The sequence below is a fragment of the Rhipicephalus microplus genome, chromosome 2 (genome assembly GCF_043290135.1).
Source record: "Rhipicephalus microplus isolate Deutch F79 chromosome 2, USDA_Rmic, whole genome shotgun sequence".
In the NCBI taxonomy this organism is placed as follows: domain Eukaryota; kingdom Metazoa; phylum Arthropoda; class Arachnida; order Ixodida; family Ixodidae; genus Rhipicephalus; species Rhipicephalus microplus.
The window spans coordinates 133992870-134137048 of record NC_134701.1 but is presented as its reverse complement, the minus strand read 5'-3'; the positions used below and the strand labels follow the sequence as shown (position 1 = coordinate 134137048).

The following is a 144179-nucleotide window of genomic DNA, read 5'->3' as shown; positions in this document are numbered from 1 at the left end:
GAACTCTGAATGCCGAAACACGCGCAAACAGCAAAACAGAGCATGGAGGTTGCTTCGGAACTCACCGACAGCCGAAAGTTTTGACACCTTCAAGAAAATAAAGTATCAAGGCAGGAGAACGCGTCGGCAGGCCAGAAGAGAAAGCTGGCAGAAGTTTTTGTCAGGGATCAATTCATACACACAGGAGGCTAAAGTCTGGAACATGGTCGGTATGATAGCAGGAAAACAAGTACACACACTTCCACTCGTAAACACTCAGGGTTATACCTTGGAAGATCAGGCAAAATTCCTCGGTGCACACTTCGAACAGGTGTCCAGCTCATCCCACTATACTGACACTTTCCAAAAATACAGAACAAGAATCGAAAAGCAAAAGCTCGAACACAAATGCACCAGATACGAGGCATATAACCAAGCTTTCAGTCTAGCTGAGCTCCGAACGTCTCTAAACTCCTGCAGTACTTCTGCCCCAGGTTCTGACCATGTATTGTATGAAATGTTGAAAACCTACCAATCAAAACGCGAAAACCCTTACTTTTTTGTACATTGCTATCTGGTTTTCTGGCACTATCCCTACCTCCTGGAAAGAGGCTATTATTATTCCCATTTTGAAAGAGGGCAAGGACCCTTCTTTAGCTTCAAGTTATAGGCCAATTCCACTTACAAGCTGCTTGTTCAGTCTTCGAAAAAATGATATACTGCCGACTTGTGCATATCCTTGAAACAAACAATTTGCTCGACCCATTTCAGTGCGGGTTTCGAGAAAGTAGATCCACCACAGACCACCTTGTTCGTATCGAGGCACAGATCAGAGACGCCTTCGTCCATAAACAATATTTTCTTTCTGTGTTCCTCGATATCGAAAAGGCTTATGATACAACATGGCGTTTTGGAATTCTAAGAGACCTGTCCCACCTTGGTGTGCGCGGAAGAATGTTGCACATAATCGAAAGTTACCTGTCAAACCTGTCAAACCGGACATTCCGTGTCCGTGTGGGCAGTGTTCTCTCCCAAACATTTGTCCAGGAAACAGGCGTGCCACAAGGTGATGTACTTAGTTGCACACTTTTTATTATCAAAATGAATTCTTTGCACTTGTCCATCCCCCGCAATATGTTCTATTGTACATATGTCGACGACGTTCCGCTTGGCTTCAAGTCATGCAACTTGTCAATGTGTGAGCGGCAGGTTCAGCAGGGTTTACACAAGGTCTCCAAATGGGCAGAGGAAAACGGATTCCGACTTAACCCACGAAAAAATACGTGTGTCTTGTTCTCTCGAAAGAGAGGCATGCACTCGGAACCTGACATACGACTGAATGGGCAACGTCTGTCTGTCAAAGCCGAGCATAAATTCTTAGGCTTAATCTTGGACAACAAGTTGACCTTGGTACCGCACATCAAGTATTTAAAAACAAAATGTTTAAAAGCCATGAATGTTATAAAAGTGTTGTCACGTACTACTTGGGGTAGTGATAGGCAATGCCTCATGAATCTGTATCGAAGCCTCATTCGCACCCCGTAGATTATGGGGCCGTTGTTTATCAGTCTGCAACTCAAAGTGCTTTGAAGATGCTGAACCCCGTGTACCATTTGGGCATCCGCCTTTCTACGGGTGCTTTTCGCACCAGCCCTGTAGAAAGCCTTTACGTTGAGTCAAATGAATGGTCTCTTCATCTACAGAGAACTTACATGTCCTTTGTATATTTTCTTAAGGTGAAAGACGACAAGAAGCACCCCTCATACTCTACTATTAATGATCTGTCGAGCTCCATTCTGTTTCAAAACAGGCCTTCGATGAGGCAGCCCTTCTCAATTCACCTGAAGGGTCTAGCTGAAGAAACTGGAGTGTCACTTGAACACAGTTTAATGGCTCCTGTAGCATACCCGCCACCGTGGCAGTGGCAGACTATAGACTGCGGTGTGTTTCCTAGAAGTTACAAAACATGCACCTATTGCCCATATCCGAACATACTTCCTGGAACTTCAACACAAATACACACGTCCTGAGTTCTTTACAGATGCCTCCAAGTCTAACTCCTCTGTGTCCTACGCTGCTGTCGGCCCATCCTTTTCGGATGCGGGCCCTCTACATCCAGACACATGTATCTTCACAGCGGAAGCTTACGCGAGACTTGTGGCAGCTAAACACATCAAACAATTACAAATACAAAAAGCAGTAATTTATACAGACTCCCTCAGTGTGGTAACGGCTCTGCACAGTCCTAAAGAACAAAAAAAACCCGGTCCTCGTCTCATTTTACTCCATTTTGTGCACACTCTACACACTCAAACAACATGTTGTAGTGTGCTGGGTGCCAGGGCACCGTGAGATTCAAGGCAACTTGAGGGCGGATCAGCTCGCTGCATCCGTCCATGAGAGCACCGCCATTACATCCATATCAATCCCGGCCCTTGATCTTAAGCCGTCTCTCAAACGAAACCTCCGGGACTACTGGCAGAGCAACTGGGATACACACACACAAAACAAACTACACGTTATTAAGCCACACCTTGGTCATTGGCTGCCTGTATCGAAATCGCGTCATACAGAGGTAATACTAACGAGACTCAGGATAGGACACACATACATGACACACACATATCTTTTGTCTGGTGGCGATCCACCATTGTGTGACAGATGTGGTGAACCATTAACCGTCCTTCACATGTTAATCCAGTGTAAACACTTAGAAACTATAAGAAAACAACATTTTACATTACCCTACCGACAGCATATACCTTTACACCCTGCAATGTTCGCTGGTAGGGAACCGCTTTTTAGTCATAAATCATTGTTAGCGTTTTTAAAAGAAATTCATAATTTTCATATCGTATACCCGGGCATTCCGTAGCACGACCTCTAGAGAGGTTTTTGCTGCGGTGGCTACACAGGAAAGCACTTGCCTCACGGCCCTTGGACGCAAGGGTATGAACGAGTGAGGTACTTGTGCTAATGCCATACATGTCCACCATCGTTTTACATTATCACCAACTTTTGTCACCTATTCACACCACACGCACCTTTCACGGCATGGTCATGATTTTATTACTTGTATGTTTTTATCCGCCTTACTGCGAGCAATTTTATGGCCCTTATACAGCCGCTAATCACAATCATTATCCACACTCCTTGTCTCATGAACTGGCGCTCTTTGGCCATCAAATGGCCCTAGCGCCAAAAAACACCATATATCATCATCGAGAGGTAGCCCATATCAAATGCAAGATGGTCGTGTACTTGTATCCAGAGGCGCGTTAAAGGACCATACTTTGTCCCACTGTGTCCATCCTTTGCTGGTACGTGACCGCCTATAGTTACATCTGTGCAAACTGCCCACTACTTAGTCCTTGCGAACATTCCACTACACCTCTTCACCAATCCACTACTTCAGCGACCATAAAGCCGTTATAATGAAGCGGGAACAGAAGTGACGTATAGCTACCACTAACGAATAATAAGAAAATTTCAGTAAATATATACAGTGTTTGTCACGTCTATGTGATGTAGTGGGCAATATTCGCAGATGGTTCACGGTTTAGTGATCAAACCCTCCAGCACTTTGCCGAACTCGTCGTCATTCGCTACTTGGATAGGCTGTGTTTTTTTTATTGTTGAACGCGGACTGTGCTCGTTTATTTTCAATTAAGTTGTTCCCTCTCTCTCTCTCTATTTCTCTCTCGTTGTTCTCACTTCTTGGTATCTTATTTACAGCCTGTCACGACTTTGTGCGTGCGCGTGCATGCTTGGTTCCCAAGAGCGTTTACATCGATGAAGGCCTGGCATAACACACGCGCATTCGCTCACATTGCTGGCCTAACATCTTGCGTAGCTTCCACAGCGTTGCATGCACCTGATGTGAAAAACGGAGTATTATGTAAATGTGCCTCAAGAGTTTAAGCATGACGTTGGTGTGATTATAACACGACTTATTTTCTCATGCTCGTGCACCTTCACTGGCTGTGTGACTCGTGCTTCTAACTCTGTTTTGCGTGATAATCAAGAATAGTCGTCCATTTTTACACGGGCGTTTGCTATTTAGTTCACCCCCAAATGTGGAATCAGCAATAGAAATGCGACCACTGACGAAACTTGAAGTTGAGTAAGCACGAAAGCTGCTGACAGCGAAAAGAATGGCGCGGAGAATTAACCCTTGAAGAGTAGGCAAAATAGATATATACACACCACTCTTCATAAGCCGTGTTAAGCCGATTTCACGTAGACGTCTCTCAAAACACAAGAGACGTCTGAATTCACCACGTAACAAGTACTTCGCTGATACGTGTTTGCCTATTATTTACGAATGCTAAATGCTAATATCTCAAAGTTCCGGAGTAAATATAAACGCGCACAAGCGTACAAATACGACCACCATCGGTGCAAAGCCACCATCATCGTTGCGGCCCCGTCGAGACAGCACAATCGCGCAAATGCTATGGTCGTTCGTACGCGGAACGTTAAGGAGCGCCAGAATCATCGTGCGCACTAGCGCGCGAGCGAGTTTGTCACGTGGTACTTTTTGTATTTTGCGGGCACTTGTAGTTAGCAGAAAAACACTAATAGTTAACAGAGATAAGTATGAAAATTGTCTAATCAGGCGTTTTGCAAACCAACCTACAACTTTCCAATTCAAAATCTTCATCCATCGTTGTTCTTTCAAATGTTAGTTAAATAAATTTATCTTAATAAACAATATTTTAGAACTCAAAAATAGTATGAATAACTCCGGGCAATGGTCAGCAATCTGTATTTGGTCGTGTGGTAATCACGTGTGCCGGCAAATTTTTAAACTCTGGCTAAAGTTAGCTGGGGCACCCTGTATACATTTGGTGCACGTCGCTTCCATGTGATACGCAAAGCGAATGGATACAAACCAAGGCACTGAGTGTATACCTCTATGGTATATACTTATATACTTACTAGTCCGTGCATTTTCATGGCTTCAAATGTTGATATGTAAGAAGTTTCAACAATGGCTTCGTTTCACTGATCAAAGCGTAACGAGCGCTGTGGAAGTATTTCAACCATGTAATACGTGCACTGAAATTTCAAGTACTTGTAGCTAAACATGACAGCGAGAGTTCACTTGACACAGGCTTTGAATACAACACAAACCCTTTCATCGCCGCTGAAGCCGCATAGCTTAAATTAAAGGAACAACAGAGAACTTCACGTAAGATAATTACGTCAATAGTCTGCATGAAAATAAATAAAAATCAAGACAAAAACTGTTAATAAACTATCCGACAAGAACATCCGGTGTAAAAACCAGTTTTATATATTTGAGTGAAATACGCTGCAAGTAGGCTGCATTCGCTTACCTTACAATACCTTCCATTGGAAGTTTACCCCGACGACATCATCCCTGGCGGCCCTATAAGAAAGCAAACCAGGAAGAGCATGGCCTCCGAGACGGCGGGTGCGCGGCGTGTGAGCGCCCACCGTCGTGGAGGCTACGGGAAAAGATAACAGAAAGGTCGGTATGTGCACTTTCTGGGCACCAATCTGGTACTCAGTTTCTCGCCCTATAGGGGGCTCTCTTAAAACTTGAGAGCTTACGAGCGCTGACACTGATTTCCTTCAAAATCGAATTATTTGAAAACACTCCATTGTCTCCCGAGTGCAGTTTAATTAAGCGCGCAGCAGCAGTGTTCACACAGGAACCACTGCTTCACTTGCAAAAGCGTTCATAGGTGAATATCCTGAAGCTTCAGTCGTTACACTAGATGACCACAAGAAACTGCAGTGGCCTTAGCACGAAATAAGAAATCTCATTCCGTTTACTCCCCCGTTGTCAACTTTTGCGCCGAACATGTTTGGGCTACGACGTTATTCCAAATTACCTAGTAATTGTTTTGCGAATGATGTTCCGTATTCCATCATATGGTTTCGGCTCGCTGTCCGCTTTGGAATAGCGAGAGACATGCCAGTAAAAAACACAACGCATTTGCCACATAGCGCATGAACAATAGATGATTGTTTGCCTCTAAAATTTCTGAAACTGGGCCATTAGTGAGTCACCAAGCTGCTACAGACACTTCAGAGCTATAGACACCGTATACACACCTTCTCAGAACCCGCTCGCCAACATGACGCGCCCTTAAACTGAAGCCTCAAGGAGGCTGCTAACCGCCAAATCATGTGCTTTTCGCTGCAACCGTCAGTGGGTGAGCAAAGTAATACGGACAATACGCTTCGGTTACGCTTGTATTCTTTCCGAAAGCCCGTGAGCCTGGCATTTTATATCATCTGTGTCCTTCTGTTATAGTCGATTACTTACTCTACCACAAGGGGTCGCTGGTGGTCGTCGAGGTCAGGCTGTCAAGGTGGATGGACGTGTTTTTTGAGCGCTCCGGATCGACTGCGCAGATAAGTGTTTTTGCATGTTTTGAGCTTGTCTTTATAATTATAAGGCAGCGGTTGAAATCTTCGTAGTACTTATTTTATGGTACGGCTCTTTCGGGGGCCAGACACCAGGTATTTATTAGTTAGTGCGGGTGTGTGTGTTTGAAATTTTTCGTTGTTTTTTTTTGCCACCCCGCGGGGGAGGTGCGCGTACATTGAACACGCAAATTTTTGTAGTAGAGCTTAAAATTTTTTTTTCGAAGTGCAGGGTTCGAGTTTAGTAATTATTGAGTATAGGGACAATTGGTGTCAGAAAGGTATGGTTAAAAAGACTGTAAAGTGTTCAGGATGTGGAGTGGGTTTGAAAGTGGACCCAAGCGTAGAAGCGGATGGAGAAGAGGCTGACGCGAAGTGTAGGCAATGTGAGGTCGAGAAAAAAATGGAGAAAATGATGGTTGCCCAGAGTGAACTGCTGAGGAGAATCGCCGAGCTCGAGACTGCGGTGGCGACAGAGCAAGAGAAAACGAAGGCAATGGGAGAAAGGCTGAAGTCCGCCGAGGAAGCGCTAGTGAAGCTGAACAAAGAAGCGACCTACCGAGAGAACAGTAGGGAACCGGCAACCAGAACGGTGGAGGAGGAGAAGCAAGCAAGTTTGGAAAAAACAGGTTTAGCCGGTTCAACTGTCGCAAGGCCCAGCTTCAGCGAGGTAGTGGTGGGGCAGGGAGGGAACAAAGCAGCCGGCGTCACAGGTGCAAGTAGCCCCCAGGTGCAGAACGCTCCAGCTGAAAAGTCACAGCATGTGATAATAGCCGGGGACTCGAATTTAAATCGATGCACAGAAGCCATCAAAGAGAGGGTAAGAGGTGACAAGAGGGTTGCGGTAGGGGCGTTCCCAGGACGCAAGCTGGAAGCAGTCATGAGGCAAGCGAGCGCAAAGCTCAAAACGACAGCTGATAGACGAAACCTCGTGACAATTTCAGGCGGTTTAAACGATGTCCTCAATGAAGATGCAGAAGGACTAGCAGCCACACTGGCGAAAGGCGTCGATGACATGCGCGCCACTTCTCCTAAGGTACAGGTAGTTATATGCACGATACCGGAGGAACCGGTGCGTGATAGCAACCTGCAAAGAGCGGTGGTCAACGCAAACCAAGAGATATGGCGGATGAGTCGAGAGAAAGGCTTTGAGGTGGTGGAAATAAACAGAGAGGTGCATAGGTGGGGGGGTTTTCAACGAGACAGAATTCACTTCGATGGGCGGCTAGGTCATGAGGTGGGTTGGCGACTTGCAGGACGCGCAGTAGCTTTTTTGGGGGGCAAGCGAGCCCTTCGGGGTGCAGGATAGCTAGTAACGAGGAAAACAACCAGGGAGACTCTTCGACAGGTGGTATGGACAGATACGATTCCAAAGTGGCACCAATATCTAAGATAGGTAGAGTCCGGGGCATAAATAGACGTAGCCACGAGCGCCGAGCCAATTCAGACATAGGGTATATTAACATGCAGGGTGGTAGGAACAGGCTGAAGTGGGAAGAGATAGAAGAACAGCTAAGGGAAGAGAGGCCGATAGTATACGGTTTTGTAGAAACACATCTCAGGGACATGGAACAACCTCCGATCAATCCGGACTACGCGTGGGAATATTGTAATAGAACAGAAGGCAGCAGAAAGGGGGGTGGTATTGGGGCATTCATTCATAAAAGTTCAGACTGGCAAAGGGTCAAGCAGGAGTGCAAGGAACATTTATGGCTAAAAGGGAAAGTGGCAGGTCAAATGACACTCCTTGGTTTCGTGTACTTAAGGACGGGAGCAAAGGCCAGAGAGGAAAACCAGGCAATGGTAGAGTGTATATCAAAGGACATTCAGGAAATAGGAAGAGAGTGCGAGATAATTATACTAGGGGACATGAATGCGCACATGGAAGATATAGATGGGTATACCGACCCGACAGGCAAAATAATCATGGATATGTGTGAAAGGCTTGATTTGATCATTTGCAACAGTACCGAGAAGTGTGAAGGGCAAATAACATGGGAGGTAGGAAGGCTTCAGTCGACGATAGATTATGCACTGATGTCACATAGGATGTATGATAAGCTCAGGGGAATGCACATAGATGAAGGTGGCTCCAGAAGTCTGGGTAGCGATCACAAACGTATCAAGCTAAATTTTGGAAGAGCAGTGAAAGTGGGAAGGAGACAAGATGAGCAACTACAGGAAAATTTTTATTCAGAAAGGCAAATTGAAATAGCCACTAAACAAATTGAGAAAGTAATCACGGAGGATAATAAGACAGTGTGGACATACACGAATATAATTAGACTCTTTGAGCTAGAGCTTGCTAAGACGCGTGACAAATCACCCTGGAAAAGAAGACACAAACCCAAAAGTTGGTGGGATGAGGAAGTTAAGAGAGCCATAGCTAAACGTCAGGAAGCCTCTAGGGAACACAGACATGCTAAGCAGCGGGGTGAACCGACAGATGATGTTGAAAGAAAATGCGCAACCTTTCTAAGCAGTAGAAGGGATGCATCCCTTCTGATCAATGAAAAGATTAGAAGGAAGGGAGCTCAGTGGCTGGCAGAAGTACATAAAAAAGATAGAAAGGCAGCTGCGAAATTTCGGAACCATCTAAACTCCCTAAGAAATGAGACGAGCCTAGAGCAGAGTTTTATAACTACAGCCCAAGGTGCTAGGCTAGAAGGGGACGAAGCTATTGAATATATAAGAACAAGGGTGACAGAAAAATTTCAACAAAGAAGTACTTTATGCACCACAATAGACAAGGACGAATCAAGTGGTGCAATGGCTCCATTTTCACAACAAGAGTGGGAAAGGGCTGAGAAAAGGGTTCATGGTAGTACATCAACAGGCCCAGATGGCATTCCAATTAGGCTGATAAAGACATTAGGTCCGAAGTCTAAGCAGGCTTTGAGAGAGGCAGTGAGCAAAATAACAATCGATGGTGAAGTTCCCAATGGATGGAAACTTAGCAGGATGAGCATGATCTATAAAGGAAAGGGGGACAAAGCTGACATAAACAACTACCGTCCTATAACAGTGACATCAGTGGTCTACAGGCTGGCCATGCAAATTATAAAGGAAAGACTGCAGTCGTGGATAGAGGATGACGGGGTGCTGGGGGAACTGCAGAATGGGTTTCGGAAACACAGGAGGTTGGAAGACAATCTGTTCTCACTGACGCAGTGCATCGAAATAGCAGAAAAGGAACACAGGCCCCTGTGGCTAGCATTTTTGGATATCAAGGGAGCGTACGATAGCGTGGTTCAAGAGGAATTGTGGGGAATACTGGACACACTAGGCGTGGAACATGTAGTCACTAATATTTTAAAGGGTATCTATAAAGGTAACAAGGTAGTTATAAAGTGGGAAAAACAGGTATCCAAGCCTGCAGAGGTAAAACAGGGGCTTAGGCAGGGGTGCCCCCTGTCACCCTTATTATTCATGATGTACCTACAAGGATTAGAGGCAAATTTAGAGGGAAGTGGACTGGGCTTTAACCTCTCTTTAGTCAAACAAGGAAAACTTATTGATCAGGCACTACCAGCATTAATGTACGCAGATGATATAGTGCTAATGGCCAACAACAAGGAAGATTTGCAGAGATTGATGGACATCTGCGGTAATGAGGGAGATAGGTTAGATTTTAGATTCAGTAAGGAAAAATCAGCAGTCATGATTTTCAATGACAACGAAGGTAGTGAGCTTAGAATACAGGAGGTCACGCTAGAGATAACAGATAAATACAAATATCCTGGCGTATGGATAAGCAATGGGACCGAGTATCTGAGGGAACACGAAATATACGTGACGACTAAAGGTAACAGGAATGCAGCAGTCATGAAAAATAGGGCACTGTGGAATTACAATAGGTATGATGTTGTGAGAGGAATATGAAAAGGGGTCGTGGTTCCTGGGCTGACGTTCGGCAATGCGGTCTTGTGCATGAGATCAGAAGTTCAAGCAACATTAGAAATTAAGCAACGTGGAATAGGTAGGCTTGCTTTAGGAGCTCACGGGAATACACCAAATCAGGGAATACAAGGTGATATGGGATGGACATCATTTGAGGGCAGGGAAGCTAGCAGCAAGATAAAATTTGAGAAACGATTGAGAGAAATGGGAGAAGAGCGTTGGGCTAGGAAGGTTTTCAGCTACTTGTACATGAAGAATGTCGATACAAAATGGAGGAAGCGAACCAGGAAGTTGACTGGTAAATACTTAGAAAACAGCAGGTGGCCAAACCAAAAAGGACTATCGGTTAAGAAGAAAGTGAAGGAAACGGAGACTGACATGTGGAGAATGGGCATGATTAAGAAGTCCGCACTAGAGATCTATCGAACTTTTAAGCAGGAAATTGCCGAGGAAAGGATCTATGATAATACTCGGGGTAGTTCTCTACTGTTTGAGGCCAGGACGGGAGTACTGCGAACCAAGACATATCGGGCCAAATACGAAGGGGTAGACACAGTATGCAGTGCGTGTGGAGAGGAAGAAGAAACTGCCGAACACTTGATAATGTTCTGTAAAGGGCTTCACCCTATAGTTCAGGATGATGGCGCAGAGTTTTTCAAAGCACTGGGGTTCAGGGACCGGGAGGGCAAAATAAACTTTAAGCGGGTAGACTTAACCAGAAGGAGGTTATCTGATTGGTGGCTAAAGTCAAGACACGGGTGAAAATTAAACTCTTCACTGCAAAGTACGAATCCTCAAACTCACTTTTTAAGGAAAAAAATATATATAGTTTTTGGTTCATTAGGTATTACGGCTTGGTGGCGCTAGCTACCGCCCGATCTAAAGGGTACAGCCATATCCTTCCATCCATCCATCCAGTTAAATTCAGTCGGGATAGAGTCTGTGGCGTGTAGCGTTGTAAGATGTACCAGAAGTGTTGAATGGCGTGAGCGCGCTTCACCGCCTGATCCCTTCCACGTTGACCGTAGCAGCGGCGCGCACTGCAATCGACCGTAACAATAAAAGCGCCTCGCGCTGTGCACAAAAACTGCTAAGCGCTTTCTGTGCGTTTTTTAAAGATGATAGTTTTTCTTGGGGACCTTATACGCAAAACTTTTTGTTTGTCTGTCTGCACATTTGTCTGTTTTTTCACCCTTAACTGTACCTTACACGGCACGAAAGTTACCAAACGATACTCCAAGCTGCCGATCCCTTCCTCAGCGCCCATCAATACTGCTCAAGGTTCAGCGTTCATACTTGTGCGATTGTCCATTAAAAAGCAACTATTGCGCATATCTGAGGCACCATAACAGCGCGTATATATTCTGTATGTGTATTTTTTAACCAGAAAAGGCATACATAGGTAATTCTGAGGACCGCAGCGTTTATCACGCTGCGCTGACCACGCAAGGCTTGCACGAAAAGGCCAGTGTTTCCAACGCTTCGTTAAGACGACAACTGGTTGTGGCACCAAACAGTTGCCTTGCGTTCTACACTTTATCACCTCTGAGACGGGCACGCACGCCGCGCGCCCCGTTTTCCAGGATAACAGCTAGACAGCGCTCATGTCTCACGTGCGACGTGACTTGATGCACTCGTTCGCCTCCGCTGCACGCTCGAGGCACTCTAGCGCAGCGCCTTCAGAATACCATTAACCGATTTTCTGGCGCAGAACGTCAAATATACGTTTTGATTGCTCTCTCCAGACGCGAGACTATCGTCTTTCGACGACATTTGCAGTGTAACATAGAGTTACGGGACCAATTTTTTAATGCAGATATCTTTGTACCTGCCCATCTTTCATGTCTAGCACATGCTGTAATAACCCTTGAGGGATGACAGGCCACAGTACTTAAATTCACCTTCATGAAATCTCTTGTGAGAGATCGAAAGTTATTTCTTTTCTTGAGGTTGTACAGTTAAAATGGTTACTTTATATAGGTATGAAGACTATGAAAAAAATACCTGATCGGCACAGTAAAGTTTTGTTGCCTTAATTACCATTCGCGTTACCTGAAATTAGAGATGTGTTTCAAAGCACTTTTTTACTCTGAACATCGGCAGAAGCGCGTGGTCTAAAACACCTGGTAACGTGTTAATTAAAAAGAGAACTTGACTCCGGAGATTTTCAAAATCATAAATATTTCGAGTTGAAACACACCGAACCAGAAGGCCGTAAACAGAATGGAGAGAGGGAGAGAATCTGAACCTCTACCATCACGAAATTTTTAATTCTTTTCAGGAGCTGTTCTGCACACTACCCCCCTCCCCGACACAACAAAAAAAGGTTTAGGTAGCTCTACGTCGAACGTATATACGGTTGACGAAGCAGAGTAAAGCGTATATTGTCTGTTTAGAAAACGTTTTAACGATTTAGAGTACGAGGTAGTGTACTATGGGAGAGCATAAAGTAGTCCCGTGTGATCGCGAAACAGTGAACGAGGGAGAGAAAAGCGGTGAAGCTCCTTAACGCGGCACTCGTTCGCCCCATCGCGTGGGTTTAGTGCGTAACCAGTCTTCCGCTTTGACCTGCAAGGTGGTGCCGGTGGGAATAAAAAAAATTCGCAGCGTGCGCGATAACTAAAAGCTGAATTCGCCTGTCTCTCATTTTTAATTAGCAGCCATTGGCATGTACAATGAGCACTATCTGACAAGAAAGGGTTGGTAGGTTATACTCGCTGAGTGCAACCTCTTTGGTTTTAGAAATGTTTAGCGAGCCTTTGGCCGCAGTGCCATGAATATTGAACTAGTATATACCATGAACTCAAGGTGGTTATAGGTGGGAAGTAGACAAGAAGCGCAAGCCGTAAGAAAGTGTGCGTGTGCGACCTCTCGTTTAGTCCTTGGAATGTCCGCTGGATAGCGGTGCTGCTATATGCGGAATATATGATGAAAAGATGCGAGATGGTGGTACTTGGATTGTTGACTATAGATGTACGAACGGACACACAGACAGATGCATGGATAAATTCACGGATGGCTGCACGGACGGATGGACGCATGGACGAACGCAGGGGCGGATGCATGGACGAACAGGGACGGACGCATGGATGGACGTGCGGACGCACGAACAGACGCACGCATGGACGCGCGGATGGACGCACGAACGGTCACACAGACGGACACATGGATGGACGGAAGCAAAAACGAATGGACGGACGAATGCTTCGCCCCACTCTCCATCGTAGATATGCTGCCATTTTTTTTACTCTGAACATCGGCAGAAGCACGTGGTCTAAAACAGCTAGAAGCGTGTTAATTAAAATGAACTTGGCTCTGGTGATTTTAACCACCATAAATATTCGGAGTGTAAACACACCGAACCAGGCGGCCGTAAGTAGATTGGAGAGAGGAAGGGAATCTGAACTTCGGCCACCGCAAAATTTTTAATTCTTTTCAGGAGCTGTTCTGCACACTACCCCCCTCCCCCACAAAAAAAAGAAGGTATAGGTAGCTTTACGTCAAAGGCATACAGTTGACGAAGCTTGGAGTAAAGCGGTACAAATATGTCATGGGAATTCAAGTTTTTCGACAATATAAGGCCTCGAAAAGATTTGAACTCTACTGTAGTCGGACAAGAGATGCACCGCGTACCAATAACGGTCATTCTGAGGGGCCTTTCATGAATGCTTTAACGGGGCGTGGCGGGGACGTGCGACTTAACTGCGTCTACTTGTTGATATATATATATATATATATATATATATATGAAAATGTGTATACTTATGGGCTCGTTTCTGCGTGTTTTTCTAACATACAATAATGCCAAGAAATGTATAGGGGAAGTTGTCAGACCCAATGGTAATGTATATTTGAAGAAAGAGAAGTGAGTTAGAAGAGAACTTGCCGTGAGCAGGAACCAAACCTGTGACATTCGAATAACGCGTTCGATGCTCAAAACAAAGTACCACCATTACAAATCATTGTCATGAACGAGCATTTGCTGGTTTGCAAGGACATTGCGCCAACAGGAGACCTGGAAAGCAGCCCAAAGTAAGCTGATTAGAAAAGCAGAACTGGTTATATTCAATTTAGGCAGAATAACAGATGGGCTATATATAAACAACTGTACTTTTTAATATGCTTTATATAAGTCCTTTATCCAAGAGTTCATGACCCGGAGGTAATCACATTCCTTCGGCTTGGTTCTTGGCTCGGCCTCGTGGTATTATAAGCACTGAGAGTTTGCATAAGCGATACACAGTGCGCGAAAACACGCGCCTAAAACAAGATAACTATTTCACAAACTATTATGATCCTCCACAAAACTGGCACAATCAAACAAAGTCGTCGCTCATATAAACAATCTGACAACGTTACTTATACTCGGGTTTCTCATGAAGCGATCGAGTGCATGTCGACTCACATGACAACCAGTGCTCTACCTGTCGCATGAAGAGTGCCGACAAAACGAGCGTATGCTTTCATCGTGGTTTTGAATCTTCTCCATTTTTTGTAGATTGCCAGTAACCACGTGATGTAGTATGGCTAAGAGCGCTCTTCTCAATCCACAAAACAAATACTGGGCTGCTAAACTGATACGTGCAAATTTTGATTGTACGTAATCTTTTCGTTTGTGCGTTGGCAGGTTCATGAAATAGGGAATTTTCCGACGCAACTTCAGCATACCTGCTAAAATTGTTTTACCCAGTCGATCCCCCTAAAATGATGGAAGATGGACAAGAAGCCCTCGTTCTCTCAATGACAGCATTGACCAACATAGCTACTGAAAAATGCCGCGACTTCTCCTTGCGCCATAATATCAATGGTCTGCAATCTCCACACCCTGACCACTCCTTACAGATGTTCGTCCTTCACAACGACATCTTGCACCGTTACAATGACCACCCTGATGGTGGTGACCTTTTGCTCGTTGTTCCTTCGCATTTCCGCTCAGACGTTTTGGCCCAGCTTTAAGATGCACCCACCGCGGCACACCAAGGTGTGCCACGCACGTATGACCGCGTTCACTGACGATTCTTTTGGCCTGGCCTCTACCGTTTTGTGCGACAGTACGTTGCGGCGTGCGACTTCTGCCAGTGCCGCAAGACACCTGCGCTGGAGCCTGCTGGTACCCTTCAGCCTATTGAAATACCAGATGAGCCATTTTTCCGAGTGGGCCTCGATCTTCTAGAACCTTTTTCCACGTCGGCCACCAGTGATAAGTGTATTGTCATCGGTACCGACTACGCAACGCGGTATGCTGTTACACGAGCCCTCCCCACCAGCTGTGCTACTTATGTAGACGATTTCATTCATCATGGCATCATTCTGCGTCATGGTGCTCCTAGTCAAAATATCACCAACCACGGCCACTGTTTTCTAACTCATGTAGTCGACGAGCCCTTGTGATCTTGCTCTACGCAGCACAAGTTCACTACAGCATACTATCAACAAACCAACGGTCTCCCCGTACGCCTCAACCATACCCTGACCAACATGCTAGCGATGTACGTCTCCAAGGATTACAAAGATTGGGACATCCACTTACCTTTCTTTACCTTCGCATACCACTCCTGACGTCATCATAGCGCTGGATTTTCACCTTTTTGCATACCGTTTGGTTATGACCCGCCTTTACCCATGGACACCATGTTCCATTCTGAAGCCACCTCATCGACTGCCTATGCTCGTGATGCCCCGGTCCGTGCTGACATCGCCCGCGAAGTGGTCCGGGATCGTTTATGTGCCTCGCAGCTTAACTGAAGAGTGCTTACGATCGCCGGCACCGCGACGCACACTACTCCCCGGGGCCACTCGTTTCGATGTGGTTGCCATCACAACGTGTCGGTCTCTGCGAAAAACTCATGTCCCGTTACGTTGGCCCTTACCGCGTCATACGCAAGGTCACCAGCGTCACCTATGAAATTGCTACACTCCATATCACGTCAGCGATAGCTTAAGTCCCGACCGATATAGTGCACGTCTCTCGACTTGAACGATACTACTCACGCCCCGAAGATTGATAGCACCGAGACGGTGCTTCTGCCGCCAGCGAGTAATGTCATGGGCTGAGTGGATACCTGCGAATGAGGACGGAGAAGTGCTGAAGGGAACGTAGATGACCTGAAGCAGCGTTGTACGCACTTGCTTGCAAATATATTCTTCGCATATACTTTCTTTCTCGTCACAATATTCATTCGTGCACCATGGCGCGTAGGAGGTGTGCATAAATACATGATCAGGAATGTATTAAACATTTCCTGCCGACCGGTAGTGCCTCTCGATCTCCGATGAAAGTGCAGCTCTGGCCGACTGGGCTCGCCCTACGCCATCTCTTGACGCCGAAAAGAGCTCTCGCCGAGTGGTGCCCCGTCTTCAGACTCCTGCAACCGTGTCCATCTTTTCTATCTTCTCCTTACTTCCGTTTGTCCCTCTACCTCCGCCTTGCTCTCTCCATCCGCTCTCTATCTCTATACCTATTAGTTCTGTCTTTTTTAATTCCTCCCTACCCCCCATCCCTCGTGAGCTACTGTTGAGGTGTCCTCCCCTTGAGAGACAGGTACAAAATCACTCCCCCCCCCACTCTTTAGCAAAACCGGGACGACACGCGGGGTAGCATCCGTTGCCCGAGTACTATTGGTGGTAATTTTTACACTACTCCGGACATAAGTACTCAAAGCATTAGATTTTTTTTACCCGGCCATGTACTCAAATCTGAAAGTGCAACGAAGAGATGGCTTCACGCCGCTGCTATATTATTTACAGCTACATAGTGGCAGCAGCTGCCAATTTCGCATATATAGTTGGATACAACTTGAGAGTCCAGAGACGTCCCACCTGTAGACGACCGAAGTGCGGTAGCTGATCACCACCGCGACTGACGAAATACTCCAGTTCATGTACGCGACAATGTTCACTTAAGATTGGTCAACCAACCGTCCGGCTCTCGACGTCAGTCCATGGAATGAACTCCAATCAGTGCACGCATGTTTGCATCCGCCTTTGAAGGGGAAGTGCCGCAGATCGACTTCAAAAGCTGCAGCCGACTACAGGCCGCTACTCTTAGCCTTTGGCTGGCGCATCTTGAAGGAAAAGTCGGTACGGTCCTTTGGGATGTTTATCAGTTGACCATGATATTCCAGCTCCTCTCTCGGGTACTCTATGTTGTACTTCAGCAAAATCTGCATGATACAAAGATAATGTAACTGATGGAGGGAAGATGGGATGCACTGGCTAGTACGCTTTTTCTGAAGCCCTTTCATATTTCAAAGTACTTCACTTAGGCCAACGATTTTCCTTGTTTTGACTTTAGCCCCTAACCAAATGCACACAGAAAGATTCGTTAAACCGTACTTGCGACTTTGTAATGCATCGTCTTGCAGTGCATGATGTCGTACTTTTCAGGCCTTGTTTTTAAGGCCTGTAAAATTGAGCGAAATATCTCACAAAAGAAAGCTGACTTGAGGTTACTCATTGATCTACGCCTCTGTTCTCATCCTACATCACTTCAAATGTACAGACAATATATCAAGCTTACGTGATGTTTCTGCTCTACGTACTGGCTAGTAAAGTCGTTTTAAGAAAACATTTTACATTTCAGTGAAGGACCTATTGCTAAAGGTGTAAACTGACAGTAGCGCACGGTGTAGTGTAGTCTCATCAGCATATTTTCATCAAGCGGCTTTCCTTAAGAGAAGACGCCGCTGTTCCCAGTGAAATTAAACGCATAACGTGGATCATTGTGGACCTCACCGTCATCACAAAATCATGGCAGAAAACACAAAGAATTGTGCGTTAAGTCCAGGAAACGAAACGCAAAAACTGTAAAACATTTGCTGGCGGCCACTAGCGAAGTCGGATTTCATGCATCTGTGCCGTATGTGACTGAAAAAAGCACGTTGTGCCAGCCGTAAGTGCTGAGTGTCAATGGTGAGTGCCAATAATGATGCACCTGCAAAACGGTTTCGCTGGAAGACATGCTGACCTCCGACGCCAATCGAGAAAAGTACGCTATGCGATGGCGGTGACGATAGTGATGGGTACATCTAGACTGATTGAGAAGTGTGGCCGCGGAATAGAAAATTGTTGGGTGACAAACTGTTTGCGTAGATGCCTCAAGAGGTGACTTTGAAAATAGGGGATATATCACCAAGATTACAGAATACTTCGGAAGCTCTTTAAATTTATGAGTTGTGCCTTTGTGTATATGATGTGATTCTTATATGTTTACCTTCTACCAGAGGGTATACTCTGACGCTATCCTTTTGTCGTCCGTCACATCATGGGAACGCCCTTCCCTTGAGCGTCCCTTATATCAATTTAAACTAGAATCCTCGAGTCTTACGAATGTAAAGTATTCAACAAAGTCAATGTTGAGTGCCCCATACGCAGACACTTACTATGCCCGAATGGCGAAAGCCAACTTTTAAGCTCCACTTTTAAAGAACTATGCGTCACCATGTGACGTGAGACAACGCTTGCGTGACGTCGTGTGGTCTACTTCTGCTAAGTCGAAGACCTTTCAGTAGCCACCGGTGGATCCGACCCTGCACCGCAGTCTCGAATTATCGTATATTGTATTCTGACTCTAGGAAAAAAGCTGGGCCGTGAGACCGCTAACCAACGCTGACATCTTGGAACGTTGTCAGTCTGGACGTGACATTAATTGAAATAGGCGCCAAATTTAGCGCTCTAAAATTATCCCAATGCTCGCCGTATCGATGCTCAAAAAAGCATTTCCAGAATTAAGTATGCGTGGTTATTGTTATGCAATTCTTTTAAAACTTTTACGAAACATAAAGCAGCTACATATGCCACTTATTGTGCATGAAAAGGAGCGTTTTCAGGCTGGTTTACAAGATGGCGCCGCCATACAACACCGGAGAGTACGCAGACACGCTGCCGACGTTCACTGTGCACCCGAATTCCAGAAGCCTCGTGGCAAATTGCGATTGTGTTCGCTTTACTTGTAACCAAAACAAATTATAAAGAGTTCTAAAGATTATGAAGGACAGTTGTTCGCTGTTGTGTCGAACAAGGTTGCCTTCAACGCGCGTTGCACTTGCACATTCAACCAGATCAACTACCTGCGTGACATCGACTTTTCAAAGGTCGTGTACTGAACAAGGGCGCTTAAAAACGCGTTTGGCTAAGCCATAAAGGTCTGCAGGGACTTGCATTGTAATAAATTACAGAGTCTACACAGGGACCTGAAATGATCCGGTGAATTATACTTAAGACTTCCTCTACAGACAACGGCCTTATTTGTTTTTACAAAACTGTTGAAAAACAATTGAATGCTTTTTTCGTGTTGTACTAAGCCTTATTATTGTATTAAGCATTATTTTGGAGACGCAAACGCTAAAACTTGCAGGAATACTTGAATAATCCGACATACTTCTATTTCAAGTTCTACCACGTTTTCCCAAGACAGCATTGGGAAGAGTACAATTGCGCCCTTCAGAGTAAACGAAGGTATTCATACATACGTTACCTTAGCGACGAGTGTGCATATTTGCAGCTCTGCTATCCTCCTGCCCAGGCACATTCGTGGACCAAAGCTGAAGGGCAGCGAAGCATATCCGTCGTGGGGAAGAATTTCTTGCTCTGTTTTCAGCCAGCGCTCTGGTATGTATTGCTCCGGACGAGAAAAGTTTTCTTCTGCCCGGCCGGCGACGAAAGCATCCACGAGTATGGGAACCTAGGAATATTCAAGTAATTATACAGTTAGGCCTATTATGTTTAGTGTCGTGTAGCGCCACAGGAATGCAATAAAATAAACTCGATGCGAAAACTTTTCAGGGAGCCGAGATAATTTTGGCACCTAGGGCAACATCGGTGGGCTTTTGTCTAGCTGAACCAACATAAAGCAGCACTGACTGAATTTTTAAAATGAGCAACTATAACCTCGGACGACAAAAAACCCTGAAGATTACGACAGTGCCTACTACGAATACTTAGTGCAACTGCTTAGGTGTTCTGTGTTTCCGATTAATAGAGCAAATGTGCACACGTCAAGTTGACGTGGCGCAGACCAGGTGAGAGTAAGAAATGTTTGATTTTTCGCGTTAAGGTAAAGCCTATCCCACGGGCCACATGCGAGCGATTTTCCTCAAAAGCGGAGCGGCAGCCGTCGAACGAGCCCGAAACACGTTTCTCGAGCGTTTACAGACGCCGACACACTGCCGTAAACATCGCCAGAGTTAGAAAAATTCACTCGTGGCAAAACATCTGACCATTGGGGGAGCAGTGACGTGGAGAGCACGCGGCGGCAGGGACGGATTCCAGGATGCGGTAACGCAAGCCGGGTAGAACTCGCACCGATTCGGCAGCGCGCAGGTAACACTGGTCATCAGAGCGGCTGGTGTCGCTCCAAAGCCGGCGCACGTGAAGAGATCTCGCGTCCGCGCGTCCGGCTGCCACTCCTTCGCTCGCGTGCGAAACAGGCATAACACGGTGTATCTGACATCGCCAACTTCCGCCGCTGCCGGCTTGCCTATGTGCTGCGCCGGACTAAAAATCGCCGTTAAGCGTCCGCTAGAGCGTTTCACACACAATGCCCCTTTGACCGGTGCACGTCTTCTTCTAGCAAGCATCGCCGGCCTACCTACATCCTCTTGCGCGAGAGGCATGCGTTGCGCTGTCAGAAGCGCCAACAGGCACCAGGCGTTGCTGACAGCGGCTCGCTGGCTCTCCTGGCGCAAAACTGCTCGGGACAGCCTCTCCTTCCCTCTCTTTCGTCCTCGTCCACTCTAGCAGTTACGCCGACACCGGCGACTCTGATCAACACAGGAACTGGCACTATAAAAACAATGTCCCTTTGTTTTCCATGCTACGCACTCGTTTTTACACGTTGGCAAAACTACCATTAAGTCGTTCGATTTAGTTGGATCTTATGGTTACATGAATACTACCAAATCACAAAACTGATTTATGATGAGAATTTCATGAACACGGAATGAGTGCTGCAGCCGACGTTTAGACAAGCAGACTTGTCTTTTGATTGATTGATATGTGGGGCTTAACGCCCCAAAACCACCATATGAGAGACGCCGTAGTGGAGGGCGCCAGAAATTTTGACCACCTGGGGTTCTTTACCGTGTACCTAAATCTGAACACACGGGCCTACAGCATTTCCGCCGTCATGAATTGTCTTTTCGAAGGCTGCTACTGAAAAGACAAGTCCAGCACGAAACATCGGCTCCAGCACCCATCCCATGTTTACGAATTTTTCATCGCAAGCTTCGTGACTTTCTCGTCAACTGATTCTTTGCCATTCACTTGTACACCATCATAACTAGGGGTATTATCACGTGTCCAAACTAACCCCAGCTGGGACAACGTAGCCGGACATATTGACGTCTTGATCCAGTTTTCGGTAGATTCCCGGCAGGCTGGGCTTCAACCTGCAAGTAGCGAGTGAACACGTATTGAAGGGTTAATTAATATTCAAATTTGGTTCCGTGGAATCTTATACACGTAAGAAATGGCAGGCTAGTGTTTTGTTATTCCTTTCACGTGTTCATTCTCACCTTTGCTAGGCACGCATTTTATGAAAGTAAGTGATTCTCTTCTTCGAGTAGCAGTTCTCATTATTATTTTAACAGTTGTCGGCGAACACTTGCGATTTGTCTGTCCAGATAAGATTTTCAATGGCTTATATCTTGCGAGTGAGTTACGCGTCCTTCTTCAACAATTTCGTAGATAGGAATAATATTAAATGCTGAATTTTTGTGTCCCGAAACATTGATATGATATTGAGGAACGCCATAGTGGAGGGCTCCGCATATTTCGACGATCTAGTGTTTTTTAACAGCCACCTAACTAAATCTATAGGTACGCGGGCGGGACTGGAGAATATTGCCTTCATCGAAATAAGGGCACCGCGGCTTGACTAATCCGTGGCCCAACGAAAGGCATTGCTTATGGCCAACAGCAATAATTACAACAACAACAACAACAATAATAATAATAATAATAATAATAACAATAATAAAATATACCTTGTCATTCTTTAGTTAACAGCGCTATCACAGAACTCCGCTTGTATATAAAACAGATGAATTTACTCTCGTGACGCTGCAACCAGTCTTAGCCAAATCTATTTACAACTAATCATTCTTTAACATCACCCAGCAGCATTAATCGACGGTTAGGCAACACTAGCTAGCCTTAGCACTCAGTGATGTTAAGCCAAAATTAGCCTAGCTTATCTATCAATCTGGTATCATTAACCAGGGATAACGAGTTGTTGCCGCGCGCTAAGCATGTGGTCATTGAATGAAGCCAGACGTGTCCGAATATTGTGGGCGCTCAAGAAGCCCAGAAATTTAATAGCATTAGCCACAGTTTCAATGGTACGTGCTTTTGCAGCAAGTCCCACTTTACTACCAATCATTGCTGGCTATCGACACCAGTATGTAGGTTTCTGTAGCGTAACTGGTAAGTCAGCTGTTGGGCAAGCACTTTGATGAATTCATTAGCACTACAGAGGGGCCAGAGAGCGTAACGTAGATTTTACTGCAAAGAATGCCTCAGCAGCCAAAATCCAACCCTTGAGGCGCAGTTGGAAGACAACTGTGAAACCACGCCATCAGGAAGTGCTGTCTCGAAAATTGTAGCCTGTAATCTTTTACGTCTTTAGTGTCAAACGTTAAAAGCAGTGAGCGGGTCACTAAGCGAGGGATTAACTCTATTTTCACATTAACAGTGTCTTAAGCTGGGTGTCAACCTGTCAGAGTAATTTATACCACATAATTATTGGAATATTTAAAATGATAACCAGAAGCCAAGTACAGACCGGAACGTCCTTCAGAACACTTTTTCACTGAATAATGCTTCACACCTGGTAAGGCCTTTTCGCACACATTTACACGTGGCCCGGGGCATTCGGATTCGCACTGTAATCTCACTATATAAAACAAGTGAGGTGAGGTGTTCGCTGAAAGGCAATAGCGCTCACCGCATGCTTTCCTTCAGGCAGGCCTTCAGAAAGGAGAACTTCTTCAGTTGGTGTGGTCCAACAGTGTTGGAGTGTTCACCGAGCACAGCTATAGCTTCTTCTCGTGCTTTCGACTGAGCCCGTGGATTCTTCGCGAGGTGAAACAGAAGGAATGTTACTGCTGTCGCCGTCTGAAAATTTCAGTCAGTGCGTACGGCACACGATTAAGTAGAGAAGTAATATCTTGCTGCGTATTCATTAATGCACACCTCCCATATAAATGCCCTGCACAAGGATGCATAGCCATTGAAAACGCTGGACATGAGGCATCGCATGCGTGTGATACCTCATTTATATGTAAACCCACACCATTTTTATATGATCAGATGGGATTTCTTCAGTGGCGCATAATACTGCGACTGGTTTGGCCAATTGAAAGGTTGAGACAAATCAACGGTTTATTATAGGCTGTGCTCACGATGAAGCGCATGAGCGAAATTTCGACAGGTTATTCACTGTAGCAAAACGAAAAAGCAAGCTAATCCATTTTGGTTTTTTGCAAGTATTTGAGATTTGTATTAGCCCTGCTCTTTATTAAACAGTCATTGTTAGGCTTTGTGCGGCACTATAGTTTCATTGCATCTTGATCATATACCGCTCTCACACACTTGTTTGCAAAAAAAGTAATAATAAATCTTTCATTGAAGATGGTCACTGCTCTTTATTAAGCAAACTTTATTGAGCGTTGAGATGGTGGTATGCAGACATATTATGACCCCAATGTATCGCGTGACAATGCTGTGGTCATGGTAACGCACACGTCATTTGTTAGGATAAGCGCCGCCTTCTTTCTTTTTGGTGGACGTTGCATGCAGTTGAATTGACCCAACTTCTGTGGCACATGCGCGTTGGTTGACCAAAGTGTTGCCTTCATTTTGAGTGGACCAGTGGTGGGTAGCGGGTTTCAACCAATGTATGAACAGAAATAGTTACGGCTTTGGAGTTGTAAAAAGATGATCTGGGAAATACTTCAGTTATGTATAAAACCTGTTCTTTAATGCATAAAAAGAAATGATGGTTTAGGTACGTGGAGAAGGGTAGCCAACAGATCTCGCCCCCCCCCCCCCGCCCTGTCCTTCCATTTTTTTTTCATTTCCTTCTTTCTTCCTCCTTCTTTTGTGTTTGAAACATTTTAATCTTGCCACAGCTTCTCTCGGTGCGAATTAGTCATTAATGCTCGACACCTATACTCATAACACGTTTGACAATTTTGTATATCAAATTTCAGATCCGTGCGAACCGCATAAAGAGTCACCACTGCCGCACAGTCTTGCGTCATCAAATGAGCCAAATAAAATATACAACTAATATCGATCGTGTCTGAGCGCTCTTTCCCCAAGTATATAACCAGTAAAAATCAGTGGCTCGGGAAGCTCTGGCTCATTCATGTTTTATCGCGTAACGCTGTGAAGCGAGAGAGGGACGAGTGAAACGACGTGAAGGTAGCCGACGTGCCCGCGCCGTTCTCCCCAAGGAGAAGCGGAGCGTCTGCGGCGGTGGATGCAGGCCTCGAGACCGTTAAGAGTGTGAGTGTGTTATTATCTGGCGCATGCCTCTAGCTATAGGCAAGAGCTCGGAAAGAGGCCCTGCGAAGTGACTTGAAAATGATATTGATGTTGAACGGGAATGATTATGATGATTATCAAACTACAGATTACCCCTCACTGCCCCCCACAACGATGAAAGCGAAGTGAGAAATATGGGTGCGTGTATAGAAGTGTCCAGAACACCAGACAAGGTGTCCGTGATCAGTTGAGGTTGCCAACCTGAAGAGACCACCGCAAACCAGTCGGTCTCTGCCGGGCGGCTCTGGAGGCTGCGTGGTATCCGAAAGTCGGGACGAAGGCAAGCTGCCGGAAGGAGCCGTCGCTGTCGAGGATAAAAGTGTCGTAGTCAAATGAAGGAAATCTGCTGGGCACGGCGCAAGCCCTATCAGCGAAGGTGACCGCTTCGCGCACTCAGGTACAGGTTCTTAAGCACACAGTTACGTGAAGGCGGGAGATCACAAATACGTTCAAGTCAAAGGAACGTTGAAGCCACCGTCATTCCAAAACTCTGAGTCGCGTGTGTACCGTGGGTGTATGCGGGGTGGGGATATAGGAGTGGCTCCAACGATTGCGCAACGCGAACCGAAGTCTGTCGATTTTTCTTCACGGGCCCGGCCATTGGTGAACGCTGGCATGCAAAATAACTCTGTAATGAGTTAACGGTGAAGCCGACTGTGCTTTAATCCCACGAATAAATTTTCCATGCTGGCCCGTGTGATAGCGTCACATTGTTGCTGTGGTAGTTGTCAAGCTCGTGCCATGAATGTTCGTACGATTGCTCTTGTGCGACAGTAGCTCGTCAGAAGGAAAGCTGGGGAACGACAGGAAGTGCACTGGGCACGGAAGACGGACGGGAATGTGCACCAACTGCACCCTCTGAAAAACCTTGTTTGGCCGGTAAAGCAGCGTATGTATGCGGGCTGGTAGGCTGGTTGCCTCTCTCTATTGTCGTCAGGACTCACGTGGTCTGCTCTACTTTTGGTGATCGCGAGCCGGATGATCGGTTCTCGGGAGTTTTGTTCATGGCTGCTGCATACCACACGATCAGCTCTAGCTGGTGAGGGGCACGAAATTCTGCTGTGGTAGACTTCGAGGGTGATGATGTTTGTTGATAATATGCTCAAAGTTTCGAGGTCGATGAAAAGTTAGGTCGGTCGTGCACCGTCGGTAGTGATACCTGCGTGATTTTTGGGCCAATAGCAGGCAAGACAATGTTTATGGCCGTGGCAGACTGCATGTCGTGTGGTAAGGTATTCGTCGTGAAACCTTACATGCCAGAGGTGTCATGGCTCGTGAAAGTCGGAGAAAACGTGCAGATGGTCGCCACACCCAGAAAAGCCTGGGCAGAGGGTTTCGAAAAAACGGTCCTCTCAGTGTATGAGTCAATGGCAGCAGGGACGTTCCGTATTTGTTTGAGCGGGTGGTCGGGCGCAGAAATCAATGTGCTGGTGGCAAAACGTGAGGCCGAATGACGTGTAACCAGGAACCAACTCCTCTCCCGTGTTCGGCACGGTAGGACCTCGGTCCAGCTAGTACCGCACGTAGAGTTGTGGGGCAGCTTGGAACTCGCGGCTCACACGGAGTGGATGGTAGGTTTCCCCGTAGCAGGCCTGCACCAAGGCGCTCACGAACTCGTATGACTGCGGGCTGATATCGACGCAGCAGTGAAAGGACTGAGCTCAGCCAGGAAATCATGCGCAAGACCGCGTGCACCAGCTTGTTCCGGGGATGCCATTCAGCGCGACGATGGCATCAAGCTGCATGAACCATGCTAGGGGGCAGACCAGGTAGGACGGCTTCATTGGTGGACAGAGTCGAGGAAGCATGGCAGCAGGTCGCTCGTCGAAGAACTTCTTCTTCCGATCACCAATGTAGCAAGAGAGAGAGACGTGAGACGACGTGACAGCGGCTGACGTGCCCGTGCATTTTTCGCCACCTTATTACAAGGCAAAGTGGAGTTTCACTCTGACTTGTGCCTCTAACTTCATGAGCTGTGGGAGCGCCGTGGCGTAGTGACTGTATATTGATGATGATGACGATGATTATGATGAGGACGGCGCTACAAAACGCTTCTTTTATTCACATTCATTTATAAGTGCACATACGCGTACACGTATGATGCATGATTGATTAAGTATAATTCGTACCTCGTACCAGGCTTTAAAGGTGTGTTTCGTGGAGACGTATCTGTAGGTACTAAGAAAAGAAGGGTTACGCTAAGGGCTCATTTTATTTGTTAGGCACTTCTACACTTGTGACTACAAAAATCACCGCCGGAAATCTATATGAGAAGCATCAGCTGTAGGGGCATCGAGCAGAACTCGCAATAGTAGGTTATTGCCTCCTGGTATACTCACCGTGTCCACTCCCGCGAGGTTGAAGTCAGTGATGAATGTTAGAATTTCTCCAAATGACAGCTTCTTTTCTCGCAGCATGTGTTCCAGTATGGTTGGCTCTTGAGCCGAATCTTCAAAAGTAATTCTTTCGGCTGCGGCCTCGATGTGTCGGAATATGCGCCTGAACCAAATAAACAATCAAGTTCTGCCTAAATTGGGCTCCTCCCTATTAGTACTATATATATCTTAAGCGATGTGTTAGTTGGCAGGTGTGTGGAATCGTGATACTTCACGCGTCAGTACACAGTGAACACCACGGAGGTCATAAAGTGCCTGAAATGTTACTCTGGACCGTCCTTATTTCGGCATTTTATTGAACTGCAGTTATTATTTCAATATGTTTTACGTTGATCTGACGTTTTCAAGATATCCTAAAACACTTTTCATTGTGGTCACCTTTTCTAAACAAAAAGAAGTATTAATTAACTAATTTACTTCTCATGTTGCCATCGGCACAAGAAAAAAAGCAGCTCAGAGGGACTATACCCAAGCGTTACTAACGTTTATTATTTTAGAGGTGAACCTCATTAGGACTTATCCTTCTCTTCAGTTGTGGTCACAATAGAGAGCCGTTGATATAGTCAAAACAGATGTGAGACGCACACACACACGCACGCGAAAAGCTTTTACAACAGATTTCCACATAGACATACTCTAATTTCAGGCTAAGCGAGCACTGTTTACGGTGAAATAACTTATCAAGAACTGTATGTAGTGTATGTTTACCCAAATGTGCCTAGAAGCAAATGTCGAGCTTTTTACGTCCCAACAAGTTACCCACATTAAAATGACATCTTGCCACTGGTAAGATGTCGGGATCATGTATTCATTTTCAAGGCATGTCCTCTATTTTAGCATTTTCCTTTATTCGCCTTGAAGTGCCTAAGACGACTGGGCGAAATAAACTTACGTTTGTATATAAACTTTATGCCAGGTAACGTGCGGTCACTCACAAATACGATACCCAGAGCTGCGCCCGCTCGTCATGATTCACTTCGTGGAGGTGTGTGGAAAGTTTCGTATCGTATTGTTATTGTATTTTGCGCTTCTGCCCATTACAGGTCTGAACCAACTTGCCGAAATGATTTCTTTCCGGGCTTAATCTAAACGACTGCAGCTTTGCCTTTGAACTATTTTAAGGACTATATAACGCAGTACATATATAAATGTTTATCCCACCATGTTCACTTGTACTGACAGGCTGTTTATAAGAGTTGTCATCTCACGTTTTGATAGGGTACAAAGTACGGAAGTTGAATGCTCCTTACACAGTGAAGTCATCCATGGCTTTTTCGAATCGCCGCCAGGTGGGCATGCGGATATATCGAAAATATGGAAACCGGTATCCGAACTTCTGCATACAGGCGAAGATCATTTTCATGTCTTCGAGTATGGCGGGGCCATCCAGATTGAGATTCTGCGGATGCGCCAAGGAGCCTAGCCTGGCATCAACAGACGTCAAGGCAACGCCTGCGGGGCAATAACAGACATGCAGAGCTTAGAACTTGCCAATAATATTGATATTTATTGGTCCTAGAATTTTACGTGCCTAAACCGCGATATAGTGGTCAGGAATGCCGTACTGGAGGGCTCTGGTAATTTTGAGCACCTGTATTTTTTAACGTGCATTTAAATCAAACTACACGGGCCCCTATATTTGTGGTCTTTATTGAACATGCTGACCTATGGCAGCATGCACCAGGTTACACAGCGACCATGCACACAAAAGGGTGACACCAGCACGAAAATGTGACTGCCACACCTAGAATTGCACCGACGAATTTGGGACATGCCGGTAGCCAAGATTTTTTTGAGATACAGGGGAAGGGGGGGGGGGCTGGGCATTTGCTGAAGGCTGTTACTCTTTCAACACCCCATTTTTATCGTTTGTTTTCGGTAAAGTACTTCCTTCGTTAAAATTTCGGGGGAGGGGGCTAGGATACCTTCCCCTCCCCCCATTGTTCCATTGTTCCAGCATGGCTCTAAACTAAAAAGTTTATGCACGGCTGCATACCACATACCTGCAACTTGTACACAAGCATGATTGTGAAAGTAGAAACAGGGATAAGGAAATAATAATGGTGTTTCGAAAATGTGTGCATGATTATTGAAAAATAACAAAAAGGAGGTATCGGCGTGTTACCTGTGGCGTTCCCTTTAAAGTGGCAGAGGGCATCTTCAGATGCGTACTAAAATTTATTACATCAGCATTTGTAGAAATTAACACATTTTTGACCTCGTGGAAATCAGCGGTCTAGTGAAATGGGCGAACCCAAGTCTTTCCTTTGAATAGCTCATAACAACTATCGAATTTGTGAAACGCGGTCCTAGGTGATCACCGCGGCGCAATGAAATCTGACTAATTTATCAGGCGACACACACTCCCCCGACAGCGCATCCATATACCATTCAGTTCGAAAAATCCCTCAGTGATGACACTGTTTCCTTCGTATTGAAGGAGCGTCGATAAGTGGCCATGCGGAAGGACCACGCCACAACGAAACGATTCGTAGATTGGTAGTTGGTAAGGGTGAGGGAAGCAGTGTCGTCACGGAAGGCGTTCTTGAAGTGAATGTTAGTGATGGTGTTTGATGCGTCGGTTTCGGTCTCGCCTGCTGAATTCGCCAGATTTCATCGCCCCGCAGCGATTACCCCTGGCGGCTTTTCTAAAAAAAACTCCCAAGCATTTCCCCGAGGGTGAACATGGTTAAGTGCGAATACACGGGGTGATGCTATGAGGGGTATTTATTAATTCGCACTATTATATTTATTAATCACACTATGGTGCCTTTATGGTGTAATGGTTGCTGGGAATCGCAATTTGATGACACGGGGGAGTTTACGTTAACGCACTGGCAAATGCCAACGGATTTTAACTTTACTCCCCCTCATGACCCGCTCTCGACGGGAGACTGAGAGAGAAGGCGGGCGCGCGAGAGAGGGGGGTGCGCGCGCAGCTGCAGCGAGCGAGGAGAGCGGAGGGGCGAGCGAAGGGGGAGGGGGTATAAGGCGCGTTACTGACACCGATATCAGCGTCGCGTCCGTGGCTTATTCGGTAGAGCATCGCGCTGCGACCCGCCAAATCCTCTTTCTTTTAAAGATAGAGACAAGACTGCGGACGCCGCCGACGGCGGTGGATGGTTTGGGGTCGCTTATAAAGTGTATTCACACTTAAAATTCAAAGTTGCTATGAACTACTCGCAGGCAGGAATTGAATTCGCCCACTTGACTCAACCGCTTATTTCGACTCCTTAAAACTTAATTGTGTTGATTTCATCAATTACTGCCATCATTATTGTTAGTACGCATCTAAGGACGTCTTCTGCCACAGTAAAGGGAAAACCGCGGATAGCACGCAGATGCCTCCTTTTAATAATTTTTCAATCATAGCGGATGATTTTCTCAATAAACCCTGTATAAGAACGCGAGAAGCATGTAATTTGACTGATGCACTGATGATGGCGATGATTTGATTTATATGTGGGTTTGACGTCGCAAAACCACCATATGATTATGAGAGACACCGTATAGTGGAGAGCTCGTGAAATTTTGGCCACCTGGGGTTCTTTAACGTCCACCCAAATCTTAGATGAAGGGTGTGAGGTGAACATGATGCACTCTATCTAGTATTTACTACCAATTTCACCATCATCAGGGAACGTCTGAAGTGCTTTAACAAGCTTTCATGCGGTGCGTTTCGAAGGTCATGCATGTGAGTTTGGCTAGTGAGTAAAATCTGCTGCAGAACACGGGAAAGAATTTTTTATTCATACTTTTTACTTTGCCATGTGCTATGAATACATGCTGGCTGCCAAAACATGGCAACACCTAAGTGTCTGAGCGCCCGCAAGAGCGTAGTGACTCTGGCAAAAAAAAAGCCGATGTTGATATACACTGACAATTACATAGCGAGAGTATGACAACATTTGGCGAAATTTGTATATTGTAACTTAACAGCAGTCATGTGTAGTATACAAATCTTCCAGAATTAGCAGCAAGCTTAATTTAGTGTTGATCACTGCTAGCAGTATGCGAGTAAAAGCTGCAGGCTGCTGTAGGCCGAATGGGGGGAGGGGGAATGGCGTCTCGGTGTGTTGTGGAAGCTAAGGTTCTTGGTGATACACAAGATATGGGTTGAATGCGTGTCAGATTTTGCTACTCCAGCCCCCTTCACGCCATTCTCGCTTGACTCATCGCATAATTTGCCACGCGTAACTCGTGAAATGTGGAAACAGTGTTTCCAGATGGTGTCGTGAGTCACTCGCTCCTGCCGAAGCTTTTGTGGTTTTATTTCCTGTGCTTATTCAATGACAGAAAATAAGCTGGCCCGCAGCATGTTGGTTTTAGCCATAGAACTTGAACGAACGTTTATATTAAGATAGCGTAATGGCGCACATGTTCGTATTATCTTTGTACTCGAGTATTCGAGCTCGCGTAAGAGCCACCTACCAAGGAACCACTTCCGCTTATTTTCTCGTAACTTTTCGCAATTTCATTTAACGTTACGGCTAAATAATTCATTTACTCTTTAACTAACCGTGCACTCTCTGGCACTGTAGAAGTTCACAGATGATGCAGCCGTAACACATATTACTCATGCAACTTTCCAATAGAAAACGCTGGTGCATGACTGTCTATGATAATCAGATCTTTTTTGTAAACACGTTTGAACTGTTTCCTGCTGTTGGTGCCGAAATTATTGCGTTGCTTTTGTGACCAGTTCCTTACTTTTGCCGGAAATAAGTTTAAGTTGTCATTCAAGGAGGCGTAGCGCGCATCAATTGCTTTTTTTTTTCTTTTTTGAGGGTTATTTAAGAGCTATAATGACTTAGCCTTGTAGAACTGTGTTTTCCCATCGGCAGTGGCTGTTAGTTATATACAACATAGAGTTTCATAGTAATGCAATAGAGAAAATTGTGATGGTAGCGTCTATGAGAGTTGCAGTGCGTGGTGCTTGAGCCAACAATAGAAATATAGGCAGAGCACGGATTTGTCTAAGCTTCGTATTTTCGGTTCTGTTTGAATCCGTGTCACCTGCAGCCGTTTTCACGCAAGATGAAGTTCCACTTCACTACCTTGGCCATTTAGGCTCATCAACTCAAACCGGGTGATGAAGTTTGCAACAATCCACTATTTTCTCCGAAACAAACGCTAAAACACCACAATAAAGAAATCCACACTGAGTGCGTTTGAAGCAGCCAGCCCGAAACATTTGGCGAATTAATGTACTACCCATGATTTCCGTGGTGGCTGAATCATCACTAGTACATATATCAGGAAACTATGATGGATGCCTGCCCGGTAATTATAGCTGCTAGCAAACCTAAGCACATTATCCATACATTTGTATAACGAGCTTTTCGATGAGCTTGCGAGCCATAAATGGTAATGATAATGTGCTACTGTGCAAAGAGGCCAACGTCTGAAGAGAATAAATGCTCTTATTGAAAAACCACCGCTTTATGTCGGACACTCAAGTCATATGCGTATTTTTGACATTTATTGCACACTGTCAGTCGGCGTTCATCTAGGAGGCATGCCTATAGGGCCGTTTATTCTTTTAGTTTGTAACGTAAGCTTACGGAGGTTTTGGCTTATTTTGCTTCATGGAATGCTACATCGTGCTTTCGTTCGATTCCTATTCTATTGTCTAACACACGAAAATCGCGCTTTGTTTAATTTACGTACGCAAAAACGTTCGATACATTCGACCTTGCATCGGGGAAATTTCACTACGTGCTCAGCCGGCCTCCGCCGAGGTAGCGGATATGGCGCTCGTCTGCTGAACCTAAGGTCGCGGGTTTAATTCCTGCAATGATGGTTGCGCTTCGGTATACAGGTGAAATGCTAGAGGACCATGTAGCTGTGCGATGTCAGTGCACGGTAAAGAACTCCAGATGGTCAAAATATCTGGAACACTTCATTATGGCGTCCCTCATAAGCATATCTTGGTTTTAAGACGTAAAAGCAGACTTTTTATTATTCCAAGTAAAGTAAGCCAAACAAAGTAAGCAAAGTAAGCCAAACAATGGCTTACTTTGCTTTTGCTATACGACTGTAAGCCGTCTACATCACCTGGCTGCCTACCGGCTGGCAAGTCAAGAGACAGTTCTTTTTTTCCACTGGCGCTTTCACATTCGTGTTAATTAAACGACAATATTTAATTGGCTCTGAAGCGAGTTTTCTTGCTTCTAAGCAGAAAAATGTCTTGGCTGATTGCACTGTGATGTTCTTGGAAGAACTCGACACACCAAAGTATGGATCGCAAGCAAGCATCTATTTATTTTGTGTTATTTTGTCATATATAGCGCTGGTACATGGGTAGTAAGGCAAATACCTGAAGCTATTTAGAGAACATAACCATGGGGTTCTTAAGGTCTGTGTTTCTTGCATGAGACTAATTTATTTGGAAAAAGTTAAGATTGTTGGTAAATTGTTAATATGTATGGAAATTGATCCTAAAATGAGCAGCTGTTGGCACTACGCACTGTTTTGTGTCTAGTTCGTCCAGTTACATTACAGCACAATTACCTATTGCTATTTAACCTACAGACCCCTATTACAGCTTTTTTTTGGCGGATGAACCATTTTTCTTCAGCGAGTGATTGGAAATTTCACTTGTTGATCCACAAACAACTTCAGTCCCCCCCCACCACCATCACCACCACCGGCTATTTCGTTTAAAGAAATATGTTTTTACATGAAATCTTGTTGTATTCTTTAACCTGTAGGTTGGTCATCCAGTGAAAAACATTGAGGTTACTCGTAATATTTAATGAAAAAGTAAACAGACAAAAAACCAGACAAATTTACAGATAGTAAGGTCTTGTAGAACATGATCAATGATTTCACCTCTGCAATCCCTCTTGAATACAGAACAGCGCGACAAACGAGAGGACACACGGAAAGGGAACACCTGCAGCTCCGACTCTCAACAATTTATCGTGAAAAATAAATGCATCACCTATACACATGACAATCACACGCATAGTACTGCGTTATATAGCGTAAATAGGCCACAACTTGGACAACTGAGACAGAATAAAAGAACCGCTTTAGTACGTAATCCATTTCCTTGGGCAGTATTGCGATAACGGAAGCAGTTTTCATAGTAGGTCTCAGTTTTGCTGTTGATGACACAGTTATATGTGTGTGCTCATCGTGTGTATTTGTGGGCGATGCGTACGTTTCTTACAACAAATGTTTGAGAGTCAGAGCTGTATGTGTTCTCGTTTTGGATGTCTTGTGGTTTTTCGTGCTGTTTTGTAGTCACGCACAACCTGCAGTACCATATCTCGGCACTTTTGAAATCCTGGTTTGCTCAGATTTCTATTCCTCACAATTCAGTTTCTTTTCATCGCAATTCAATAAACCCTAATATTTTTATGACTTTGAAGCCTCCAGTTGATTAAATCTGAAGTCAAGTCCAGGTCACGACACTTTCCCAAATACACACTTAAACGCGGGGTAATGAATCGTCCACATTAGAGTTCACCATACCACCACCCTCTCTCACGTGGAGGTACAGCCACGTCCTTGATGGCACTCACTTTCCAGAGCCCATCGCTGCATGAAGGTGAAGCAGTTTTCCACTTTGCCGTTTTCATCCATGAGCTGCTCGAGCAAGTCCAAGGCTTCCTCCACGATCTTGTTCATGATGGGCAAGTATGACATTGTTGTCCGCACGCGCAGCGTGTGTTGTTGTGTGCTCATTCGAACTTTTAGCCACGCTTTTCTCTGACTGCACGAGCAAGAAAAAAAAACGAACGCGTGACCAGGCAGATTAAAACATGGCCAATTCAGTCAAACATTCGGCCGTTGGTGAGACAGGAGGACCCTGGCGTGTTGATCAGAGCTAAGGGAACCCTACTCATGGCATGGGCTCGGGTGGGAACTGTTAAGTATTGTGTGAACAACGAAGATAATCACTATCATCATTAGGGGATTAGACCGGGGTTCGGAATAAAGAACAGGTCGATCGGGTGGGCTTCTCCATGGGCAAGGCGGCTCGTCCTTTCATCAACATTTTGGTGCCAAAGCCCGGGAGGAAGGACCTTCGGAAGTGAGACGGAGTAGAGTTCATGAATTTTGACCGCCGTCGTAGCATCGAGGACTTTTGTGAAGCCGCCGTGGGCAAAGCTGATGTGCGAGGCCTAACCACCGCTGATACCTGGGAGCATGACTCCGGTTGCAACTGAGACCACTAGGAGCACCCATGGACTGACGTTAGTGCAGGCATCGTCCGGAGGCTCGCGAGACGGGAGCCCTCACGTTTACTTTGGCTCCGTCCTGACTCGCCCTTCATGACGATGGCCCGATAATCGCAAGGCAAGACAGTCCATGGGGGTCGACTACGTACATCTGGAAGGTGAATCAACGTGAGTGCAGGCATCGACTGGAGGCTCGCGAGACGGGAGCCCTCACGTATACTTCGGCTGCCTAACTTGCCCTTCACCACGACGGCTCAATATTCGCAAGTTCATGAAGAACAACAGCCCGACAACTTACGGATATTCGTTGTGCGAACTTTCTGCGATGAATGCCGTGTTGACTCCGACTTCGCCTCGTGGCACGGCCGGCCAGTGATATCTCCTGTTTCCCACACTGGACCGCACCGTGGAGTCCCTCTACGAAAGGCGGAGTCAAACATGCAAGGTCGTGACGCAGGTGATTGCAGATATCGGACACCTTTGGCATATGAACCACCCATCAATATGTGAGTTGAAGAAGTTTCACTGAATTTTGACTGAACAGTACGAGCTTCTCAGAGAAATTGATGAGGAGATTGAAAGCACAGTTGACATCGATCATTTGGAAGCGGAAATGGAAGAAGCCGAAGTTTATGAACGCCAGGTTGTTCTAGCTGTAGAGAGGAAGAAGATTATGTAGCTGTAGAGAAGAAGAAGAGAGGAAGCCACCTTGCCCATGGTGAAGCCCACCCGATCGACCCCTTCTTTATTCCAAACCCCGGTCTAATTCCCTAATGATGATAGTGACTATCTTCGTCGTTCACACAATATTTAACAGGAACAATGAGGGGAGGAGGGTGCCTCCTACTCATCTGAGAAGGGGAGTGGGCGCAAAGCCTGCCCCATACGCTGACTTTCCGAATAAGCGTATGGGGCAGATTTCGCGTCCCCAAGGGCGGGTGTGGGGGTGGAACAGTGATGAACCTTCGCCCCTGCTTCCTTTCAGCGATATCTTGAATACGCCTATGACACCCCTTACAGCCGCTATTTCTTCCTCGCCGCCTATTCCTTAATAAATTATGTGGACAATGTCAGCACTAAGAGCTCGGTTTCCTATACACTCGCCTTTGAGCTGTAATTTAAACTGCCTTTGGATCTAGTGATCACACAAGGTTTAGCTTTCTCTGTAGCTTTTTTTGTATACATACCACGGAAAAAACAGTTCAGCTTTTAAGCTCAGTAATTGTCAGCGCCGCCAGCCACAGTTCAAGAGTTATGGTCACTTCAATCAGCGATAAAATTGAGTGCTAAACATGCAGTGCAAGCCAGTGCGATAAGCAAGTGAAGAGCGCACTTTTTGTTGTTATCTTTGTTATCTCATCCGATAGCCAGAATCCCGTTACTGGGACGAATATTATACGAGGGCAATGCCCTGTCAAGGAGCTGCAAGTTCTTGATCAACTCGCCTGCGCGTACAATAAAGTATTTGCAGCCCGCATAGTACTTTGCAACCTGAATGATGGGCTCGAAGTATGATACTGAACAATACATAAACCTGCATATGTGTAGTGAAGAAATTCTTATAAGACTTCTTAAAAAAACAAAGATTAAAATACACTCAAGCGAATTGAAGCCTCCTTCATACTAACAAGTTGCCCATGCGGTCAAACAACAAATAAAAGCTAGTCATTCATGAGGAAAATCGGATAATTCATTTCTGTCACTCTACACGTAGGAAATCTGTAGCACCTTCTAACTTATATAACAAGGAATTTTAAAAAAGCGTAGTTGTTTTCTGCTTCTTTTCTCTTTTATTTCATTATTTCCTTCTACTGCTTCTTGTGTGTCTGTTTTGTTTTTAATATAGTGTATTTTCATTTTATGAGGAAGCGTTTTATTCGAGACGAGCTCGAGCTGCAGCACAACATGATGATAATATCTACAGACGAGGAAGTTATACAAATGATTATGACAAGACGAGCCAGTGACTGCACTCACAATATTTTTTCTATGTCTGGGTCTTTCCACCTTTCTTTCGAAAAGTGAAATCTTGGCTACTTTGTAAGATTTGCACACTTGAGCATGTAGTTCAAAAAAAAAAAAAAAAACAGGGACAGGTGGTGAGCGATAGCTCCATACCGAAAGTTATTCTCGAGATGCAGGCCAATTTCTCACTAAAAAAGACCAGAAGGCCATACAAGCGCCCAAAGACCCCAGCCTGCTCCCACGACGATCATAGACAACAAACCGCCACAATATCTTAATGAGCCCCTGAAAAAAAAACACACAAGCAAATAGCAACACAATTAAAAATGTTAAAAACCGAAACCTTGCACTCACCTAACGGGTGCTCAGATTAGAGCTTTCATTTCGAGGAAAGCGAGGGTGCTAGATTAGTTGCTGGGAAAGCTAACTCGCAGGCGTGAGCACTCAAGAAAGGCTGGCTGACGCACTCGAGACCATTATATTGAATTAAAAACTCTTCCGAAATACACAAGGTGTTCACAAAGGACATAAAAGTTTCTTTTATTTGAAAGAAGGGTCTCGTCTATATTAGCCAATCATCCTCCCCGAACCTTCACCACTGTGAGTAAGCTTTTCTTGAAGCTAACCCACCATTATATCTTTTATTTTTATTTTTTTGATAAAGGCTCCTGTTTGCGGAGGCATTACGCGATTGCGAGGTTTCAGCGTTTAGTGTTTTTAACTGTGTCGCAATTGGCTTGATCGTTTTTATAGAGGTCGTGTAAGATGTTGCGGTGTGCTTTTATCCATTATCGTTGTGGGAGTGAGATAAGGTGTTCTTGAGTGATTGTGGCGTTTTCTAATATTTTCTGGGTGATAAGAACAAACTTTAATTTCAAGCTAATGCTCTTCTATCGCGCCTCAGTTTTTTTTTTTTTGCAATTGTGTCTGCTTTTTGCGCTGCTGGCTTGAATATTTTTTTCCGTTCTTTCTTTCTTTCTGGTTCTCTGACTGCCCATTTCTTTCTTTCTTTCCTTCACGTTCTTTCAGCCTTTCATCCTTTTTTTGTTTCTCTTCCTTTCTCTTTCTTTCTCTGCCCTAGCTCTTTCTTCTATTTAGCCTCTTCATTTCTCTCATGTCGGTTTTTTTTACCATTACCCTCTCTGCCACCCGTGCCTATACTGCCGAGTGTTCAAAAATAGGCTTTATGATTTTCCCAAGATTCATTACTGAGAACAACATAAAAACCACCTTTGTAGATAAGGGGGAACACAAAGTGAGACAGTAATGGTGGCTACTAGTGGTGTAATTAACTAAAAGTCAATAATTAACATTTCAATGACTGCAGTAAGAGGGCATATTTGTATTTAAAAGTTAGAGCCCATCGTGTTTCTACGCAGTTACACTTGGAAGAAATCTTCTAGCATGTCTGTGTTTCGAGATATACCGCGGAGTGGTTTAATTGTGCTTTACATGAATACGCATGCAGGGCAGTGAAGATCGGCGCAATGCTCGTCCACTATGTGACAAAGAGCCACAGCTTGCTGTCACCAGCCGGCAGTAAAAGGGTAACCTTTATCATCTTTGCCTCTGCTTTCGACCCATTTTCAGATTAAACAACGCACGCAACTGGCGCGGCCCATCGGGGAGGAGCTTCGTTCCAGTGCTGATTTACATGAACAATCATGCTATGGCACAATGAAATTTGCCGTGGGATATCTCGAAGCCCAAGCATGCTAGAAGTATTGCTCCAAGTGTGACTGCGTAGAAGTGCGACTGTCTCCAATTTTTAATACAGATATGTTCGCTTATTGCAGTCACTGAAAAAGTAATTATCAGTTCTTCGTTACTTCGGTTACTGACAGTCATAATTATTCGCTCACATTGTGTCCCCCTGGATACATAAAGTATCTGAGAGACGGTTTTTTCATCTTTTTTAGTGCTCAATTTTAGGAAAACCATAAAGCTTATTTTTGAACAACTGGTAATATAAAATACATCATACTATAATATATTTTATTATAAATAATTTAATATGCAATAAAAATATACATGATTGTGATAGGCTATCCTAACGTGCTTCAATAGCTATGTGGCACTCGCATTTGGATAGTGGTTGTCCGGGCTCGAATCTCGCCACACCGAGGAATCTTATTTCCCTAAAATTTCCTCTTTATCTACGTTTACTTCTTTTTCTCTCTCCTTCACTCCATCTGTATTAGTTGTCCAACCCATCAGAGTTACTACGTCCCGAGCAAGAAAATCGGTGCCCGTGCTCTGGGAGCAAAGCAGAAAATGAAGGAGACAAAGAGAGTACGTTCCAGTTCATGATGATGACATCTTTTGTCCGGACCGGCCACATCACGCTCAGATCAAATGGGTGCTTTGTTGAAAATAACTAAAGAAAGTCGCGTGAACTTGCGGTTGCAGGGGTCGAGCCGTACAGGTTGAGAATGCCCACGTCTGCGTAGTACTCCGGTCTGCTCGCTCGGTAATCCTTGAACGCCGTGGCACCCATCCTGAACGGTTCCTTCCCTTCCTCGTGGTACAGGTTTCGAATGTCGCTGCCCTTAAACAGGTGCACTAGGGAATAACGCCCTGGAAGCCTCTCGACCACAATGGGGCCATACTTCTTGTATATCTCCATGGATGCCTTGTGCCTCTGGTCGGGATGGTGCTTACCTATGAAGAGTTTAGTTCATGCTGACGTTGACACCATAGTTTCCAGAATGATATCTGTATAGGCAGACAATAGACTAGAGCAAGCATAGATAGATAGATAGATAGATAGATAGATAGATAGATAGATAGATAGATAGATAGATAGATAGATAGATAGATAGATAGATAGATAGATAGATAGAAACGCTCAAAGTGTGTTTGGTGCACTAAGCTATGCGAGTCGCGTCTTACACTCGGTTTTTATCAAGGTGGTTTATCAATCATAGAGCCGTAATATGGGCTTATTTTGTTAAATCATTAGACGCACCTGGTCGCGCTGCATGTGTGTCTTCTCTTGTCGGTGTGTCGAGTGCCCTCTCTAATAAAGTTCTCATAACTATTCATTCGGATCGTCTCCAGGGTGATTTCCCACCATAAGATCACGGCGACACTGAGTTGCTTAGCAGAGATCGCAAACACATTCACTTATTAACTGGTGCGTGATACCATACTACACTCTTAAGCTATCGAGCATGACTTGCAATAAACTTACCCAACAGGCGCCAGTAGATCCACGAGCTGCCGATCACAGGGAAAGAAGGTACCCTGGGAATCGCTTCGAAGGGCTTCGCTTGCAGCTGATGTTTCTCTGCCGAAATGCCGTCGACTACGTTAGTTGAAGTTCGCCGCACGCTCAGTACGGCAGCTGTGACGGGGCATTGCTGCCGAAGCATTTTTGACGCCAGCCTCAACCCTCTGAGACCAAACGCATGACGTCCTTCCATTCCTTAACGTATCTGCAGGAACACTTACGTAGGAGAATGCGCGGCAAAGTCGCGTGAAGCAATGTTGACCCTGAAATCTACGTGAATATGAAGAGGCACTATTGTAGCCATCACTCCTGAGTAAACGAGACGACTAAGCTGATAATATTGCTCATACTTTCGCACTATGTAATCAGCCAGTCACCCGCCTGAGGTGGCTCTTTATCGCTCCCAGTCACTGACACGTGCGAATCCGTTATCAACTTGCGCCCTTTCCTATTTCGCTTGGGAACGATGACCCACATGGTTGCACGACAATAGGCGTTTCACGACCGAGCGATAGAGTGATGGTTATGATGATGTACCTCTCATAACTTTGGCACTCACCACCAAGGGGGATCGGCCAAGAACCAGGTGGCAGAAACTTTAAATTAGTGGGTTATGTATCAAAAATATCCAATGGAAATTCAGTTCATAGTTTTTGCGTAGACGCTAAAGTTATAAACTGCGAAAAGTATAGACGCGAATATTTGGCGTGGCCACTAGCGACCGTCAGGTTTGACCTGGCCCGCAGGGCCTCGATAAAGTCATTTTAAATGCGAAGCATTTCTTAGCGAACTTCAGCGAGGTTGAGCGTATCTATCTATCTATCTATCTATCTATCTATCTATCTATCTATCTATCTATCTATCTATCTATCTATCTATCTATCTATCTATCTATCTGTCTATCTATCTATCTATCTATCTATCTATCGATAAGTGTAACTAACTGGATTCCCAGAGAAGGCAAGCGGGTTAGGGGGAGACAGAAGGTTAGGTGGGCAGATAAGATTATGAGATTAAGAAGTTTGCGGGTATAAATTGGCAGCAGCAAGCACAGGACCAGGTAACTGGCGGAACAAGGGAGAGGCCTTTGTAATGCAGTGGACGTAGTCAGGCTGATGATGATGATGATCTATCTATCTATCTATCTATCTATCTAACTAGCCACCTACGACTTTTAACTCTCCTGGCCGTTTCGATAATGGTATCGATACCAAGCTTGGTACGGCATAACATGACTGTATGAAGAACATATTTGACTAGTCATAAGATCAAAATCATGACACGTATGTCATGAATGTCATGCTTTACATTTCATGGTGGTGCAGCTCTTACAATTGTTTAGTTTACATGGCATGTTGCAAAACTGGTATGGTATGACATGATTGCATGGCGAACACAAACGACAGACCCAGTATGAAAATCATGACATGCGCGTCATATAACAACATCACTACATGCCACGCTCATGATGCTCGCGGCTATTTCGCTAGCGTCACATATACCGAATTCGGTATTATGGTACGTGCACGGATGATGAGGGTATGTTACTGGTGCGTACATGATAAATATGACAAGCGTGTCACGTGACAACATGACTACATGCTACGCTCGTGGCCATTTCGCTAGCTTCACACGTACCAAACTCGGTATTACGTGACGTGAACGGACGACATAGGTAAATGACACATCCAAACATGATAATCACGACATGCGTGCCATGTAACAACATGACTACATGCCACACTCATTATGTGCTCCCGGCCGTTTTGAAAGCTTCACATGGGCTAAATTTGGTATTACGTGACGCCAATTGATGACGAACATAACGGATGACGACTGGTGCAAACATAAATTTCATGAAATCCGTGTCCCGTGAGAACATGAATACATGCCACAGTCAAGGTGCAAATACATTTCGACCTGACGTGGTTCGCGTGCTCGCCGGTGTTCATTTTGTCGCGTCATGCCAGTGTTACCTCGCCAGGCACCGGATCTGCCATATACTCGCAGGCGCGCGCCGCGCTGCGTTGCTTTGACGCATGCGCGTTACAGCGTGTCCGGCGTTCCATCATCACGAAAAGAGGGAAACGCATTGTCTGGGTAACCCATTGGTACGAAATGCAGCATGTCGCATTTTGCGCGAGATGCCGTCGGGCTGCGCCGATGAACGCTGGTCGCGCCTGGCGTCAGACTATATAGAGTGCTCGCGTTTGGCTAACGTAGCGTCACTGTGCCCAGCGTGCGCGCGCATCACCGCTACATTGAAGTACATTGGGCCCTCCATATGATGCGCTCGCGGCCGTTTGGATAGCTTCATATATACCATATTTGGTGTTACGTGACGTCAGTGGATGACGAAATATAGCATTGGTGCAAACATAATGATCCTGACACGCATGTCATGTAAGGACATAACTTACCAAGCTCAGAGCGTGCTCACGGCCATTTTGCTAGCTTCACATAAACTAAATTTTGTTTCATGTGACATGAATAGATGACGGAGGTAAACGGCACATAAAAACATGACAATCATGACACGGAAGTCGTGTACGGCATCGTTTATTTACCTTCACCTCGTAATGTTGAAATGATTTCAAAAATGACATATCAACCTTTCTCTTCGTGCTTCACATATCATCGATTTCCACTGTACGTGGGATCTGCCAATCTCTACCCTTTTCCGCCATATGGAGATGAAGGCAAAGCCCGTCATCGTGACTCCGCCAACTTCGGCAACGTGACACGACGTAAGTGATACGTTATCGAGATTGAGCCAACGACGGAGCGAGAATTCTTCCGCATGATGTCTCTTTATCTCATGGCCTTTCATTCTGGCAATACCACCTCTCCCGGTAGTCTTTAGCTTTACCAAGCGGAAGAGGGCACCACATGAAAATAAAATGCGAACTGTGTGGCCAAAACTGCATCAGCGCAGAGCCAAGGTGCGTTTCCTAGGGCAGAGTACCAGTCGACGAAGTCGGTGATGCATCAGGTTACCCATAAACAAGTCTGCGTAACTGCGTGAAATAGGATGATTGGTCTGGTTAAAAAAATTGGCTAGGGAATTGTTTTTCGAAAGGAGAGTCTGCGAGGCACGCAGCTCGGTAATATTCGGAACATGTGATTGCCGCAATCTATTGTACCAGTTGGCAAGCTCGTTTGTGGGGTGTATAGGGAAAGCCGCAGCCTGTTTACTTGCCCGTTAAGCTTCGCTTTTTAATGTTGAACGTCTTAGTGATATCCTATCTCTAATGCGTACTTAACCCAAGGGGCCCTGCAACACTTTTTGAGCATGGTCAGAAAAGTCTGCCGATCGGTATTTGAGGCTCCCGACAACAAGAGAGCCAAACGTTATATAGCGCAGCACGTGACCTGGAATTCACAATAAATTATCAAAGCGAGTTAAGGATTGCTTTCGCTTCTCTCGACAAATGACGGAAGACGCTCAGAAATCACTCGTAGAATGCTTATCTATCAGCCATTGGCTAATTTGAATATTTCGCACTCGCTCCTTACAAATGTCTCCGCGGGAGGCCGCGACTTGTCATCGCGTGCGTGCGCGATCACACTGACAAAGTTGCGCAAACGAAAAAAAAGAAAAATTGCTCAAGATCATGAAGCACAGGTGACTTTTTGTTTGTTTTTTTGTTTTTTGCCCCTGCTGTCTTTCTTTGTTTAGCTTCCAGCGCTTTTGCCGGGGCGAGAGAAGAGATAATGCAATTGCAACACGCGACAAATCTTTGTCACTACACTTGCACAGGACAGAATATTAAAAAATTTCCTGCGTTGAATTCGGGAGGCAATAAGCTCTTCCAGTGACTTCATTCCGTGGTTACTTGAAAACGTGTTTCAGGGCCCCTTTGAAGGAACACTGAAACACTTAAAAAAAAAACGAGGTTGTGGTGTCGTGATACGCAGTTTCGCAGGGCGAACTCAAATATCAAGTCGAAAATTTGCAGAAACCAACGCAAACAACTTTATTTTGCCGAAAGCAAGCAACAGGCGCCACGGCCACCATCACGAGTCTCGCCGTCACCTATGATTGGTCGAAGCACCATGACATCACGCGCTGGACGGAAGGACGGCTGACTGCGCTCGCCGGCAGGCGATGCCGGGTTTATTTATTGAAATCGGATATGTTGGTGTTAGTATGGCAAACTGTGAAAGTCGTAACGAGTTCACTGGACGTCTGTATATGATCAAGCCGTTCGCCGCTGTGTAAGAGCGACGACCGAAGACAATGTCAGCGCCGATTATGCGGCGCACGAAAGCGAGTCGCAATCAGCCACCTTCAACCGCGTCAGAAACATAGACTGTTCCGTTTAATGTGCATGTCACTGGTTGATTTCACTGTAATAAACTGATACAAATCATACATTCCACCATAGATACTAAATTCGATAAGGAACCGTAGCGTCCGCACTCACGTTTAGCTGCGTACGAGAAAGGTCCACGCTACGCGCGGGCATCGTGCCGAAACATGAGCTGTTTGTGGATTTCCCTGGTCAGAGTGCAGCGTCGTCGATGCCGTCAGTACCACCCTTCGCAGCGTGCAAGAAGCATGCGATGAGTCAGTGTGCTACCACGACACAACAAAAGAAAAAACACTGCCTGTGCACTCCGTACAAATGCTTAACCAGCGAAAGCTGTAACGTGTGCTCTCAGTGTTCAGCAGTAGGTTCAACCTGACGTAACGTTGAAGCCTTCCCAAAAAAAAAATGGTTACGTGTTCGTGCTTCCTAATGATATATAGGTTACAGACACGCGAGACTTAGGCACATCAGAGTGTTCATTGTACATGCCAAACAATGTGCCTCACATGTTCATGATCATGAAGGAGTTTAATGCGTTTCGCAATGCGTTAAATACAGGGGTTGTTCTCGGATCATAGGTGGTCACTGGCGCCGCAACCGAAGCCAATGTGACACCAGAGAAACTCCCGCCGAAAGCGGGTGGTATGAAACTCTATGCCACTGTCACCGATCTTCTAGAGTCGTACGTGGCACACCTCTGGATGTGGAGGTTTCGGGAGGAACTGATGCGCGCACGCTCGGTGCCAAGACTGCGACGGAATGGATGACGTCACTCCCAATGCAGCAAATGGCGCACGTGCTTCGCCACGACGCTGCGAACGATGGGGACTGCTTGTGACGCCACTGCCGGACGGTTTTTCGTTTCTCATAGCGATATACAGCTTTCGCTGTAAATAGTCACACCGAGTTGCGCACATTGCCGCAGTGGTGACATGTGCTCAGAACTGCGCTGCAAGCTTGCCCACAGATATTTTGGCTCAAATATAGCTTTTCTGTTAACAATAATTTCGCTTTTTTTCTATTTTCTGGCCAGCGCTACAGCGATGGTGCGTTAACAGCATGCGACTGTCGTGCAGAGTGCCCGATTTCGATGCTGCGTACTGATATCTGTGTATGCACGTTCTTCACAATAGGTGCTTCTGTAAGCACTGTGTTCAAATGAGGAAAGAAGAGAATACATGCATAACAAGACGAGCCTGAACATTCATGCAAAGATATTATTTTGCTCTCCCACCTTTCTTTCTTTTTTCTGTGCAGAGTGATAAAGATGCCATCACTTTGATTTTAATATACTGATATGTAGCACGTCTGTATAAAAATCTCAGCATTACTGCCATGACGAGCTATAATTCAGCACAGAGCATATTGTAAGCAGCAGAATAATGTTGTAGAGGCCTAGCTCCTGAAGAAGAAAGCTATAGGGGCATGAATACTTTAGGTGCCAGTGGTTCGTTCGCTTACAATATGCGCATTAGAAAGTATTCATCTTTATCAAATATGATAGGCATCAAATAATTAAAATCAAGAAAGTCTTTATTTTCATCAAACGCTGCTATACGCGGACAGCTTGGACTTCGATTTTGCTTCATGCAGTGGCAATCGGCAGTGATCGAATGTTATGGAAGCGTTTGAATGTTGCCTTGATCATCGTATGAGGGATTTTCGCATCAATGCATCGATGACTCTGGATTTTGACCGAATATATTACCGAGCTGGAATCGAAATGAAGGGCCTGTGTTGCATGGTGCCTTTGGTTGACAATGAAGGGCTCTGATGAATATTGTTTAAAGGTGCAATCTTAAGCTGTCGCTGCAAAAGGAAGATCGCGGCCTACTGGGTCCCAGAACGAGCAAAAAAAAAAAATCTATGATGAACTGTGCCTGCGTAACAGCTTGCGTTCCACGTGTTCCATCCTGATTTGAAGTGAGCTTCGCGATAGCGAAGCAGCACCGTGAGCTGATCACGGCTGCTGTAAGCGCGTGCTCACCAACTAACTACACGCGCTATTATGGGACATAAATAGTCTTACAGCCCTGCCTCAGTTTTCTATTCGGGAAGGCAACTTATGGTGGCTGCGAGGACCCCCTCAGGTGTGGAATTGCAGAAGGAACCACGCCACTGTTCAGTCGCACACGCTTGATCGTCAGTCCCTTTGACTTTCTCATAGGTTTGAAGTCTTTTCTTCAAACTGCAGCGGCCCATTTCGCAGTCATCTTCTGATCACCAGGAAATTTGTGAAAAGCGACCTGATCCTGACCGAAAGATTTATGGTAGCCATATGCTGAGCAGAAATTGGTAATCCTTCGACCCCGCACAAACACAACAAGTGAATATTGGATGGCTGGCGAAAGTCTCTAGCTAGAAGAACATAACGCAAGAAATCCTAACAAACTGGCAGATTCGATGCTATGCTAGGCAGCAGATCACAGCAGAAACAAGGTACAATCCTCAAGTCAGAAAGCTGGGCAGAAAGCTTACTTGAGGATTGTGGCTCAATTAAACAAGGGGGGCCATTCCTTTGGTCAGAGTTTGCTCGCTTATAGTGCCTTTGCTTATTTGAAAATCGCGAAAGAAGACATCGCGCGCATGTTGTATTAGGTCGCAGGTACCGAATTCACATTTGATTCTCGAATACAAAACCGCTTCAGTGTCCCTTTAATGCATAGTTATTACTGCATGCTGCTATTCGAGTAGTTTAAATTGTGCATTACTACAACGTTATCGATAAAGTTGCAAAAGGCTTATGTCAGTGAAGCTTTCGCGTATAGCTGCGTTCTGTGTGAGGAGTAGCATGCTTGGAATCACGAGCAATCATGCGCGTGACATCTTTTCGAACTTGCTATGCACCCAATATGTGGAGTAACGTGTGTGCCTTTTGTAATTGGTGGCATGGCTTTAAACCATGAGGTCACTATGATAATCACCAGTTCTGGTGATTATCAATGGCAATGTACGCTTGTACCACGCAATATTACTGCGATAGTACATGGTGTGCTGTGAAGCCTGCACACAGGGCGCGTGTGTTTGTGAAGCCCTCCCAGATTGCTCATAAACAATATTTTACTGCATTATCAAGCAGATGAAATTATTTCAACGAATACGAGTGGCTGTGTGGTAGAACAGGTTATTTTCACGTTAATGGCCTTTGGTTTGATGCTCATTCAGACTCGAAATTTTTATGGTTTAATTTATTTGCATCTCTCCTAATTTTTCAGTCACGCTTAATAATATCACTTTTTCGCACACAAACAACGACGTCCACGCAGACGCAGACACCGACGCGGGAATTTCTGCAAAACGAGCTCTTAAATGCTGCCACGTTAATCGTCACCTCTGTGCTTTCTGTCTCTCTTTTTATATTTACTCCTGCCTCATCTATCGCTGCAGTCAGGTTCCAGCTGCTAGATTTTAGGAGACATAGCACCGTCATCTTTTATTTCCCCCTCCCCCACCCCACATTTTTGGCATATATTTTCTCAACGGTAGCCACTACAGCTGATATACACACCTTCTCGGTGGGACCTTACAGGTCTAGTGACGTTGTCGTGTGATGATGTCGCAAGACAAAATTTTGGCACTGCTCATGTTGTGAACGCCGTGCGGGTATTTTTTAGACGCGACAATCACTCGCAACGTTCAGTCCGCTTCTGTCCTGCTCCAAAGCATAATGTTCTAAGTGTCATGTCAGAAAAAGGTAGGGAAGCGAATGAAGGAGTCCATTTTTATTGTCAGACAAAATTTAAGAAAGCTCAAAAAAACCCCGTGGTGTAGCCACGGAGAGGCACATCGGGCATATACGTCTTCCAAAATATTTTTCAGCCATTCAAAACTGTTGGTGCAGGCGTGTTGCCACAACATGATTATGAGTCTAAATCAGCGCCACCGACAGAAGGGGACACAAGAAAGGGCACAGAGCGCTGACACATCAGCGCTCTGTCTCTTTTCTTTTGTTCCTTCTGTAAGTTGCGCAAACTTGCACTCGTGATCATATTTTCCATGAGATACAGAGCTCAAAAAGACACTCGTCAACCCTTCGTGTCAAGGACTTCCCCCCTTCGAAATCAGTTCCTTCTTACGCCACTGCAACGTACAACGAATTCATTGAAAGTATAGGGGACATTTTGTAGGTGCACTTCTCAATTTCAAAGTCAGCATTTTGTTGAAAGCGAGATGCTAGAGACTCGTCTGTTTCGGTTTAGGTGCACTCTAAAAAATTAAGAAACATCATGGGGTCGACATTTTTGGAACCCTCTATTACGGCGTCCCTCATAATCGTATGGCTAATGGGACGTTAAAGCCCCTGCACTTATTCTCATGTAGGGCAGGCATTGGCGCCTTTGTGGACGTTCTCAGCTTGCCACCATTTATCTTTGGGCGCTGGCGTGCCAAGCGTGCATATTCGAAAACCAATGAAAACGATTATTTTTCTCTTTTCCCCGAAAGGTCATTCACTGTTTCGACCGGACCATTTAGAGCACTCGTAGCGTGTTCAGCATTTTGTGCGTGCTCGAAAGCTTGAACTAATCATTGCGACGTGCTTTTTTGACAACAGATCGTCAAGATCAGCCTCAATAGTTTTGCGAATGCGAATAGCTTCTATGGCTACTCAAAACCACTTTCCGTACGCCTCGTCCCTAATCGAAAAACGTGCAGGGCCCTCTGTAATAAATCGATGAACCTCCCATTGCTATGCTGGTTCACAGAACATTGATTAGAACTCACAGGAAAAAGCACCGGCATGCAAAGTTCTCTTATTTATAATGTAGCTGACTCGCCTAGTAGACGCAAGCATATATCTTATAGCAAAATCCCTATAAGTGTCTCTTTAAGCAGTGACTACAAAGGGACACTGACATGAAAACTAGCTGTTGACGTTTTCTGCGTCAAATGCCAAGGCCGAACTCTCAAGAGTCTTGAAAAATCGCTGCAATGCGTCAGCGCAACCTGCAAAGGTAATTACGGCATTATGCTTTTTTAAAAACTAGTTTCGGTTCCTACTGTGCCCAGACGTCGGAATGCTGTATGAGGCTCTCGTCACGTGCTCATGCAAAATATCGTTAAGTGTTCATGGGTGATCCGCCTTGCGGATTACTTTGGGCTGCACGAGCGGCCATTGTGAGAGTTTTGGCACCTGACGTCATCGGAACTAGCCAGACTGCTCCCTCAAGTCACCAAAATCAGGACTGTAGCCTGACTTCAAGCTAGTGTCAACGCCAGCGGTTGTGCCATGGGGAAATTTGCTTTAAAAATGTGTATCTTATCAGTATCTGCTCAGAGCCTTATTTGGATACAGGGGGTTTGTATGGAGGGAATCGGCCTTCGTAAAATGGTGTCAGTGCAATATTTTGGGCGAAACACGACAGGTAAATGAGAAGGTGCCTATGGGGAGACGGAACGGTTGTTGCAGCGTTAAAGTCACACTAGTAGATCGTCAAATGACAGCATCGCTCGGTCAAGGGTGAGCCGATCCAGGAGGTCATGCAGGCCCTCATGATGCACAGAATTATTCAATGGGAGAAGGGAGCAAGGAAGAACGCAATCGTCTAAGAACGAAAAAGTAATTTATTGCTTGTGTGACACTGTGGTCAGTTATCTGTTTCAAGAACTCGGACCCTCGCTAGTATAACATAACGCACAACAAAGTGCGTTATGAACTTTGACTTTTTTTTGTAACAAGGTGATGAGTTGGGATAATCGGGCTACACGTTGAGTAACGTTATGATGGCATTTAGGGAATTATTTTTCCTACACCATGGGAGGAAGTAAAGTGACTGCTCATGCAAACTGTTACGGTCCGGCCAGCCACGTATTCGAGAAGCACGTGTTCTCTGAACGCACCGGGGAGCCGAGCTTGCCTCAGGACTGATACAGTGTGGGCTCGTTGGTAACGCGTGGCGAGTATAGGCATTCCATGGAGTAAGTAAACAAACGAATGAAAAAAAAACACACGGACACACTCGGCGCTTCAGAAAACCTCCTCACGATTAGCATCCTTGTTGGGAACTCTTTCTCAGTACCGCTCAAGTGCTTTCATAGTGTAATTTTCTTTTGCACGCGGAAAACACAGAGCAAGAAAGAAATAAGTGTATATACACCTACAGCGGCTCGTTGTTCTTTGTTAGACACAATATCAATGAGAACCAACGGATAGTTTTTCCAAAGAAAGTATAGCGAATGTAACTATAAGCCATTGTATTGTAATTGTGAAGAAATAAAAGTGGACGCAAAGATAACTTTCTGCCGGTAGGATCTGAACCTGCGACCATTAAATAACGCGGTGGATGCTCTACCACTGAGCTATGGTGACGGTCATCCCCCCATGCACTTTATAAGGTATATATGTGCACTTAAAGGGACACTAGAGACAACTATTAAGTCGACGTTTATTGTTGAAATGGCGGTCCAGAAACCTCGTAGTGTTAATTTTGTGCCAAGGAAGGGCCTATATTGAAATAAAGTCAATTTCAATTTAGCCGCCTCAAGAAGTGGACCGACCAGACGGACTCACGTTACTCTTTCCAGGCACAACGATGCCCGGCTTTAATGCACTAGTAGCAGCAGACAGAAAGCAGCGGGATCCACAGCAGAAACAACGGTCATTGATCAATTACCCGCCATTGGCTTCGAGATAGCCGACGGTTTTTTGTTTCAACTGTACCGAGCTAGATGGCACCACAAGTGATGCATGTAACCACGCGAAAATTTAATTTTTGAACCAATCACATCATTCCCCTTAGTAACTTCCGGTGGTTCTTTTTTCTATGAATCAAACAGAAACGAACAAGCAGTATTTTATTGCGCCTCTTGATTCACGGAAAGTTCCTTCTTTAGTGCAGTTAGATTGATTACTAGTGATAAATTGTAGGCGGTTCGTCTGATCTCATCGGGATCATTTTAAAAATGTCCTACTGCGGCACTGGAATTCCTGTGCATTTACCCTAATTTCTCCGTACGTATGGCACTGTTGTTGATAATATTACCGTTTTAAACGTTGTCATGCGTTGAGATTTCAATCTGACATAAACTGTTATTTGACTTTAGTGTTCCTTTAAACGTGGGAGCTTCAGTCAGCGCCACCTGACGCCACTGCGGCTAGTGTGGAATATTCTTATTGCTTGTCGTGCCGTCACGTAGTACGCGATGCTATTACGAGATGACGTCTGACCAATATCCCTCGCATACCTTCTCATGGCATGAAGTCTGTGAGGACGAAACCTTCGCTATGTATGAAGGAAAATCTAAACTTAAGGGCTCCCTTTTCTTCGTTAGACACTATGTTGTTGAGAACTGAAAAACAGTAATGGCAAGGAAAAGATAGGGATTTTCATTAGTAAGAAAGAGACAGACGAAGGCTAAAGAAGGTTTTGTGCGCGCTAGTAAAGTTATATAGATACATAACAACACGCCAATCTATCAGTTTTATTGCTTTCATGTTGCAGTGGTATAAGACATATCTCAGGCAGTGTCATTGCTTGACGTCTCCAGCTTCTTGTGGGTGAGCCAACATTACAGATAGTGACCAATAATAAGTTACACACTGTCGCATATGGATCGCCTAAGACGAGTGTAACGCGAAACTCCGCGTTGTCTTCTCCAAATTCCTCCGTCGATTTTAGCGATCCCGCCATAAATGGAATGGGGAAAAAATTGTTCTGCAGGACGCGCTTAGCGCGTAGAGTTTTCAGCTTTTGCATGGTTTTGCCCTGCCTATAGGAAGGAGTTGTAGAAGTTCTGCACCTCACGCGAGTCTCCCAGCTGGTGTGCGTCGTAGCCCAGGTTGACAAGGGGTTAGGGTACGTGTTTGGGCGTTACATAAACCACGCAAGGTTTTCGGTTTGTTGTACGCGTAAGTAATAAACGCCCACACGTCATGACAGTTCTCATGATTGGAGGAAACGTACGTCACAAGCATGGTCAGCGTTCTATTTTTTTTCGGTTGAACGAGGCCATTTATTTGTGCATATAGTGCAGCATGACGGAACTCTAAATTGCAAGGACACCAGCATTGAATGGGTGGCCCCGGTTACTGATGATAATAACACGTGGTGGTGCGGAGCACGGTCGCTTGGGACGTTGGCACGTTCCAAAACTATAGCGACATAGCGCCTAAGTGATTCATACATCCTGGGCCAGTAAAAGCGTTCTTGCGCGTGGTGAACCGTTCGTACTAAGCCGAAATGGCTGAATGTTGCATTGTCACGAATGACACGTAGAACCGCGGAGCGAAGACTCTCGGGAACTAGGACAAAACGTGCCCCAGGCCTAGAGCAGTTTGTCTTCTAGAACAGCTTGTCACGAGCAGTGAAGCAACCGCTGCCTTGGCGATTAACGGAACGCGATAAAAAACGGATCTAGAGTGTGATCATCCCGTTGTTCTCGCAGAAAGTCGGCTGCGTCGAAAAACGTGCTAGAAAAAGCAGTGAGAAGTCATAAAAGCTGCGTTGGTCACCATTGCACGACCGACCGTGAAGCCGTATTCCTGAAGGCGCAGTGCCCAACGTGCTAGGCGACCAGAAGGATTACGCAAACCGACCAGCCAGCATAAGAAATAATGGTCCGTAATTATCTTCAATAGTCTCCCGTAAAGATAGCAGCTGAAATTCCGTACTGCGAAAACAGCGCCTAGGCATCCCTGTTCCGTGGGCGTATGATTGCGTTCAGATTTGCTCAGGCAACGGCTGGCATATGTGACGACATCTTCTCTGCCACTTCTGTGTTTTCAAGCACAGCTCTTACGCCGATATCGCATGGTTTAGAGAATGCGGCGTCACACTCTCGTGTCCACTGAAAGGCCGCATCCTGTCGCTGGACACTTGTCAGTGGGTACACGATCTCGGCAAACCGTGGAAAAAAACGAGGAAACTCGAGTATATGCCGACGAATGATTGAAGTTATCGTGCATACTGCGTTTGTTTGAACAAGCACACCACGTTAATCTTACGGGCATCATGTCCGACGCCATCCTTGTCGACTGAGTGTCCCGGGAGCAGCTTTGGCGTTCCCCAGAGTGAAATTTCTTCGACATTTCAGCCAGGCTAGCTTTTTCGGTGCAGTCGAGAACAAGGCTAAAGCTGTCATTATGTTCTTCAAACTTACGGTCAAAGATGACGACAACATGCATATCTCCCGCTTTCAACCGCGTAACACTATTCATAAACCTTTCAAAGGTGACAGGTGCCTTTCATAGGCCAAAAGAGAAAACATTAGGTGTGAATACGTCATCTGGAGCAACAAAAGCAGCCTTTGCCCTGTCTTCGGGTGACAATGCGATCGCAAATCAAGCGATCGCATTGATCGCATTTACACCCAATCAAGCGATCGCAAAACAATGCGATCGCAAATCAAGTGTCGAAAAAGAAAAGTCGGAGTGCAAGCAATCAATTACATCATCAGTTCACGGTAAAAGATATACATCCTTTTTCGTCACGGCGTTTAGACCCTGTAATTATAAACCGGACACCTCCACCACAACTGTTACAGCAACTTGTGATGAGATGGTTTTATTGAAAGGTGTAGACTATGGCTATTGATGGTTGTTGTTGCCAACAGCGCCCTTGCAATACCTTCGTTCTTCTGTTCTCCTTGCCTGCTTTTCACATGTGTGGCTTTGTGAAACACACCGTTTCAATGACTGTGGCGATGGACGTGGATTCTCCTGGGTTTCCATCGCCACTATCGACGTCGTCTGTAGCCACCAAGAGAAAGCGTATACGGGCCACCCGATAATGGCGAGTGCGAGGACACGCTGATTTATTCTATGGCCAGCAACGAAAGCTCCGACGAAGGCGACTTCGTGCCTGTGACGAGGCGGCAGCCAAAAGAAGACTAGTGATGCCGTCTGCATCAACAAGTAAGAATGCTACGAAGACGCGGGAGCCTACGATATACAGAATTCTGTTTGTGCCGGTCGATGTGGCTCATAGTCTCAACCGACTCAATCGTCAAGCCACGTCTAGGTATCTTGAGGAACTCGCCCAGGGACAGATCGCGGACGTGCGTATCATTGGCCGTAACAATATCCTCGCCGTAGACGTCGTTCGACGAAGCACATTGAAAGTGTTGAGCAACGTCAAGATGTTCGATAACATCAATCGTCGCTCATACATACCTGATGGCCCTGACTCTACTGCAGGCATCATTTACGATGTCGACATCTCCATCAGTGAAAGTGATTTTGCTGCTCTCATCAAACCGATGTCTGCAGAACTTACCATACAGAAAGCCCGTCACCTTGGCAAATCACGCTGCGTTAAGCTGGTGTTCAAGGAAGACAACCTTCCATCGCAAGTCAAGGTCGACCATTTTCGACACACAGTGCGACCCTTCGTACCGAAGCCCCTTCAATGCCAGAAATGTTATAGACTGGGACATGTGAGTGCTGCTTGTATAAACCTTGCTGTATGCACGCTATGCTCAGAATCACATAGCGCAGACGCTTGCCAGGCAGAACTTTCAAAATGTCGAAAATGTAATGGCCCTCACGAAGCATCGTCGAAAGATTGCCCAAGCATGAAAAAGGAAATGCAAGTGTTGAGGCAAATGGTCCGGGACGGCTCAACTCACAGGGAGGCCGCTGCCAAAAGACGACACCGGCGGTCTCGTCGCCGGAGGCCCCTAAGGAGGCCAAGTGCCGAAGCGAGGACTGCACCTCACCAAATGATCGCCGGCATACCACCTCTGGCGTCCAGACATGACGACGACAAATCATCCAAGCAAGAAAAGAACATCACCGGCTTGCCTGAAGCATGGCCAGCGGTGCCAATGATAGACCCGCCGGCTGAGCGGCCGCATCACTGGTATACAATCACTTCGGAACGAGAGTGGGGTGGTAGTCATGATAAGGAAATCGTACCATGGTAAAGGCCCTCATGAATACCATTCGTATGCTCCTCACTAGCATTGACAGTCCGGCTGCTAAAAGTGCTCTTCTGTTAGTGGATGCGCTGAAGCTGGTGTTATCAAGTTTTGAAAGGCGCCATGGCTCCTCCTGTGCAAGCCTTTCGTAAAGTAGTCAAAGGAACTTCGATATTTCAGTAAAATGCCTGAGGCCTCAAGCCCCGTATTTCTGATATCCAACAATTTGTGTTTAAAAACCAGTTTCCAATTATTGTTATCTGTGAGCCACGACTACACAATGCAATACAACTATCCAGATACGAAACCTTCAAGTCCGCTACCTGCAACGAACAAAGTAACGTCATTGTATATATCAGATGCGACCTTACCCATATCGAGCACTGTGTAGTACCTCACGATGACAACCAGTATGTCTGCTTGACAGTTAAACGTAGAGACCCTAATTTCACGCCGATAGGCGCGTATATATCACCTTCAAGCCGTTTTTAACCTGAAAGACTACGTGCACTGATAACAGCCACACCTGGACCATGGATAATCACCGGAGATTTCGAAGCTCACCTTCCACTATGGAGAAGTCAGAAGACAGACCGTCACGGAAGGCAAGTATTCTCCTTCGCTCTGAAGCAGCAGCTGCTTTTTGTAAACAACGGAAGCCCAACGTTTCTACGGGGAAGGACATACAGCAGCTACCTTGACTGGACTTTTGTGTCAAGAAGCCTAAATGGAAAAGTTAAGTGGTTCGCAGACTATGAAACTCATGGAAACGACCACATACCAACATATTTAAAGAACAAGGGCCTGAAAAAATCGCAAAGCTGTGACACTTCGACTCACATCAACTGGACAAAGTTCAAGCCACTGACGGAAAAGAGGTGTCAAGAAAATGAAGCGCCTCCCCTCATGACACCCTCGAGGATATGATTAGAGGTGCTGCTCAAGAAGGGACTTATTATATTGAACATACTTCAAAATATTGTCAACATGAAGCAAAATTGGAGCGGCTCAGAGCGATCCGTCGTCGTGCAGAATGAAGATATGGGCGAAATAAGTCCATTCACGACTTCAGGGAGGCAAGGCGCCTACAGAAAAAAATTCAGCGGCGAATCCATTCACTTCAGTTCTTTCGGTGGAAATCTCTGTGAGAATTGTCGCATCCACACAAGCTTTTGACGCAGAAATGTAGGATTGTTCGTGGCCTACGAACATCGCCACATCAACATCGCCCTTTCAAATGTCTGTCTCTTCACTAAGGCCTCACCGAAATTGAAGTAGCAGAAGATTCGTGCATGAAAGTTGCCGGTCAGGCGTCCGCATGCACCACGCGTAACCTAGAAAACGCTCCAGTCTCCAGAGATTCGAGAATGGACACCTTTTTCTCTATAGAGGAACTCCAGGCGGCCGTGACGGCATGCAAACGATCTTCATCGCCTAGTCCGGATGGGATCACGTACATGGCTATTTGCAACCTCGGTGAAGAAGCTCGAAGGGCCCTTCTATTCGTTTACAACAACTCGTGGAGCAGCGGTTTTGTCCTTTATTCGTGGAAATCCAGCCGCCTCGTTCCTGTGCTTAAACCAGGTAAATCTCCTCTGGACTTGACCTCTTATCGCCCCATCACGCTTACCAGCTGTTTCAGGAAAGTGAGGGAGAGGATGATTTTGGCTCGCCTATAGTGGTACCTGGAGCACCACGAGGTATATATACCCTGATGCTATGGCGGGCTTTCGGCGTGGGCGGTCCGCAAATGATAACGTTATTGACCTGGTCTCGTCTGCGCAGCCTCAAAAAGACTGAAACGTTTATCTGCGGCGTTGTTCTTGGATGTGAACGGTGCATACGACAACGTATCACATGAAGCCATTCTGGATGTCATGGGAAATGCTGGATTAGGGGGTCGGGTTTACCAATGGATCGACAGCTATCTGAAAGGCAGAGCTTTCTTTGTACAGACGAAGAATGGCACAACAATGCATCATTGCATCCGTCGTGGTGTGCCTCAAGGTGGTGTTCCTAGCCCCACAGTTTTTAATCTAGCACTCCTCGGCCTCGTTGATGCACTTACAGAATCAGTCCAGCTATCAATATATGCAGATGACATCTGCATCTGGGCATCAGGCGTAAAACGCCTTCTTTTGCGTGGCCGGCTTCAGAGAGTGGCTACACGAGCGACAAAGTACCTGGAAGAACGGGAACTACAGCTGTCATCAGAGAAGTGCTCGCTTATAGCATTCACGCATAAGGCGATGAGTCCATATGTTAGTAAAATCAATGAACACACGATCAACTATGGGAAGACCCACCGATTCCTCGGAGTCATAGTTGATCGCGACATCTCCTGGAGCCCTCACATCGCCCACATAAAAACTAAACTCACCATGATCACCCACGTGCTGAGGTTTCTTGCTGGGAAAACGTGGGGTGCATCGGTACGAGCAATGCTTCAGCTCTACTCTGTTCTATTCCTCGGTTATATGCGATACAGCTTACCCGTGCTTTGCGGGATTCAAAGAACAAACTTGCGCGTCCTCCAGTCGATCCAAGCCCAAACACTGCGAACATGCCTTGGTCTCCCGAGATGCGTGTCTACAGCAGCGACAGTAACTATTTCGTGTGATTATCCAGTCGACGCATACATCCACGTAGAGAATGCACCTAAGACATCTCGCTCGGCTTCCATAACATCACCTTGCCTCACTTCGAACTTCTAGGCCCCACTCAGCGATCAGCGCAACTGTAGCTCAGCATTGCGGAGTGCTTTCATTGCACTTCACGCATGCAACACAGCCGCAGATACCATTGAGGTGCCTACACCCTTTCAAAACCCTTCTTACAATTCCTGGCACCCAAAATAAAAAAAAAATTGTCGCATCTAGCCGTGAAACGGGCCACATTACTCTTCCTGCAAGAGAAGCCCAACGAACGCCTTCACGTTTACACGGATGGCTCGGTGTCTTCAGTAGGCTCAGCAGGGGCGGTGGTTATTCCCGCGAGGCACATCACAATCAAATTCATAACATCGCATTTGACGTCATCAACAGCTGCAGAACTGGGTGCCATACGTGTAGCTCTGGAGTTTATAGAGAAGAACCTACGGGAACACTGTCTATATTCTCGGACTCGAAGGCAGCTATTCAATGTCTTATGTCACCCTTCCGCCATAGACCTAATGAAGAGCTAGTAGCTGAAATAAGGTTTCTTCATCACCAAGCCATCGAGAAACAGCACAGCATAGTGTATCAGTGGATACCAGGTCATTGCGGTATACATGGGAATGACCACGCAGATGAGGCCGCTAGATCTGCACACGACGGTATCCAATACACAGCCATCCCGTTCTCAAGAACTGATGCAGCTACAAGACTTCGTTCGCTTGCACGTGATCTCACACTGGTACAGTGGAACTCAACAGACTTCATAAACGCGCGCCTGCAGAACTTGCATCCCGATCTGCAGCTTCGTCTTCCCTCAGGAATATCTCGAGCTGAGGAGACTCTTCTATGCCGCCTGTGGCTTGGAGTGGCCTTCACGACTGCATACTCCTATTTCAATGGAATGGCCAGGTCTTCTACATGCACTTACTGCAGCTGCGAGGAAACCATCGCGTACCTTCTATGTGAGTGCACCCATTTCAACGCACCAAGACAAGAACTGACTGCAGCTCTGGATAGGCTGGATGATCGGCCTTTGTCGGAACAAAAGATTCTGGGTCATTGGCCGAGCCCGTCGTCAGCCCAGAAGGCTTTGAAAGCTTTGCTACGCTTTTTGCGGACAACTGGCTTCAGAGACAGACCTTAGTGCCTTATACTCTTTCATGTTGCCTTTCCTCTGTGGCTATTTTTTGTAATTTCTCTCTCTGTCTCTTCGCAACATTTCTTTTTTATCATCTTTTATTCCCCACACCCTTTTCACCACCACAGGGTAGCCAGCCGGTCTAAGAACTTGTTAACCCCCATGTCCTTCCACTTAAACTTTCCTCCTCCTCTTCCTTCGTTACAGTATTATAAAAACGTTTTATGGCCTTTGAGCGGCCTCCTCGACTGGTCACGCCCGAAGGCTCTGTATCTGGACAGGTCTTCATTATTATTATTATTATTATTATTATTATTATTATTATTATTATTATTATTATTATTATTATTATTATTATTATTATTATTATTATTATTATTATTGGTAAAAGTTGGAAATCCATCACGCCACTGGGTTGGGATGGTGTCGAAGTGCATGCCATTGCTGACTGTTTTCCACACTATTTTCATCTGTCTTTCATGAAGGCTTCTACGTAGTTGTGTATATTCCCCTTTATTTCTCACTTCTTTTTCACGACTTTCGCGTTGTCTCCGTATTATTCGCATTTTGTGCTGATCCCTTTTTTTCTGTATGTCCTCACCCTTTTTATTTGATTCCTATGAAGAGTCAACGCCTCCAAAAAAAGTATGCCTGGAACGTCACCCTCTTTTGAATTTGAATCATCCTGCCAGCACGCAATCTCAGAGGCCATGACTCCTGACGTATGTTGCGACCACCCACCACGTGCGAACGCTCGCCTTTGTACCGCTCAGTCACGTGATTTTATTGTACCGCTCTATCACGTGACATCACAGCTGCTAGAAGGCAACTGTGAGAGCAGTGCTGTGTTCGCCGGGGGCGGCCGCCAGAGGCGTTTGCCATCGTACCGGATGGGGAGGGTAAAATGAGTGGGCAGGGCAGCACGTTCGCTGCTCACGTTAGAGACATATTGTGTTTAGGAGGCATTGGAAGACTGTCTGTATTGATTTCATTGATATGTGGGGTTGATTGTCCTAAAACCACCACATGACTATGAGAGATGCCGTAGTGGAGGGCTCCAGAAATTTCGATCACCTGGGTGCTTTTAACATGCACCCAAATCTGAGCACACGGCCCTACAGAATTTTCGCCTTCATCACAAATGCAGCTGCCGCTGCCGGGATTTGATCCCACGACCTACGAGTCTGGAGCCGAGTACCATTGCCACTAGACTGAGTGTCTGTATTTTATTGTTTATTGTATTATAATATTTCTGCGTGCCCCTGCACTATCGCGTAGATAAGTTGCAGTGATGAGCGCCTGCAAGCAGCATCGTCACCGCATGCTCACCACTTGTGTGCTATTTTTCCTACCTGGTATAAAGTGTGTGCGAATAAAGACTGGGTGCTTTTTCCCTGTCTGCTGAAAACTGGGCAGGGTTGTCACTCAGTCGGCGCAGCAACCGATAGACGCACTAAGACCTCATAGTTGTTAAAAGCATGCTGAATAAATTATTGATTATTATTATTAATCTTAATATTGTTATTATTTTCCTATATCTTTTATTTCTATTGTGTCTTCATTCAACGTCCAGTTACACACGATCTTCTTTCTTTAGTAATTCATCTTTGATTAATCGTCGGTCCACGCTTTTTTAATGTCCTCTCTGCAGCGCATAGAATGAAATGCAGTGTGCGTTTCCCTCGCAACACGTTTTCTGTTTGTACCATGAATATACAAGAAATTAAGAATTTTTTTCGTTAAGGCGAGTTGTTCGACGCTGCTACGGAGCTTCATCGAGAAACTACTGCTGACTTCTCGCACTGGTGCCATTCAATTAGGACTTCACTTTTCACGAACACGGAAGTTAGCTTTCAAGAGCCTTGAAGCGATCCGTCTACCACTTCTTTAATTTGTGTGGTGAAAGTGCTGCATTTATTCTCCTATGAGCATTGTGAACATATTCATGATTCTGCTTCCGCCTCCTTAACATGATGTTTCCCTCGGACATTTTGCAGGGGGCTTGCAAAAGAGTGGAGGCATAAGACACGTGCCAACTGCATTTGGCTTTGAGGGCGAGACAAGTGCAAATCCAGGTATAGTGGTCCCTTACAATGCTGAACAAGCTTTTTATATAGGTGAGAACGTGAGCTTTAGTATAGGTTTAGAGCGAAAATTGGCAGATCTCACATACCTTGGGCATCGGTGTTATGTGAAGCTTGCGGAGGGAAGGTATAATTTTTTTTCTTGGGCGAAACATTACGAAATCACGCTAAAGATTTGTACAAATGTTGTACGCGCAGACATATGTTAAACGTCGCATGTTTATTGCTGCGTAACGATGCCAGCAGCAACACGGGTATTAGCAACACAAGTAAAGGTAGGGTGATATATAATGCTTGTGCCAGCGAGGATGGCGGCCCTGGACACTGCTGGATAATTGAGCTTCAATGCATGGCGCTTACTACAATGGTCGTTAACCAACGGGACAACTTGTACTGTTCATATGATTGGATAGCCAGCATTGTTACTGCAATTGACGTTTCACGAACATTATGGTCTACTTGAAAAGCAGTTCCGAGACATAGCATGACTTTCTGGTAGAATACTTGATTGCAATGCAGAATGCTGGGGCTCGATTGCTGCTGAGACCATGATGTTAATACTATTCGTTCATTAGGTCAACACTGCCGATGCTAGTTTTAATGGCGAAGCTCCTTAGGCCGACCTTGTTGGCGTCCATCATGCCGCACTAAACCCAAACTCAAACTGAACATCTGCACAAAAAAAAAATTAAAGCATGTGTGTAAATAACCACCGACTTTATGTATGCAATAATCAAATATACCACAGCAGAATACACGATCACATGCATCATCTGTCTGTCCATCCAACCACGCGCCCGTCCATCGATCTGTCCGTCTACCCATCCGTCCATCCGTGCGTGTAAACATCCACCTGACCGTTCATTCGTTCGTTCACCCTTTATACTAGTCGGCGACTTCAACGTAGACATATTGTACCTTATGGTACCTATAGCTTCACCAACTCGTTGTCATGCACTTGGTGAAGATGCACTGGTTTTTTTTAAATGCTCTCAAATTAAAATTATCAATGTCTGTTCGCACCGTTCTTTGGTTCATATAATCTGCCAATCATGGTGCGCTTAACTGCAGTTGATGTTAACCCGACGTCCCAGCTGTACTGTGCAAGTACGTATGTAATATTTATAAAATTAGATAGCCATCAATGCAATCCCAGCGGATTCTACACGAACATTACGGTCTCTTTAAAGAGAAAATTCGAGGCCTGGCATGGCTGTGTGGTAGATTACTCCGTTGCCACACAGAATACTGGGGTTCGTTTCCTGCTGGGACTCTGACATTTTAAAGGCGAAGCATTTCTTAGCAAACTTCGGTGACTTTGTATCTATCTATCTATCTATCTATCTATCTATCTATCTATCTATCTATCTATCTATCTATCTATCTATCTATCTATCTATCTATCTATCTATCTATCTATCTATCTATCTATCTGTCTATCTGTCTATCTATCTGTCTATCTATCTATCTATTTATCTAGATAATCTATCTATCTATCTATCTATCTATCTATCTATCTAGATAATCTATCTATCTAGATAATCTACCTATCTATCTAGATAATCTATCTATCTATCTAGATAATCTATCTATCTATCTATCTATCAAGACGCCTACGACATTTAGCTTTCCTGGCTGTTTCGATAACGATATCGATACCAAACTTGGTATGGTATAACGTGACTGTATGAAAAACATATTTGACTAGTCATAACATGAAAATCATGACATGTATGCCACGACTGTCATGATTTACATTTTGTTTCCTGCAGCTTTTGCGGTGGTTTCCGTTCACATATAATGTTGCAAGACACGTATGTTATGACATGATTGCATGGCGAACACAAGCGACTGATTCTAACATGAAAAACATGACGTGCGTGTCATGTAACAAAATGACTACATGCCAAGCTCACGATGCGCTCTCGGGCGTTTCGCTTGCGTCACATATACGAAGTCTGGCATTACGGTATGTGAATGAATGGCGAAGGTATGTGACTGGTGCAAGGATGATAATTATGAGAAGCATGTCATGTAACAACATGACTACATGCGACGCTCACGATGCGCTGGTGGCCGTTTCGCTAGATTCACGTATGCCAGCTTCGTTATTACGGGCCGTGAATGGATGACGAAGGTATGATACTGGTGCAAACATGAAAAACATGACATGTGTGTCATGTAACAACATGACTACATGCTACGCTCATGATGCGCTGGCGTGGCTGTTTCTCTAGCTTCACTTATACCAAATTTCGTATTACGGGACGTGAATGGATGACGGAGGTATGATACTGGTGCAAACATGATAATTGTGAGATGCGTGTCATGTAACAACATGACTACGTGCTACGCTCATGATGCACTCGCGGCTATATCGCTAGCTTCACTTATGCCAAATTTCGTACTGCGGGACGTGAATAGATGACGAAGGTATGTGACTGGTGCAAACATGATAAATATGAGATGTGTGTCATGTAAAACATGACTACATGCTACGCTCATGATGTGCTCGCATCCGTTTCGCTAGATTCACATATGCCAAATTTCTAATTATGGAACATCAATGGATGACGAAATTATGTGACTGGTGCAAACATGATAATCATGAGATGCATGTCATGTGAGAACATGACTACATGCCACAGTCAAGGTGCCAATATATTTCGACGTGACGTGGTACGCGTGCTCGACGGCGTTCATTTCGTGGCGTCACGCCGGTGTTGCGACGCCAGGCGCTGGTGCAGCCATGGATGGATGGATGGATGTGGCTGTACCCTTTAGATCGGGCGGCGGCTAACGCCACCTAGCCGTAATACTTAGTGAACTAACCATTACATTTATCTTTTTTTTTCCTTTAAATAATGAAGTTGAGGATTCGTACTTTGCAGTGAAGGGTTTAATTTTCACGCGTGCCTTGACTTTAGCCACCAATCAGATAACCTCCTTCTAGTTAAGTCTACCCGCTTAAAGTCTATTTTGCCCTCGCTGTCCCTAAATCCCAGTGCTTTGAAAAACTCTGCGCCATCATCCTGAACTATAGGGTGAAGCCCTTTACAGAACATTATCAAGTGTTCGGCAGTTTCTTCTTCCTCTCCACACGCACTGCATATTGTGTCGACCCCTTCGTATTTGGCCCGATATATCTTGGTTCGCAGTACTCCCGTCCTGGCCTCAAACAGTAGAGAACTACCCCGAGTATTATCATAGATTCTTTCCTTGGCAATTTCCTGCTTAAAAGTTCGATAGATCTCTAGTGCGGACTTCTTAATCATGCCCATTCTCCACATGTCAGTCTCCGTTTCCTTCACTTTTTTCTTAACCGATAGTTCTTTTTGGTTTGGCCACCTGCTGTTTTCTAAGTATTTACCAGTCAACTTCCTGGTTGGCTTCCTCCATTTTGTATCGACATTCTTCATGTACAAGTAGCTGAAAACCTTCCTAGCCCAACGCTCTTCCCCCATTTCTCTCAATCGCTTCTCAAATTTTATCTTGCTGCTAGCTTCCCTGCCCTCAAATGATGTCCATCCCATATGACCTTGTACTCCCTGATTTGGTGTATTCCCGTGAGCTCCTAAAGCAAGCCTACCTATTCCACGTTGTTTAATTTCTAATCTTGCTTGAACTTCTGATCTCATGCACAAGACCGCATTGCTGAACGTCAGCCCAGGAACCATGACCCCTTTCCATATTCCTCTCACAACATCATACCTATTGTAATTCCACAGTGCCCTATTTTTCATGACTGCTGCATTCCTGTTACCTTTAGTCGTCACGTATATTTCGTGTTCCCTCAGATACTCGGTCCCATTGCTTATCCATACGCCCAGATATTTGTATTTATCTGTTATCTCTAGCGTGACCTCCTGTATTCTAAGCTCACTACCTTCGTTGTCATTGAAAATCATGACTGCTGATTTTTCCCTACTGAATCTAAAATCTAACCTATCTCCCTCATTACCGCAGATGTCCATCAATCTCTGCAAATCTTCCTTGTTGTTGGCCATTAGCACTATATCATCTGCGTACATTAATGCTGGTAGTGCCTGATCAATAAGTTTTCCTTGTTTGACTAAAGAGAGGTTGAAGCCCAGTCCACTTCCCTCTAATTTTGCCTCTAATCCTTGTAGGTACATCATGAATAATAAGGGTGACAGGGGGCACCCCTGCCTAAGCCCCCGTTTTACCTCTGCAGGCTTGGATACCTGTTTTTCCCACTTTATAACTACCTTGTTACCTTTATAGACCCCCTTTAAAAGATTAGTGACTACATGTTCCACGCCTAGTGTGTCCAGTATTCCCCACAATTCCTCTTGAACCACGCTATCGTACGCTCCCTTGATATCCAAAAATGCTAGCCACAGGGGCCTGTGTTCTTTTTCTGCTATTTCGATGCACTGCGTCAGTGAGAACAGATTGTCTTCCAACCTCCTGTGTTTCCGAAACCCATTCTGCAGTTCCCCCAGCACCCCCTCATCCTCTATCCACGCCTGCACTCTTTCCTTTATAATCTGCATCGCCAGCCTGTAGACCACTGATGTCACTGTTATAGGACGGTAGTTGTTTATGTCAGCTTTGTCCCCCTTTCCTTTATAGATCATGCTCATCATGCTAAGTTTCCACCCATCGGGAACTTCACCATCGATTATTATTGTACTCACTGCCTCTCTCAAAGCCTCCTTAGACTTCGGACCTAATGTTTTTATCAGCCTAATTGGAATGCCATCTGGGCCTGTTGATGTACTACTAGGAACCCTTTTCTCAGCCCTTTCCCACTCTTGTTGTGAAAATGGAGCCATTGCACCACTTGATTCGTCTTTGTCTATTGTGGTGCATAAAGTACTTTTTTGTTGAAATTTTTCTGTCACCCTTGTTCTTATATATTCAATAGCTTCGTCCCCTTCTAGCCTAGCACCTTGGGCTGTAGTTATAAAGTTCTGCTCTAGGCTCGTCTCATCTCTTAGGGAGTTTAGATGGTTCCAAAATTTCGCAGCTGCCTTTCTATCTTTTTTATGTACTTCTGCCAGCCACTGAGCTCCCTTCCTTCTAATCTTTTCATTGATCAGAAGGGATGCATCCCTTCTACAGCTTAGAAAGGTTGCCGATTTTCTTTCCACATCATCTGCCATATACTCGCAGGCGCGCGCCACGCTGCGTTGCTTTGATGCATACGCGTTTCACCGCATCCGGTGTCCTTCCATCACGAAAAGAGGGAGACGCTGTGTTGTATGGGTAACGCATTGGCACGAAATGCAGCCTGTCGCATTTCGCGCCGGTTTTTGTCGGGCCGCGCCGACGGACGGTGGTCACGCTGGTGGCGCCTGGCGTCAGACTATAGAGTGATCGCGTTTTGCTAACGTCTAGTCCCTGTTCCCAGCGTGCGCACACGTCAACGGTACTTTGGAGTGTAGTGGGCCCTTCATGATGCGCTCGCGGCCATTTTACTTGCTCCACATATGCCAAATCTGGTGTTACGTCACGTGAATGTATGACGAAATATATGACTGGTGCAAACGTGATAATCCTGACACGTTGGCCATTTAAGAACATGACTACATGCTACGCTCATAGCGTGCTCGCGGCCGTTTCGCCAGCTCCCCATACACTAAATTGGGTATCACGTGACGTGAATAGATGACGAGGATAAACAACACATCCAAATATGATAATCATGACACAGAAGTGATGCATGACATCATTTAGCTCCACCTCGTAACGTTGTGCTGATTTTAAAGGGAGATATCTACATTTCCCATTCGTGCTTCGCAAATCATCGAGTCTCACTATGCGTGGGATCTGCCATTTTTTTTATTTGAATTCGTCCAGTCAACGCCGCCGATGTCAAGTGTGTCTCAAAAGTTTCGCATTGAAATTATTCACTTCTGTACTCGCCGTTCCTGGGTGGAAGCTGTCACTCACCTGTGGCACATACCCGCATACCAGTGGCACATACCCTCCCACGGGTGTGTGCAACTCTCAGGCGGAAAGTGTTTGACGATGTACGCGGCGAGATAATGACATTATTCATGACATGAAGAGTGAGTCGTGTTTGTCAAATCATCTTACCTTCTCATACTAATTTTGGTTTACCCCAACTGAGGTTGTCATCACGAGAGCACCCAGCCGTAAGCAGACAGATAGATAGATAGATAGATAGATAGATAGATAGATAGATAGATAGATAGATAGATAGATAGATAGATAGATAGATAGATGCAAGCCAAAAGTGCTCGTAGTACGCAAACAAATGCTTCGCATTTAATACACACCAGCACTGCAAGCTTAGCGCACAACAAATAAGGAATAAATACACCAAACACATATATCAACGGTTTGGTAAACGTGTAAATTTGTTTTGTTTATTTTCTGTGGTAGACCACGTGTGATGCTGGTGTGTGCGTGTTTAAAAATAACGAAGTCAATGCGCATGTGGTATTAACTCTGTGCAGTATAGGTAGAAGTGAAGAAGAGAACAGAGGCCTCCGGCGTAATCGGTGTTTGGTGGTTTACAATCCTTGTTGGCATGCTTTTCCTATTACTTCTCCATGGCTTTCAAGATGCCTATTCATCCACATCCCAAGTATGCTAATTGTATCACACCGGACGTCCCCGTATCTGTTGCTCAAGCTGAATTTTGTTCAACCATCTGTTGTCTTTTTTTTATTCGATTGTGAAAAACACTTTCTATTGTGGACTCGTCAGCACTTACTTTATTGCTATTCTATACGTCGTATCAGCTCTAGGTGTTGATGCAGTGTCGATTAAAGTCAGGTCAGGGAAGTCTGCAAAGACAAAAATGAAATTACACAAGACAAAAAAACGTTCAATTGGTCGTATACACGAACCACAGCCTAGCAGCCGTTCAATTACACGCTCAGATTTTTAAGAATGGCTTTGTGAGGTTATCTCCAGTCACCCCCAATCACCTTAGGTCACAAAACTATGTTTTCAGGTGAAGTGCGTTGCTGAGCGAAAATGCATTAAAGTACCTCGGTAGAACGAGACGCACTGTCTACTCATAACATAGGTAGATTTATATTGCGCGATGGTATGTTGGTAATTGCACAACACCGTACAGACTATACAAAAAGCAGACAACCCACTTATGACGCAATTGAGCTCTCTTACGTTGAGCTCTCTTGTATCGAACTCAGATATATTTTTGATCTGAGCTCTCTTATATCGAACTCAGATATATTTAAAGACATCAACTGAAACACGCACCGCATCATGATAGCTCTTGCGCTGATAGTTCATGCGCTGTTCACGAAGTCGCATGAGCTGCATAGGCTCGTGACCTTGGGACCAGAGCGCTTGCAGTTTGTTGCTGGGTTCGTGATGAATGACGCGACGCGCTGCTTTCCATCCGTCTGATTCAGGTGTAACGATGATCCGTACAGTTGACTTATTTTTCAGAACTGGAAGCCCTGTGAAAGAAGAACAGTCAAGACAGTTGAAAGTGCTTATGCATACTGAATACTTAAACGCGTGGCCTTGCATACGAGGGAACCCCTAAAGCATTGTAAAGTATTCGCCCCAAATCCCCGTCGCAGTGATCTAGTGGTTAAAGTACTCGGCTGCTGACGGTGGGTGGGTGGGTGGATGGTTGGGTGGGTGTGTGGATGGTTGGGTGGGTGGAAGGTGGATGAATGGATGGATACGCTCAAAGTCGCCGAAGTTCCTTAAGAAATGCGCTTCGCATTTAAAATGCACATGATCACAAAATGAAGATCTATTGAAAGGAGCAGAATCCACGACTTCTCGATCCACAACAACAGATGCCGGGAACACGATTCACTGTGTTATGGTCACACTGTGTGAGAGATTTTCGAATGCGCCTTTTATATCTCACTTGCCTTTCGCAGTGCTCTTGCTCGGAGTGTAGATATATAGACTCTGGCAGTGGTAAGTGGCGGAGAGCGGACATAATGACCATGGCCGCAGCAATTAGGTAATGTAACGCGCCATTGTTATGTATCCATCCCATTTGGCGTGTTTGCAATAGGATATGTGCAGTTTTTAACACACTGTGAAGTGGCGAAGTCGGCCCAAGCGTCGGCCTCAGCTTCCATCTATGCCGAAAGTAGCTCTGCGACGAACGCCTGCCGCTCCTGGCTCCAATGCCGCGTTTCCCACGCTCGCCCCAAGAATATTTGATAGCCTGTGTCAGGGTAGGCATGGCATGCTTGTGTTTCTCCCTATTTTGCCATTGTTTTAGATATTTTTTAATATACCGCGACCACGAGATTACAACCTTAGCTCAAGTTCTGCTTTCACTCAGCGACGTTCTGGGTGTCACACCAGTTGTTCTGATTACGCTCTCACCGCTAACTACCACAGATAACAAGGATGAGCTTGATTATTGATCGTATACATGAATCATTTGGATAAACAGGCACCACCAAGCGTCAACGTGGTACGCTCACGTCAAACAGCCAGTGCTATAGCTGCCGAACCCGAAAAGAAACTGTGCAAGCTCTCTGATGTCAATGTACAGGAGAAATTCAACTACTTCTGTGCGTGAACGATCACTTTCGAAATGTAATGCCAACTATCTCGTATCCGCACATTTCTTCCCGCTGTGAAGGTCATTGGTGCTACGGATAAATAAATAGGTAAACAAATAAATAAATAAATAAATAAATAAATAAATAAATAAATAAATGCTATCTATGATTCTCACGTAATTATGGCATTAAAGTTTATCAAGCGTTAGTTCGAGGTGAGTTAGTTGGTTACTAAGATGAGAGCTCTTTTTTTTCTCTTTTCTTTTGCAGCTGTTTATATTCGCGCACTGTGTCTTCTGTATTGCTTCGTACATGCTTTCCTATTAGGCACTCAAAGAACTGCGTTTTTTTCTTGCGATTCAAGCTGCACGCTTTAAAGCCTGTTATTACAAGAATGGAATCTCATTTATGCCACTTCTACACCGTGAGTGCATGTGAAATTCGTTCCTTACCGCCAACAAGCAGCTCGCCCAGGAATGCGACGGCTGCGGCGGCGCTGAACATGAGGTAGATGACGAAGATAGACTGCGCCTCGAACAGGGACAGGGGCTGGTACACCTCCTCTGAGCCAGCGGAGCACTTGCGCCAGTCGCCGTATTGCTCTTCCATCCAGCCGTCCAGCAACCACTCTCCACCGTCCAGCTGATCCTGGTTTCGCAAATGACGTGGGTGTGCTCTTAACATATCGAACAATCACATCAACCCAACACTACGAAATAGAACAAATTTCAGCTGCACTTCTATAAACTAATAGCAACGCTCAAAAATGGCGTGTGGCGTTTACCAACAAAACAAAAAGAAAACAGCCACGCGTTTTCTTTTTTTTTGCCTCGACAATTTCTTCGCATAAGAAGGTGTGGTTCTCCATACACTTATCTGCATGGTTTAGTTTGAGTTGTTGTTCATGACACACTGACATCCTGTTACTGTGGCCCACCCTTGTGCCAGAGAGTTTGTGAAACGGTTGAGTACGTGGCGTTACACCTCAGCTTTGCAAGCTTTCACTGGTAGAACGTTTGTGGAGCTGAAAAGCAGCAAAGAATGGCACGTCCAGGACAGTTTAACAGCTAAACCAACCGTATACATCGACTACGGTCACTAAGGGTGAAGCGCTATGCGCCTTGGGACAGGAGGAGAAGAAGAACGATAGCCGGGGCAAGAAAGAAGAGAAGGGTAAAGTTAGGAAGAAAGCAGATTAAGATGGACGCCATGCAGTTCCATACTGAGGCTATAATGCTGTTTTGTTCTTTTATGTAGGAACACTAAATTATTTTGGCGCAGCCGGCCATCGAAGCCAACATGTGGGTGATTTTCTTCATGGACGAGACCTCGGTGGACAAGGGTCATCTTTTCGAAGTACCAAGTTCAAGATGAAGCAGTGGTGGACCTACCTCGTGAGCTCTGTTGGGAAGAAGTCGTGAAGCTGGTTGTGGGAAAGGCAGCCGTGGACAATACTGAACTACAATGGAAAGTTGCTGCAAAAGTGAACTTGCGTGTGGCGACCTTCTACAACCTAGTTCTTGAACCAGCGCAGCGAAGAGGCTCGTGATCGCGGTCTTCGACAGAAGAGGTGATCCTCGTTTTGAAAGCTCTTCGGCTGCAACAGGAACGGATTGTGCAACAGAACCAAGTACTGACACCCCTTATAAGCTCTCTGAATGCTGAGAAACCAATGCCTAAATTCGTAGAGCATGATGCCTTCGACGGTATGTCTTCAAGCCAAGAAGGTTGGCTTGAGTGTTACGAATATGCCGCTGAAAAAAAAAAAACAGGCGACGCTCTGATGAGGATAAAATCACTAACATGCGTGTTTACTTGAGAGGTGTTGCGCTCAAGTGGTATGAAATATGCAATCAGGAAGACAGTAACGACTCTTGAAGTCAGGGGAAGAAGAATCTTTTGAGTGCATTTGAAGGCAATCTAGACATAGATGGAGTAGAGCACTTAATTTCAAGTCCAAGCAAAGCTCCCTTGTCGAGTACTTCTTCGAGAAACGCCATCTTCAAAGCTATCTGAGCCGTTGCTTCCATTTACGGCCGTAGTAGCCTTAATAATGCATGGAATACACACTGAATCCTTGAAGCAGGTGCAAATACGGTCACCAAGAACTCTAAATGACCTCCTGGAGTGTCTTCAGAACATACCATCAGTTTTGGAAACGAGCATAGGCGCTAATTTAAGCAGCTATTTCAGTCGGTGAAGAGCGGACTGGTCAAGCCGCGATCAGCGAGAACCGAACCACCTCGCAAGTAGCACGGATAACTTGACCTGTCACGCTCCAAGAGGTCGAATGAATAATATCGACATAGAAGTTCAGGAGCATTCGACAGAAAAACAACTAATAAGTGAGGGGGATCTGTCCCACTTGATGACTCCAAATGAGACCGTTTAAGTTGCTCTAGCCTACTTAACATTCCCGTCAAAGTAGGAAACAAGCCGATGATGACTGTCGTAGACAGCGGTGCATGTGTGTATATTACTGATGCCAATATGGTGGATGCGCGTCACGTGCGTAGTGGAAGAGCCCTACTGGTACAAGGCTATGACGAAAAAGTAACGTTGCTTGATCAGTGGGCCTTTGGGAACATTGAGTTCTAGGGTGAGAAAATAGAGAGCGAAGTGTTGGTGGTAGAGTGGGTGACGTACGACATTTTGCTGTCAAGACCAGATATAAAGAAATCAAAGATCAACGTATACTGGGACGATGTGGTTCTAGTCGAGGCCGTGGCAACGGACGAGAGATATCAAGGTAGAAGGGATAACCTACGAGTTGTCAAGTGTGCGGAGGATATTTCAACGACCTACCCTGAACTTGTATGCAGAGAAAGCTATTCTCAGGAGATGAAGGCATACAAGGTTCTTTTTGAACTCACTGACAAGATCATCATCTGAAAATCATTTTACAATATCTCAACAGAGCGAAACATTTGGCTCAAGAAAGAGTTGCATGAGAGTCTGATATCATACGACCATCAGGATCACCCTTCACTGCTCTCATAACGATCGCAATGAAAGAAGGCGGAACCTTCAGATCATGCACAGACTACAGGGTTCTCAATCGTCACACAGAACTCATATCATTTCCCATGCAGAAGATCGACACAATTAGAGATGAAACTGGTGGTTGCCGACATTTTTCCCGCATCGCTTATGCAAAGGCTTCTGGCAGATCCCACCAACCAAAAAAACAAAAATGTACACAGCTTTTGTCACGCCATTCGATCACTACGAGTATAACAAACTTCCTTTCGGTTGGAAAAACTCGCCAGCGTGGTTCCAGAAGATCTTGAACGACTTGCTAAAGTCATTCCTTGGTGTTTTCTGTACTGTGTACATAGACGACATAATAGCCTTCTTCAAAACAGGGGCAGAGTATCAGGACCATCTGTCTCAGGTGTTAAATGCCTTGAGCTTGGCACATCTCAAGGTTTTTTTTAAAGAAGACTGCATTCTTTCCCCAAAAGGTTGTGTTTCTTGGACGAGTCTTCGATGGGAACACCAAAAGCACGAAACAAGAGTCCATCAAGAAGATCGTCCAGTTGAAGCAACCATATGACGTCCATTTACTGCGTGTGTTTTTGGGATTGGCAGGACATTTCCGATCTTTCGTAAAGGACTTTGCTGTCAAAACTAGATGTGTCACGCGTTTAACACAGAACGACGTTCCCTTTGAATGGAGTGACCAATGTGAGAGAGTCTTCTGTGACTTGGTGCAGAGGATTTCTTCTGACCTTGTCCTACGTCTACCAGTCTTCGCTTTACCCTTTGAATTGAACACTGATGCCTCACATTATGGGACTAGTGCAGTGTTGTATCAAAAATGTATTCAAACATCCAGCCGAGAAAAGAGACACGTAGTAGGTTACTACAGCTACACGTTCAAGCTATCTGAAACTAACTACACTACTACGGAAGAGGAAGCTCTGGCCGTTCTGAAGGCCATTGAGTACTTCCGTACGTACCTGGAAGGTACGAAGTTCACTTTGTTCACCGATCACCAGGCCCTCACTCACCTCTTGAACATTACTCAAACTAAACTACCTATTGCTAGATGGGTGAATTACTTGCAGCAATTCGACTTTACCATGTTGCACCGTCCAAGACCACTTTTAAACGATGCAGATCTTCTATCAAGATTGATGGTACGAAGCAACACAGAACCATACAAAGAAATTAATTAAGTGAAGCTGTGGGAAGGCTCCGAATAACTGGTTTCTACTGAAGGTCAGTATCAAGTCTCACCAACACTTGTTTCCAAAGTCCTTTATTTGTACCACGATGGCCCAGAATCTGGACGACACGATGAATTTTTGCGCCCTTACAACAAATTCCTCAAAATATTTACATGGACTCACATGAAGAAAGACATCAGTCAGTACGTTCGTTCCTGCCATGAATGTTAAGTACACAAAGTAGAGTATAAAGAGCCCACGGATGCTTTGATACTACCTTGCCACTCAAACGTGCCTTTCGAAGTAGTTCACCTGGATTTCGCCGAACTATGTAAGAAACGGGAAGGAGTGAAGAAAACACAAGCTTTTCTTCTGGTCATATATGAATGCATGAGGATAGTCGCGGCACAAGCAGGAAAACAAGATGCAAATAGCGTCATAACCCTATTCAAAAGAGACATGTTTAAGACTACGCGGCCAATCGTATGCGATAACGGCCCTGCGTTCAAGAGCGAAAAGCTTGCAAGATGGGCTCGGGATCACAATGAACCAATCAAGTTCTGTGCTGCATACCATATCGCAGAGAATGGCCTGGCAGAGCATGCCATACGGGACGTGAAACCGTACATCAAGATGTACGATAGCTTGGTTAGTGGATGAAAATATTCTTTGGAAGCCGCCGTGAAACATCATAATTGGTACTATACAAGTGGCTTGGGGTGCAGTCCACAGTATGCTTCTTCAGGAGAAACCCCTATTCTGCAGGCAGACCGTGAGTTTCGACTCTTGGAAAACATCAAGATCGTCGAGGAGAGGAAAGAAAAATCACAGGAGGAAAGATACCGAAAATGAATGAAAAAGAATTTCGACACTCAAGTCACCGACCTCGTGCTAGTGAGGAAAGAAATAAGAGATGACAGTGCCAAATTTTCCTGTCCTTGCTCTGTGGCCAAAACAGCCACCCACAACAAAATTTTGAAGAATGTCTGGTACACTGGTGAACGTGGATCAGTTGAATAAGCTTCAATTGAAAATGTCTTCAAATATAACTCCAGGATGGGTAAGTAAAAGAAACCGGGAAGGATGAAGTGGTATGAGCCTTGGGACAGGAGAAGGAGGAGATCGAGAGCCGGGGCAGGAAAGAAGAGAAGGATAAAGTTAGGAATAAAGCAGATTAAGATGGACGCCAGTTTCATACCGAGTCTATAATGCTGTTCTGTTTTTTTAGGTAGGAACACTACAAAGGGTTTGTGGACTGTATTTTTACATGCATAGAAAACGGCACGACCAAGACGCAGGACCTACCGAAAGAGAACGTACACAGAGCTGTCTGCTTGTACTACATCTTTTGTGCACTGCTTTCTAAGCATGTACAGTCAACAAGTCTAGCTATCCGCTCTTAATCTCCAGTACGCAGTGGCTGCGTATGTACCACTCACGGTGACTTAAACGCGATCCTCATGCTGGCAGCGAGAGTGACGGTAAAGCCATGGGCGTTCATGACACCTGGAGAGACCTCTGTGGTTCTCTGCGGCACCGGCGGAGCACAGCGACCCTTCGTAAGCGTGCGAGTCAGCTCAAGCCGCTACGCGTAGCGCGGCGCGTGAGCGCACTGTCATGAAGCCCTGGAAAGCACGAACTTTCTACACAGCGCAGAAACGCGAAGTCATAGAACTGAAACGGGAAGCTATGGGCTCAAAGCCAAAAATCGTATAGAGGTCAGTAATTTCGAAAGCAGTGCCGACAATACAGGCCGTGCAATCTGTACTCTCAAGACGAAGAAAATGCAGTGTACTACCAGGCTTGATGTCCATACGCAAACATGTGGCAGGCTGCCGACTTCCCCTGCTGCTGGTATGCTTCTATTATTCACGACAAAGAGAAATGAGGAAATCTTTCCCTTCTTACGGGCTTCTCTTTCGAATAATGTAACGCTTAAATATGAATTTAATTACAGAAAAGGTAACTGAATTACAGGGGCGGTAACACAGAAACAAAATAATTGACATGTTACAAATTACAACGACATCGTAACTGACTATTGCTATCTCGTTACACGTAAGCGATTAAGTAAATGTCAGATTAGTATTGTCCACGTCCGGCCAACAACATGCATATGTCTGGGAGTGCACCACAGCCAACGTGTAACGCAAAACCAATCTCAAGCTGCTGGCTCCACCACGAATGAGGAGGAATGAAAAACGCCCGGTATAACGAAAACAACGAGTGATGTTAGCTCGTTCAGGGTCTAGCAATGAACCATTACTGCGGCGGCGAGAGCCATCTGTGCGGCTGACCGTTGGTTGATGGCGGCCACGAAAGCGGGGTCCTCGTATCGGTTGAGAGCCACGGCATACTTGTGCGGGAAGAACTGCTCCTTCGAGAAGTAGAAGGTGCCGTGCCTCAACACGCCACAGTTGGTGGCCACGTGGAAGCGCATCGTGGTTGCATCGCCCAGGATCTCGGCCAATCCTTGCTGAACTTCGATTAGGTTGGCTTTGGAGTAGAGCGACTTGGTTTCGATGGTGCCGTTGCAGCGAACGACCATTCTCCACACCGCCTGGTACTCGGGTATATTCAGCGAGTTCTGCGGCCGGAATGATTGTCTGCTTGTAAGCGTGCAGACATCATCATGCCAAACACACCAGCAAAAACATTACTATTGTCTTACAGGGCTCCTAGATCACTCTGATTTTAAAGACGAGAGATTGGTTTCTTTCTCGCCTTCGTACGTCTTCCCTTTCCACAAGAGCTGTCTTCGGTATGGGGCTTATTTTTTTTCAAGAAAAAAAGGCGCATAAAATGTGGGCGTTAAGCGTAAGAGATTTTCACTAGGGGTGTGCGAGTGTTCGAAAATTTCGAATAAAGAGTCAGAATAGCATTTTATTCGATTCAGTACTCGCATCAAATAGTACCCATTGGAAAATATTCGAAATACCAAGGACTTCTTTGAAAAGTTTACCAGCATATAGCACCTACCGAAGAACCCCAAGGCAACGATACTTGAAAACAGCTAATGGTAATTCTTTTTGTTTCACTTCATAGCACGCAGCTTAAGCTTTTACGAGACTACTGACACTATATTGAATCTCGCATGAACACGTTTTTCTTGAAAACTTTTTACTATGGTAAAGCTGAATTGCATTAATTATCTCTTTCCGTCGTCTTGTAATAGCTGCTTGCAGCTTTATGACAAATACCGGAAGCGAGAGTCGCGCTTGAGTAAAAATAGTTCTTGCATTTGTGCCCCGCCGCGGTGGTATAGTGGTTATGGCACTCGTGCGCTTACCAGAAGGTTGCGGGATCGAACTTCCGGATGCGGCGCCTGCAGTTTTGATGGAGGCGAGAATGATCTAGGCCGATGTACATAAAATTGGTTGCGCGTTAAACAACTCCAGGTGGCCGAGATTTGTGGAGCTCTGTATTACGGCGTCTCACAAAATCATACGGTAATATTAGGATGTTAAACTCCAGATGTTCATAAATATTTATCACTTTCTTAGCAGATGTAGATTTAAACACCTATTGTTACATTATTTTATTGCCTCGGTCATGTTTTGGTGACAGGTCAATCTTCCCCATTACATCTTTATCTGTATACATGCTGTTTGGTTAAAAATTGTTAAGTTTTTTGTGACAATTTTATTTTAAGAATAAGTTATGAAGAAACGCATTGACAACGTTTATGATTACTGTATTTGAACGTAGAGTTACAAAATGAAACGAATACTCTTATTCCTGCTGTAGACAAGCTTACCTTATATTTCGCAATTGTGGTATTTTGAGTCGATTAAAACTAACTTTGATTTTGATATGTGGGGTTTAACGTCCCGAAACCACCGTATAATTATGAGAGACGCCGCAGTGGAGGGCTCCGGAAATTTCGACCACCGGGGTTTTCTGAGTTCTTTAACGTGCACCCAAATCTGAGCGCACGGGCCTAAAACATTTCCGCCTCCATCGGAAATAAAGGCGCCGAAGCCGGGTTCAGTCCCGCGACCTGCGGGTAAGCAGCCGAACACCTTAGCCACTAGACCCCCGCGGCGGAGTGATTAAAGCTAACTTTAATGGTATTTGGTGAACGATTGTGAATATTTGTTTTAAGAAAATGTTGTGGGTTTCTGAGGCTGTTTTGAAACTGGTAAAATTCCTGTTCGAAAAAATATTGGAACAGTATTATTCGCGGTCGATACAGTGCCAACACAATTCATTTCGGTCCCTTTGGTTTTTGAATTCCCAATTAGAACACCCCTGGACTTGGCGTTTTCAAGCTACGTGTTCTTATCTCCATTTTTGCCGTAGAATACGCTCAAAAGGAAGGGAAATCAGTATATTGCGTATACGAGAGTCGTGCGAGATGAAGCAGAGTGGGCATGCGGTTGCGTTGCAGAACACGGTTGAAGACTATGTACAACATTTATCCAGAGTATACACGAACTAATCGAGAGTTTGTTTCTTATGACATCACGTGAAGAAACGGCTTGAATAAAGAACTTTGCCGAAAAGACGAGAATCACCAGGAGTGAACAATGCGCTCGATCTTTATATATGCAGAGGTTCTTTCGTGGTTTTTCAAGCAAGCAGGACAATTTGGTTTATGAGCTCTATCTAGATTGAAGCAGCAGGTGCGACCACAAAGTTCTTAAAGTGCAATGGTCGAAATTAAGAAAGGAAAGATAAGTCTATCAGCACAGGTGAACTTATATGTGTATTTTACGCAAAAACGACAAGTGCGCCTAAAAGTACCTGAAATATAAGGAAACCGTTATTTAGACCAAAAATAAATATGATATTGAGTTATCCGTTTAACAAGTCCCCCTAATACTACGAGGTAAAATCATCAGTAATCTTTAGATTATGACTCCACGAACAGCTTAGCGACGTCTCACGCTAAATAAGAAGATGGGGAAGGCAATTAATGAGATGTACGGTTGGCAATATCGCCCTTACAAAAGGAAAAGAGGTAAAAATAAATAACTATTATCAGCAAAATACCAGTCAAAACACATGTTTACGTGGTCAAAGAGAAATGAGAGCGCAATAAAACCTCGTTTCATCCTATCCCCTCCAAGAAGAACAACGTGGCTTTGATTCCCACTTGATTGGTTTCTGCATGCGTACAAAAGTGCTATATAGTGTATCTTTTCCCGCACGTACCTTAAGCAGAGATTCGTAGGCGCTGCCCTTCCACACGAATGTCTTCATATGGTTATGCTTAGCGAGGTCCTTCATAGAATCGATGCGATCGGGCTCGCGTCGCACCATCATCGTAGCCTTCATGTGGCCCGTGAAAGCGTTCATAAGAACAACCACCGTCAGCCACCACATGGCGAATACGACCCTGGAAGGCGTACCACGTGGTGTTCGTGGCGCGGCTGCGAGGATACAGCAGGTTGGGGTCAGTTACGGGTTGCTGCTTTTACAAGAATCGAATCAATGTGAAAGCATGGAAAACTAGGCGAGCTAGTAGGCTTTCGTTAGTGAAAGCTTTCAGCGTGCACACAATACAAAGACATTTTTGTCTTCTCCCTGACGTCTTAGGTTGCCGGATTAAATCCCGGCTGCAGCGTCTGTATTTTTGATCTAGGCGAAAATGATGTAGGCCTGTGTGTTCAGATGGTGGTCGAAATTTCCGGAGCTCTCCACCACGGCGTCTCTAGTAATCATATGGTGATTTTGGGACGCTAAACCCCACATATTAATAAATCAATTCCTGATGTCTTTGATGTGTGCGCGCTGAGAGCTTTCCATGATGAGTCGAAATAATGGCCACTTCATACTCACCTAGGCCACACGCACTCTTGCAGTCACCATTTCTTGCAACGAAGAGCCCATACTTGTCTCTAGTTGAGTTCATTCTCCTCTCGAGTGCCGAATCGAACAAAGCATAGTATGACTCAAGCACCGAACGATACCTTTTAGATTCTTTGAGATGCTCTACTCATGTAGAATATTTGCGCCACGTATGATAAATCAGAGCATGTAAACAATAAATACCTTCCATTTTTTTGTTGCTGTTGAAGGACCATACTTTGGATTAACACTGTGAGAACATACAATTTTCTTGCTGCTAGAAGAATGGTAATCACTGAGAAGCTCACCGACGCTCCACTCGGAAGCTTCATTTGTTTCATAAATTGTTTCTAAAGGCACTGTTACTCCAATTTTCGGGAATAAAACCATTCGCATCGACGGAACTTTTGATAGTGAAGCTAGATAAACCATACTGCTTCACAGATGTCACAGAAGCGGACTGTGAACACGTGTCAGCATTTATGTCTGCACTATAGTGTTGTTCTCACCTTCGTTGAACAAGACGGAGAAATACATCCACCAGTTTGCCAGCGAAATGTCCTTGATGGGAGTGCCCATCTTCCTTTGCGAAAACAAGTCGAACATCACAGCTGCAGAGAAACAGAACAGCAGGGAAGCGAGCAGAGCCAGCCACACCTGCCAGAAATACCCTACCGTTCAGATCAAAACTTGCAAGGTCTCACTTTACCACATAAAGAGTGTAATCATGCTATCGACGGTGCCATCAAATATGATTGCCGATACCCAATGTGAACGCTTTCAATGTAAAAAGCAACGAAGGTTTTGCTTTAGCCCTTGCTATTTTTTTACTTTCCTGTACTCTGCGAGAACCTGAAAGTGAAATCATAGGTATCAATATCTTAATTATTGTCGTGAAAAGCTTGAGATAAGGAAAATGCCTGACATTTATTAAAGTTTATTCGATCATTCGTTCTAACCCCCTGCACAGTTGCCACGTAAACTACGGTAAAATGACGTGAAAAGTAGATTACAATAAACAATGCAACTGAATCGCTGAGGCAACATAACGCAAGACACGCACTTCGAAACAATTGTGTCAGTTCACCTGCAGCTCGAAGGCCATCAGTGTGCCAAAGATGCTTGCATGAATGATGTTGGGAAAGCCAGCCAAGATGGTCAAGTAGTCTGTAGTCACTTGGGAGCTGAATGTGGTCACTAGAGAACGACCGTAAGTCATGACTAAAGGACCCAGCGCCAAGTCGGAGATCTGAAACGACCGAAATTACACATGTTATGCTTCAAGTCCGCTGATTATGGCAGTCTACCTCTGGGTATACGAGTATATTTCGTAATGAGCTGAATGTGCTGAGTTTAGAAGCCACGGTCAAATAAGTAAGCAGAGGACCAATTGGAGACGCAGGCGTAACTATCATACCCAAAATGATCTCCTAATTCCTCTTGCGAGCTCAGCCACAAAACAAGACGACGCTTCAGCTTGACCTCCAAACGTGGGCCGCGATAGCGTAATCGGGTCTGCTGCAAGATGCCTTCTGGATCTCTGGTAGAACACCTGTTTGCCAGACGGCCGTTGTTCAATCGTCACTCAGACCCGGAAGTTTTTCTTTTTTTTAGGAGCGTAGCTTTTAAAAGCAGCACCCGTTCGTCCCTCGTAGTAGTGCCTAACATGTCTTACGCTTTGACCTGTGAGGTGGTGCCGGTGGGAGATTTCTCCTGTGCGTTGTTGAATAATAAATAATTCGCAGCGTTCGCGTTAACTAAAAGCCGAATGCTCCTGTCTCTCATTCCCTCTTAGCAGCCATTGGCGTGTATATTGAGCACTATCTGGCAAGAAAGGGTTGCTACGTTATACTTGCTGGGCATAAGCTTCTTGCTTTTAGAAAGGTTTAGCGAGCGTTGCGCCGCAGTGCCATGAATACAGTAAACTAGTATATACCATGAAATCGAGGTGGTTAAAGGTGGGAAGTAGACACGAAGCGCAAGCCGCAAGAAATGGTGCGTGTGCCACCTCTTGTTTAGTCCTTAGATTGTCTGCTGGATGGTGGTGCTTCGATATGCGGAATATATGATGAAAAGATGCGAGATGGTGGTACTTGGAGTGTTGACTAGATGAACGAACGGACACACTGACAGATGCATGGACGGACGCACGGATGGCTTCACGGACGGATGGTCGCGTGGTCGGACGAAGGGGCGGATGCATGAACGAAAGCAGGGATAGACACACGGATGGACGTGCGGACACACGAACAGACACGCGCACAGACGGGCGGATGGACGCATGGACGGTCACACAGACGGACACATGGACGGACGGAAGCAAGAACGAATGAACAGACGAAAACTTCGCCCCTCTCTCCATCATTCACCCCGTGGTTTATCGCCATTTTTTCTTTTCATTGCTGACCATTTTTCGGTCATCAACAAGATGATGATTTTTCACTCACAAAAAAATACGCCAAAAGCGATGCAGAAATTTCTGCGAAACGAGCTGTTTAGCGCAATCACGTTAATAAAACCATTTACACATCTGAGCGTTAATCAAGTTGTGTGAGCCACTCAGAGGCGCGGTGTTTTTTTTTTTCTTCACAAAGGAGTGGGGCGGGGCCAGGTGGATGGGCAGTAGAGCAGGAGGCCCCTGCTCTTGGACGAATAATTTTTCAGTGTTGAAGTTTCAAGTACTCATTGAATTTCTTAAACCAGTTCAATGGCGTCGTCATAAACATGATCACCTTTGATACCGGACTTTAGTCACGCGTGCTAGTACGGAATTGTTGAGCCACTTTAAATGTCTGATGAGACAATTCCGAGTCCTTTCAGTAGCCAGTAGAATATCTAGCTCTGCAACTTGAGCCTCTGATTTGGATATGTAACCAGAAATCTTGTCGATGTTGCTTTGTAAATAAACAAACAAAAAAACACCAGCCCTGCGCGGAACGCGCAGCACAGTCACAACGAAGGCTGGAAAAGCAGACTTTCTAGAAACTTTTGTAAACTCTTTAGGTAACTGCTGCAAGCCCATTTGCACAGCATCCACTACGCCACAAATTATCATTTTTGTGTAGTAGGCAGGCATTGACAACGCTATCCTTCGTCATTCGTCGGATAAGCATGGTACCCACTACACGCTTGCAAGAAATTTTCTGCAATTTTTTATGCTATGGCTTACGATGATGAAGAATTATGCCTGAAGGGTTCATTTTGATGTAAATACTAGTCACGAAAATTTAAGATTTGCTTTCAAACGCTGGCGTACTTCTCCTGACTATTGATTGATAGATGTGCGGAATAACGTCCCAAAACCACCATAAGTTTATGAGAGACACAGCGGAGGGATCTAAAAATTTCGACCACCTGGGGTTCTTTGACGTGTGCCCAAATATGAGCACATGGGTTTACAACATTTTCGCCTCCATCAGAAATGCAGCCGTCGCAGCAGGGATTTGATCCCGCGACCTGTGGGTCAGCAGCCGAGTACCTTAGCCACAAGGCCACCGCGGCGGGGCTTCTCCTGAAAATTCCTCGTATACCACGCTGTAGCAGCAGGAGCAGCAGTTTTAAGAGACACTATCTCAACAAAAAAAAGGCACATGTACGCACTGTGTTCTCACAACTCCGTTTGCGTTGAGGCAATATACAGATTCAGGCAGATTTCCTCTTTCTGTCCCGGCCGCGTTTCCTTACGCCATCCTTTTGAGGAGTTCACCTTACATTGCATAACCATCCGGTTTTAGTGCTACCACATTCAGTAGTTCAACCTTGTGGCGACACTGTGGCTATTATTGAACTGTGCTTAATTTTACTCGCTCCCTCTATCTAGCGTCTTCCACTCTTCCTCGTTTTCAAAGGTCGACAACGGGTGAAAAAAAATATAATAACTCATAACGGCCAAAGCCAGCACCTCCTTTACGTAAACCCCCATGAATTCGTACTCTGAAGCCAGAGAAACTATGCACATGGTCGTCCTGCTATATGCAGTCTCGCTGCAAAGGATCTACGCAGCAGCAATACAGACGAATGGAGATCTGTGCGGTGGCCAGCAAGGTATTATTGTGTGTCTCGTATGTTTACGTTGCGGGAGCAACAAATTTTTAAGTTTCAATGCGGGCACAGTCAGCACTACTTTAGAAGAGACGTGACCTCTTTCCAACATTAGCAGAGGTTCCAGTAACGTTAAAATGCTCTTTTTGACAGATTTGCATCAAATGTTAGGGTTGGCCTCGTGACGGTTTCATGTCATGCTTTGTCAACAAAGTACAACATTGCAATGTGTTTATATCGCAATGATTGTTTATCCCTAAAGACTGAACAGTAAATGCAGCATAACAGGAGCAATACTTCGGCAAAAGAAGGCTAGGGCCCTAGGAAAAAGCCCCCAAACTAAGTCGGTGTCTCCGCCCACGTAGAAGAACCTGCAATATTACGATGAGCCAAGCAACCGAACAGCTCATTATTGCAACAATCTCGTATAGTTCTAAATGAGTCCTATTCCCGTTTGCCCTTAATAAAAAGAAGCAGGTAATATGTGGGCACACAAGGGAAGAGCTTTAGAGGCCCCTAACACTGGATCTTTAGTAGGAAGCCTGCACATCTTGCGACCTCAGTGCGTTTCTTACTAGTTTTGTCCAGTTGAGATTTTATGCACTGCAGCGCCCATAAATGAATGGCTAAAATATGTTCAAACTTGTGGTCAAGATTTTTTTTTCATGGAAATGAATGGTTTCTTATTTCGAAAATAAAATATCGCAAACTTTGTTTTTTAGAAGCGACGCTTCTTGCACCCCACGATGTCTGGCTGTTGTCGTCGAGGCCCGCCATCATTCTTAGTCGAAGCGCAGGTGTGAAACATCTGTGTGCGATACCGTCTAAAGTGCTTATATAGCGCGCGTATGGTTTAAATAAAACTAAACATTCTCTACATCGTTTATCATTATCTGTGGGAAATAATATCTACAGAGCGCATGTAGTTGAATAATAAACATTCTTCATATCATTTATCATTATCTTCGCACAATGCCTTCTACCGAGCGTGCTTAGCGCGCATATTATTGGAAAGTAAACATTGTTTATATTGTTAATTATTATCTGTGTGCAATACCATATACAGATCGTAGATACAGTGCATATCTTTTAAAAATGGACCATTCATAGGCGCAGCACCGCTCGAAAACTGCTCCAAGAACAAGTGCATCGTTCAGCGTCCTGACGTATTGTGCAAGCAGAATCGTACATAGACCTCGCCACTAGGAGTCACTGATAACGACGCGCGTTCCCCGCTGTCATAACACCGCCATGGGCAAGAGCGCATGTGAGGCACTGCTCTGAGCAGCAAAGTGGAACCGTCACGACTCTGACCCCGCTTATGAGCTCCAGACGCGGTAGCACTATCGCCGCGAAGCCAACCAACGTAGCGGAGATTGCTGGAAGCCGCGGCTGGACAGCAACGCTGACAAGAATCGAAGGCAATGGCTCAAGCAGTCGCCGCTCGATGGCAACGTCAATGGAGCATTTCTTGAGCACTCACTTTGTGGATGTGCAGCGATTTTTGATAATGTCTTGTAAGTCCAGGCGTCTTTAGATATGACCACTTTATAAGCTCTCGTAAGCATTTATTTCTGGTAACTGGCTGTCCTTGAGTATTACGGAGTGTGCAGTGCAAGTTGGAGGTACGGTACTTAGACAGGACACTGGCAAGCTGTCCCAGGAAATGAAGAATCTCATTAAGAAGCGTCAAAGCATGAAAGCCTTAAGAAGGACGGGCAAAATAGAGTTAGTAGAGCTTTCCAAGTCGATTAATAAGCGTAAGGTATTCATTGTAAAAAGGTATAACATGGAGAGAATTGAACACGCTCTGAAGAACGGAGGAAGCATCAAAGCAGTGAAGAGGAAACTTGAGATAGCAAAAAATCGGATGTATGCACTAAGAGACAAGGAAGGCAAAATAACTACCAATATGGATAGGATAGTTAAAGTAGCGGAGGATGTTTACAGAGATCTGTACAGTCGCCAAGGACAACCACGACCTTATTATAAGAACTAGCAGTAACCCAGATGACACCCCACCAGCAATAATAGAAGAAGTCAAAAAAGCTTTGGAGAGCGGGCAAAGAGGCAAAGCTGCTGGTGAGGATCAGGTAACATCAGATCTGCTGAAAGATGGAGGACAGATTGTGTTAGAAAAACTAGCCACACTGTTTATGAGGTGTCTCCTGACGGGAAGCGTACCAGAATCTTAGAAGAATGCTAACATCATCTTAATACATAAGAAAGATATGACAAGGACTTGAAGAATACAGGCCGATAAGCTTGCTCTCCGAAGTATGCAAGCTAAATACAAAGGTAATTGCTAACAGAATTAAGACCACATTAGAATTCAATGAACCAAAGGAACAAGGAGGATTTGAATAGGCTACTCAACAATCGACCACATTCATACTATCAATCAGGTAATAGAGAAATGCTCAGAATATAGCCAACCACTATATATAGCCTTCATAGGTTAAGAGAAGGCGTTTGATTCAGTAGAAATATCAGCAGTCATGCAGACACTACGGAATCAGGCCGTCGACGAAGCATATATAAACATCCTAGAAGAAATCTACGGGGGATAAACTGCTACTATAGTGCTTCATAAAGAAAGCAACAGAATACCAATAAAGAAGGGTGTAAGGAAGGGGGATACAATCTTCCCAATGTTATTTACCATGTGCTTACAGGAGGTTCTCAGAGGCCTAGAATGGTAACAGTTAGTGATAAGAATTAATGGAGAGTACCTTAGTAACCTGCGCTTCGCCGATGACATGCATTGCTGAGTAACTCAGAAGACGAATCGCAAGTGATGATTATGGAGTTAGACAAGAAGAGCAGAAAGGTAGATCTTAAAATTAATCTGCAGGAAACGAAAGTAATGTACAACAACCTCGGAAGAGAGAAGCGCTTCGAGATGGGTAGTAGTCCACTTCAAGTTGTAAAAGACTATGTCTACTGACGGCAGGTAATAACCGCGGAGCCGAAGCACGAGATTGAAGTAACTAGAAAAATGAGAATGGAGTGAAGCCCGTTTATCAAGCACTCTCAATTTATGACAGTTAGATGGCCACTACCCCTCTAGAGGAAGATATATAACAGCTGTATCTTGCCGGTACTTAGCTACGGAGCAGAAACCTGGATACTTATAAAGCTGGTTCAGCTTAAATTGAGGACGACGCAGCGAGAAATGGAAAGAAAAATGGTAGGTGTAACTTTAAGAGACAAGAAGAGGGCAGAGTGGATTGGGGAACAAACGGGTGTTAAAAATATCATAGTTGAAATCAAGAAGAGGAAATGGACATGGGCCGGGCATGTAGCGCGTAGACAGGATAACCACTGGTCTATAAGTTTAACTGACTGAATTTCCAGAGATGGCAAGCGGGTTAGGGGGAGACAGGAGGTTAGGTGGGCAGATGAGGTTAAGAAGTTCGTGGGTATAAATTGTCAGCAGCAAGCAGAGGACTGAGTTGACTGGCGAAACATGGAAGAGGCCTTTCTCCTGCAGTGGACGTAGTCAGGCTGCTGCTGCTGCTGCTGATGATGATGATGATAATGATGATGATAATGAAGAAGATGATGATGATGATGAAATACAGCAAAAAGAAAGAAAATACGCCTTAGATGTCTCATCAAACGCAAAATTTGACCATAGGCGTCAGCGTCTCGATTTGGCAGCGTCAACCTGACCGATACCAAAAACCATCTCTTGATTACTGTTACGCTGACGTCATCGCACTCAGGTTTGGACAGATTGTCAAATTCTGGGACATCATTACAGCGTCACTAAAACGTTATGATGATGTCACAAAAGGTGACATCCCACGACTTTGTCGTCATATCAAGTCGTCACTTGGTCTAACTGAGGTCGATCAGAGAGGCAGTGCAAAAGGATGTCATCTGCGGAAAGCTTCTTAAGTGGAGCGGGCGTCAGTCAACGCATCACCTGCAACCAAAAAAAAAAATAAGAGGATGGCTTTGGCCTTTGAATCATCTTAGGCGAATACATAACGGATAACATTTCTTGTGGCAATTACAGGTATAACAACGTATATTGACCTCAAAACGAAATGTTGTGGAACCTTTCGTTTAGAAAAAACATGTTCAAATATTTTGAAGAGGAAACAAGAACGTAAATCTGACAGTTAAACAGCCCTCTACACAGTAAATATGTTATGGCTATTCAGAAAAATTAACGATTCACGAGGATCTGCCGCTGATGTCTCATCTTGTTAGGCTCAAGGAAATTTCGAAGATTCCATCCGCCGTTCATGCAAAATAACGTGTGAGCGAGCACGTCACAGGAGTTTCTTTGTCATCCACTCACAGTCAACATAAGCTGTTCAAGAAGTTGCTGCCTCATGAGGCCACAGGTCTAGCAGAAACACCGCCTCTTCAACCTTCTTACGTGCCAACTATTAATATGCAAACTTAACACATCAAATGAGGTGCACAGGGCTCACGAAATACACAATTACGCTAATAATCGAAGAATACAGGTGTCTAAAGATATAAAATAAGAAAGCTCAAAACTGTTGATCGCAACGTTAACAGAAACAGCGCCAACCGAAACAATTTGTGCACAGCTTCAAGATGCGAGAGTCAAATCAGCATTCGCTGTTTAACTCACGTTGTTATGCATCATGCCGACCAGGCCTGTCCAATTCCCATTCGGCAAAGGCACTCCCCAATGGCCGTCCTCGGGTGAATGCAAAGTGTAACTGCGAGTGTAAGAAACTTGGTGAATTCGCAAATTTTGCTAATGCCCGGGTGCAAGTGCGCTAGTGTCGTACCACGAATGAACAGACTTACAGACTTACATAAATGATGACAATGAATTGCCCTCTGCGCTACTTATCAAAAAAACCCGGATGATAATAAATGAGAAGCAGCTGATTGGCGAGTGCAATGCGGTGTGCGTGACCAGCCTTACTGCGCATGCGCAACAGCTGGCCCAAGCGCTGCCATAAAGCGCTCACCCGCTAACGCGTTCGGGTCTGTGGTAAGGGGCTGGACATACAATTTCCGGCAAGTACACTAGAGGGATCTCTGGCGCGAGTGTCTGTGGGAGCTGCAGCGCATGGCATTTCAGCGAGCATAGAAATGACGGGTAGTACACGCATTTGTCTAACTTTCGTACTTTCGGCTCCGGTTGGCTTCGCGTGGCTTGAAGTTGCTTTGTAACGTTGTACTTCACCACTTTAACATTTTAGGCTCCTCAATTGAAATCAGCTCACGAAGTTTATAACCGTCCGTTTTTTCATTCAAAACAAAAGCAATACTCCGCAATAAAGGAAGACACAAGTGCGTTGAAAGCCCTCAAGCTCGAAGAAGCAAATCCATGCACTACCCATCATTCCCATGGTCACTGGAATATATCAGTGCCAGAGTCCCCTCTAGTTCAATTTAGGAAAAACTTTGAGGCTGGGTACCTCCACCTTATATTATCACAGCAATCACGTGATGGCGTCGGGAAACGAGATTATGCAGACGCGCGATGAACCGACGCGTTGTATCCTATAGTAAGAATGCGCTGGTACGCGCTAGTCCGTTCGGGCCGGTGAAACTGGCTCTGCAAGAGGTGGTGGCCTCTCTCCCTTACACTCTCTCAGCAATCACGTGATGGGATTGGGGAGCGAGATTCTGCAGACGCGCGATGAACCCACGTTCTCCCGCGTATATAGCGTAGCGATCAACCCGTGTGGCGTGCTCCCACAAGAGTTCGCGACGAGTAACAGAAACTACAGTGGTGTGCTTCATTTGAATTCATTTGAGTTCAAGGTGCGCTTTATTTGAAAGCACGCGTTCACATCGGGAAAGGTACCCGTGATGAGCGAGACTTTAGGTCTACTCAAGCGCTTCTTCGCATACCACTCATGATTCCCTTTAATGGGGGATGGCGTAATTTTTCTCAGTGTGTGGCCAGAGCTATACTGAAGGTCCATTCAATGAATTAACACGTTTTGACCTAGTGTGCGCTTTCTTCAACACAACTGCAATAGTCGGATATACCACTACAAGGGAGTGCTATTTACTCCTAGACGGTGGATAAATATGAGCCTACGTTATTGCAATTGGTGTGCAGTCTATTGACTGTCGTCATGAGTCACACGGCCGGTGATCTCGCCATCTGGTGCCCTATCGGGAATGTTCTTTGTCGTGCACGAAATCGCTAATTACGCTTCGCTTATCTTATAAACTTGTATTTGAGTAGAAGTCCTTACCTCTCCTCAGACAGCGTGCATGGTGCCCGTTGGCGATCAAAACACATGCAGAAATATGATGAGTTGTTTAGTTCTAAAGAAGCGATGCCTGTTGTGTGTTAGCAACCCCGTAAAGCACACAGTTTCTTTAATATAAGTTGTTTTAGCGCAAAGGGAAGACGACATTTGTGGACTTACTTTCCATCGAAAAGCCTCACAGAACAATTTCAAGGGTCTGAACATTTCATACGCACGCTACATCCTGCTGATAATAAATATGTTTTCACACACGTGTACATTACAGAGTCAGTATTGGCGGGAACGGCCAATTTGCAGTGCTTCTATGGGCTTGAGTAGCTCTCACGCAAGAAAGATTTCACCTCCCACCGTTGTTTACCACATGTTCTAAATGAACATAATAAGCAGACCACTGTCTAGCAGTCTCGAAAGAGGCCAGGGCTCATTACTATTCCACGTGATGCTAACTTTACCAAGGTAAGAACAAGTCATTACCGACATTTACACGTAAGGGCTAACTCCTTCATTTTGTGAACTATCTCACTATTGTCACTTTTCGTAAGGGGCATTGCTTCTGTGTCTGTTCACAAGGCTCTGCACGGCTGTCCTTTAGGGCGATATTTTACATATAATCCGCAGCTCCGACTTTTCGGGCCTATGACAACGCGGTAATTCTAGAAAAGGGCTCATGCAGGAAAGAAGTAGACAAATAAGTGTGTGAGCCTCACGTGAACCCCAGATTTTCTGTAAGTAGATCCAAGAGGTTGGCCATAGGTCCAGACATTTGCACCTCGTCCATGTTAAAGGTGTCACCGCTGAAGTTCAAACGGAGCCGCTCCGAATGGGGTTTCTGGGGTTGACTGCATGTTTAATGCAGAAAACTTCACTAGTTCGCGGGACCACGTCGTGGCAAGTGGTTAAGAAAGCATAAAATATTCATAATCAGAAACACCCTTATGTAGGTATGTCTGACTGTATCTCTGCGGGAATTTTTTTTTCAAGATGCAGTATTACAGAGTACGTACTTCCAATCTTCAATGCCGCTCAGATAACCCTTGGCGATGACATTGCGACAGCCAGGATTTCCTACTGTTTGCAAGCCTCTACAAATAACATTCGTTGTGGCTTTTGCGCTTTTTATTGTGGGGCTATTTACTGATTCAACATTCGTTTTGAATCCTTCATCAACGTACATACTGCACCAAAGTGCTCTGGGCATACATGTGTTTTTCAATAGTGGTTTTGTTCATTTGTTCAGTCATGTGGAGATGCGATTACACAAACCACGGCCACGTTAATTATTTATATGAACTTTCTCATGAATCGTTCTCTTTAAGTATTGAATATTTAAATTCAGTGTTCCTACAAAAAAAAACATTTCTAATGTCACGTTTTCAGAAAAGCCATGTAGGTTAGATAACCTGCCCGTATCGATCAACGACTTTCCGCCTGTCCTTCGCAGACGACTGCTTCATTAGGAACTCTTATAAGCACGATTGAAAAAGATTAGTGCATTTTACAAAATACATTCATCATCCCCAATACTTCTATCATTGTATTTAGGATTTTCTCCCTGTTTGTCAGATCGTAACGTTTCAACTCACTTGCAACACCGCAACTCTAACCTTCTTTCCGAGGAATGGTTTCACTGCAATATAAATCAAGAAATTTTGATTAAATAACCAACAGAGATGAGTATCAGCAAAATAAGTGTCACAATTATTTAGCCAGAAACCTGCTTATATTGTTTGGAGGCATTTTTCATTGTTTAATAGAGTAATAATTTACAGTTTACTATTTATGTAGGTTAAAGTACAAGCGATTCATGCTACAAACTGAGACCTGTGTGGATAGTCGTCGGCCGTCCGGTAATTTCGTCTATGGTGAGGTGCGGGGGCATCTAAAGATGCGGCATGCAACATTCATTCCTTATGGCAAGTGCTCGTGTAATTTATCCAATAGACTGGACCATTCGCGTCCTGCTCGTAAACGGAACAGAATCATCTCAAGCAATCGCAAATCTTGCCAAACGTTAAAGCGTGTTCTGCGTAGGGAATTAATAGCCGTTTTTGAGGAGAAAGCTCGACTACATCGAAATTTGGAAACAAGGGCGCGTGCCAGTATGTTACGAATTTCAGGTGCACACAATCACGCCATCTTGCTTATACAGCAGAGTTATTGCAATATCGCAACTCAATTTATACTGCGAAATACAATGGGACATTTTTTTTAAAAGCAACAAGCCCAGCCAATTAGCAGCAAATGCTTCGCCAACAGTGACAGTGACGGCCTCATGAAATGTCTTAAGCCGTCCGAAACTAACCGCTTTCGTTCATTTCCTTCAGTGGCTTCTTGCACCGTCGCAAGGAGAAGAATGACCAGGCTTCAGAGAGGCTACCTCCTAAAACGCAGTGAAGAACATTTCTTAGGTACCTTTCTTTTTCAATTGTCTTACTATGCGTCACTTGTTATTGAGTATTCGCGTGACATGCGTGCATATGCGAGAGCTCATTGAGCCATGAGGCACTTGGTTATTGTAAATGATTATTCGTAAGCCATTTAGATTCTTCATAACATATGCATAATCCCCAGATCGCGCTGCCCTTCGTATAATTCTGTCGGCGGCTAAGCGTTTCCTTGATGGCAAAAGTTGTGCCTTTGCTATACACATAAATGGGTTCTTTTGGAGAGCACGTGGTATATAAGGTTATTCGCTGTCACTTTTGTCTCGGCACCAGTCTTCAATCGATGAACCTACGGCATATTCAAGCTAGTTTCAACGGGTCACTTGCACAAGCTAAAGAAACAGAAGAACGAGCGTATATTTATGGGGATGAGCCCTAAGGTAAATTGTGACTAAGTTTACTTTATGAACCCGAATACTTGAGTGCAAAATAAAAACCATGACCGCTTTTCCTAATTGTTGCAGCCCAGGTAAAACTATGAAAGAAAAGTCAACGTACAAAATACAGCCGCGGGGGTCTAGTGGATAAGGTACTCGGCTGCGGACCCACAGGTCATGGCATCCAATCCCGGCTGCGGCGGCTGCATTTCCATAGGAGGTGGAAATGTGTTAGGGCCGTGTGCTCAGATTTGGGTGCACGTTAAAGAACCCCAGGTGGTCGAAATTTCCGGAGGCCTCCACTACGGCGTCTCTCATCATCATATGGTGGTTTTGGGACGCTCAACCCCCCATATCAATCAAATGTACAAAATACAAATAAAACATGTTGTCTGTAAACCTGGTTACGATATTTTCACGCGATTATATATGTTCATTCAAACTTTCTTGACGGATGAACGCCTGTATCTGGTATTGCGTATGTCACCAACCTTACAAAAATAAACTTTGAATGTCCATTGACCACTTACCGAGGTTTTTTTTACTCAGTAGACGATTAATTAAACGGCATCTTCTGATGAGTGCACTGATTGAAAATTTTATTGACATCAGGTTGGAAAAAGTCAATTCACTCTAACTCTACATTTTTATTTTAAATGCGTTAAAAATGTTCAACTGAACATGTTTATTTGACCTAGTATTGATCACTCTCAATGAGGTATAGCTGATGGTTGATGTTGACACCTACATCAACAGCAGGGGCCGAGCGAACAAAACGTGTACGTGTGTGTGTGTTTGTGTGCGTGTTCTGCGGTTTTTATTGCGGGTATATTTCTGCAAGATGCATATGTCAGTATGGACCCTGCATTATGCATACAGTTACAGCACTCCGGAGAGCAGCAATGTATTACATAAAACTATGTGCAAGGAAATGTTTTCAGGTACTAACTGAGTGGCGCACGTGCTTCTGAACAGCGTATACGGGAATATTTATCTGATACACACTAGCGTGTAGCAGTCAAGTGTGGCATGTGTATTTTCTTCGTTGATGTGAAAACATTTTGACAACTGATATTAGCAAAAATATTGTTCATTCTTTGTTTATACCAATGCAAATTCTGTGCATTGAGAGGCAGTGTCTGTATATTATTATTGTTATTTTGTTTAGCGAACTTCGGTGACTGTGAGCGTATTTACCTATCTCTATCTGTCTATCTAAGCGCTTACGTTTGGGTGTTCTCGTCGTCACACCCTTAACTTGGCGTGAACTAAAATTAGCACAGAAGGTTAAAAGGGTTTAACGAATATGGCGCGCTAGTCAAAACATGAATAATGTCCCTATCCCGTCGCATACGTCATCAAACACTTCCCGCAAGACAGTGGCACATACCCACGGGCAGGTATGTGCCGCTAGTATGTGGGTATGTGCCACAGGTGATGGACACTTAATATCAACTCAGGAGCGATGAGAACACACAACGGGCATTATTAACGTGCGAGCGTTAAGAAATGCTTGACATCGGTAGCGTCGACCCGACGAATACAAAAAAAAAGTCAGGGTTCCAGCTGAAATCCAACCCAAGGATTCTGCGTGGCAATGAAGCATTTTACCACAGAGCTACGCAGGTTCTCGGAACTACTTTTCAAATAGACCTTAATGTTCATGAAACTTCAACAGTGGTTGCAGTGCTGCCTACCCAATTTTATAAACATTACACATGTGCTCCTTTCGTATATCCGTCTCGCCGGGTTAACGTCAATTGTGGTCACTTGCCATGCACTGAAGTTCATTTATGTGGCAGTGTTCAGGATCCCCTAGAGCATCAGCGCTTCATATCAGCTTCTGGTGTTGCTAATACGTATTTTTCAGTTGGAATCGTTGCGCAAGTGCAAATAACTGGTTATATAAACATCTGCAACTCTTCAACGTATGTCTGTGCGAGCAACGTTTGCACATATGTTTAGCGTCATTTCATGAAGTTTCACACAATAAAATAGCGACACGGTCACCTTACCTACGACTGCTTCGTAAAATGTCGATTCCCAGGTGCATGGGATCTGCAGAATGTTTTATTATTTTTTATAAAAAGTGTAGTAAACATGCGGATTGCACGCATCGTGGTAGCAGTTATACACGAAGACAATGCAGAATAGCCGCGTATTTCAAAGATTGGGCCCTTTTTCGCCTCAGGCTGTTGACCGTGGTACTGTCGACCCCCGTGGGGGGAGGAGTGGGGTGTGGAATGATCAAAATCTCACTTGTCTGGCCGCTCTTTTTTTCTATTTTTAGCAAGCCGAGAGTTGCACGTGCAGGCGCTAACGTGGAGGAACCATGACGAGTCGACGACCACCGAACGGGTGAAAAGGCGCCTGCACTCTTAAAAAAATGGTGGTAGTACTTGCTAACTTTGGGGTAGTAACGGTTTGTCACATATGTTACAACCATCGTAGTAAGCGCAGTTAGTGATGGCGAGGGAGGTAACAGTTACTACCTTTGCTATTACTACCAGCATTTAGTAACTGTTACTACCGTAGCCATTCACACCCATGGGTAGTAGGAAGATTTAAAGGTTGCAAGAAAACAAGTAGTAACCGATACTACCTTCCTTGTTCATTTATTTTGACATATTATTTCTCCACTGCTTATGTTAATGAATGTTGATTGATTGATTTGTGGGGTTTAACGTCCCAAAACCACCATATGATTATGAGAGACGCCGTAGTGGAGGGCTCCGGAAATTTCGACCACCTAGGCTTCTTTAACGTGCACCCTAATCTGAGCACACAGGCCTACAACATTTTCGCCTCCATCGGAAATGCAGCCGCCGTAGCCGGCAATCGAACCCGTGACCTGCGGGTCAGCAGCGGAGTACCTTAGCCACTAGTCCACCGCGGCGGGGCATGTTAATGAATGTCTCAATACTAGACAACTTCGGGTAATGAAGCGTGGTGTGCCTTGACCGCGAATAAAAGGTACCCCTAACATGCTTACTGTTTTTTACGCATACATGTAGTATGCAGGAATCGTGGAGTATATGTAGCCCCTACTTTGCAGGGGCATGTTTGGCACAGGGGAGCATTTGTGTTTCAGGACGAATTACAACAAATTTTATTTTATAGCACTATAGTACACGACCTGGTTACGTGTGTTTGGTGACGTGGCACAAGATGTTTAACCAGACTTACTTATAACCCCGCAGGGGCGCCTGCCCAAGTAGGCGTTTGGTGTGTAGCGACACCACGGACCCGAGCTAACGGGAGAATTTCTACTCCCTCCCACGCCTAGCCGTGCGTGGCTTTGCCGTGTCTAGGGAAAAGGGGATCCTGGGCGTTGAGCTGACGCTGGGTGATTGGACCTTTAAAGCCCCCCAGCAGAGGCAACACACCCCTTTGGCCCTGGCTTCACGTAGACGGCACCCCCGGATTGACCCGCCCAAGGGGAATCGGCAGTCGCCTTTTCCTGTCTTCCCCTCACACCTTCGTCTTTTCTCTTACTTCAAATCTTTCCTGTCCTCTACTCTTTTCCGTTGAGTTCCGTGTTTCCTGGCGGCAAGGGTTAACCCTGTGTGGCTATCCTACCTTGGATACACCATATTCGGTTATAGTGGTGGTGTACAGCTGGCGTCTGCAAGTCCTGTGCTTACAGACCCTGCAGCGTCCCCTTGTAGGACTCCATGGTGGGTTGCTGGCGCCGCTGCCGAAAATAAACCTTTTCTTATGGATTGTTCCTTCCCCCCCCTCCCTGATTGCCCTCAGAAAAGAGGGGGCACCGATGAAGTATTCCAGTTTTTTGGTCACCAGAGAGTATCCTTTCCCCAATTCCACGTTATCCACGCTGACACAACCGGCAAATCAGTGAGAACAATTTCACCATTTCTTGTTTCAAAGTCTATGACAGAAATCTTTGGCCCAGGATATAAAGCATCGAGAATTTCAAGTGGTGACCTCCTGTTGGAGCTGCGCGACCAGAAACAGTATGAAAAATTGTCTAATCTAGTGAAATTCGGAGATACCAAATTAATAGTAACCCCACACCGAACCATGAACACCAGCCGTGGCGTTGTTTCAGATTATGACCTGTTAGGGCTTACGGAGGCTGAACTCCTGGAGGGTTTTAGCGAACAAAATGTCACCAACATGAAGCGAATTAGGATGAGGCGTGATGGCAAAGAAATCCAGACTAAGCACCTGATACTCACCTTCAATTCAAGTGTACTGCCCGACTCCGTTGAGGCTGGGTATATCAGGCTTCAAGTGAGGCCATATATACCAAACCCTCTCCGATGTTTCAAATGCCAGCGGTTTGGCCACAGTTCACAGAACTGCCAAGGCCGCCTAACTTGCGCGAAATGCAGTGCTGAAGAACACACATCAGATGCCTGTGAAAACTCTCTTCACTGTGCGAACTGTAATGGGGAGCATGCCGCGTATTCGCGGTCATGCCCATGCTGGAAAAAAGAAAAGGAAATTGTCACAATTAAGGTAAAACAAAACATTTCATTTAGGGAGGCACGAAGGCAGGTGTCTTGCCTACCAGAAACCAGCTTTGCCGAAGTGCCGCGTCAGGGGGCAGCGCCACGACGGCCCCCGGCGCCTGTCTGGCACACGCGTAGTGAGCCAGCGCTGACGCCATCCGCCCCCTCGGCGGTTGCAGCCAGTGCTGCTCCGCCATCCAAGAAGTACCCACCAACCTCCGGGCTGGGGGCCGCGAAGGTCTCGAATTATGAGGCGAGGCCCTCAAAACGAATGCAGCGCTCGCAAGAGCGCGTGTCCAGCGCCTCGCAAGAGGCAATGGACACAATACCGAGCATGAGGGCGCAGCCAGCGCCTAAGGATCGGCGCGACTCCGTCGACCGATCCAAAAAAAGAAAAATCTCGTGTCATGGCCCCTGGAAAGGGTCCGTGAGCTAACTTTCCATTCTTGAGCACACAGCACAAAACACATCTAAAATGGATACACAGATCTTACAGTGGAATGTGCGAGGACTTCTCCATAACCTCGATGATATTAGAGAACTTCTTAATAAACATACTCCAAAGGTGCTGTGTGTTCAGGAGACACATCTCAAGTCCACACAAACAAACTTTCTAAAGCATTATGCCATCTTCCGCAAAGACCGTCACGACGCTGCCGCTTCGTCAGGCAGTGTTGCTATAATAGTTGATAAAGGTATTGCCTGTAAGCAATTAAACCTCCGAACTTCTCTTGAGGCAGTTGCTGTCCGAGCAGTGCTGTTCGGAAAGCTACTAACAATTACCTCTATTTACATTCCCCCGTGCTATCAACTTTCAAAGACACAATTTCAAAGCTTCATTGATGAACTTCCTCCGCCATATATAGTCGTTGGTGATCTAAATGCACATAATCCCGTATGGGGCGACTCCCGTTTAGATGCGCGAGGACGCTTAATAGAACACTTTCTGTTTTCGTCAGGTGCATGTCTACTAAACAAAAAACAACCAACGTATTATAGCACTACACACAACACATACTCTTCTATAGACCTGAGTATTGTCTTGAGTGCTATAATTCCATATCTGGAGAGGTTCGTTCTCAAGAACCCTTTTGGGAGTGACCACTTCCCGATTATGTTAAAGTTAACAAAAGAAGATACATGCTCGCCTGACTTTCCTCGCTGGAACACCAAGTCAGCCAACTGGGAACTGTTTCGAGAAATTAGATTTTTAGACGGAGATGAGATTGCTGATTTTAATATAGACGATGCTGTAGCATACCTAACAGGTTTTATTATTGACGCTGCAGTGAAATGTATCAAGCAAACCAACGGAATGACCAATAAACGTCGCATTCCATGGTGGAACGACGATTGTTGAAAGCGCGAAATAGACAAAATAAAGCTTGGAAACTACTCCGAAATCACCCAACGGCTGAAAACCTCAGCAATTTCAAACAGGTTAAGTCCCAAGCCAGAAGAACGCGTCGTCTTGCAAACAAAGAAAGTTGGAATAGGTACATCTCCGGTATAAATTCCTACACCGACGAAACGAAGGTTTGGAATAGGGTAAACAATTTAATGGGTCGGGAGTCACACCCCCTACCTTTGGTAAGTAGCCGAGGGGAGAGCCTGGAGGAGCAGGCGGACTGCCTAGGCGAACACTTCGAATACGTCTCAAGTGCACCGCACTACACAGAAACGTTCTCAAGATTCAAAGAACGCAAAGAGTGGCAACCCCTTAAATCTAAACGTCCATCCAGGGAGGCTTACAACTGCCCATTTTCATTAGCTGAACTTAAGGCATCTCTTGTGTACTGCAACAACTCGGCGCCAGGTGGCGATCGTATAACGTACGAAATGATCAAGTATCTTCACCCAGAAGCACTAAAAACGCTCCTAACCCTCTTCAATACCATGTGGAAAGCTGGATATATTCCATTGTCATGGAAAGAAGCGATAGTCATCCCGGTACTTAAACAAGGCAAAGACCCGTCCTTGGCCCCCAGCTACAGGCCAATAGCGTTAACAAGCTGTTTATGCAAACTCTATGAGAAAATGTTAAATCGGCGCTTAACCCACTTCCTAGAAAGTAACAGTATACTAGACCCCCTTCAGTGTTGTTTCAGAGAGGGGAGGTCGACAATAGACCACCTTGTTCGCATAGCGACATACATCAGAGATGCATTTATTCATAGGCAGTTCGTACTTTCGGTATTCTTGGACCTGGAGAAAGCGTACGATACCACATGGCGATTCCGGATCCTACGCGATCTTGCCGCCATGGGCATCCATGGGAAAATGCTAAACACAATTAAAAGTTATCTGTCTAACCGAACCTCTCGCGTAAAAGTGGGAAATGCTCTCTCTAGATCATTTACCCAAGAGATTGGTGTTCCGCAAGGGGGCGTGCTTAGTTGCACACTCTTTCTTGTAAAAATGAACTCCCTGCAGTCAGTCATTCCAAGCGCGATGTTTTATTCTGTGTATGTTGATGATGTGCAGATGAGTTTCAAATCATGCAATATGTCTATCTGCGAACGACAAGTGCAGCTTGGAATGAATAAATTTTCTAAATGGGCGGATGAGAATTGTTTTAAAATAAACACCCAGAAAAGTACTTGCGTACTCTTCTCCAACAAATGAGGGGTAATGCCACTACCAAATATTGTGATCAAGGGAGACCAACTCTCTGTGAGCAGCGAGCATAAATTCCTAGGAACCACTTTAGATTCTAAGCTCACGTTTATTCCCCATATTAAACATTTAAAAATGAAATGTCTGAAACCGATGAACCTCCTAAAGCTCCTATCACGTACAACCTGGGGTAGTGATCGGAAGTGTCTCTTGAACTTGTACAAAAGCCTTGTTTTGTCGCGCCTTGATTACGCCTCTATAATTTATCATTCCGCAACGCCAAGTGCTTTGAAAATCCTAGACGCCGTTCACCATCTGGGTATCCGACTGGCAACCGGTGCTTTCAGGACAAGTCCGATCCAGAGTCTCTATGTAGAGTCAAATCAGTGGGCACTTCACCTGCAGCGATCCTATAGCAGTTTCACTTATTTTATAAAGGTACGTGCAAACATAAAGCATCCTTGTTATTCAGCTATAAACGATATGACCGCTGCCACCCTCTACCATAATCGACCCGCAGCGAGAAAGCCGTTCTCTTTGCGTGTGAGAAGCTTAAGTGAGGAAATGGGTGTTCCGCTGCTAGAACTTTGTCCTATGCCCACAACAAAACATTTACCGCCGTGGCAGTGGCAGCTCATACATTGTGACACTTCCTTTGCCGAGATCACTAAACATGCACCAGAAGCACATATTAAAATGCATTTCCGACAACTGCAGTCCAACTACTCATGCGTAGAGTTTTAACTGACGCTTCGAAGTCGCATGCAGGGGTGGCTTATGCAATCATCGGACCATCCTTCTCGGAATCCGGTGTGCTGCACCCGGAAACAAGTATATTTACGGCTGAGGGTTATGCACTATTGGCGGATGTGAAGCATATACGGAAATCAAAGATACAAAAATCAATTATATCCACAGACACGTTAAGCGTCGTGAATGCATTAAGATCTCTTTTCAGATACAGAAATCCGGTAATAATTGAGCTGTATTCTGTTCTGTGTACATCGTATATGTCCAACCAGCATGTTACTATTTGCTGGGTTCCTGGCCATAGAAGCATCGAGGATAGTACCTTTGCTCTTCTTGTTATATTGTTGAAAAATTTATTTCAATGCAAATGGGGTTGTCTTTTTTTTCCTGCCCTTCATTTGGATCTCCCACATACATTGGCTCCAGTATAGTTTTTACCACCTGTTTATTGTTGTGTGTATGTAGTCACCTGCACCTCAGTTCATTCTCTGCATCATTTTTAGCAACTGTCTGCGTCATTGCTACCACTTACATGTTTTACTTTCATGTGAATTTACTGTTAGGTCAAGGCGATGCTGACGACAAATACAATGTAATATAATATGAGCGTACCTAAAGTATACAGTAACGAAGTTGTGCTTCCGATTTCGTAAAATAGGGAAATTAGTTTTGAACTATATTATGACTAATTAAAAAAATCCAAAGATGTTATGCAGGCCATTTGAGAACCGTAATACTAAGCACTTCATTTTTGCTTGTGAGCGTGTGCACGTGCTCTTCTGCTATTCTGCAGAGATACATGGATGGAAACAACTTCTATATAGGCGCTGAGTTTTCTGTTTTGTCACCTTAGCACCTAATTTAACCACGCATTGTGCTTCACTGTCACTCGTTTTGATGATATCGCCTGTATCTTGTTTATACCAGGCGTCTTTCCTAAATGGAACAAAATATGGAACCCCCACTGAATAAAACCACCAACATGGTTCGCCGTAATGCGGCTTTTGTTAGGGTAATCTTATTACATCGCTGACCTTGCTAGTTATCTATGGTGAATTATGCGACATTTCTGACATTCACTTCAGGGCCAAAGGCATCTCGTTACGTTGGAGAGAGCCCTTAAAAACGATTAATCGACTTTTTTGGCAAAGCGTACAAGAGAGATGAAAAAGAACAAGAAAAGTGCGCCGTCTACAGTCTTCATTGTTTCGCATTAATGTTCCAGTGGCTGTAGCCTTGATCTAACTAAAGAGCTACTATAGAGACGTACAAGCAACACGGATACGTGCTTTCAAGTGTTCACGCTCGACTCTTCGTCGTTTTAAGCAGTTTTCCCGTCCTTTACTAAAACAGCGCTACGCCTGATCAAGTTTCCTTAATGTGATTTTATCCAACAGACGCTTCAAATTGAGCACGCATCACTGACACCACAAAATACTGTTTTTTTTTATTCCAGAGAGATTAATATACGGGGCACTTTGTCACACGTTGTACTGACCCCTTTGCCGAGAGCGTAAAGTTTAGGCGTATACCGTGCGCACCTGCTTCACAGTGGCTGCCGCCAAAGTTACGATGCATAAATTGATTGATATTGATAAGTCCCAAACGTCGCGAACGTCCCAAAACCACCATATGATTATGAGAGACGCCGTAGTGGAGGTCTCCGGAGATTTCGACCACCTGGGGTTCTTTAAGGGGCACCCAAATCTGAGCACACGGGTCTACAACATTTTTACAATGCATAAATAAGGTGTGTGAACGGGGTGTCGCAACGTATCCTTTTCAAGAAATCGCCTAGCAAACCACGGGCACCTGCAGACTTATGAAAAAAGCGTGTACCTTGAACTCGGTTGCCATTTTTCTTGGGCATCGTCGGTACAAGATGCGGAGAGAGCGTGCCACCTTTCTTGTCCGTTATATCACGCCTTAAATGCTACACGTATTCGATTGCATCAGAATACGCCTTAGCATGAAATCTTAAAGCATTAACAAAGTATTCCAGAACAGGTATGCCGAATATAGCATTTGAGCGCGAGACGTATTTCATGTAACACCAAATTCGTGTTTGTTGAAAAATAACTTGTAATGCACTGGTATGAATGCCAAATGTATGAATGGCACTGACACTCAATCGTCAAAGATAATTTTGCACTTGAGCTTAGCTGCTCTGAACCAGGCCTGTAGCAAGGGGGTGGGGTGGGGGTAAGATCATTTTTTTCGTTTTGATTGAGGAGGGTGTTTTGCAGAAAGAAAGTGATGTGTTCTAATATTGTCGTAGAATATACTGAATACCCCCCTCCCACCCACCCCCCCAAAAAAAGAAATATTCCAGGCTAAGGGCCTGTTCTGAACACTTAAGCGCTTGCCAACTGCGACATAAAAGTTCATTTCAGGGTTCCAGCTCATAAGCTGCTGACAAGCGCCCAAATGTGCCGCATGAGGACCTGTAAGGCCACACGTGAAACCGCAACCAGTGTTCGTACAATACTGTGGACCTAAAAGAAGGAAAGGAGATTTTTTATTTCCAGGAGTCATAAGCGAAAGCATAAGGGTCATTGTGATTATTTTTGCGATACCCTTCGAAATTGTGTTCTACCGCTTTGCCCACCACTGGTGTTTGCACAGTAAAGTGCTCATCAAATTGCTTTTCTACATTGCTTCTGCTGTAACAAAGGCACACTATGCAAAGAGGACAGGTCACCCTTAGTAACTGCATAAAGCCTCTCAAATGGTGGCAATGTTTCTCGAAGTGCGATGGTAGATATCCATGAACCCCAGCTATCACCAGTTTAGGGACTAGTTGCTTCAATTTTGACGTGAAAGTGTTTTATGTCGGGGTCTACCGTGGCTCCGCTGACGTACTTCCGTCACGGAAGTTACGTTGAAAAATTAAAATATATACCAAGAGGTCACAAAGAAAAAAAACAGGAGGCAAGCGTCGGTCATGCAGAACAGAACCAGCAGCTTCTCAATTCCCAGCGCTAACCACGACGCCACAGAGCGTAAGTTGTTTAGAATGCTAACAGCAAGCCGTTTTTATATACACCATACACCGTTTGGCCTTCCTCAGAGCTTTGAAACTTTAGTGCATTTTCGTCATCAGTAGTGAGATGCCTCGACAGGCTCGCGTTAGGCGCGCTCTAAAGGTCGTCGTCTCCACGAAGCGCCACCTGCACAAAGCTTGGTCTCTCCTGCGCGTGCGCCTATCAGAATCGTGATTCGGGGGAAGACGGTCAGTTCGCACGCTGCCCCGGCCATGTTTACAAACTGCTGAAAAACTACACAAGAAGAATTGTGACAGTTGTTTACGTTTGTCCTGTGTACCTTGTGCGCTCGTTTCGTGACTCTTTCTTTTTGTTTGAACAGCGTGCTTTAAGTGTCGAGCTGACACAGTTCTTAGTGCATGCTTGTCTTGTGTAGGCTAATTTCATGCGTGCTTTATGCTTGAGTTGTGCGCTGCAAGTTTTGAGCTGCTTGTGGTTCCTAACCTGATTGTTTGAAATAGGAGCGCACTAGGTAGACGCGGCGAGGATAGACATGGACAAGTGCCGCTAGACACAAGAAATGGCTGAGCAAAACAAAGCACAGAAACCGTTTTGTGAACTGCATTAGCAGCGTTGTTTACATGATCATGCTTTCGTGTGGTGCCTGTTATATTGGACAGACAAACTGGAAGATGTCTGAACGACAGATTGTGTGAGCATGTCTGCAATATTCGCAGCGGCAGGGATGGTTTTCTGGCAAAGCACGTCCCTAGATGTGGCTGTGAAGTTCAGTTTGACAACACAGTTCTACAGCCACGGCCACGTCTGTATAGAGCGCGCGAGGAGGTGATTCTCGCTCCGCGGGGCGAAAGCTCGTGGCAGTTTCGCACTCTGATGTGGTCAGCCTGACATCTAGGCCGTACATGCTTCTGATACAGAACTTCAGAGCCCGAAACTGCTTCGATGTTTCGTCCCGCAGAGTGAAAACCGGCCTTTTGCGTGCTCTACACAGACGTCGCCATGGCTGCACTTAACAAACACAAAGATGAGCGTACAAGGTGTCACAAAGCGAGCGCTCAAAAAAGGGCGCGCCGCCAAATTCTCGCGACGAAACGCCGGAGTGACGCCGCGAGCTCAACGATAAAAAAAAGAAAACAAGCATCCAAAGACTCCCCGGGCACGCGCCCCTCTTCCTCGGAAGCGTAGGTTCGCCGAGGAACCTCCACACTCCACATCGGCAGCCGAGCAAGCCCTCGAAATTTCTCGATGGAAAGGGGCGTGGTGATGCCGGGTTGAGTCACCCGTCGTGGACGGCCCCCGTATCGTCTCGCCCTTTCCCCCTGCCTTCGCTGCGTATCGCGCCGATGAAATGAGAGCTTTCTGGAATCTCGCGCGGAAGGTATTTAATCGAGATGGGAGATCAACAGAAGAAGGAAGTTAACGCCAGAGTGCGTAGGGTATCCCGCCGCGTCTGTCGGTGAAGGTTGTGTCCTTAGTGACAAAGCAGCAGAAGAAGGAAGTTAACGCCATAGTGCGTAGGGTGTTGCGCCTTGTGGGCAAAGTCTTTTGTCTTCCGTGACAAAGGAGGAGAAGAAGAGGATTTCCACCGGAGGGGTGACGACTCGAGCTACAGGCAAGAGTGTGTGTCTACCGCTAGCGAGCGAAGACGCGTGGCAACAGCTGCGTGTGGGAAGCCGACGTGTTTCCGGCGAAAAAGGTTGAAGCTTGGAGAGTGGCCAATTGAAGACGCGAGGTTTTCTGGAAGAGAAACTTCGGGGGCAGCGGAACGACAACAACGCTGGACTTTGAGTGAGTGATTCTCGGAAGAGTATCATTCAGACTTTTGTTCCAAGAACTTCGGACTGAATAAGTTTTCTAACTCTTTAGTCTTTAAGTGTCTTGGTTGTTCAATGCATGTGACTGCATTGTAGTGCGTATTGTTGTCTGTGTCCGTTGTTTCGAGTGTGGCTGATTGTACTGTGTAGTACGTTGTTTGATTGGTGACATATTGTATGCAACTATTGTGGAGTGTGCATACTTGTGTATTGTTTTTGATCTGCCATTATTGAGAATATAATTTTGTTTTGTTTATCAACTCTCGGCTCTAACTTGTTCTTTGGGCCACAGCCGGCGTCCACTGCCGCGCCAAAAAGGACAACTTCTAAATTGTCCACGCTTTCGTGGTGCGGTTCGGGGGGCCGATACTTCGGCCCTTGGAATTAGCCCGGCGATCACCTCCTGAATTAACGGGACCCGTGACACAAGGATTCACAAGGATTATAACTGAAGCTAAATAGATACCACGTGAACACGTGACTTGCATGAGCAAACCATCTATTGCTTTGTCTGATAAAGAGTTAGCGTTTTGATAAGTCCCAGACGCCATAGCCGCTAAGTAATTGCTCTAAGGCACAGTGCCGTTAATAAGGTGAGGGCTGACATACATAGAGATTTTATTGGTTTTGTTGTTTTGGTTCACGATTTGGTGATATCGTTTGTGCAACAGTTGATTGATATGTGGGGTTTAACGTCCCAGAACCACCATATGGTTATGAGAGACACCGTAGTGGAGGGCTCCGGAAATTTCGACCACTTGGGGTTTTTTAGCGTGCACCCATATCTGAGCACACCGGCCAACAACATTTCCGCCTCCATCGAAAGTGCTGCCGCCACATCCGGGATTCGATCCCGCGACATGCGCGTGAGCAGCCGAGTACCTTAGCCACTAGACCACCACGGCGGGGCTTATGTGCCACGACACTGTTTCATCTGTCAGTATATATTTCACAGCTTTCCTAATAAACTTTCAGTTGGTAGTAAGCACTTGTCTCTGTCCTCCCTGTCCGCGTCGACGTAGTGTGCTTTTATTTCAAATAATCATGTATCACCAACTCGTGCAACCAACCATATTGATAAGTCACGTTCCCAACCTGACTGCGATTTGTAGTTCTTGCTAAACAATTCACAATGAACGCTCAACTACATCTGTAAAGGCACGTGCGCTTCACTTTGATGATTGATATGTGGTGTTTAACGTCCCAAAAGCGCTTAACTTTCATCTTATACCGCTTCTTATATAGGAGGATCACCCAGTCTTCTATCTAAAACGGAAGATTGTGCTAAAAACGCAGCACACGTAAGATAGAGAGACGATGGCAACTGCCTAGTTGTTGCGTGCTATTACGCTATAATGTACACCGTGACGCAACACGACGTGGCACATGAAACATTGCACAACCTCACCGGCCGTGGCTCGTGAATCGTCTGTGCCTCAGCGTAGTGTGTGGAATAGTCAGTCACCAGGATCACCCACTTTTTTGCCGTCAGCAGACAGCGGAAAGGTTCCGATAACGTCCATGCCAACTTAGCCGAACGTTGTACAAAGTGCTTCCATTGGCTGAAGCCAGCAGGCTTAATAGATGGTTGCTTTCGGCGATGGCATTCCGACAATATTTTGCGAGACTTGATACTGTACGCGTGCGCAGTGCTTGGCACGCCGGCAAAAATCCTGTACGTAGATACGCGGATGCCTTCTCTATAAATAACCTCACTGCTGGCCCACGCCTCGTATCACTTAAAATAACCCGTGAACAACTTCACATAATGATGCCAACATGGTGTCTTGCGGGTCCAAATCACAACGTCCTGCGGCAATAATTTTATGGTCTCTCAGTAGAAACGCGTTCTCGCTTTCCACCCCTGTCAGCTACCGAGGGCGAAAATTGAAATGCTTGGCAGCATATCACAAACCTGATTTCAATTTTCGTATGACTGAGCGCTAGCGCCGTTGGCAGAAGCAGAACCACATTTTTTATTGCTTCACCAGGAACCTTGTCGATGCTGTTTTTGTCATCCATTTGTAGCCCGAGACAAGCAAAAAGTGAATGCCGACAACAGAACTGCGTATTAGCAAGTGAGTGCATGTTATGTTGGCGCACACCGGCAGGCGTCGATGAGTCCTTGCCGGGACGTCACTCAACCCTCCCACCAGGCGGCGCCACTCTACCTTCTCGGACTAATAGAACAGGGGAGTGCTCGGAACGACCTCAGCATCAATGCACAGAAAGTGGAGCCCAAACAGGCTCAATCCACTCATGGTGCTGCGATCGATAGTTTGCGTGGTCGGTAATGCGATAGCGTGGTTCAAGGTGACTTGTGGGGAATACTGTATACACTAGGTGTGGAAGCTGGAGTCACTATAATCTTTTAAAGGACATCTATAAAAATAACAAGGTAGCTATAAACTGGGAAAGAACAGGTATTCGAGCCCACATACATAAAACGGGGGCTTAGGCATAGGTGTCCTCTGTCACCCTTGTTATTTATAAAGTACCTACAAGGATTCAAGGCCAAATCAGAGGAGAGTGGACTTGGCTCTCTTTGGACTTTAGTGGACTTTAGTCTCTCTTTCATCAAACAATAAAAACCTCTTTGGACAGGCACTACCAGCATTGATGTACCCAGATGCAAGAGTGCTGATGGGCGCCAACAAGGAATATTTGCAGGGATTTATATACATCTGCATGCGGTAAAGAACTAGATCGGTTAGAATTGACATTCAGTAAGGAAAAATTGGCAGTCATGATTTCTAATGATAATGAAGGTAGCGAGCTTAGGATACAGAAGGTCGCGCTAGAGATAACGGATAAATACAAATATCTGAGCGTTTGAATAAGCAATGAGGCTAAATGCCTAAGGGAACACGAAAGATGCGTATGACTAAAGGTAAAAGGAATTAAGCAGTGAGGAAAATAGGGCACTGTGGAATTACAATAGGTATGATGTTGTGAAAGGAATATGGAAAGGTGTCATGGTTCCTGGTGTGGCGTTCGGAAATGCGGTCTTGTGCATGAGATCAGAAGTTCAAGCAAAATTAGAAATTAAACAACGTGGAATAGGTAGGCTTGCCTTAGGAGCTCACGGGAATACACCAAATCAGGGAGTACAAGGTGATATGAGATGGACATCATTTGAGGGCAGGGAAACTAGTAGCAGGAAAAAATTTGAGAAGCGATTGAGAGAAAATGGGAGGAGCGTTGGGCTAAAAGGTATTCAGCTACTTGTACATGAAAAATGTCGATACGAAATGGAGGAAGCGAGCCAGAAAATTGACTGGTATATACTTAGAAAACAGCAGGAGGCCAAACCAAAAAGATCTGGTTAAGAAGAAGGTGAAGGAAACAGAGACTGATATGTCGAGAATCGGCATGATTAAGAAGTTGGCACTAGAGATTTATCAAACTTTTAGACAGGAAATTGCAAAGGAAATGATCTATGATAATTCTCGGGGTAGTTCTCTTCTGTTTGAGGGCAGGATGGGAGTATTGCGACCCAAGACTTATCGGGCCAAATACGAAGGGGTAGACACGGTATGCAGTGCGTGTGGAGAGGAAGAGGAAACTGCCGAACACTTCATGATGTTCCGTAAAGGGCTCCACCCTGTAGTTAAGTATGACGGCGCAGAGTTTTTCAAAGCACTGGGGTTTAGAAACAGAGAGGGCATAATAATGTTTAACGTGTAGAAGTGAATGGAAGGAGGTTATCTGATTGGCGGCTACAATCAAGGCACGAGTGAAAATTAAAATCTTCACTGCAAAGTGCCAGTATTTAACTTCATTATTTAAAATGAAAAAAAGATAAATCCAGTTTTTTTACAAAGTATTACGGCTAGGTGGCGTTAGCCGCCGCCTGAACTAAAAAGTACAGCCATATCAACCCATCCATCCATCCATCCATGCAAAGCGTCATCTTCTTACGACTAATGGTCAGACGCGGGAGCTTTCTGTGCACGATTCATTGGATGATTTATGTTTGTTAAAAGGATATCTCGTGCTTAGAAGTGCATGTTTCTTGTTCGATTAGACGAAAAGTGTTGGATAACTTGCAGTATTTTTTTTTCATTTTTCATTTTTCACCTGAGGTATTATGCGATAGTTTGGACTGTTGAGATGTGACATCTCAGCGTCTATATCTTGCCAAACACTTCAAGTGGGAACGCCATTGTTCAGTATCATCAGGCCCAGCTTCTCCAGGACGTTTTTATAGGTGTTCCAGCCAAGAGGAACATATAGAGGCGCGTACGTGCGCTATGCGTCATCCGCGTATGATATCCAGAACCCTCCATACGATGTCCGGAGTTACTGTGGGACGCTAAACCCCACAAGAAAACCATTTAAAGACAATGTGGACTCTGCCAAATAGATTGATTCTAACCATTTTATAACAGAGTGTATTAAAACACAAATTGCTGGATGGTTGACAGGCTGCTCACCGACAGTCTTCCTTTGAGAGACGTTACTCAGGATATCTGCTGAACAATGCTGATATGTCGTTCGTTACGGTGAACACAATTCTGTTCAAAGTTAGTGGCTGGTTGGTCAGAGAGTTGACAGAAAGTTGGTGAAGCAGTAAAAATATGGTAGACACATTCTAGATTGCTGGTAGCTTCTAGCAATAATCTTCTTTAGACGGTGAAATTATCGTTACTAAACATTTTTAAAGGTAAAGTATTCTGAACCTCAACTCTGCTTTGGAATACATTTATATAGCTCAAATGATTTCTCGCATTGGTTTGTTAGTGATGGAATCGGACAATATTTAACGTTTGTGATGCATTATAACAGCCTATTGGCTGTTCGAAGTGCAGCTACTTACCTTCGACGCAGAACCTGTACTGTTTAGTTCAGCATCTGAGGTGAAATTGGACGATAGTGGTGATTCCGATGGTTCGGATGACCACGACGACATGTTGAAGAACTGGGCGGGCCAGGTTGCTCAGTTCTTGGCAAACATCAGTTTATTCACACACTGAAACTTACTGATACATAACAGCCGCTACACACGGCTGCATGAAAGAGGAGGACGAAGTGAGTTTTCCTTTGATGCTGGTCTGGCGCCATCTTGCTCGTCGAGTTCTGTGCGATGTAAATAGACCATTAAACAAGTTACTCGTAACGTTATTGGTGGAGGTGGACGACCTCCGTACCTCGATGGAGACGCGCAGCGGTCGCACCTACGGCGACCTTTCGACTGCTTCGACTGCTGGTACTTCCTCTACGCCGCCCCCATCAGTCCAAGCCACAACCTACGTCACACTGCCGCACCTCCGGGATCCCGGCACTTTCTCCGGTGATGGTACGATCGATCTTGACACTTGGCTGAACCGGTACGAGCGCGTCAGTGCTACTCATCGCTGGGATCCCACGCTCATGCTCGCCAACGTGCTTTTCTACCGGGACGACACTCCCCGAACATGGTTTGAAAGCCACGAAGCCGACATAACGAGCTGGAATCTCTTCAAAGAAAAGATACGTGACCTGTTTGGCGATTTATCTGGTCGTCAGCTCGCTGCAAAGAAGACTCTTGCCACACGGGCCAAGTCTTCTACCGAATCGTACGTCTCCTATATTCTTGACGTCTTGGCCCTTTGTTCCAAGGCCGACCAATGCATGTCGGAAGACGAAAAGGTTAACCATGTCTTGAAAGGCATTGCTGACGATGCTTTCAACCTACTGGTTTTTAACAAGGTCTCGAGCATTAACACAATCCTTAAAGAATGTCGACGTCTCGAACAAGCTAAAGCCCACCGCGTGGCCCAAAGCATCCTGCACCTTCCGAACACAGCGGCCACTTCTTCGTGTGACGACGCCTTCCACCAGGCCCCTTGATGTGACAACCTTACACGCATCATTCGTCGAGAGGACGAGGCAGCACAACCGGTAGCCACGCCATTACCGACGCCGGCGCCTTCCCCGACCACGATCTCTTTAATACAAGCGGTTGTTCGTCAAGAGCTATCGATTGTCGGCCTACATCCTGTTCCTACCGTATACTCTGCTGAGCCTTCTTATCCTACCCCTTCTTCTCCTCGCATACAACGCAATCAGTCCGAATGGCGTACTCTTGATGATAGGCCCATATGTTTTAACTGTCGACGCGTTGGTCATATCGCTCGTCACTGCCGCAGCCGCTGGGCTCCACCGTGCCATTATGCACCTCAGTATCACGCCACTTCTGTTCGCCAGTCGTCCCCATCACTTTCTTCATCACCGCCGACCACATTTTCCGTTCCAGCAGCACCTCGAAGCAGACCTCGCTACGACCGGTCACCGTCCCCTGCTCGTCGTCAGTCCCGGTCGCCCCCACAACGCCGTGCTGTCTCCCCGACCTATTCGCAGCACCTCCGACCGGAAAACTAGGCCGTGCAGCTTCTGGAGGTGTAGCTGTGTTGACGACTTTCGTAAGAAATCCTCGATTAACGTTAACAACGAACCGGAACCTTTTGGATGTTACTGTCGACAATGTTCGTGTCAGTGCATTGATAGATACTGGCGCGCATGTGTCCATTATGAGTGCTAACGTTCGCCGCCGACTTAGAAAAGTTGTCACGCCCGCCCTCTACCGAGCCGTACGAGTCCCCGATGGAGGAACTGCCGCAATTCTTGGCATGTGGTTTGCGCGAGTGTCTATTGGGGAGAGAAGCACTGTCGTTCTTTTCGCCGTTATCGAACATTGCCCTCATGAACTCATTCTCGGTATGTGTTTTCTAGCCACGCACTCTGCCCTCATAGACTGTTCAGCTGGCTCTCTCCCTCTCGATTTACCCCTCTTTTCCGACCCGACCAGCCCACCGCAAACCAGCCTCTGCTGCATTGATTTCACGCGCCTCCCTCCTAACTCTGTCACACATGTCGACTTATCCTTCACGCCGCCACTACCTGATGGTGATTACATGGTGGCCCCGATTCCTGCCGTGATGCTTACGCATGGGGTTGCTGTGCCGCATAAGATTCTGACGATTACGGGAAACCGCACCTTCCTTCCACTGGTCAACTTTTCACTCACCACCCAAGTTCTGCCACAAGGTATCTTCCTGGCCAAAATTACCGCTCTCCAAGATGACCATGTCGAGCCTTTCAGAGTTGACAATTGCTGCAGCTCAGTCAGTGGTTCCCCTCCATCACGTTCTTGGGGCGCCGACATCGAGCGAATGGTGTCATCGGACCTCACGTCTGAGCAAGCTCCAGCGCTTTGCCACGTTCTTGAGGGCTATCGTAGCATTTTCGACTTTCCCAGCAACTCTTTAGGTCAAACGACCATTGTCACCCATCGCATAAATACTGGCCGTGCAACTCCCATTCACCGACGCCCCTATACCGTGTGTCTGCGTCGGAGCATGCAATATTACAACATGAAGTCGGCAAAATTCTTGCGAAAAACATTATCGAGCCTTCATGCAGCCCCTCGGCTTCTCCAGTCATCCTTGTTAAAAAGAAAAATGGAACATGGCGCCTTCGTGTAGATTACCGTCACCTTAACAAAAATACCAAAAAAGACGTTTATCCTTTACCTAGCATCGAAGACGCCCTCAACTGCCTGTACGGTGCCACTTATTTTTCAACTATTGACCTTCGGTCAGGGTACTGGCAGATAGCCGTCGACGAGAATGCTCGCGAGAAGACCGCATTCATTACTCCTGATGGTCTTTATCAGTTTAAGGTGATGCCCTTTGGTCTCTGCAATGCACCAGCCGCATCTGAAAGAATGATGGACTCATTGCTCCAAGGTTTGAAATGGTCTACCTGCTTGTGTTACCTTGATGATGTTATTGTCTTTTCGCCCACATTCAACTCGCAACTTGATCATTTGTCAGCTAATCTGGACGTTTTTCGTCGGGCCAGACTCCAGCTTAACGCCTCCAAGTGCCACTTCGCTCGCCGTCAAATTTCCATGCTCGGGCACCTTATCGATGCCCAAGGCGTGCGTCCAGACCCAGAGAAAATTCGCGCAGTCACAAACTTTCCTGTTCCGAAAACCACAAAGGATGTCCGCAGTTTTGTGGGGTTGTGCTCATATTTCAGACGCTTTGTTAAAGACTTTGCGACCATTGCACGCCCACTCACAGGCCTCTTGAAGAAAGACGCCTCGTTTATCTGGGCCCATGACCAAGCGTCATCGTTTTCGCAACTTACGACACTGCTTACCACGCCACCAATCTTGGCTCACTTTGATCCACTAGCCCCAACCGAGGTTCACACGGACGCCAGTGGACACGGCATAGGAGCTGTGCTATTGCAGCAACAACGGGGACAGAACCGTGTTATAGCCTACGCAAGTCGACTGCTATCTCCAGCCGAGCGCAACTATTCCATCACGGAGCGCGAGTGCCTCGCCCTTGTATGGGCAGTCGCCAAGTATTGTCCATACCTGTACGGGCGCTCATTCCGTGTTGTCACGGATCATCACGCGCTCTGCTGGCTAGCCTCCCTGAAGGACCCCACGGGACGTCTTGCTCGTTGGGCTCTACGCCTTCAAGAGTACACGTTCTCTGTAATGTACAAAACAGGGCCATTACATCAGGATGCGGATTGTTTATCCCGCTACCCTATTGACGAATCAACCGATACTGACGCTATCACGGACGCTTTTTCCGTGTCGCAGCTGTTGAACATTGGCAAAGAGCAACGTAGGGTTGCTTCTTTACGAGCCATCATTGACAAACTGGAGTCAATGCCTCGTGACACGTCCCTACGAATGTTTTTGGTGAAATACGGAATCCTATATCGCCGTAACCTTGATTCCTTCGGATCAGACTTACTTCCTGTCATTCCAGCGCACCTGCGTTCCACTGTCCTGCATCAACTTCATGACGCTCTCATGACGGGCCATTTGGCCATTTCTCGCACATATGATTGGGTACGGCGTCGGTTTTTTTTTTGCCTGGACTTGCCCGCTCTGTTCGACGCTATGTCGCCACTTGTGAGCGCTGTCAGCGTAGCAAAACGCCGTCTGCCCTCCCAGCCGGCTACCTTCAGCCGATCTACGTTCCCAACGAGCCTTTCTTTCAAGTTGGTCTCGACCTGTTGGGCCCTTTTCCACTCTCCACAGCCGGAAATAAATGGATTGCTATTGCCACGGACTACGCGACAAGGTACGCAATCACACGAGCACTCCCGACCAGCTGCGCTACCGACGTTGCGGACTTTTTGCTGTACGACATAATATTATGCACGGTGCTCCCCGTCGACTTCTCACTGACCGTGGCCGCACGTTCTTATCAGCTGTCGTTCATGAAATCCTGAGGTCTTGCCATACTAAGCACAAATTTACTACTTCGTACCATCCTTAGTCAAATGACCTCACGGAGCGCCTTAACAGGACCCTAACCGATATGCTTGCCAAATAGGTTGCGCCAGACCACCATGATTGGGACATTCATTTGCCGTATGTGAGGTTCGCCTACAATCCATCTCGTCACAACACTGCCGGCTATTCGCCCTTCTATCTACTATATGGCCGGGACCCAACTCTACCCTTAGACACTTTACTAGCTGCGGCCACTAAATATGCTGGGGAAGCCATTGCCCGCACCGACCACGCGCGCCAAGTCACCCGTAACCATCTACAGGCTTCACAGGCGCGCCAACAACAGCTCTACAATTCTCACCTTAGGTACGTGCACTTTGCTCCGGGTTCTCTCGTGCTCCTATGGTCACCTACTCAGGGTGTGGGACAGTCTGAAAAACTGTTGTCGCCCTACACTGGACCATTCCGCATCGTTCGCCAAGTGACAGACGTCACGTACGAGATTGTTCCAACTGATCCAACAAAGTCATCGTCAGCTCCGAGCGACACCGTTCACGTGGCTCGGCTAAAGCCCTATTACCCCCATTCGACATCATCTGCGTAAATTTAGCACCGGGAGGGTGCTTCTACCGCCGGGGGTTATGATACATAACAGCCGCTAAACACGGCTGCATGAAAGAGGAGGACGAAGTGAGTTTTCGTTTGATGCTGGTCTGGCGCCATCTTGCTCGTCGAGTTCTGTGCGCTGTAAATAGATCATTAAACAAGTTACTCGTAACATTATTAACAAACAACTCCTGAGGCAGACACTAAAGCCGACCACGCAGTAAGAACTGGGATGGATTCACGCAGGTGTTACCTGCCAAACTTTTAATACACTGCACACAACGACACATAATTCTCGATGTAATATTAAATCCCGGAATCAGAGTCGGATCCAAAGACGATCTCTCTTCCACTCTTCCTCAACTCCTTCTCGAGCACCAAATTAGCTTCCTTTCCTCTCGGTCTCATCTGAGACCGCCTTGTGGGATGAGCCCCTAGGGTCTTGATGCTCCCTCAGTGAAGGAAACAACTTACTTTTTCTCAGATATATGTCTCCACATCTACGTTCTCACACTTTGCTGCCCTTTTGCTGCAGGAAATCAGCACAGAAGCAATCAGTCATTTAGTTGAGGTACAGATTTAAAATACTGCCGCAGAACCAAAAATCCTAGCAGGAAGCCGGTCGGCTGTCTGAAGTTTGTCGGTGACAAAGCGCGCACCCCCACGCCATCCTGTCGGGAGGGGCGTCGCGACGGCGACAACTGGTTTGTCACTATATCACTCTTTTAAGAACACTTCTGCCTCATGGGCGATTCACCAGCGAAGGGAGCCGTGCACAAAACCTCACGGGTTTTGGCAGCCAAGGCACGTGCAGGGGTGAACGGTTTAGGGACCTGTCTGAGCAGTCACTTTCCATAATAATATCCCCTTTCGCCAGGTGCCGTGTACAGGCCAGCCGTCGTTCGCTTGCGCTACCATAAAGAATTGTTTCTGGACATCACAGTGATGAAAGCGAACTGCATTTTTCAGAGGTTTATTGCCGTCCAAATGGCAGCTATGTACTCTACGTGCATAAATATATAAAATATCTATATTTTGAAAACAACGAGGTTTTTAAATAAATAAATAAATATACGGGCACGGTCTGTTACCCCGTGGCTACGCCAATGTTTTGTCTCAATTTCCTTCGCCGATCTTTTCTTCACTTAACGGACGTTAAGCAAGTTGATAAAGCCTAGTGAACCCCCTTATTTTCACTGCTACCTGGCAACAGAGACTCACAATCTTGAAAGCGCAGAACTCCCAAATAGACTCCCATAAAGCACCGTTTGTGTTCTCGCTGAACGAGGGTCGAGCCTATTACCACGCCACGAAAAGGCGGAAGAATTCAATCTCTCCTGCTGGTACGCGTCGAAGCCCGGGTTGCGTGTTTGACAACCGTGTGCTGGAGAATGCGCGAGAGAGAGGGGAGACGCCCGTGTCGTCTGCTACGGCACTCATTGGCTACCACCGCGGCAAAGATCATTTTCTTGCAATGCCTGACGCCCACGTCTGTCCTCGCCGTCGTCGCTGTGCTCGCGGGGAAAGGGGCGGGCGATCGCGGCGCTGCGTTGTGTCAATACGCCAGTGATCCGACTGCTTTGGGGTTGTTTCCGAACTACTGAAGCAGTAAGTAAACAGTGTCGGGGCTGACTGCGTGGACTGGTGGCATCTGCACACTCGTGGCATTACGACGAGTAGCAGACAGACAAGATTTACGCGTTGGAGCGAAGCTTACGTACGTGGCCGCGGGGTTCCATAGCGTGGGGAGCTCGTTTTTCGCCACGCGTGTGTTTAGCTCATGCCTAAGTTTTAATCCCCCATAGTTGTAGTTTCAATCCCCATTCTAACGGCTGCATGTAACGGCCATACGCTGCCGTTCACGTTTTGAGCAGTTTCCATTACTTGCATGTACTTGCGAGTTTTAAAGAGATCGGTACGACTTGTCTAAATCCAACATTTTGTAATGTACATACCTACCAGCCCAGTTCAGTTAGCTAATGCAGGTGAACTTTCTTCACTCTGCTTCTGAAAACACTGTTTACACTTGAGTTCGGCGTGTTCAAGTCAATATATGTCAAGTTTATTGAAACAGTTGTGCAAGAGCTATATTGCAAAAAAATGACATTAGCAGGTCCCATAGTTCAGAAAAACTGCTGGGAGCCTATTGTTAATATGCATGTTGCCTGTCTGAAGCCACCCGCATGAAGACAGCAAGAGTTACTTACCGCGAAGGCTTAATGTGGAAGCGTAGAAATAATAAAGTGAGTTGGTGGCAACGAAAAAAAATTGCTGATAACATTATTCAACCCGATGACATTATTCAAAATATTTTTACTTTCTTTGTCCATTAGTACTTTCTTACTTATAATAAAACACCTGATCCTCTCTGAAACACGCAACCATATAGGTAACACTGTACAGTTAGAGATTACTAATGCTTACTTTATTTATGTGCATTGAATTTTCATTTCCCTCCGGCGGTACCCTCAGGCCTTGGAGGTGATGCATGTAAAACATCTGGCATAAACAAACATACTCTTGCAGAAATATATTGAAAACTAAAGTCACCCTTAACCGTCATTCAGATTTCTTTTGCATGATCTGCCTATGATCTACCTTTTTTTTTCTATTCGTCATGGTAGTAAGCTGCTCAGTACCATCAGAGTGATACAGTCGGCAACCACGCACATGTTGTCAAATCTGGTTTTTGTTTTGCACTGCAACTACCCCATATCTCCCTCGTTTTGCTTCATATATTACCCACGGTCACATGCAAGTCGGACAAGTGCAGTATTTTGGAGAATAGCTGCTGCACAAAGCTCGCAAAACTACGGCGGGCATCACGAACCGACACTGCAATGTCAAGTAAACAGGCAGTTTATTTTAAAACTGGACAAAGTGATCGAACAACTGTTTCACGTTTTTGCACCGCTCTCGCTGCAGGTAAAAACAAAAGACTGGGGCGTTTTATGAGCACTTGTTTAAACTCGCAATTACAAACGATGTGCATCGATTGTGTACGTAAAACCGTCAGTAGCCTCGAAATTGCTCAAAACGTGAACGGTGACATACGGCCGTACCTGCAACAACGTAATAAGCTGACCGGATTAAAGCTTGACATGCGTTTAAGAGCCATGACGAACATGCTGTGGGATCTACAGGAAAAAGTGGGCCCTGATGCTAGATTCCGTGCCGATCGGTTGTGCCCTCACGATCTCCGACGTCAGCGTAGCTCTGGCCGACTGGGCTTGCCATACGCCATCTCCTGACGCCGACAAGTGCTCTCGCAAGTGGTGCCCCGCCCTCGGACTCCTGTGACCGTGTTTTCATCTTTCCTATCTCTCCTATATCCTCAATATGTCGTCGCTCTCTGGCTTACCTCATCTCTTTTTCTCTCTCTCAACACCTTTATTCCTGTCCTTTTAATCCCTCCTCACCCCTATCCTTTGTGAGCTACTGCTGAGGGGTTGCACCCTCATGCAGACAGTTGCAGGGCTCACTTTTCTCTTCATTTCCTTCTTATACATAAACACTTTCCCTGATGCTAGCGAGCTGCGGCAAACTAATACGCCGTATGGGCAGTCCGTCTACGCGATTTGTCCGAGACTGTTTACTTACGGTATCAGTAAAGAACCCAAAAGCAATCTGATTCACAAAACACACCACACACACAGCTGCTCTCATATTACCGGCGAGTCCGCGGTGGCCTAGGCTGCTGGCGCGGAAACCGCGAAAAAAACCAGCAAAAATTCTTACTGAACGTGGGAATGACGTTTGTGGTAGCCGCTCCCAATTAGTGCCGCAGCAGACGACATGGGCGTCTCCCTTCTTTCTCGCGCGTTCTCTAGCATACGGTTGTCAAACACGCGCCCTGGTCGACACGGAGCTAAGGTAAGTGTTCAGACGTAAGCCTCACACGGTTTGTCGTCTGCGAGCATCGCTGCCAGCAATTTACGAAGCAACAATCCAGACGAATCAAGTCAGGACACACGTACGTGGGGACGGTGATGATCTGCTCGGTTGCCAGCTAAGGGTACTTGTGTGCCTTATATGCTTGAGTTACGGTGCAAGCCATTCCCCAATTTCACTGCGGGGTCAATCGGTACTACTTTAATATGCAAATTATTTAAATCTTCAGCTCAACTGAGAATCGAACGCATGGGTGGCAAAAAGCTGTATTCCCACAAAGTCACTCTCTCTTAATTCGATTTCCCCCTAAAACACAGTGGCCATAACATTAGTGCACAGTTTGACGAGGTGCTTCAATGGCACGGAGCATGTCAACCAAGCAGCAAGCCATGTCTTGCATCACTAGTGCACCTCCATTTATGCCCACATCGTTGTCGTTGTGCAACTGGGCTGTTTGATCCTGGCATCGGAGGTCACATTTCAATAAAGGCGAAATGCTGGAGGCTCGGTTGCTGAGATTCACGTAAGTATTAAACAGACCTAGGGGGTCAAAATTCCCAAAACCCCCAATACAGCGTATCATGGATTTGGCACGTAAAACATAGACATTATTATAACTTGCATGCTCTGTCCCACTCGAGCTTTTATGACGCGCATTACTCAAAAAGAAATCGCTGTGGAGTTACGTACAAATTTCGACCAACAGTAAAAAAATGTTCATCGTAGTTCATTTTCTTATACTTATGGAACCAAGCATTGTCATTTTTTATGCACGATAACTTACAGATTGCTTAGTTATTACCAAGTGCTAAGATTTCTTAACATCTTATTTTAGGCAAATTCGTAGTTTCCGATTGTCTACTCGGCCTAAGGGGGGGGGATAAACAACAAGAGGGAAGGCAGGGAGGTTAACCAGGCACATGCCCGGTTTGCTACCCTACGCTGGGAGAATAGGAAGGGGGCATAAAGATGAGAGAGAGAGAGGAAAGAGAAGAGAAAGAAAGAGAGAGAAAAAAAGGAGGATTGTCAGTCAATCGGCTGGCGCGTATGCAGTGGTGGCACTACACAAAAGTTAGACGTGGTCACATAGGCCTGCAGTCCTCAAAAAGCACAAGCTAGCTTTGACTGCTTTTTGAGCCGACGAAAGGCGATGACTGTGTTCAAGTAGCATCTGCACAGAGAGTGGCCGATCGTCCAATTGTCGCAATGCGTCCGAAAGCTTCTGTCTTTCAGAGGCAAATCGAGGGCAATGGCATATCAGATGGTCGATGTCTTCTTTGGTGCAGCAGACGTCGCATTCCGCATTGTCGGTCAATCCGATGAGGGTTCTATATGCTTTTGTGAAGGCAACCCCCAACCAAAGGCGACAAAGAAGTGAAGCTTCACGTCGACGAAGTCCGGATGGAGGTCGAAGTTCCAGTCGAGGGTTTATTTGGTATAGTCTCGTATGTCTTATGCTTGGGGTGTTCCACTCCTGCAGACTCAGACTACGTGCCAGGTGACGAAGTTGCTTTGCAGCATCAGTCCTTGACAAAGGAATCGGAAGGGTGTGTTCTTCTTGGTGGGATGTGCGAGCCGCGTTGTCTGCGGAATCATTGCCACTGATCCCACAATGGCCAGGAAGCCACTGAAACTTGACCTCGTGGCCTGTTTCTGTGACGTGGTCAACAAGCTTGACAACTTCGTAAGGTAATTGTTCAAGGCAACTTCGTCGACGGACTGACCGCATGCTCTGTAGGGCTGGTTTTGAGTCGGAAAACACAGCCCATTTACTCGGTCTTTGGAATTTGATGTACTCTAGGGCACCACGCAAAGCCGCAAGTTCTGCCGCTGTGGACGTAGTGACATGTGACGGTTTGATTCGCAGAGTGATTCCTCTAGCTGGGATCACCACCGCACCACCAGAACCAGACGCTGTGGTTGAAGCATCGGTGTATATGTGCACGTTGTTGTTGTACATTTTGTGCAGATGGCTCAAGCTCAATTGTTTTAGGGCTGATGAAGGCAAATTTGATTTTTTCTGTATTCCTGGAATTGAAACACGTACTTGTGGAAGTGTCAGGCACCATGGAGGATACACCTGTTTCTCAGCAGGCGTAAAACCTGACGTAAACGAAGCACGATGAGCACAGACAATTGCACTAAATTTCATGCGGGGCCTCTCAGTAGCGACGGTTGCCAAGTTGTGGGAAGGATTCCTAGCATGTTGCCTGAGGTACGTACGCATCGTTTCAATGGTGATGTGCGTCATGATCGAGTAGTCCTGTGCAATGACAATTGTTTCAGCTGTCGATGCGCAGTGGGGTAAACCAAGGCATATCCTAAGCGCTTGGGCTTGAATATTTTGGATTGTGCGCAGGTTCGTTTTGCACGTGTTAGATATAACAGGTAGGCTATACCGCAGGAATCCAGTAAATAATACATTGTGCAGCTGTAACACCCGACAGACATTCCCCAACTTTTCCCAGCAAAAACTTGAATAAGTTACAAATGGCAGTCAGCCGCTTTTTCACGTAGTTTACGTGGGGTGTCCAAGACAGGTTTCGGTCGATTACGACTCCCAAGAACCTGTGACTCCGGCTGCATGACACCAACTGCCCGTTAATTCATATGCCATAAGCGGACATTGGTTTTCTGGTGAAAGCCACGACTGCACACTTCTCACCTGCGATTTCAAGCGCCCTTGTTTGCGTAAGTGGTACGATGTCACTGATGTTGCCTTCTGAAGTCGAGCGCGAAGTTGAAGTCGAGTCACACCTGATGTCCACACACAGATGTCATCAGCATATATGGAAAGTCGTACACTGCTTGGTTGCTTGCCAACTAGTTCAATGAGTGTTAGGTTGAACAGCGTCGGGCTTAGCACTCCGCCTTGCGGGACTCCTCGGCTGCAGTAATACTCGGGTGTCGGGCCATTTTCTGTCTGCACGTGAAATGATCTATTCTGTAGGTAGCTCTGAACCCACGTATATATCCTGCCACCGAGTCGCACTCCTTCTAGTGCGCTGAGAATGGCTTCGTGGGTGACATTGTCGTATGCCCCTTTAACGTCAAGAAACAGAGCAGCAGATAATCGTTTGCAGGCCTTCTGGTGTTCTACATATGTCACCAAGTCAACTACATTGTCAATTGACGAGCGGCCTCGTCGGAACCCGGACATGGCATCTGGATATATTTCGTAGAACTCTAAGTACCATTCCAGACGAGTTAAAATCATCCTTTCCATAACTTTTCCCACACAGCTCGCGAGGGCAATCGGGAGGTAAGAGGAAATGTCCAAGGGTGACTTGCCGGCTTTGAGAAGTGGAATCAGGCGACTTGACTTCCATTCCTGTGGAACCATTCCAGCTTGCCAGGAGTCGTTGTACAGCTGCAAGAGTGCCTGCCAAGCTTGATCTCCTAGGTGACACAGAGCGCGGTAAGTGATGCCGTCAGGTCCTGGCGCTGAAGAACGTCTACACAAAGCAAGCGCAGCCTTTAGTTCGTCCATCGAAAACGTAATCTTCATTCGGGGATCACGTGAGGGTACAGAAAAGTCGGGTGTTTTTGTCCCAGTTGAATTTGAGCCGCAGGCAATCCTTCGACAGAAAGAATCTGCGACATCAATCTCTTCGCAGCGTAAGTGAAGTGCCAGAGATTTTAATGGGTAGCGCTGAGTATTGGTTGTACGAAGACCCCGGACAGTTCGCCGGATTAGTGACAGAGGCTTTCTGGGATCCAAACACTCGCAATAAGATACCCATCGTTGCTTGTCCAACTTGTTCATGTGACGCTGTATTTTCTTTTGTGTGCGTCTGGCCACTCTCAGATCATCGAGTGACCTCGTGCGTCTATAACGTCGTTCTGCACGACGACGAATCGCTCGGAGTTTCTCGAGATCAATGTCCATATCAGTGCGAGATGAGCTCACCGGAAGCGAATGCGTCGTTGACTGTAGGGCACTCTTTATTGCGTCCTCTAGGTTGAAAGGTGAGGCGCCAACGTAGTCTTCCATGATTAACTTGTATTTTTGCCAATCGGTGCACTGGACGGCTCTGGAGGATTTGAGACTTGAAAAGCCGTCAATCTTCAGGTATGTTGGGATGTGGTCACTACCCCTTGTTTCCAAATCCGAAAACCAGTGCACTCTGCGTGTGAACGAGCGTGAGACAAAAGTGAGGTCCAGGCAACTGCTATAGGCCGATCCGCGCAGATAAGTAGGGCTGACGTCATTCACGAGGATAAGTTCACATTCAGAAGCGAAAGACACTAACTGTCTACCTCTAGTGTTGACCCTGGAGCTTCCCCATAAGTAGTGGTGGGCATTGAAGTCACCAGTTATCACCCATGGCTGGAAAGTTGAATTCAAAATTCCGCGCAAGCGCTCACGGTCTAGACGACTTGATGGATGTAAGTAGGCTCCGATGATGGTGAATGTGGTCTTCTTGTTTTTTACTGTTAGGCAAACGTACTGGTTTTCTTCGTCAGGGGGTACAGGGTGGTGAACATGTCAAGTCGTGCCGTATGAACACAACGACCTTGCTGCGCTCTCCGTGGGTAGAAGACATAAAGAACTCATACACAGACAGTCTCATCTGAGCTGACAGGTTCGGTTCACAAATCACAAATATGGAGAACTGGTTCGTGAATACATATTGCCGGAACTCGGATATACGCGTCCTAAGTCCTCTGGCATTCCACTGAAGGACAGATGCGTTCTTGACCTCCTCTCAAAAGGATAACATGTTGCGGGCCATCGTTTTACCTTAGAGCTGCAAGCACCGGACTCAAAGTGTCCAGCACTTGGAGTGCGCTCTGTGCTGATGCGGTGTTCATGTTGCTTAGGAGCATGCGCATTGCGCTCAGAAGGGTCTGCAACATGTTGATGACCTGACGATCCTCAGTTGTCTTTTCATCAGTGGTTCGTGATGGCATCGAGGTTGGCGGGGATCGATGCACCTCTGAAACAGTCCGTGTTCGTGGAAGTGATGGCCACTCTTCACGAGGTGGGAGTCTTGACCCTGATTCTGTTTTCGGTGTATTCGTCTTCAGAGAGCTTGACGATGGGGGGCCAGTTCTTCTTGCTTGAGATGACGGGTCTCTATCGGCAGATGCCACGTTGCGTGATGATCTTCTGTGGTGATTCCGACGTCGCCTGACAGTAGCAGCGGCTTCCCTGTGCGTTGAATTGTCGCGCACCATGCGTTTCAGCACCGCGCGTTCGTTTCTCACTCGTGTGCAATCTTTAGACGACGCTCTATGAGCGCCGTGGCAGTTGGAGCATTTGAACGCAGTTGCGTGGCAGGTGTCTACTGAATAAGGTTCGGCACACCGCGGGCACACGACATTGCTGGTACATACTCCTTTGACATGTCCCATCTTGAAGCATCTGAAGCATTGTAGGGGCTTCGGTATGTATGGACGGACCTGATGGCGAACGTGGCCAACTTTGACGTGTGGGTGAAGACTGTCTCCCTCAAAAACAATCTTCAGGCATCGTGACTGACCAAGTCTTGTGATGTGCTTGATGAGGATGTCGTCTGTAGTTGGTTTTATCAAGATTGGGAAATCGTCAGCGGGAATGGAAATGTCTACGTCATAAATGACGCCAACACTGCCCTTACAGTGAGTGGGGATCACTGATTTAACTGTGACTCTGTCGATTTCCGAGATGTTCTGTAGGCTTTGCAGCGCACTACGGTGTAGAACATCAACTACCAGAACATTCTTCCGTGAGTTGATCCTGACGTCTTTAATTTCGTTTTGAGCGAGTCCTTCGAGGTATGCAGAGAGGACTTGCCTGTTAAGCCGCCGTAGGTTGGCTGAAGGGTCCTTAGCCATGAAGAGTATAGTGTGTGGCCAACGCTGCGCGGTAGCCTGCACGGTGGATATACTCGTCGTCGACGATGTTCTTAGCAGTCTTCTTTTTGCATTACGGCTCATGACGACTGTGTAGTCGTCATCCGATTACTCAAAACCGTCGGAATAGAGCTCCATTGCCTCGCTGTCTGTGCCACTTGAGGTGGTCCCACGTTTCCTAGCCGCTGCCAGACGTAGTGGTTGTCCACCTCGAAAACCCTGAGAGGCTTCTTCATCCATTCTCGCAAGGAGGGAGCGGCAGCTCCCAGAATTTGCGGTAAAACAAATAGAAAATTTGAGACAAGGGTACAAGCATTCTATGAAATAGACACTTCGTCGTCGTCTCTATACTCGGCCTAAAGGAACTGGTAAAGTCAGCGGACATCATTATTTTACTGTTAGAAGAAAAAACTCTGTCACTTTTAAATAATAAACTCAAGGCACCGAGCAAGACCTTTGAGGTAGCTTCTCTTGAAGATGACTTCAAAGCTTCAAGCAGAATCTAAATATATTACTGAGAGAGGGGAGAGAGAAAGAACTCTTTATTAAAATGTAGAGAATTTAGCCGGCATATAAAATTCGCTGACTTGCTACTCTGCGTGGATAAGGTAATTGAAAATTTAAAGTACGAATAGGGAGAGAGAGAGAAAAAAAAAGACATTACTGACATTTTAAATATTTAATGGATATACAAGAGAAACAAAGGTTCGTGAAGATGTCTCGCCGACGCCGCATCCTGTCACAATTAACGTGCCGTGATTCCCTCGAGGAATTATTATAGAAAACTCGGATAATGTAGTTGTCACCCGACCCTTGTCTGAGGCCACTCGTACGGTTATTGTAATATTGAAATGAAAATTAAGTGCACGTCCCGACGCGCTAATATTTCACCAGCGTTATTGCGAGTGGACTGCGAATATTTCTCATAACACAGATTACGGCAGAAAATTAGGTGTCCCCGCCCATTTATACTCGCCTGAACGCCCCTTTTATGCGAATAGTAAATTGCATAAATAGCCATCTGATCTTTCCCAAAATCTTTCGCGGTCAATGTGAAAACAATGTTTGCACATTTGTAAAACGACTGAGCAGTCGCTTTTTATTGATGGCCCGAGTAATATGAGCATTTTTTATTGTTATATTTAGCCTTTCTCTAAATATCTGTGACGGCAATCACGACAATGTACCAATACGTCCGTGATATTGCGGTCTTCGCTATTCTGACCCACCTATTCTTCTGCGTAGAGTCCATTTTATCACCTCTTCGAGGCCCGCCTCGGTGGTGTTGTGGGTTCGGTGCTCCGCTGCTGACCCGACTGGTCGCGGGTTCGATGCCGGTGGCGGAGACGGCATTTCGAAAGAGGGGAGAGAGAGAAGAAGGGAATTTAAGAAAAGTGAAATACTCAAAGCCAGTGCAGTAGCATAAATCCACAACATCACTTGAGGGGACAAAGATCTTGGACTAAACACCATAATATTTTATATGCTTTACCTAATTTATATAACATTGAAATTATGCAGTTACAATCATATGTAAACATAAATGGGCATGATATCCAATACTGCATAATATTATTATTATTAATAATAATAATAATAATAATAATAATAATATTAATTGTCGTCTGGAGTTGTACGAACCAAATAACAGGCCTGTTAAAGCCAGACAGTGGCTTGGAGGACTTGGCCCGGCACATCGGCAGACGAAAGATGACATATATATTGAAAAGCTTTTCATGTAAACAATCAGAAAAAGAATACATGTAACTCATTGACGCTATACATAAACACAATAACAATCGAGAATGAAGTTAGCGGAAGCAATACTACCTGAACATAAGAAATGTAAAGACCAGCATTGAAAAATTTTAAACAGATTATACCCAGTATGCAAGAAACTAGAAAAAAATATAATGCAACTATCAAAAAAGATTTACCAATTGATGCCTATATACGCGCTCAGGTTTTTACCAGTTAATGAAGATGACGATGAAGCAGCTTATAATTCTGTTATGCTGCTCAGCCTTCGCAGTGTTTAGAAAATGTACATGGCAGTCCACCGTCCTTACATCAATACACTGTCCATTCGTGAATACTTCTGCCAAAGGATCATGCATTTTATTGAAGAGTGTAAAATTCAAGACCAATTTCCAGAGTGGCTCAAAAAACTTGAGGCACCTATTCATATAACAGAATTCTAGTCACTATAGAACCATTTTGTTCGTTACCTCTGTATGTACTGTTTATGCCGGTATTGATATTGCATGGTGTGCAAAAGTAAGTAATAAAGAAAAAAGTGTACAAAGCGGCGGAGCGAGCGTTCGGAATCCAGTCAAGAGCGTCTCCTCTCCGTCCAATACTACGACGACCCCAAGCAATAAAGATCTTGCACTCATTGCCTTCGGTTCTCCTTCATTCAAAAAATAATAAGAATAAAGACTAAATAACAATTAGGCATTCCCAAGCCATACCCGATTACACAACATTGACACGATACCCTCACCACTCTGGAATATTTCAATGGTAGTTATTACTTGCACTATTATTATTGTCGTTGCTCATCGTCCTGCCAATTATCGTTCACGAATAGCTGCCCAAGAACAAGCCTTTAAATAATGGTATAAGAGTTCATGGCAGGCACTCCATGCCAAACTCAGCCGTACGGCTGATTTTGGCATAGGGTGCGCGTATGCTAATGTACACGTAGGCGTTGTTCCTCTTTCCCTCAGTGTAGGGTGCCTCGATGTACTCCTCTGCGCACATCGAGGCACCCTACACTAGTGGTGATGTGAGCACTGCAATCGCTGTAACGTGTACGGTTAGGTCACATGATGTCACTAGTGTGAAGGAAAGCTGGCGGTTCAATGCGTTCTTATACCCTCGATTTCACGGCGCTTTTCCATTTGAACAGCGTTATTTTGCTCTCACTTTATGTTAGCGGATGCCTAGAGGCTACGCGATCCAGGAAAGTTCAGTAAATGTTACCGATGACATGGCACTTTTCTGCTCCGTGCCATGGGGCACTGCGCACGCAAATGAGCTTGGCCTCAGTTTTCACTTTTACCCCTACCCTGGTTTGACAGAACATGAAGCGGCCATCACATTCATTTCGCTATTATTATTACTTTAAGTCTGTGGCGCTATAATGGGCACCGACCGCGAATATATAACCTAACAGCAAGGCGTTTGAGCTCCATCATGGGAGCCTTGTTCACAACGAAATGAAAGGGCGAGCAATATAGGTATGAATCTTCTAAATATGACTTACCAACATACATACACGTGAGGTAAGTTCCCATCAATGCGATAGAGCGTGTGCATCATACTCTCGATTTTCAGAGACTCAAGATAAAGCCAAGAGGCCCATTTCTCTCTCTCTCTCTCTCTCTCTCTCTATATATATATATATATATATATATATATATATATATATATATATATATATATTATTGCTGCTTGCCTTCTGGCAGTGTATTTTGTGGCCAGTTGCTTCAGTGTGTTGTGTGTTAGGCCACCACTTTCAATGAAGCCTTCTTTATTAGGTCCTAGATTCACTGCTTGAGTCTTTGCTGAAAGTCACTTGCCTCGCCGACGTAGGTTACAACCCCCCTGACCCCTCTACGATTATATACGCCACTGTGCACTGCACTGTGTGCACTGTCAGTAAACGTTAAAGGAACTGCCAAATGATTTTTCTCCACCCATTTTGCTTTTAGGGCGTGACAGAAAGCTCAATCTTTGTAGTGTCTGTAACTGCAGTAGTTAAGCCTAAAACACGCCGTTATTTTGGAAGCAGTATTTCACAGTTTGAAAGGCACAAATGTATACATATAGCTTTCCTCTAGCAACGCTGAAAATCTAAAGCGATACCACCAGCCATTCCTACGATTTGTGAAACTTGTCGCCGTTCTGCTTTCGCATGGGTTCTGGTAACCGTGCTTAACAAGCTTTATTTTGATATTTTCAGCTATATTTGAGAACAAAAAGCTGTTACAATAAAACTACGTGGCATTGCACCTTGTATGTATTTGTACCGAGTTCTGTGCGCCTCCCCTCGAAGCTGGTGGTTTGTCCCGGCTTCGTTACTCTCTCGATACACAAGCCGAGCCAAGTAACAGAAAACGGCACTGTATACGCAAATTCACAGCAATGCTGCATAGCAATGCACGTCATTTCTGAGATAAAGTGTAGGTAGCAGAACTATGTCCCTTCAAAATCTTAGCGACCTGGATACAGCGTGTAGGGTTGCATGAGCACGCTGAAAAGTTGCTCAAGACACTTTGACGAGCATGAGATCACCACGTCGCGCTAACGCAAGCAGTGCTACTGTGACGCATATTACTAACTCAGGCCTATATGCACATCGTTATGGAGTAATATATTTTCATGTTTAATAACACCATAGTTTGAATGCGAACAAAAGTTTCGTCTACTACGTACAGCCATAAATGGTCACGTAGCCAGGTACGTCGTATCATTCACATGGTCTTGCTGCCATGGGCCCCCCAGGTTATTTTTCGCGATTTTGCCTAAAAAAAAGTGTGCGCCTGTAAGCTTATATGTCCGGTCCATCTTAAAGGGATATTGAACAAAATTGGAAGACCTGACGAAACTTCTAAGTCTTTGCCAGCTCAAACATCCACTTTAGAAGATGGTGGAGGTTCATCGTGGAAGCCTCCCTCCTTAGTAATCTAATGTATGGGGGAGATTAGGCACCCTACCCCCCTCCCCCCCCGTCTTAGTGAGAGTGGCTGCCCCCCCCCTTCCACCTGCACAAACCTAAGCAAATGACACGCTGATTTCAAGGGAACTTTGTCGCAGCTTCTTTTGCGTGCGTAGAGAGCACAATGAAGTGGGTATGTTTACCAAATTAACAATTGGTACAGACACCTCTAAAAAAAGTTGCGTACTCTGTTGCGTGCTTTTTTTCGTTGGTGATTTATTGGTCTTGCATTTACATGTTCACTGGTGAAACTTCATTGTGAGGTAGATGCAATCCAAAGATAACTAAAATTGTGTGCGCACGGCAAAAATACGTCGAACTCCTAGTTTGTGCATCTGTATAGAAGGTCATATGAATAGTAAAAATTATTTTTATTTTCTTCTATCTCTGGCGTAAAGATAATTAGCGATAATATCTCCAGTTAAAATAAGTGTTTCGGTGAGCAGTCTTGCGGCAGGGGCGCGGTTTCATTGACGCCAGCTGCACCCTGTCGTCCACCTACCTCGTCACTCGCCAGCGCGCCAGCAACAAACAGCGGCACGTCGCGGTGCATAGAATCCGGTTTCTCTGCCACCACTTGGGAAGACGCCCGTTCACGACACATGGAAAACCTTTCTAGCCACTATAGCTCAAGACTAAATAATCAACTCTGGGCCATTCAGCAGGCCAAAGAAGCTGCTGAGAGACATGGTCTCTCAACCAGATTAAAGGTGGGAACCCAGCCTGGTAACCTGCAGGAAGCGAATAAAGTTGTTCACACACTATAGTTTGATCCTCGCCGCACAAGCTGTGTGGCGGTGCGATGCGAATATAGTTCACGGAGCGTCAGAAATTTTCAGGTCACCACTCCGGCTGCTGCATCGTCGCAGCGCACGCCGCATCGCACAGAAAATCGCACCGTCTCTGCAGACATGCGATTTTTCGCGCGATGCGGCGCGCGGTCTCGCATGGTGCGGCATGCCGCATACGACGTTTCAGGACACATGAGGGAGCTATCGGCGGCAGGCTCCACCCCATGTGGCCCCTCGGCATGCATGGTCGGAAGACTAAATTTGTATCCTTGTAATGAAGCTTAAAACAAGCAACCTTGCACAACCACGCTTCATTTCATATAAAAAATAATCAATACAACGCCTTCGTGAATGACAAACGCGTCGCAACAGCGGTGACAGCTCATTATATCACAACTCCAACAGGTAGGCCTAGCATGGCGGGTGCCGGCTGTCGCCTACGCCATTCACAAGTGAGCTCGTCATCGAGTGCTTGTTTTTGACAACACTATTAAGCTTTGCACTCGTATGTAATACGTTAGACTACACTATTACTTCTTAGATGCCATTGATGTGAAGAGCAGAGCTGGAAGCGAAGCCAGCCAGCGCACAGACGCCGGTAGCCGTGTTCACCTGCGAAATGACCTTGCATTGCTGCTCACGATCTCCAACCTCGCTAACGGTTTCAAAACAGGCGTTGTCGTGAAGAAATAGCAGACATCAAGCATCACTTTATTCAATCCGGAATATTATCACTTCACCAGGGAAGTGAACTCGATGTTTGTCACGCCAACGGAATCAGCGATGTCTACGAATTCAGGCTCGCGCTACTACATCGACTCGCCTGAACTCACCGTTTCTAGAACCAAGTTCTAACAACGTTGCCTGAACTAGCCTGGACTACGAGTGATGGAAGTGGCGACGAGATGGCGCCACCGGCGGTGTGACGCCACTCGTCTGCTCGTGCTGTGATTGGCTGTGGCCATGCGGCGGTGCGATGCATGCAGGAAGGAAACATATTCAGTTTCTCCTTCCTCCATGGTGCGATGCGGCGACGAAAATATCTGGGCGGTTTGATGCTCGCCGCACCGTCCACGCGGCGGTGCGATGCGATGATACGTCATGAAACGTCACGAAACGTCACCATTCCAGCTGGCGCATCATCGCACTGCACGCCGCATCACACGAAAAACCGCACCATTTGTCTGGCACTTTAGGTGACTGTGAACGCGATAGGCTCAGCAACGTCACGCTGTACGCTATGGCTCGCAAAGCTATATTTTCGAAGCTACTGTTTTACTGCAGTGCTTTTTAAGAAGTGGGCAACATGAGTTTTCAAACTAGCATGATCTTGTCCATATTGCAAGTATGCCATTGGCTAATAAAACAACATTGCTTTGTCAATTCGTGTTTATTTTTGTTTCTTTTTCCTCCCGCATGCAATTAACGAGGCACAAAGCGCAGTAAAATTGTGTAATAATAAAGGCACGCAACAGGTCAGCAATTAAGAAAAAAGTTTAATTTCACGCAATGTAATGCAAACGCAAGACGTCGCTACTGCTTCCGGCAGGGACGTCATATTGTATTTTTTTTTTTGCTGTGTGTTGCCTCCTCCTCATGTAGATGGCGACGGTGGCAAGAAGCCGCCGACAACTGGATTCATGGGCTTCTATGGAAGTTACGCCACCAGTTTACATATGCCTTGCTGCCGATGCCAAGAAATCCTGACGGCTGGTCGCAGTCTGACAAGCGCGACAACAGAACAACGGTGTAGTTCTGTGTAACATTTATAGAGTTATAGTTTACCGGGTTACCGAGCGTAGCGTGATACCAGAATCGAAGTGCGAAGGCACTTCGATTTCGGTATACGTACGCTACCCATACCGCTTACCGCACGCGTGGTATTTTTCAGATTTAAGGTTACCGTGGTAGTGTAAGTGTACGTAGTGTACGTAAACATGGCGGCGCTCTCAGACGCCCGCTTCAAAGTGATTTTAGCGTAGTTGTTGAAAGATTCACCTTGCTCTCAGCAAATGACCGTTTATAGTGGCTTCGCTTGCCTTCAGTTAGCTTCGATGACCGAGTGTAGAAAACAGATTGAAGATAGAGCTCGGAGTCGCGGAAGAAGAAGTGGCCAGGGGCACGCTCTGTATATTTTTTATTCTTGTTCTGTAAACAATAAACCGAAGACGTATCGGTTCTGCGGTCTCTCTGGTCCTTCTGAAACATGGTGCCGTGACCAGGGTATCTGAGGACAGACGCAAAGACTTCAACCCCATTCGCTACAACGGGTTGAAGAATGAAGCAGCGGCGTCTGGCTCAAGGACGAACCGTCGAGGGAAGGACCACGAACGACGACTGTTGGCGACACACATAAACAGGCAAGAGCTCTTTCAACACGTTTTAAGCATGAATAAAAAGGTCCTATGGAAGAAGCGGAAGACGCTTCGAGCAAATGTGACAACACTTACGAGCGAAATTCAAAAGAAGATAGAAGTAGACGCCGATCAAGCGCAACTTATGATGCTTCTAAGCCAGATAAAGAGCGTGTCACAGACCCTAAGAAAAGTCCACGGACAGATTGAACCGTTCATTGAAGAAGACAACGCGGAGGCAGAATTTGAAAGAGTTTTGCATTATGAGATAAGATCGTCGCTGCAACGACGAAAATCGAGAAGCAATTACACGAGTTAGAGCAAGCGACGTAACTGACTACGAGAATATTCACAGAACAGGCGAGATCAGTGCGATACTAACGAAATCTCGAAGACACAAGACCTTGTCAAGTTGCCATGACTTGAGATGATCAAGTTTGATGGGAAAAAAAGCATGGCCAAGGTTTTGGCATCAGTTCGAGACATCAGAGCATAACAGTGTGAACATGCCGAAGAATCAAAAATTTAATTACCTTCTGGCGTCTCTGAGCAGGGAGGCTGCGTCCCTCATAGAAGGTTTGCAGTTTTCTGATCAGAATCACAAGCATGCAGTCGCTGTTCTGAAAGAAACATTCGGACGACAAGATCATTTAGGAGAGACCTGCATTAGAGAGCTAGCAAACGTGGAAGCAGTGAAGAGTCCTAAAGATGTAGATGGGTTGAAGAAACTCTTCCAAAAGTTGCAAGTGAACACACGAGCATTGCAGTCGTTAGGAGTGGAAATGGATAGTTATGCCACAGTGGTAGCTCCTGTTGTATTATCTGTGCTACCAGTGGATATGAGGATTGAGATACAGATGAAGGAGATAGAGAAAGGTGACAATAGACCAGTAACTACGGAATCGGACTCAGCGTCAAGAGACAGCACGAGCAGTTTGAAAGAAATTATGGAGTTTATAAAGATATATATACGCAGCAGCGAAGAAACTCGAGAGGGAAAATATGACGTGACCCAGTCACCGCACGGTATGAGGCGCACGCTTCAAAGCACCTTGATTAAAAAATGCATCTTCTGTTAGATGACTGGACGCTACACGGAAGGTTGCAGAAGCATTACTGTGCAACAGAACAAAGAAGCCTTGCAACGGGAGCGAAGATTCTTCAGATGCACCAGACCTCACCACACGGCGGAGATATGCCGCGCTAACATACGCTGCAAAACATGCAAAGGAAGGCACGCGACATCACTGTGTCGACCACGTACGCCTCCAGGAAAGTCTGCACAGCAGAGAAGCGGTGATGATGATGAGCAAGTGTGTAAAAGCGCGAAACCTGATTGGTTAGACACCAGCAAGTCCTGCAACATGCACACACAGCAGTCTGGTGAACACAAGTGCAAACTACTGCAGACATCCTTTTTGTGGACGGAGGGATAGGACAGCGGATGCTACGCACGGATTCTGCTGGACAATGGGAGCCAGAGGACATTCATCCTCAAAAGACTGTCAAGAAAAACTAGCGTACAAGGTAAAAAGATCCGAAAGGATTACCGTAGGATGATTTGAACGAGGAGGGATGGAACTAAACATAAAAGTCGTCGAAGTCAGCCTGAGGAAAGACCCCTCATCGAAGCCAGTCAGGATTGAGGCGCTGGAGATAGAAGTTATATCCTGTGACGTGCTAACATTGCCACCGTTGACAATACACGAAAGAGCAAGATCGGTGGGAATTCGTTTGGCTGATGACAGTGAGAAGACGGACAAAGAAAGAAAAGATATGGAAACTTCGATATTAATTGGAGCAGATTATTACTGGACCATAGTCACTGGTCGCATGCGCGAGATTCATCCCAAAGTGATGGCTATAGAAACGATGTTGGGATGGACGGTCCAAGGTCCGGCAGGACTTCATCGTGTGCCAATGATATCATCGACGGTTATAGAACTCAAGGTCAGTGCCAAGTCGGACACGACTGTGGACGAACTACAGCGATTCTGGGACTTCGAAAACATGGGCATCAAGGAGAAATCAGCAACGAAGATGAGAGATGAACATGTGCTAGAGTACGTCCGGAAAACAATGGAGTTCATGCAGGAAGATACCAAGTGTGGCTACCATTGAAGGAAAACGTAACATTGGGCGACAACAACACCATTGCAGAGAAGAGGCTCATCTGGGTGACAAAGAAATTATACAAGGATAAAGATGAGCTCCTAACCTATGACAAAGCTATCCGAGAGTACTTCGAGCAAGAAATAGCATAAAACGTCGAAGAAGATGCTGAATTAGATATACAGAACAAATTTGTATACTATATGCCCCATCAGGTGGTAATTAAGAAGGACCAAACAACGACAAAAATACGGATCGTATTTGACGCATCGTCAAGCCAGAATCCAGGCGAATCCTTGAATGACAACTTGAAAATGGGCCAAACCTATACCCGACATCACAAGCTTGCTGATAAACTTTCGACATCACAAGATCGCTATGGCAGCCGACGTCGAAAAATCATTTTTGCATATTAAGATACATGAAAATGACCGAGACTCACTGCGTTTTATGTGGTGGGAAAGAATACCCAGCGAAGATATGCCAACCCCGAAGATAAAAATGTTGAGGATGACGAGGGTTACTTTCGGAACTACACCAAGTAGCTTCCTTCTAGTAGCCACAATTCATCGACATTTGGATAAATTTGAAGAAAAATATCCTGCAGTTGTGGCACAACTCCGGAAAGGAATCCACGTCGATGACGTTTTACTAGGAGCCGACGAATACTCGACATCGACAAAGATACACAACGATGCACGAGACATTTTTTGTAATGCGGGAATGAATTCAAGAAAATGGACTTCAAACGACGCCGAAATAAGAAAACTATTTAATGAAGAAGGAGATGATCTGGATCGAGGAATAAGAAAAAAGGGGCAAATCAAGATTTTCGGACTGAAATGGAATGTCGTAGACGACGTGTTGAGCTTTCCCAACACTACATGGCGAAATGACAAGGACATGAGGCAACTCTCAAAAAGACAGGTTTTGCAAGCCACGGCAAGGCTGTATGACCCTCTAGGTTTTTTGACACCATCTTCAGTTAGAGCAAAAATATTGCTGCAAAAATTTGGATCGATAAACTGAAATGAGACGACCCGTTACCAAGCCAGCATCGATCAGCTTGGAAGGACTGGTCGGAGGAGCTTGAGCACTTATATGACTTCACCGTTAACAGATGCTATGACAACAGGCAAGCTGAAGTGAAAGTATCGACTCTACACGTGTTTTCCGACGCAAGTCCAATGGCGTATGGAGCAAGCATACATTGTAACAGAATACTCCGATTGGAGCAATGCAGCCAATTTAATCATTGCAAAAGCTAGATTCGCTCCAATCAAAAAAAATTACGTTAGCAAGATTGTAGTTGTTGGCTGCCGCAACATCAGTCAGATTGGCCAGTCATATAACTGGAATTTCATCAGGAAATCAAGGAGTGTGAAATTCTGAACTGACTCTCAAATTGTATTATGCTGGATAATGTCAAACAAGACAAAAGATCCGTTTTTTCGCAACCACGCAGCAGAAATCAAGAGCAAGTCCAACGAGAGTCAATGGGTTTATGTTAAATGTGATGAAATCCTGCGGATTTGATGACAAGGGGGATGAAGGTGAAACGTTTGCTGAGCAGTAAATTATGATGGAAAGGCCCCACGAGGATGAAGAATGAAAAACAAAGGCCTGATTATGACACCGCGCAACAAGCGGACAGTGATGACAACAAAGACGACGAAAAGACCGTGGCAAGTTTAACTACAACCACGATTCAAGAAAAGATAATAGATGTGAACAGGTTTGGATCAGAAAAGAGAGCGTTACGAGTTACAGCGTGGGTGATGCGTTATATAGGAAACCGACGAAAATAAAGGAAAACAGGTTCGCTCACAGGAGAAGAATTGGGCAAGGCAGAGTTTGTGCTGATAAAGCAGGAGCAGAAAACGTTACAAAATGCAGTGACACGAATATTTGACAACATGAATCTGTATGGCACGAACATCTTCGAAGATGATCAAGGAGTCCTAAGAGTAAAAAGGAGGCTTCAGTGGAGTGATTTGAGCTCTGATGAGAAGCATCCTATTGTTTTACCAAGAGAAAGTCACTTTTCAGAACTCCTAGTTCTGAACGCGCATCAAGTGACAATGCACGGTGGCATTGCAGCAACATTGACACATTTAAGAACGAAGTTTTCGATTGCGCGTGCCCGACAGATGGTGAAATGTGTGATAAAGAAATGCATCACATGTAGAAGATTTTTTTCTAGACTCATGGCACAAGAAATTCCACCACTACCAGCTGACAGGATAACGCAGACGAGGCCATTCGACACAGTTGGTATATACTTTGCTGGACCGCTAAATGCTCGAGGAGAAAGGCAACAAAATTACAAAGTCCTACTTTCTGATATTTGCGTGTGCAGAACTACGGACTGTGGTTGTTGAAGCAGAAGGAGTCATTAACAACCGACCTCTTACTTATGTGTATGACGATCCTAATGAGCCACAAGCCATGACACCGGCGGACGTTATAGGAGGCAGGCAAACAATGAACAAGGAGGAAGACAACAGACTTGGAGAATACAGTTTGCTGAATTACTGGAGGGCACGAAAACAGGCAATGTTAACATGGTGGACCAAATGGAAAAAGGAGTACCTGAGGGAGCTTAAGAGTGCCAGCAGAAAAATAGAGGGTCACAAAAGTGACTTGGGGGCCAGCGGTCTCGTCAAGCTGTCCAAACTACAGCTTTTTCCGCCCGCCCCGTCATATCATCCATTGTATTGATGCGAAAATAAAGTCAATGTCATTGGTATTGTCAAGTGTACAAGAAGGAGATGTACTTCTGCTTGGAGAAGCACGAAAAAGAACACAGTGGAAAGTCTGCCAAGTTGAAAAGATTTTCCCAGGCAAGGATGGACTAGTGAGAACATGCTTGCTTCGTACACCTGAAGGCAAATTAGTCAAAAGGCCAATTCAACTGTTGTATTTGATCGAAGGTTGCTTCGGCTGAATCTGGCCGGTGGGAAGATGTAGAAAACAGATTGAAGATGGGGCTCGGAGTCGAGGAAGAAGTGGCCAGGGGCACGCTCTGTATATTTATTCTTGTTCTGTCAACAATAAATCGAAGACGTATCGGTTCTGCGGTCTCTCTGGTCCTTCTGAAACACCGAGTATTACGGGTAAGTTGGCGTAGTTTTTGAGATAGCTTCCCATTTCAAACGCGCCTAGGCCTTACAAGGTCAATCTAAACAAATGGGCAATGTAGATGTTTTGGCGTTTGGTGCGTGCTTCATATTTATTTACTTTTATTATCACAAAAATAAACTTCTAACAATGATTCGCGCGGTGGCATAGGCAAACATTCTCGTTTTCTTTTCATTTTCACTGTTTAACTTATTACCCATCTAATAGGTGGTGCCACCAACCCATTTGGGGCACGTAAACCACGTAAGCGCTATTTCGCTAAACTATAGGACGCTGCCCACAACGAACGTTTGCTGCACGGTGTTGTGACTTCCTTTATTCATCCCTCGCGGCAGAATAGCAGTCATCATCATTATTGAGCCTCCTCACGAGCTGACGCTTGACCTTGTGGCAGCGCCGGCTCACCCTTGTCCTTTTCTTTCTTCTTTAGTTCCATTAAAGCCTTTCTTCTGGCAAGACGTGTTTTCGCTTGATGTGAGCCGCGCCGCAGCAGAAAGACTCAGAGGTCCAACACATGGTGCCGAAAACCCGGGACCTTTGACGACGCCAACATCATCGACGTTAGGAGCCGCAACACCTCGGAAGACGGCACCTGCGATCTTGACGAGATACATCGACTGTGGGTGGCAGAATGGAATGACATCTTAGACGACGCCACAGCCTGCGGTCCCAACTGGATGTCCTGTTGTCCGAGGCGGAATACCACTTGCGAGGAAATCAAGCCGTCATGGCAGCAGCAGTAAGTGTATTCCTAGACCAAATAAGCTCATTTTATGATCAGATAAAGTGGATGAGGCAATTTTTGAAGAGACGCCAGATGACCTGTTGGACAACGAGACGTTAGACGCTGGAGAATACCGCGACAAGGTTGTTGCTCTCACAGCGAATCTACGAGTCAAGCTGAATAAATGTCTGGCTCCTCCAGCCCCACTATTTACGAACGTTCACCCGTTATCATCTGGCAAAAGCAAGCTTCCCCAACTAGAACTCGTAAAATTTAATGGTAACCGCAGATTATGGCCGAGATTTCGGACGCAGTTTAAATCAGCAGTCCACAACAACAGCGAGTTAAGCACAGCTGACAAGTTCAACTACTTGAACAGTTTGGTTACCGGAGCGGCCGCGTCGGCCTCATCGGGATTACAAGCTACCGAAGAGTGCTATAAAGACACTATTAAAATTTTAAAGAATCATTTCGGAGATGAAGAGATGATTGTGCACGACCATTTGCAAGTTTTGCTGGATCTAAAGCCGGTGTCGTCGACAGCAGACGTTCGTAAGCTGAGGCAGCTTTACGACAAGGTACAGGTTCATATTCGAAGCCTCAAGGCGCTTGGCACAAACTCGGCAACTTATTGCGCCATGCTTCGGGAAATCCTGCTAAGAGCTCTACCGACGGACATGGTGCTGCGTTTTCACGAGATGCACAAGGCATCCTCGTCGACTGCATCCTCTTCGAATACGCAAGGCAATTCAAACCGTGTAACGGTTCCAGAAGATAACGATTCTCGAATGCTTCTGGAATTCTTCGAACTTCAACTCACTTGTCGGGAAGCTGTTGCTGGACAAGACGTAACAGAAACTCGTTGAGCCCCAGATAAGGGAGGACTAAAACACAGTCATGCACGTAACGTTTCCACGACAGCTGCTCTACAAAGCTCAACAAAAAGTCCACAACAATGCCTGCTCTGCCGGTCTGAAAAGCAGTCTACTGAAGTCTGTAATACGAAGGATATCGACTTCTCAAACAAAAGGGGGATGCTCATCAAAGCTGGACGATGCTTTCGTTGCCTAAAGCAGGGCCACATGGCAAAAACTTGCAGAAGCCGGTTAAAATGTGGCAAGTGCGCAAGAAGGCACGCAACATCTGTTTGCGCATCCGACGACATCAAAAACGACAAGAAGGTGATACCTGCATCGGTCAATCTGGTGTCCAAGCAGGCAAGGTTAGTCGTAATGCTGCAGAGTCTGACAGCCACCGTATTGGGCACCAAAGCATCCGGTCGCTACCGAGTCCCTTTTGATGGCGGAAGTCAGCGAAGCTTCAGTACAAGGAAAGCTTATGGAAGACTTGGATGCGAACTAATAGAAGAGGAAACGTTAGCCATCGGTGTGTTCGGGGTGATAAGATGCGGAAAACCATGAAGAAGGTTCGTGTATCAATTCTCCCTGTAAACCAGAAGCTTCCGATTTCAATAGAAGCGCTAGTGGTGCACACGATATGCACTGAATGCCTTCCGGTACCAGAAGAAAACGTTATAACAAAAATGAACAAGATGCACTTGAATACGCGAGCTCTCTCTTTACAAAGAGTAGAAGACAAACAGATTGAGGTCCTTATTGGATAAGACTATAATTGGGATATAGTAACGGATACTGTGAAGCCTGTGTTCGAAAAGTTGAAAGCTGTCAGGACGAAACTGGGATGGATAAAGCAAGGACCAATTTTTACTGCAGCTGATGTTACACAGTGTGCCAGTATTGCAGTCCTACGATCCACAGTGACCGAGTAAGATATCTCGAAACTTTTCACTCGTTTCTGTGATATAGAAAGCACCGGTATCCCGGCCGAAAATGAAGGAACGACGGTCGCTGAATCGGTGCTGGCAAAATTTGAGAACAACATCAATAAGAAAAACAAACGATATGAAGTGGCGCTACCGTGGAAGGAAAGGGTTGATCTGGGTGAAAACTACGCAGTTGCACTCAAACGTCTGCACAGTTTGATGAAGAAGCTTAACAAAGACAGTGAGCTCTTAAAACAATACGAAGCAACTATTCGAATGTACCTCTAAGAGGGATATGCTGAAAAAGTACCTTCAAAAGAAGACCAACCAATTGGACCCCGGTATTATATGCCACACCGAGCAGTCATACGTGAGGACCAATCTACTACGAAGGTACGCATCGTGTTCGACGCTTCGTCTCACGAATCCGGAATGAAGTCCTTAAGCGGCAATATAGAAGCTGGCCCAAATCTAAATTTTGACCTAGTGACGCTACTGCTTTGTTTCCGACGCTACAAGGTAGCAATAAATGCTGATGGAGAGAAGGCGTTCCTTCAATTTGACCTGCAAGAACACGACAGAGATGCGCTTTGCTTCATGTGGTTCAAGACTTCACCTCAAGCGGCCAGCCCACTGCCGGAAACTGAAGTTTGGAGAATGACGAGAGTGCCCTTTGGATCTACTTCAAGTCCTTTCCTATTGACTACTAGCTTTAAGCACCACTTCAGGTCCGAAGACAATCGCTTTCCTTCGACAGCCCGGCTATTGCAAGACTCCATATTTATGCATGATCTTATCGGCGCTGACACTAATAAACAAGCTATTCAAATGTATGAAGAGATAATTGAAATCTTCAAAGATGCTTCAATGAACATTCGTAAATGCGCCAGCAACGACCCCGTTCTATCTGCCGTCTTCGTACAAGGAATCTCTTCCTCCGAAAAAAATCACTTTGCTAACCTTCTGGACTTCTGAAAGTCCTGGGAATTAATTGGAACAAACAGACGGATACCATTTCATTTAGGCCTCAGGATATTCTACAGTTCATGGAGGAGCATCGAATTACCAAACGCTTTGTGCTCCAAGCTGTTGCAAAGATCTACGACCCTTTGGGGTTTCTGTCATTTTCTATAGTAAGGGCAAAGATCTTCGTACAAGATCACTGAAGGGAAAACCTCGGCTGGGATGACAAGCCAATGAAGCTGTCAGCTGTCTTGAAATAATGGAGCAAGGAGGTAGCCGTGCTACATGAGATCAGTGTTCCCAGGTTCCTCGCAGCGGGCAGCGAAGGCGCTCATCAAAATGCAGAACTGCACATGTTTTCCGACGCTAGTGAGTCAAAATACGGTGCTGTAGCCTACCTTCGTACCGTCGATTCAAGTGGTACCGTCCATACTATACTGTTAATGGCAAAGACAAGAGTTGCACCGTTAAAGACAGTCTTGGCGAGGCTGGAATTGAAATCAGCTTTGCTTGCAGCCCGTTTATATGCCTACATAATCAAGAACTGTGACCTGGACATTGGTTAAGTAACATTCTGGTCAGATTCTCAAATTACCCTTTGCTGGATTTACTGGGACCCCGTTTCTTGGAAGGCATTTGTACGGAACGGAACGCAAGAGATCAGAAATTGGACAGAATATTCTCGATGGCGATTTTGTCCCGGAAAAGAAAACCCTGCAGATTTGCTCACTCGAAGCTTGACTGTGCACAAACTGAGTAGATCACAGTTGTGGTGGTATGGACCCGGATGGCTTGCCATGCCTCATACATTCAGGGGAAATCTTGACCTCGAAAACGAAAAACTTGAGGCAGCTGAGACGGCTCCAGAAATCAATATCCACGCTGTTAACACGAGAACATCGATGCCAAGGCTGATTGATAACGAACGATTCCGCAGCCTCACAAAACTAGTAAAATGATGGCATGGGTTTTCCGTTTGTTAAAAAGTTGAAGAAGGAAAGCGATAGGTTCGAAGAGCTGTCTGCTGAGGAAATTCAACAGGCGGAGTGCTACTTGATTCGCGCAGAACAAAGAGCTCACTTTGGTAACGAAGGCAACTGCGTCGCAAACGAGAATGCGATTCCTTCCCAAAGTCAAGTTGGACGATTAAGATTGTTCCTCGACAACAACGGGCTGCTTCGGGTAAAAGGAAAAGTTGAGATTACGGACAACTCGTACGGTTCTCACCATCCACTCCTCCTACCGAAAGACTGTCACTTCGTTACTTTAATCACCGATCATGCTCACGAAAATGTCTTCCACGGAGGAGTACGAAACACACTGACTGAAATAAGAGAAAAATACTGAATTCCTCATTTATGACAGCTGGTGAAAAAACAATACGATGGTGTGTCATCTGCCACCACCTACAGTCTAAACCAGTCGAACAAGTTTCACCTTGTATGCCCCAGGATTGTTGTAAACAAACGCCTCCGTTTCATGTGACTGGAGTAGATTTTGCGGGTTCACTTTACATCAAAGGGCATCTTCACCAGCGCTCTTACATCGCTCTTTTTACTTGTGCTGTAACAAGAGCTCTTCACTTAGAACTTGTTGAAGATTTGACGACGGTGGCTTTCCTTTGGGCACTTCGGAGATTCGTATCACGTCGAGGCCTCTGTCACACAATGTACAGCGACAATGCCCGAACCTTCATCAAAACGTCCAACGATCTACAGAAGCTCTGGCGAACAATTCGGCCTCCCGATGTTGTCACAGAACGAGCGCTCAAAAAGGGCGCGCCGCCAAATTTTCGCGACGAACCGCCGGAGTGACGCCGCGAGGTCGACGATAAAAAAAGGAAACAAACATCTAAAGACTCCCCCCCCCCGGGCGCGCGACTCTCCCCTCGGAAGCGTGGCTTCGCCGACGAACCTCCTCACCCCACATCGGCGGCCCAGCAAGCACTCGAAATTTCTAAAGGAAAGAGGCGTGGTATGCCGGGTTGAGTCATCCGTCGTGGACGGCCCTCGTATCGTCTCGACCTTTCCCCCAGCCTTCGCTGCACATCGCGCCGACGAAATGATGAGAACTTTCTGGAATCTCGCGCGGAAGGTACTTAATCGAGCAGCCGAGACGACAGA

At 45.6% G+C, this 144179-nt stretch overlaps 2 protein-coding genes across 3 annotated transcripts; both read right to left on the bottom strand.

Moving 5' to 3' along the window:
- Nucleotides 1–16997: 16997 nt before the first annotated feature.
- Nucleotides 16998–40927, bottom strand: LOC142796368 (putative cytochrome P450 49a1). Of its 2 annotated transcripts, none has more exons than XM_075886826.1 (9): nucleotides 40575–40927; nucleotides 39805–40042; nucleotides 34757–34947; nucleotides 28475–28676; nucleotides 27168–27327; nucleotides 23225–23394; nucleotides 21590–21668; nucleotides 19757–19963; nucleotides 16998–17444 (listed from the first exon to the last, which is right to left on the bottom strand). In XM_075886826.1, the coding sequence occupies exons 1-9, from the start codon at nucleotides 40804–40806 to the stop codon at nucleotides 17310–17312; spliced, it is 1614 nt and encodes a 537-aa protein (XP_075742941.1). In that variant the 5' UTR covers nucleotides 40807–40927; the 3' UTR covers nucleotides 16998–17309. The 2 variants fall into 2 exon arrangements, with proteins under 2 accessions (XP_075742941.1, XP_075742942.1); XM_075886827.1 differs by having other exon boundaries at nucleotides 23225–23352.
- A 27499-nt stretch (nucleotides 40928–68426) lies between these two features.
- On the bottom strand, nucleotides 68427–130792 carry LOC119169751 (glutamate receptor ionotropic, kainate 2-like). Its single transcript, XM_075885509.1, has 8 exons — nucleotides 130691–130792; nucleotides 81219–81380; nucleotides 80641–80788; nucleotides 79496–79713; nucleotides 76605–76925; nucleotides 70619–70814; nucleotides 68884–69086; nucleotides 68427–68441 (listed from the first exon to the last, which is right to left on the bottom strand). Exons 1-8 carry the CDS (start codon nucleotides 130790–130792, stop codon nucleotides 68427–68429), a joined length of 1365 nt encoding a protein of 454 aa, XP_075741624.1.
- Nucleotides 130793–144179: the final 13387 nt, after the last annotated feature.

Bases quoted from the DNA above. Each gene is read 5' to 3' on its own strand.
- LOC142796368 (XM_075886826.1), bottom strand. From the start codon at position 40,806: ATGGAAGGACGTCATGCGTTTGGTCTCAGAGGGTTGAGGCTGGCGTCA. The intron at 40,043-40,574 runs GTAAGTTTATTG...AACTCTTCATAG, and splicing joins GATCTACTGGCGCCTGTTGG to GTAAGCACCATCCCGACCAG. The intron at 28,677-34,756 runs GTGAGTGCCATC...ATTGCCCCGCAG, and splicing joins GCAGCGATGGGCTCTGGAAA to GCGTTGCCTTGACGTCTGTT.
- LOC119169751 (XM_075885509.1), bottom strand. From the start codon at position 130,792: ATGTGTCGTGAACGGGCGTCTTCCCAAGTGGTGGCAGAGAAACCGGAT. The intron at 80,789-81,218 runs GTGAACTGACAC...TATTTCTGGCAG, and splicing joins TGATGGCCTTCGAGCTGCAG to GTGTGGCTGGCTCTGCTCGC. The intron at 69,087-70,618 runs GTAAGGAACGAA...CTTCTTTCACAG, and splicing joins GGGCGAGCTGCTTGTTGGCG to GGCTTCCAGTTCTGAAAAAT.